Source organism: Zootoca vivipara, chromosome 2, assembly GCF_963506605.1.
Source record: "Zootoca vivipara chromosome 2, rZooViv1.1, whole genome shotgun sequence".
In the NCBI taxonomy this organism is placed as follows: domain Eukaryota; kingdom Metazoa; phylum Chordata; class Lepidosauria; order Squamata; family Lacertidae; genus Zootoca; species Zootoca vivipara.
Window position 1 is genome coordinate 67126692 of NC_083277.1, and position 144179 is coordinate 67270870.

Below are 144179 nucleotides of genomic sequence, written 5' to 3' on the forward strand. Positions count from 1 at the left end.
AAATTTAATTCCACATTGCTCAGGTCTATGAAGCAGGGAGTATGCAAACAAAATTGTACAATCCATTTATAATCCATTTATTTATTTTAAAGCAAGCAAATATATTGAGTAGGTATTCTTCAGGTGCTCCCTCCTTCAGAGGTTGATCAGGTAGCCACTGAAGAGAACACTTTGGGGCTGCAATCAGCACCTGTAAGTTTCTTTTCAGGGATATCTGTCTGGCATAGGATTGGCAATGCTGTAGAGGCATCGTTTTATTGTAAGCCCCCTCAGGTACAATGTTCCTGAGTAGAAAGGTACAGAAATGTTTTAAACTAAACTAATAAATGGTTCTTATTGGTGTAGAGTAGGGTTGCTCCTTCCCTTGGCATCTGTATGGCAAACACCCGATATATCTTGCATTAGAATAGACAGTGGAAAATCAGTTCAAGCATCAATTAAGAACAGCAGCAGTATGATTCTGGTCTCTTTCAATCTCAACGCTCCTTTTGGTAATCACAATGGCTGGATGTCACCCAGTGTTTACACTTCAGTTGTCACCTGATAAGTTCAAAATTCAATCTAGATGGGCTTTTACCCTAAGGCTATCATCTAGGTGGTCTTCATTATTTTTATTTAGGCTTTTCTGAAATCCATTTAAGCCTTAGTGGTCCACGGTCAATCACATATATTGCCAAAACTACACTTGTTAACAGATATAGTCTTCTTCTTCTTCTTCTTCTTCTTCTTCTTCTTCTTCTTCTTCTTCTTCTTCTTCTTCAATCACTCATCGCTGAGTATGATTGTCTTCCATAAACAAGGTTTTAACAATGAGTCCGTAAGTGACTGTGGAGGTCAATTCTGGATCCACACATCCTTCCACAGTGGGGACATTGTTTTCCGGGCGGGAGTTGATCACGGTGTGGTTTTGCCCAGCGTGCCTTCCTCTTAGCACGTTTCATATTGCACTGTGAATCACTGAGTGATTTTAATTAATTATGTTTTGCCTTAATAGCTGCAGAAATATGTTATGATGCCAAAAAATAAGGCATTTGAGGGAAATATTTTAGAACTGCAAAGTGGAATGAATGCACGAGATCTTCCAGATTTCATTTAACAAAAGTTAAACCATTCTACTTTCACCATTCAAGCAAAGTCTGAAACACTGACAGAGCCATCCATACTGGTGGCTAAGGCTTTGCAGACTGTTAATGATAATAAGCATTTTATTTCTATACTCAGGGCCCTTTGTGGTACCTGAGAGGCTCTCAAAAATATGACTGAAACTGGATACGAACATATTTCATGTACCTCAGTCGAGTATACCTGAAGCCTCGGTCCAGTATACCTGAAGGAGCATCTCCACCCCCATTGTTCTGCCCGGACACTGAGGTCCAGCGCCGAGGGCCTTCTGGTGGTTCCCCCATTGTGAGAAGCCAAGTTACAGGGAACCAGGCAGAGGGCCTTCTCGGTAGTGGCACCCGCCCTGTGGAACGCCCTCCCATCAGATGTCAAAGAGAAAAACAGCTACTAGATTTTTAGAAGACATCTGAAGGCAGCCCTGTTTAGGGAGGCTTTTAATGTTTAATAGATTACTGTATTTTATTTTTCTGTTGGCAGCCCCCCAGAGTATAAATAAAAAATTATTATTATTATTATTATTATTATTATTATTATTATTATTACAGTCATACCTCGGTTTAAGTGCGCCTCGGTTTGAGTATTTTCAGTTTAAGTACTCTGTGGACCTGTCTGGAACGGACTAATCCACTTTCCATTACTTTCAATGGGAAAGCTCGCTTCAGGTTAAGTACGCTTCAGGTTAAGTACAGACTTTCAGTGGCGTAAGAAGATGGTGGAATACATGGGGATAGCTAGGCTAACATCAAAAATAAGACAGCAAGATAACGAAACGTATGAGAGGGAATGGGGAAAATATGTGAAATATATGGACAGGATGGTAGAAACATAAATAAACCAGCAGAATGAAAACAACCTCATAATTAAAGCTTAAACTTTAAACTCCGCAGCTCACCTGGATTCACTGTAGACAACACAATATGGTGGTGGGTCTTGCCTCTAGGATACAGGACACTGTAGGCAGGCAGGCAGGCCCATCTGTCTCTTTTGCTTCACGTTCCTTACCTCAGGAGGATAACAACTGTTTTCTCATTTTGAAAGGAAAATCAATGGTGGGGTGGGGGTTATTGCCAGCATCAGGCTATTTATAATATGTTGAACAATAGCTGACCTTGGAAAACTACAGACGTTTGGACCAGCCAGCGCTCTCATTGCCTCAGAGTATCAGATACCCACCCAACAGCCTGGGGCTGGCTTCCCCAGTTGAGGTTGCCAAGTTGTAGCACTCAGGGTGGAGACATCAGAAGAAAGCATAAACAAAGCTAGGGAGTTACGGCAACACAAGCAGTTTGCGTGTTTTGAAGCAAGCACATTTTGGTTTCCTTCCCCCTTGGCCTCTTCTGTTCCCCAAATCTTTCGCTTTCCTTGCTTTTCTTATCTCTATTGTTTTAAGAAGCAATCATATAAATGCTGTATGTATGTCCTGTAACTCTGGTTGAGTCCGTTTCCTGATTATGGATTTATTTTTCTACTTTTCAAATGCCATTTTGAGGAGATCGAGGCCAGGCAAAGTGGATTTGTGGCCAGTCATATGAGGGCAACCAGTGCTCTCCATCTCTCTTTTGTCCACCCCCTCCACCCACCATTTTTCTCTGGATATGCAAGAGAAGGGGACAAATGGTGCACAATTCGTCTTATGAAAGCTGCCAGATGCTGATAACAGAATGTGATACAGTCATACCTCGGTTCCTGAACGGCTCCGTTTTTGAACGATTCAGCTCCAGAACGCCGAAAACCCGGAAGTAAATGCTCTGGTTTTTGAACGTTTTTCAGAAGCTGAACGTCCAATGTGGCTTCTGCTGAGTGCAAGAAGCTCTTACAACCAATCGGAAGCCGCAATTCGGTTGTCAAATGTTTCGGAAGTCGAACGGGCTTCCTGAACTGATTACGTTCGACAACCGAGGTTTGATTGTATTAGGTAATTGCATGTGTGTGTTACCTTTACACGTTACATTTATAGCCTGCTCCTTGACAGCCTCCCACCACCCATTTTCTCTTCACAACAATCATGTGAGGTAAATTAGATCGAGCGAGTAGGGATTTCAAGTTTGCTCTCCAAACTTCGCCTTAGGCTGACACTAGTTTGCATTAAGGGATGTTAGGTTTGGTTTACTGAATTTAGGAATTGCTTGCCCGTCGCAAAACGTCTCTGTTGTTTACTACGAGGATGAAATTCAACAAGAAAAATGCAGAAAACATTTTAAAAACATAATATAAAAACATTCAATCACTGGTGCTGCCCAAATGCCTGGTGAGACAAAAATGTCTTTGGCATTGAAACAACGGCAAGGTTGGTGCCAGGCAGGCCTCCCTGGAGAGAGAACTCCTGTGAGAGGCTGCTGAGGGAGAATTGGGGGGGGGGGGAGAGATAAAAGGCCTGTTCTCTCATGCCCACACTCCAGACTCCCCTTTATGGTTGGACACAGTGAAGATGACAATCACAGGGTTTCAGGGAAGTTCATATGGAGAAAAGTGGCCCTTTAGGGACAGAAGTCCCGAGTCACATAAGGCTTTAAAATTGAAAATCAACAGCTTGCATTTGGGCCCAGAAACAAACTGGTAGCCAGTGCTGCCGAGCTGGAAGCACTGTTACATGTTCACAAAGAGAAGTCTTTCTGTATGCTACAGCTGCGGCCCAAATACTTGTGGCCAAAGGGTGGAAAGAAAAGGAGGCTCCGAAAATAACAGAATGGCAGAGTAAATAGCAGGATTTTGCTGAAATAGCACAATTAACGAATAGTCTCAGAGGCAATTCAAAAGAAATCTTTTTAAAAATAAATAAATGGGAAAGATATAAGAAATATGCTCAAAAATATAGTAAAAATGTAATACCCATGACAGCTTTTGAGTGATACTAAAAGGAAACAGAGTTGAAGTATAATTGTTAGGATGTAAAAGGAAATAAGAATGTATAAGAATAATAGTTTTAGAAGTTGGTAATAATGGTATTGACATTCAAGTATAAAGAATAAGTCTATACATGTGGAATTAACAGGAAGTATAAACCTTTTTCTCTCCCCCCCTTTTTCCCTTTCCCTTTTTTTCTTTTTCTTTTTTTGTTTGTTTTCCTTTTCCTTTTATCTTCTTTTTTTTCTCCCCGTACCTCAATCTTTTTTTTTATTTAAGGGTGGTAAATAGCAGGAAAAAGAAAAAAAGAAAAGCAATGATGGTTTTCCATATTGTGTTTGCCCTGCTGCGTATAATGTATGTAAGTTTATTATATACTTTGTATGGTACGGTACGGGATGTTTTGTATGATATATATATTTTACATTTATGAAGAATAAGCAATAAAAAGGATATTATTATTTTTTTAAAAAAGGAACCACTGTTACATGTTCATGCTTCCTTGTTCCAGTTTGCAATCTAGCTTTTTATTTGTTTGTATATCAAAATTGTAAACCGCTCTTCATCACAGGGTGGTTCGCAACATAAAAATACAAAATGGAAACACAAAATACATAATAAAACAAAAGCAAAAGAAACCAATCATCCCCATCCTGCAGACCAGACACGTTTAAAAACCTGTTGCATTTTACACGGCATTCTCCAGTTTCCAAACCATTACCAAAAGCAGCCCAACGTACAGCACATTGCAATAGTCTTAGTATTAGGTCGTACTGAACTAGCAAGACCTGAGCAGTGCAGGTCATAAGTGCTTCATGGTTCCTAAAATGATTTATTAAATCGGGAAATGGAGTACGCAACCACAACTGACAGCACCTGCTTTGTAAGAAGTCCCAAATTAAATCATCAGAATCTACAGTAAAATAAACAACAGGCAATAGGATAGGAGAACCATTGGCAGTACTAGGCTTATTTTCAGACTTCGTCCTACCCATCATTGTAAGTTTTTGATTCTTACAGGGAATTAATTATGAGTTGGAATCTATTTGCCACATATAATATGTGATTAGTTAGGCCTCATGCACAGCAATCCCTTGGTCTAAAACTCTAAAGGGAACGGATTACCATAATTATAGTTGGCCACTAGAGGGCTCCATTGCTTTGGGCTGTGGAAGCTGTACTAGTAGAAATTTTAATCGCTGGAGGCTGTCTTTTTGTTTTCATGCCTTTTAATCTTTTGTATTATATTGCTTTTAAATAATCATGGTTTTCATTTTTAATTGATCCTTGTTAGTTGCCTTGAGATTGTTAAAGGACTTCCGTTCCTAAGGGACATAGTACCATAATGGTAGTTTAGCACACTCTGAACTTTCTCCCATTGAAATAAATGGGTTTGAAAAGTGCTTAACTTTATATCGACTGAGTCATTGTTATGTAGTAGAATTTTAAACATTTCTTTACTAAAAAAAGATGCCTGGTTGTGTTATTTCTTTTGGATGTCTTCATGTTCAATCTGATCTTTTTTTCCTTTCTCTGACACATAGGTGAAACTCGATAAGAAATGGGCCCAAAGCCAACAGTGGAGACAAACAGATAACTAGGCTGGGATCTAAAAAAACACCAATGTGGGTACTTGAAAGTGTGCCTGTGCAAGCATATGAATTCTTCTGATTAAATCTGCCTCCTGTAGCCCCTCACACCAGATCAGATCTATCAGGATGTCACTCTGGGGTCCTCTTAAAAGGAACCCCTTCCTACAAGCAGTTATCATCTCTTGCCAAGGATATTCCTCCAGCTTGTGAAAGGTCCTATGTGGGTGATTTGATCATTCAGGATGTAGGTAGCTGGGTGTGTGATGGGTGTGTAGACCACATGGTGACTTTTGGTTTTGATTTTAACATCACAGTAAGTTTAGGATCGGGAGGCGGGTGGCGCTGTGGTCTAAACCACTGAGCCCAGGGCTTGCCAATCAGAAGGTCGGCGGTTCAAATCCCTGCAACGGGGTGAGCTCCCGTTGCTTGGTCCCAGCTCCTGCCAACCTAGCAGTTTGAAAGCACGTCAAAGTGCAAGTAGATAAATAGGTACCGCCAGCGGCGTAGCTAGCCACCGGGCTGCCTGGGGAGACAAACTCGAAGGCACCCTGCCGGAGGGCGAGGTGTCCATCATGCTCATGTGACACACGTCACGACGCATGCATCATGACACGCGGCGCACACGCTGTGGCACATGCACGCACAGAAGGCATGTGCCGCGGCGGCGCGGCAAACCCTGCGAGCAAGCCATGGAGTGAGGAAGACTCGCTTGCAGTCTCCTCCATGGCGGCGGCCATGTCACGCGGCAGCGGCGGTGGTCGTCAGAGGTGGTCAGCCCCGTCCAGCCTGCTGCCCACTGCCCAGCCTGCTGCCTGGGGTGGCGCGCCCCCCGCCCCCATTACTACGCCACTGGGTACTGCTCCGGTGGGAAGGTAAACAGCATTTCCATGTGCTGCTCTGGTTTCGCCAGAAGCGGCTTAGTCATGCTGGCCATATGACCTGGAAAAACTGTCTGCAGACGAACGTTGGCTCCCTTGGCCAGTAAAGCGAGATGAGCACCGCAACCCCTGAGTCGTTTGCGACTGGACCTAACGGTCAGGGGTTCTTTACCTTTAAGTTTAGGATCAAAACTTTTTGTGTTTCCTTTTCCTTTCCAGAAAACGAACCTCAGCATCTCGCAGTGATGTTAAGCTACAATAATATTAGATACACTGCTCAGTTTTGGTGTGTGGTTCTTTCTTGCGTGTACATCGCTGTCTGGGCAAGGGCTGCTGCGCACATGGCTGCTGCACACTGGTTCAGCTTGGCTGGCAGCAATCTCCATGCTCTCAGGCTCCTCCGTTGCACTTTGCAGAGTAGCAATGACAGCTCACTATTTGCAGAGCTTGTTTTACACTAACAAGACACTATAGTACATTCTGCACCTCGCGTATCCTGACACCATGACTGGCGCTATTATTACCATAGATCTCACTGCACAGTACAATGGGGTAGGCAAGGACACACACATGTCTAAATGAAGAGAGGCCTGTCTCAAGCACACTCACTAAGTCAGGGCACACTTTCTCCCAATTGGCCAACTCTGGCACTTAAAACAGTGTTTTTTGGCTTCCTGACATAGGGGACCCCACCTCCACCTCCTAAAGCAAGCTGGGTTGGCCTCTCTGTTTATTTTCTGGCTCTGCTGTGAAGAGAGAGGTCAAAGCCTGCAGACTCCTCTCAACCTCTTCAGAGCTTTCCTGTGGTATGGTAAACTCATGGTGTTTAACCAGGCTATTAAAATACTCATGAAGCACTTAGAGGTTCTATTTAGAGTCAGGCAGTCTATACATTTTGCTAAATAATGATAAAAAATGAAGACCCGCTGGCTTTTTAGTACAAATTTCTCCTAATACACATTTCCACAAAGCCTATTTCCCCTAATATAATGACATTTTGTATACCAGTTCCACGAATGTTTTATTTTAATGCACACTCTACCTTAGGAGGTGCAATTTTGTGCATGGAAAAGTATGCTGCAAAATTCAGAGGAGTGCAAATTTCCAAGGATGGCTATGTTTCAGTTGGTGTGTTGTTTCAGAAAGTGCAAATTAGGTAGGTTTGCATTTAAATGTGAACTTAATCAAATTCCTCCCCATACCTAGAGTTTACATAGGGGTAGAATCCATGTGTGCCAGGTAGATTTGGGTTTCACCCTCTGCTTTTGCCTTCTGTAGAGAGCATATACACATGCAACTTGTGCATGCAAATTACTTAATTAAAACACATTTCTGACTTACTGAAAACATTTAAATCCTGAAACTTCTTTGATGGTAAATGTAGGGCTGAGGTTATCCCTGATTTATGTATAAATGTCCTTTTTCTGATCATAGTTGATGGTGTTTGTAAATAGGTATAATTTTCCATCACGAGTAATTTTTCCTCTATTCCCATTTGTTTGGAACTGAAGAAAGCTAAAAGCTTTCTTATCATTCACTTTGAGTCAGTGTTATTTTTGTTCTATAAGCCACATTCCAAATGAAGGCCAGATTTCACGATGGCATCAGAGCTGAAGCAGCAATAATTCCGCTGGAGACTAAACAGATTTCCCTAATGTCAGCGTGATTTTCCCATCACAGAGGAAATTTGAACATATAGGAGGCCTTTAACTAAATGTGGCATATTGCAAGTTGTGCAATGGACGCTGAAACCCTCTGAAGAAGATACATAGAGCAGAGAGTAAGCACATATTGACAACACAGCCAGAGTGATTCCATGCGCAAAATTAACATGCTTCCATTAATTTTGTCGGCCTAAGTGCTCAGACCCTGTGAAGTCATCAACTCCCAACATTACTAGAGGATTATTCATTTAGATGTCACAGAATGCAAAGAGTTATCTAATACAATATTGACAGTCCACATGGGCTAATCATCGTTTCCCCTCTCCCACATGAACTCAGCTCTCTCATTGAACTAATGCCTGCTGGGAAGCAGAAGGCAAAGAGCTTTATGTGGCTGTACTAGGTGCCTTCCTTCAGCTCAAGGGCTGTCAAGGCATTCAGCTATAGAAGGAATATGGCACTGCTGCTGAACCAATTATAATTTCTCAGCCAGGGAGCCATTACTATAAAGAAGAAAAGCATTAGATGCCGATACGTCTGAGGCCTACAGAAGACAGGACAACTAACGCCCTCTGCCTGAGTTATCTTTGCACATGGATCCTTTATTACTGCTTTCATTTTCTGTGCAGTTTCACACAATAAACTATTCTGCGCACACAGAGGAATACTTCAGAAACACTGCCATTTCAGTATAGAAAGGCCATGCAGAGCGATGTGGATAAATACTTGACCCAAAGAGAAATGGGACTGAACTCCCAGCTAAGCCATGGAGCTTACTGAGTGACTTTGAGCCAATCATTCTCTTGTAACCTGACATAGCTCACAGAGTTGTTGCGAGGATAAAAATGCATTAACCTGATGTGTACCACTGGTGTAGCCTGGCAGGGGTACAGGGGCGGGTGCCCTGGGTGCAGTTTTTTTTAGGGGTTCAACATTTCAGCCTCAATACAGCTGTGTGCTTTCATTGCTTGGCCCCATTGAAAACAGCTTCTCCATGTGAACCTGGAAGTGACCTCTCCTTACAATGGAACGACTCTTCTTTGGTTATCTCTGCAGCTGCAATCTCCTGGGTGACGCAGATACCATTAGGAAGTTGAATGCTCGTGCGTACTCAATCCGTTTCCCTCTCTCCCACCCCCCCCCCCATGCGTGACCCCAGACACCGGCAACCCACGCTATGCCACTGTCGTGTACCATTCTTGAAGCAATAGCAGAATGCAAATCTAGGACACAAATATGGTGCCTTTACTTTTGCAAAATGATAAGGAGATAGTAGACCTGGCTGCCCAGAGTTCATGATGGAGCTAGTCTAGAACTCAGAAAGCCTTGATTCCCAGTTCTCTCACCACACATGGCTTTCTTCCAGTGATAAAAGAAAAGAAAACAGCTATTGACATTTTGTGAGCTAGCTTACAGTGGAAAAATGGTTTCTCGGAACTGACTGAATGTCAAGCGACATCACTGAAACAACAGCTTCTATTTGTTTCTCGAGTAAAAATAATGGACATGGCTCCCAAAAAGAAGGGGTGAGATGGAGTTGACAGCTTCTGGATGGAGGTTTTGCCAGTCTTGCAACTACAGTGCTCAACTGAGTCTCTCTCTTTTTTCTTTTTTCTGACTTAATGTGAAACATTCCTTGTTGAGGAAATAATAGATCCAAGGAATAGCAACCACATTTAAAACACTCTGCAGATGGGAATTGCCTGAAAAGGAAAACCCACAAGAGAATGAAATATTTGATTTGCAGTAAATGGGAGGAAATTATTTATGAAATTGCTAGGAGGCTCAGATCTAATCTGCCACGGGGTGGGTGGAGGAAGCAAAAAGCCACTTATAATAAATATTAAAAAAAGGTAAAGGGACCCCTGACCATTGGTCCAGTCGTGACCGACTCTGGGGTTGCGTGCTCATCTCGCATTATTGGCCGAGGGAGCCGGCGTATAGCTTCCAGGTCATGTGGCCAGCATGACAAAGCTGCTTCTGGCAAACCAGAGCAGCACATGGAAACGCCGTTTACCTTCCCGCTGTAGCGGTTCCTATTTATCTACTTGCATTTTGATGTGCTTTCGAACTGCTAGGTTGGCAGGAGCTGGGACCAAGCAACGGGAGCTCACCCCGTGACAGGGATTCGAACCGCCGACCTTCTGATCAGCAAGCCCTAGGCTCAGTGGTTTAACCACAGCGCCACCTGGGTCCCAGCCAGCCAATTAACTGGTGGTTCTTGGTTCAATTAACTGGTGGTTCTTGGTGGTTCTTGGGCTTAATACAATAAGGTATATTCTTTAAATTGAGTAATTTAAAGTTTATAGCTAGATCATATATCTTCTTCTGTGTTTACAAGGTATCTAATTTAGAATACATTTAAAAATAAAAATAATGGAATTGGGGCAGGGGGATCAAGGCTTTCCCCTCAGGATGTGCACATACTAGCTTGGTGGTTCAATTAACTGGTGCTTCTTGGTGGTTCTTGGGCTTAATACAATAAGGTATATTCTTTAAATTGAGTAATTTAAAGTTTATAGCTAGATCATATATCTTCTTCTGTGTTTACAAGGTATCTAATTTAGAATACATTTAAAAATAAAAATAATGGAATTGGGGCAGGGGGATCAAGGCTTTCCCCTCAGGATGTGCACATACTAGCTTGCCAGCTAGCTGCTCATTTCCATGGGTTTTTAACCCAACTTGCACTCAACAGCTCACAACTGATAGCAGTGTTTCAATTAGAAGCATGGCAAATGAATCATTTTAAAATAAGCAGCATTTCTGGAACAGGCCCACCATGATCCACTCTTTTCTGGTGAGTTCCAGATCCACTCCAAAATGCATTTGTTCATACATTTATATACCACCTTTTCCTCCACAGCACTCAAGTTGTTGCAAGGGTTCTCTCCTCCTCATTTTATCATCAAAGCTACCTTTGTGACGTAGATTAGGCTGAGAGATAGCGGCTGGTCCAAGGTCACCCAGTGAGCTTCGTAGCTGAGTGGGCATCCACACCCCAGTCTCTGAAGGTCATAGGGCTTCTTTCTCAGTTGGAACTCACTTCCGGCACCATGGCACAGAGGGAGAGCTGAAGACAAGAGATGGTGGCTTGTCTAAGGTCACCTACTGAGTCCCTGACAGCAACAATAGTTAGTTGGGGAGGGGGCTTTCTCACTGTGTGACTCAGTCTCTTGAGACTCTTTTCTGAGGCAGTAGATCGGGAAGAAAAGAAATGGTGTGTTGTGATCAGCAGAAGGGAAAAGATGTGTGAGCAGAACCATTATACTCCTCTCCAAAACGGTTTCACTCTGCCTAAACCTCAGGCAAGGTTCGGAATTCCTGCAGCAATCCATTATGTGCTTGAGTATTACCAATTCCTTTTGTGCATGATCCAGAAGATTTGGAGTAGGGGAGACACTGCTGCCCATCACACTGTGTGGAGAGATAAACCCACCCACTGATTGGCATTAGACTTGCTCTTGTCTGTCACGAGGAAGACTTCAAACAGCTCCCTATCTTCATTGGCTTCAACTCTCCCAGTGCACCATGCAGCATCGCATGCAGCAGCTGTCCAAGTGGACCTGCATTGTGAGAAAGGAGTAGCCTGAGATCCAGTGAAGGGATCTTGTGCCAACTCTGTGGAAGCCCAATTCCCCCTTGATACTGCAGATCCATGCTGCTCAGGATGCCCACCTGGAGAGGTTTTTTTACTGAAGAATTTAGGAGGTGAACAGAAAGATAGGTCATGAAAGTTGCAACCACTGATCCATTGTTTATATTAGTGACCCTAATTCTATCTTCACAGCAAACCTGTGTATAGATAGTGATTGTCCCAGGGTCACCCCAGGAGCTTCATGACTGAGTGAGGATTTGAACCCAGGTCACACCTAACATTTCCCCTCCTGCAACACACTGGCTTCCATAATACTGAGATGGCAATATTGGTATGTCTTCCAAGGCTGTTGAAAGAAACATAGTAAGTTAACCACTGCCTTGTGGGACACCTTCAGGAGAAGAAAAGGCTAAGGAGTAAACCCTACACAAATCGGAAGTTGGGTCCCTAAGACGGTTGGATGGTGTCTTGTACACCTCCTTCTGGCACCTCCTGCAGCCAAGCTGGTGTCAAACTTATTGCTCTGCTTTCCTTTGGACCACATCAGTGAGGCCTAGAAGGGTGTCTTGCTGTCTGGGCAGCCCAGGATCTCCATGCACACTGTCCAGGTTTGTGCCCCAGGGAGGTTGCTTTGGTGCTGCTAATGCAGCAAAAACAAGACAGGAAACAGCAGTTGCAAGTTACTGGTCTCTGCAAGCACTGTGATTCTCCAATGGTTTGACTTCACCCCTGGAGGCACACTCCATTGTCTCTCAAGACAAACGGATGCCAACAACAACCCATAAAATAAGAAGTAGGGGAATGGAAACAAAACAAGCACTGAGCATATCATGAAACAGTAGCATCCAGAAACCTAGAATGATTTTTTAAAAAATTCTTTTTCTGCACACTGCTACTTCAGAACAAAACTTGAACACCTGCCGGATTCAATCAAATGTTAACATCTAATCAAATTTTGGATGCAGCACCTAAGGCCTACGTGTTTGCCAACTTTCAAAGTAGTTTTCGGGATGTGATTGGGGCAGAGCAGGGGTTGGAGAGAGCTTGAAATTGGCAGAATTTAAGTTAAGACGCAACTGCTAAAGTCCGCTTATTATGCAGAAAGAGAAGCTTTGCCAAAAGAAATTGCTCAAGGCCATATTCAAAGTCTTGCCACAACCCACAACTGGTGCTAAAGGTACAATTGCTGTTTTGGTGCTCCTGACTTTGAGGTTGCTAGAAAAGCATTCAATTAAAAGAACTCATAAAGTGATTTATCAATAAATTGGGGAGATTAGATTTTTAAATTTAAAACACCCAGTTCACAATGTGTTGATGGTTACAAATTAAGCTCACAATGATTCTGTACAGCAGACACATGATTTGTGAAAGACATCATCAGCATCCGGCCAGATGCAGAGATGGAATCTGCCATAAGCCGCTATTAATATTGCTTGTTGCTCTTATACTAGGTATAAATCCTGGCTTCCATTCATCATGCACTACTCATTAATAAATCACCAGGCAGCAACTAATCTGATCTGTTATTCTTCACTTCTAACCATCCAGATTCCATGCAGGAGGGTAGCAGGGACTGTGAATAAACTTTCCATTCTGTCTTTCTGATGCAACAATAAACTTTGCGAGGTCCCAAGTACATCAATCATTTCAGTTTAGGAGAAATGTATTTATTTAAAATAACTTTTCCAATGTTGAAAAAAGTGCTAACTTATAAAGGCACAGAGCACATGAGACATAGATCAATACCCATAAGGGGGACATCAGGATTCGCTTGCCAGGCCTGTACGAATGAAGGCAATAGAATTACTCCTGTGGCTTAAGTAAATGACAATATGAAATCACATACGGTAGGTTGAATCTGCAGGTTATGCTTAATGGTTTACCATTTTGCTCCTCCCTCAGTGTGAACAGGAGCAACAAACCACAGTCACTTCCTTAGCACTGTATCCAACCTGGGGAAACATCGCTTGTTGAACCATAGCGATTTGTACAAGGCCACGACTCAAATGCCCTCTAAATATTGTTGCTTCCTAAAAGCATATTGACACCCTTATACTATTGTTCCTAGCTTTAAACTCCAGGGTAGTTTTCAAATGTCTCCAGGGTACTTTTCAAACTAACTGGATCGTTAAAAGAACATGGTAAAAGGGGGCAGCTCTTTACACAAGGCCATGCATTTTCCAGTGGCAAAGTCTGAAAAGTTTCAGATTTACCAACTGATCCTGCTTCCTGTCTTTGTCTCCCACCTGAAGATACTGAGGTGATTCCTGTGCCCAGAGCACAGTGGAAGAGCAGTGGGTTGGATCTATCTGAGTAGACCCACTGAAATCAATGGACATGAGTAATTTAAATTAATTGTTTTCAATGGGTCTGGCTCTATGACATAGACACAGCTCCATATATTCAGATCTCAGGGAATCTTGGGTAGTGACTGAAAGGTCTAAACTATTTGGTAATAAAAGAGTTTCAGTTAAGCACTAGAGCAGGCATCCCCAAATTGCAGCCCTCCAGATGTTTTAGCCTACAACTCCCATGATCCCTAGCTAACAGGACCAGTGACCAGGGGAGATGGGAATTGTAGTCCAAAACATCTGGAGGGTCGATGTTTGGGGATGCCTTCACTAGAGGCTATTCATTCACATTGGGCTTTGTGGATTGGGAAAGGCAGGCTCTTGAAGGGACAGGCTCCCAGGAGGACAGACTGGGGCAAGAAGCCCTTCAAGGAAAAGACAACACCATCAGGCAATTGCCTAACAAAACAGCCTTTCTGGTATTCATCAACTGTTGGCTACTACAAAAGAGAGGTATGCTTGGTCAGAGTGAGACAAGTCCAAGTACAGGGCTGCAGCAACTTCTATAATTTGTGGAACCTTTGGCAATCACTTAAGCTTCTGTCATTTCAAAGGATCATCTTCCTGTCATATCCCCAAAGGTGAAACCCACAAATATGCTGGTGCAATTCCATATCTAAGCCATTTAACCTAGCTTTATGCCTTTAGGTGTTATTTAAACATGCCTCTATTTCAAACAAATGCACCAACCTGTTTTTTAAAGGCACTAAAAAATTCCGTTTTATTTTTCACAGCTCTTTGTTATTAGCAATGTGTTCTTTGTTTTGGAAAATCTCCTGATCCAACTGGAAACTCATAATATTTTGCAGGCACTAAGTGCTCTGCACAATATATCTTTCAGCAACGGTGTCTTAAAGAAATGCATGCCTGCACAATAAAATGCTACTGTCCATTCTGAAAATAGATATCCAGGCAGTTGTGTAGGAGGGCTTGTTTGCAGGATGAATACAAAGGGTACTTCTCAAATGCTTTGTCAACATATTTTGAATTTAGCCAGTCTTCAAATGCCAAAATATGGTTTTGCAGTGGCAAAAAGCTCACGTACCAGGAAGCTCAGAAGTAGGAGAAATGGTCCCTGGCACTTGTCATTGGCTAGGGCATCCCATGTGTTTCAGGCCATGCTCCAGGGCTGTGCAGAGGCACCAGCCACCCATCCATTTCCTGAAAGGGAAAAGCCAATCCTTTTCCCAGGCAGGTGGGTGGGAGCAGGAGTTCCTGCCAGCTGCTTTCTAAGTTGCTGAATTGTTCATATTGGAAACATCTCACAAATCATGGAAAATGTCATTACGATGAAAGAAAATCCAAGACAATGCTAAGCGGCTCTCATTAGCGTAAGGAAATTTGAGGGAACACAACTAGTTCATCATCAGTTTACTCTGCCGCTGCCAAGGGAATATAGCACCTAATATAAATGCTGTGTGGTGACTAACAATTCCAATCTATCCAGCTATAATAAAGAGAACTATAGTCACGCCAGGAACTCTGATGTTGATTTTCCATATTTGTTTCCTTTACTTCAAGTTCAGCTCGCAGTGTGCTGTTAATTGTGTGTATAATTCAGTATCCTATTTCTTCTTCTTCTTTTTTAAATCTTAGGGTGGTTTTGCAGCGGGGGAGGAAATGGGCCTGGAAAAGAGAACTGCTTGCTCTATTGCCCCTTGCAATAGCTTAATCATGGGAGGTGAGGAGATGGAGGAGTTCTCTCTCTCTCTCTCTCTCTCTCTCTCTCTCTCTCTCTCTCTCTCTCTCTCTCTCTCTCTCACACACACACACACACACACACACACACACCTACCTCTCATACTCCTGGCCACAGAGGCACCAGCTTGCAAAGGCAGTTGGGGGGGGGAGCAATGTCATGTGCATGATGTCACACATGTGATGTGCAAGAAGCTGGAGTTTCATATGCCCCACCCAATGGAGAAGCTCTCACATGGGTTCAGTCACCACTACCACCGACCATCACTTGCAGCCGGCTGTAGCACGATCCAGGAGAAGCTTTCCGGTTCTGCTGAATTTGTAACCTGAGTCTCAATGAGCCATAAAATAAGGATTGTAGCTGTGGTGTTTACAGATATGTCTAGCCACTGAGATCAGCACCCCTAAGCACAGTGACTGTGGGAGTGATCCCTTGTTTCAAGCGTGGGATGAATCAACTTCTACAGAAAACCACAGACTTTATTTCACAATCTTCCCTTAGGGGCCAAGCTAGATGTGACTTTGAATCCCTCTAAATGACACTGAGGGGAGATTTCATCCCAATCTAAATAGCAGATTCAGACAAAGCTATTGTCATTCGAAACACAGCAGGGGTGGAAATGTGCACGGTTAAATGTACTGAGAGGTTTAACTAGTCCTGTCTAATTTGGACCCTGGAATCTTTAATGGAACTGAACAGAACTCACCATCTTTCCACACAAAACCCCACTTCTGGTTATCCCTTCATCTCAACAGTATAATTTAAGGCTGCAAGAAGCAATTTTGTTTCTGCTATTGTAAAACAAATATCCTTCCTGATCCAGTGCCAAACACCTAGAGATCTATCAGCACATCACTCATATCGCCCCACCCCTTGATCATATAGCATCTTACAATATTGTTTAAAACCAACACAATCTCATGCCAGTTATTTATGTTCCCTTTTTATGTCCTGCCTTTCAACCAACAGTACTGGAAGTGACTTCATACTTATTTTCTCTCTAGGAATTTATTTTGTAAGCCATTTTCCTGTTCCCAATGGGACAAAGAGGAAAATGGGACAAAGAGGCTAGCGACTCTGTGGCGGCTAAACACCAAGTGCTCGTTGCTTCAGCCTTCTTCTTAGCCTTCTCGCATTTTCACACCGCCACCCCCACTTTGCTGTCTGACCTAAAACATACACGCCACGCCTCCAGTCATTTATACAATGATATGATTGGTCATTTATAGCAACTACATAACAATGACTGTTGCTTGTCTCTGTGTGTGATATATGTGATATATTGTTTCTCAGTACAGTAGTACCTCGGGTTACAAACACTTCAGGTTACAGACTCCGCTAACCCCAAAGTAGTACCTCAGGTTAAGAACTTTACCTCAGGATGAGAACAGAAATTGCATGCCAGTGGCATGGCGGCAGCGGGAGGCCCCATTACCTAAAGTGGTACCTCAGGTTAAGAGCCGTTTCAGGTTAAGAACGGACCTCAGGAGTGAATTAAGTTCGTAACCAGAGGTACCACTGTAATAGCATGTGGGTGGTTTCACCTTTGCCTTTTGCATTGTCTGTTTGAAAGATCTCAGGAGTTGCACCTCTGTCATGCCTCTTTTTCCTACTGCTGACTATTTTACCCTGGGTGGCCTCCAAATACAAATGAATGCTCCCACTGTTACACATTTAACAACAAAGTGTTGAGAAGGCGCCTAATGAGATGCACGCACATGTCAATAGTGCATCTGCTAGAGAGGTTGCTGCGCGGTTTCCTTCGGCCGACCACCCAAACATCAGCCCATGGGTCAAATCAACTCCAAGCCCTCTTTGTAAACTAGGAAAACAATGTTCCACTTTTTCCACACACGGCTGAGAAAACGCACACTTTACAATCGAAGCCCCCTATGTATGGAATTTCCCTTGGAACAGGGCACTGTGCTAGTTTCTTTCCCTGTTTTTAAATTCATTTGCAGAACAGCAGTGAAAAGTTTAAGGGAGGAGATCATTGCAATAAAAAGAGTTTGTTTAATGCTGTTTTAAAGATGGTTGTTTCCAGATCGTTGTTTTTTTTTTTAACTAAGAAAGCTCATTGTTGGAAATGTTCCCTTTTGATAGCCCTTTCAACTAACCCATTCAGTAGCCTAGAGGTCCTACACATTGCCCCCACCGCACCCCTTGTCCTTACCTCTGGTAACAATATTCTGGTAACTGATGATCCACCATTGGAGTCTGATGTACTGGCTGAAAATGCCATATTATATACATTAGATATATCAGTGGGCACAAAATGTCACTGATAGGGATGGAGGAGAAATTTGCTTCAGTTTGCATTTAAAGGCAAACATACCTAATTCACACCTTTCCAAAACAATATGTGAACTGCAATACAGTCATCCTTCTTCAAAATTTGCACTTCTCTGAACTTTTAATTTTTAACACTTTGAAATATGAATGTTTCCATTCAGGATTTAAACCATGCCAAATATTACGTTGCAGAGATGATAAGGCAGCACCCCAAGCAATCTCAATGACAAGCATCCAAATCAGGTATTAGGAACTTAATGACCAAGCTGGCTGGGGCTGATGGGAGTTGGAGTTCAACAACATCTGAAGAGCCTTTCCAGATCTAGGGTTGCTTTAAACAAGAATGGTGATAATATTTTAATGAATTTTGCTTTGTTGACATTATTTATATCAGTACAATTTAAAAAAATCCCCAAATTAAATCTGCAATAATAATAATAATAATAATAATAATAATAATAATAATAATAATGTCTGGGTTTCCCCAGCCACTCTGGGTGGCTTCCAACAAAAGATTAAAAATAGTACATTAAAACATCAGTCATTTAAAAATTCCCTGAACAGGGCTGCCTTCAGATGTCTTCTAAATGTCAGATAGTTGTTTATTTCTTTGACATCTGATGGGAAGGCATTTCACAGAGTGAGTGCCACTACTGAGAAGGCCCTCTGCTCTCTGCAATGGAGAGGAATTGTGAAAGAAAATAGGGAGGAGTGGGTCAGCATTCATGGATTTTGCTAAATTTTACAGGGCAGCAGGACCCCTGGGCTAACTGAAAGAGGTACAAAACATCAGACAAGGTTATGAGAGAGTGGCATGGGTGTGTGTGGAGAGAAACATGGATAAAGCGAAGATGTCAGAGGATTATCAAGGCATCTCCTCTCTTGTTAGTTCCCTGCAGGCTTATTACCTGCATTAATAGACAGGTATTAGAATGTGTACAAGAAGCCAGTTCTGCAGAAGGGGAGGTTCAAGCATTGATGCATCTGGAATATGCCTTAAACATGATGTTGAGGTCTGAGCAGCCAGCCTCTCTACCTCTGGGGCAGCTGGTCCTGCTGACCCCTCTTCACCTGGTCCAGAGAGTCAGGCTTGGAGCTACTGCTCAGGGTAAAAGGTACGAATGGTTCTGTCTAGGTGTAGTTAGGAGTCAGTAGCGCAGACTCGCAAATGTCTCTGGATGAATCTAGTCTCTTGTTAGGAAAAAGTGGGTGGGTGAGATTGCTTCACTGAAGCCCACTTTTAGCAACAGTTGACATTTAGTGCTCCTCTTGAGAGGATAAAGGTTTCCAGCTATTTTTCTCTCTGATGGACTATAGTCAGAGGTGTCTGTGCCAAGAACAAAGTATTTCACAGGCATGGAGCCTGGGGTAGTGCTGAACTTGGCAAGGAATGATCCTCAATAAATCTCTGGAATCCTCTCATTGAGAGCACAATAGCAGAAGCTGTTTTGATCTGAGTGAATTAGATTTTTTCCCCTGTTGGTCAATGTTTTAAACAAATGGAGCCTCCTCCCGGTTTTCATCAGACGGCTTATAATGAATGTTGGTGGAGAGTCCATCACATAAAGAAAGGCGAAGGCTGAAGAAAGAGGAGAGGAGAGGAGGAGAAGGGCAGAGCTATGGCAAAGGCAGTGCAGGGCACTGGCGTGTTTGTGCCACAACAATCTCACCATGGTATGCTGCTGTGACTCAACCAGATGGAGGTCAAAAGGGGAGTGCAGCCCTGCTCTGTGATACCTTAACATATGATGAGGTGGTTCATTCTTAGGTGCCATCAGTCTTTACCATGTTTCTTTGCTCCCCTATGCTAAGTAAACAATGTCGCATGGGAGCACTCCACATGGCCAGATGATTTGCATAATTTGTTTACACTTGTTTTGGTTTTTTTAAAAAATAAAAAACATGCAAAATTGCACAATTTAAAATTTTCACAACTGTGAATCTAGGTGGACTATTAGTATCACAGATAGCATTATCTATGTGGTGGTGCTGAAAGGGTGTGACTGCTACTCCACCGTGCAAATGATGTAACCACTCAGGTGAATGTCAGTGGATAGGATAGGTCACATGGGTCATGTCCACCCAATAACCATTTTCCAAAAAGGGAGAGGATCCACTCCTATGCTGCTGCAGATAGGAGTGAATGTGGCCCCTGTATTATCCTACCAAGTAAAGGTAAAGGTAAAGGGACCCCTGACCATTAGGTCCAGTCATGACCGACTCTGGGGAGCCGGCGTACAGCTTCCAGGTCATGTGGCCAGCATGACTAAGCCACTTCTGGTGAACCAGAGCAGCACACGGAAATGCTGTTTACCTTCCCGCTTGGAGCAGTACCTATTTATCTACTTGCACTTTGACATGCTTTCAAACTGCTAGGTTGGCAGGAATTGGGACCAAGCAACAGGAGCTCACCCCGTCGCAGGGATTCGAACCGCCGACCTTCAGATCAGCAAGCCCTAGGCTCTGTGGTTTAACCCACAGCGCCACCTGTGTCCCTTTATCCTACCAGGTAGTAAGGTGAATATCCTCACAGATCAGGGTACAGATGAGTGGTAAGATGTATAGTAAAAAGGCAACAGTTTTGACCCAGAGGGCTAGAGTGCATGAATTTAATGAGCCATGAATTTGATCATAAAAAATTCTACATGAACAAAAAGTGGAGATAGTAACTACTGCTGATACCTCATAGAGTAAGGAAGCTCATAAGCATTGATACAAAATGGAAGTAAAAAACAGAAACAGAATTCGACCAGTGTGCTAAATGTGATGCTGATACAAAACTGCCACACCCCATAATAGATTTTGTTAATATAGGCAATGAGCCACAAACACAATGGTGCCACTCTGAATAGACCTGACAGGTTAGGCTGTAATCCTATACCTTGGAGTAAGTCCTATTGAACTTAGTGGAATTTGCTTCTAAGTAGACATGCATAGGATTGTCTTGTCAGTTTATTGCAGGTGAGTAAAAATGACTTTCAGATTTGTGACTCACTTGCTTAGAACCAAATAGGAGTTGATATTTCACAGTGATCATTTAAAGTTGCCTTCTCCTGAGCTGGCAATACAATAGATGTTTAAGACTAGTTTTGAAATATGTGAATAATCCTTCCTTTTTCAAAAGTTCCTCTTTCATTTCCTTGTTTGCCTTTAGAACATCTGTGAACTTGGTTTTGCTGGGCTGGGCTTGATTTTTGTTTGTGAAGTCTGGCTGGACCTTGGTCTCCATTCACCCCTAATCCAGAACACAGAACACTGCAGACTTTAAGAATTCTCCTTTTGGAGAGCAGCCGTCTCTGTCAAACTATGCTGTTCTGGCATAGTTCTTCTGCTCTTAAATGTATATTTCTCCTGCGAGAATTTGGTCTGCTTGTTTTTCTTCGGAAGCACTCAGTTCTTATTTGAAGGCATTGAAGCATTTTCTTTTACGCCCATTGTTTATCGGAATCTCTCTAGCACTTAATAGCGCTATGCTTCAGTGCACCATTGCTTTTTGTTCCAAACCACAGTATTGCACATGCTATTCTCCCCATTCCCGGGGATATGAGGAAAAGAAGTAGCTCTAAGAGGTCAGAAGTATTCTCTTGAAGGAAATGCTTCGACTTCTCCTGCATAAACATTAGGTCTGCTTATACACTCGGGCTTCGGATGAGGTCATTTATATTTGAATATTCCCCCGTGGAAGAAAAACAACAGCCTGGCCTATTCTGTGACAATCCCTCCTCTCCTAGTTTATGGTAGGGGGCAGGGGTTTCCCCTCCCATTGAGTAGGGCCACAATTTAAAAGTCACCTTCACTACCCCAGAAATGGAAATTCTTGGAAGGCATCACCACTTGATCCTGTTGTTGATTTAAAAGAGGATTCCTTTAAAAGAGGATTGGACAAATTTGTGGAGGATAAAGCTATCAATAACTATGCTCTGCTAAGTATCTGTTTGGCCACTGTGAGAATAGGATGCTGGACTAGATGGGCAAGTGCCCTGGTTCTTATGCTTGTATGCTTGGACAAACCTGCATCTTGTATTTAAAAAGAGCATGGGAGTCCCTTGAATGGGATGTGTAATACTAAGTCAAAACTGTGCTGAAGCAAATTGTTTCACTTGGTATGGAAAAGGGCAAGATTCCCAGAGCTTAGCATGAGCAATGGCAAGGTCAATGGGAGGCATTGGTCAATGGAAGGCTTGACTATTTCCCCTTTCATCTGATTCTTGTGCACACCAGAATGCTTTAAAATGGTGTGGAGGACCTGTGGCTCTTCAGATGTTGCTGGACTTTGACTCCCATCTGCCCCAGGAGCATAGTCAGTGGAGTCGAACAGCATCTCAAAGGCCAAAGGTTCCGTCAATAAGTTCTACATAGGAAGGGGCATGTACCACCGAGAAATCCAGCAGCGCCATCATTAAATGTGGAAATCTAGAGATGGTATTACACCATGATGACAGATGAATTAGGCATGGAAGAGAATCAAACTTTTGCTGAAGCATTGACTGACTGGCTGGGTAATCTTGGATAAGCTGGAATTGATTAATAGTGCCCTACTTCCCAGGATTATTGCAAGGATTACTAATTGATAGTGCCCTGTTTTGCAGGGATGTTAAGAGTGTCCTACTTTACAGAGTTCTGAGAAGGACTACAAATGCACAAAAAGTCCTTTGAGCTAAGTGTTATTGGGAGAGGTAGGCATTTACTGGGGTACCTGGCAAATGAACTCTTAATGGTGCCAGCTGGTAGCATTACCATATCATGTTCATGAATATGGCACCTATGCAATCAACAGAATAGTTTGATGCACAGATAACAAAACACTGGGAACAAAATATTTGTTCTCCAACTATGTTTCATGTTCACAAAGCTCTTGATAATTGCTTAAAGCCTGGCTTTGCCAACCATGTGCTACTTTATTTTTATTTATTTTTTGGGGGGAAAACTTTCTTAATCACATTTTTGTAGTTGTTTTGAGTTACAAATAAATAATGAGTCCAAATAGTTACAAATAAATAAATAGATAGTGGGAGAAGGGTGTCTTTAAGCTATCTCAAGAATATCTCCAAAAAATTAAACAAAGAATATTGTAAAATATTTATGTAACGCTTTCAATTTCTCTCCCCCTGCCCCGCCAATTCTACTGCCAGGCCTCTGTGCCATGCCATATATGAATCTGAATGCTTGAAGGTGCCCACATTTGAAAATGACTGCTTTGTATCAACACTTGCCATATCAAGGAAAGTTGCTTTTTGAACCTTCTCTCTAAATGAGAAATGAGTGTGATTTTCACATGGAGATACAGTGGAACCTCGGTTTATGAACACCTCGGTTTATGAACGCCGCGGACCCATCTGAAACGAATTAATTCACTTTCCATTACTTTCAATGGGAAAGTTTGCTTCAGTTTATGAACGCTTCAGTTTATGAACAGACTTCCAGAACCAATTACACCCGTGCTTCGGGTTAAGTACGCTTCAGGTTGAGTACTCCGTGGACCCGTCTGGAACGGATTAATCCACTTTCCATTACTTTCAATGGGAAAGTTCGCTTCAGTTTGTGAACGCTTCAGTTTAAGTACTCCGTGGACCGTTTGGAACAGATTAATTCACTTTCCATTACTTTCAATGGGAAAGTTCGCTTCAGTTTATGAACGCTTCAGTTTATGAACAGACTTCCGGAACCAATTGTGTTCATAAACCGAGGTACCACTGTACTGTCAAACAAATAAGTTATCATGTGCAAACTGAGCTGGCAGTGTTCTACTTCCTCACTGCCAGGATAGTGTGAGGTAAAACTCTGAGGTAAATGGCTGAAACAAAAGCTTTACACAATGTGTAAAATCTGCAGAAAGACTTTGCAGTATTTTGGGGTGATACTCATGGGATTTCTTAAGCTATCCGAGGTAAAACTGTGTCCCTAAACAAAATATGGTGATGTCACTTGTAATATTACTGACACAGTCAATTTATATATTTAAAAGAAAACCCAAGTTTTATTACAAATGAATTGTTTATTTGAAGGTTTTGATGAGGGATTGCTCTATGACCACATTACAGAGAGGATGTATTGCCAGGCTCAGGAAGAAAAAAAAGATATTAAAGTTAGAACCATATGTGTAAACAAAAGCTAATTGACAGCACTGATCAAACCATAGCTTATATCATGCAAATTCCCTAATATCATCAATGAGGCTTAAGAAAAGAAAGAAGCTAAGGCACAGAATTGCGTGGAACATTTTCAAAGCACAGGAGGGAAGAAAATAAAAACCACATGTCCTTGCTGAAGTACACAACTGTCATTGTTCAGAGAGTGCCTAGCAAAGTCTCTTAAGACTACAGGCCACAATTCAGAGAGCTTGTGTTAGAACGTGTGATAGCTTGTCCACACACAGGCAGCTTTTTATAAGTGTATGTTACATCGACACTCTCCCCTTTTTAAAGAAAATCTCCTGAATATCTGACAGGTTTTGTTCTCTATTGGGGTGGATGAATGAGAAAGCTTCCACAGCATGTAGGGAGCTAGTTCTGTAGCACCTGTATTGTGACCTAAATAGCCAGTTTTAATTGAGGGCACAAGCTGTACTTTTACATCCTTTAAAATGTCCACATTCAAATTTATGTCTAAGTCATGCCTAGGCTGTGTGCTCTGAAAAACAGTATTAAGATTTTACGTAATTGCTATGAAGCTTGTTGCCTTCATTTTCAAAATGTAGTTGAAAGCCCAAACCAACCCCATTAACTATGAGAGACCAAATCAAAATATCCTATCTGGAAGCTTGCAAGCCTCAAACCATAAAGTGTGGAAAAGTCACAAAGTTGGATTATTACTCTAAAGCAAGACTCTTTTACTCTGTTTTTTTTAAAAAAAGAAAGAAAAAGAAAAGCACCAGGGTACAGAGACCACTCATGATCCTTATGTACCTACCCCTACACATATAGAAATGAATAATAAATGCTTCTGTGGCTATCTTCTAAAATATTTCACGACAAAACTCTGTTAAGTAGGAAAATACTAGTGTTAGCACCTTGTAGAAAATGGACCATTCATCCCACTGACCCTCAAGAACACAAATTGGACAAATGAACTTCACCAATCTTGGTTTTAGCAGTGACTGTGTGCAAAAGTGCAGGATCAGTCTACGTATCTGCACTCAAAGCCATGTAGACAGACTGTAGAAATTTAAGCCAACCTGAGTCAAATTCAGGCTGCATTTCTGAATAAACTCCCTTTCCTAAAGCCAAAGCCTCAGATATTCAATACAGAATTCTGAGAGTAAGCCAGTGTGTGTTCTTGACAGCACATGCAAACCTTAAACATTTTTATTAAATACTAACCAGAGAGGGATAGATTTTAGTGTGTCTTGCAATCATAGTCATTTTTAGCTCTTGCACAACTGGAGGCTGGGCCTAAATAATTTTGGAGTAGACACACATACCTGAGGCTCCCTGAATTCTCAGCTACCAATTGTAACAAAATTAGGCTTATCAAACAACGGTTTAAATATATATGGCTTTTATTTTCTCTCCTTCATTTCAGTTGAAAAAAAACCATAACCTTTGTGTAATACATGGTGGCATGTGTGTATGTGTGGGTGTTGTTGGTTTTTGTAGAAAACAAAGTCCTTCTCTTCAGCAACCCAATGGCAAAAGCTAGCTGAATCCTTGGTTGTGCTTTACATATACAGAATGGCTGTTGCTTTAGTGTTTCATTCTGGCTAACAATCTGGAATACACAGGAGCTGAAAAAGGAGAGAAGCAGACGCTGTCATAAGCACAACTGCATTAATCATCTATGGCTGCATCAAAAAGATAGTCAGAGATCTTCTCAAATTAAAATCAGTAAACCATTTGCTACCACTATGTTATTCTGCTCCTCTCTAAAGCTGTTCACAGCTAAATGAAAACTGAATTGCTCGAAAGATGCTTTAGAATGTGCCTACAGTGTTTGTTTTGAACACTGACTGCAATCAGGCACTCATTCCCACATACTTAATTCCACTGGATTTGCTAAACTTCATTAAACGAGGTTGGATGCCTATGGGAATAAACTAAAGAGCCACAGTGCTCTGGCATGCCACATGACAATTTGCAAGAATGGGGTGATATGATATTATGGTATGCTATCTCCTTGACAATGGTGTATAGTATTCCCTTGACTGGGTATGCACTGAGACCGCTAGCTGTCTACTGACCTATATATTATGTTTACATACACAGCATAATTTGTCGTGAATTTGGTGGCAACATCCTGAGATGACAGAATGAAGAGTACCACTTTAGATTGCAGGTGGGGAAATTGCATTTATAAAATATGTCCCTCTGTTAAAACAACACCCGGCAAGCCCTCCCTTGTCACAGAGCAGGGAACAGACTGAGCCAGAACCTTGTTCTTATTTAAAAGGAGGTGTATTTTAAAATGTGGGGAAGTGTTCAAAAACATAATCTACCATCTGCAGGCTGAGATGGCATAGACCACTCTGTTGCCTCAGGATTTTAGCACCTCTGTTGCATGTCTAGACCAGGCAGGACAAGAGGAGGGGGACTGTTTGCCCACTATGCAAGGGAAAGGAAACCTGCCCCTAAGCAGCCAAGCAATGTTCCCTATCTCCGGGTAGGGCTGGGAAGAAACCCTGACTGAAACCCTAGAGAGTGGCTGCTGTTCTGTGTGGGCAGTACTGACCTAGATGGTAAAAGTTAAAGGACCCCTAGACAGTTAAGTCCAGTCAAAGGTGACTATGGGGTTGCGGTGCTCATTTTGCTTCAGGCCGAGGCAGCCACCGTTTGCCCATAGACTGCTTTCCGGGTCATGTGGCCAGCATGACTAAACTGCTTCTGATGCAACAGGACACTGTGACAGAAAGCAGAGCACACAGAAACGCCATTTACCTTCCTGCCACAGTGGTATGTATCTATTTATCGACTTGCACTGGAGTGCTTTTTGAACTACTAGGTTGGCAGGAGCTGGGACAGAGCAGCAGGAGCTCACCACCGTCAGGCGGATTCGAACCGCCGACCTTCCAATCAGCAAGTCCAAGAGGCTCAGTGGTTTAGACCACAGCGCCACCTGCATCCCTATTGACCTAGATGGACCAGTGGTCTGTCTCAGTGAAAGGAGCAGTGGGAGATAGGGAAATATGGCTGAGCATATCTCCCTACTTCCAACACATGTTTGTGTTTTGACTGGGGCATTTCACATTCCTTGTTATCTCTAACATCTTTTCATAGCTGATCGTTCAACCCAGCCTTTGCGAATTGCCCTGGAAGAGCCTACAAGAAACAAAGAGAAGGAAAGCTTCACTAAGAAATGAGGGAATGACCTTGCTTCCCAGAAGGGTACAACAGCAGGCAAATTCAGAGCGGGTCCAAAGTATACATGACCCCCACTAAGAGTGTGGCTAAAAATGCTTCTGTTGGCCAGCACCCACACAACACTCATAAGATATCAAGTGAAGATGCCTGGAATATATGGAAGTCCCTGTGAGTGTATTAAACAGGCCCATGTTCTGAGAGAACACAAATGGTTCTCAGGGGTGAGGCATGGGGTGCAACTACAAATCCTGGGAGCTGCCACACCACAGAGGAACCATTTAAGTTACGTGGCATGTAAATTTTGCTTACCTAATCGAACATTCCTGTGGGAAATCTGCAAGGGCGAAAAAAAGAGAGAAAATGTTTACATTTGTACAGATGAAATAAATCAATCATATTTATATAATTTTATAGCAAATTGATGTGCAGTTGAAAACCCCAAACATAAACATTCCCTTAGTAAGTATGGGTTTTGCCCGTATTAGAGCAGAAGGCTGTTGTGTTGCGGGGGTGAGGGCAGGAACCAGTGGGCTAATCCAAAGGGAGCTTGTGTCAGAACAGCATCTGTGTGCCCTGCAGTTCCCGCTGCACCACTTGAAAAGCTGCTGTAGGTCTAACTTCAGCCCTCGGCTTCTGCCACTGTAAGCCTCTTTAAAGATGGAAAGAAAACTGGGAGGAGCAGCCTGTGCCTGGAGGAGGCCATTTGCACCATAGCCATTACTTCTGAGGCCATTAAAATATGGCTGAATAAGAGGCCAAATGAGTGATTGCATAGCATCATTTAGGGAGCTGGTAAAAAATATTTCACATCTGATCCATGGATACCAATTCCACTGGTTTTGTATAGTTCACTACATACTTAGGATTGTGATTTTAGGAGGGGACTGCAGACAGGCAAATTTCACTGTAATCAGTGGGAGATCTTTCCAAGCAAGCACATTTTTGGATAGGCCTCCTGCTGCAAAGCTCTATGTGTGGGCAAAGTCCTTAACTCACATGGGCTCTCTCCCTGCCCTCTTCACAGCATGTGAATATAACTGATCTGAAAGATAGCAGCCTAAGACACATCTGTTTACCCCGGCCTTTGCAGGAGATTGATGTGTTCAAGGTCTGTTGTAATTACATTGCCCTCTGCTGTGTTGATTCTGAGAGCCTGAATATGATGATGATGATGATTACAAAATTAATGGTTAAAGGTTTAGTGGTTTTATTACAGTTTCGACTAGATATTTTACAAACTGCCCCAGGATCTTAATTGAAGAGAGCAGTTTAAAAGTGGAACAAGTAAATAAATTGTAATAATTTAATTTGAATGCAGGTTCCAGTGATATGATCTCTGTTGTCCATGTCCAAATAGAGGGAAATTAGAAATGTCTCTATATGCTGCTTGAGCATTATGCTTACCTTGGATAATGCAGAGGCTTGCTTGAAGATTTCCATTGCAGGGTCTGCAGGCTCATCGCTTCTTTCGTTAGGCCTGGAAGCTAAAAGACACAAACAACATTCAAACAACATTCAAACACACTTGTGGATGTTTTCTGCTTCCATTAATTTAGAAGACCAATTTACAACGTTCTGTTGTAATGCTTTTATTTGGGGTTGGTTTTTTGTTTCTTGAGCTACCTTAAGCATCAAATGAAGAGGCAGGACACAAATTTATGGAACGAACTAAATGCAATGGCAACAACTCTATACCAGTGCTTTGAACTCTGCTAACAGTCTGTCCAAGCAACCAAACATTACTGCTCTGTGTGCAAACCCAGAAAATTCCACATACTATCCTAGATACCTCCTTAAGAGAAATGCTTTGTTGCCATATGCAGGAAAGGGAAAATACTACAGCTGGATTGTACATTGTATTTTTAGGAGTTGTCCGCTGCTCCTGTCATTGCCCTCCATCCACCAAAACTGGTAGACTCTTTCGGGAAACACAATTAAGAACATAGGTTGGGTGTGGGGAACCTTTAGGCTTCCAGATTTTGTAAAACTACAACTCCCATCAGCCCCAGCAAGCATGGGAAATGGCTAGGGATGATAGAAGTTGTAGTGTGGTGCTGATAACGCCAAGGTTGCAGGTTTGATTCCCATATGGGACAGCTGCATATTCCTGCATTGCAGGGCGTTGGACTAGATGATGCTCTCTTCCAACTGCAGTCTTCATCACTTCCATATTAAGTAAAGAGGCCTGGAGCTCAGATCAACACCACTACCATCATTCTCACGGATGAGTAGGCAGGCAAACATCCTGTTTGTTGTCAAATGAGCCAAGGAGCCCTTTCAACTGGCTCACTAGGGGCAACCTGCTTGTAAGCTGACCCCCACCCACCCAAAAATATTGTGTGCAATTTTTATTGTTAAATTGTCAAAGGAAATTATGATTCACAGTCCTGCAAAATCACTTTCCCTTCTTCCCTCCCAATGTTTCCAATCACGTATATGTCACATGCAGTTTTCCCAACGCTTCATGTGCGCCCTGTTGAAGTGAATGAGGGCTTTAGAGACTGAAAATATAATGTTTCTTGGGAAGATGAGAATTACCCACTTGTTTCCTGCTGCACAGGACATGTGCATTTCACTGCTGCTCCACAGTAATAATAATGTGACCTTAACTCCTTAGGAAAGAGAAGGAAACCTGAGGGAGGGGGTGGAGATCTCTTTTATTCCTGAAGCTAACCTGACCTACCTGGTAGTTGTAAAATGGTATTCACAGCATAAATCACACCATTAGTGGCCATAATATCAGCTTCGGCCACAGGTTCCTTGTTGACATTTACGATGTGGTTTTTCTTAAGAGAAAAAAAGAAGAAGCAGAGATAAGTCATCAGAAACATATGCTAGGAGAAATAATTCTAGAGGAGAAAATATGCAGGAGGTTTTTTGTCAATCTTCTCCAAAAGACCCAGCAGCATATTGCACTGAAATCTGCTGCACCCAAGCAGTTGTTTTAGTTGTTTTAACAAACTAATATGCCTTGAGCAAACTTCTGTGTTCAGAGGCCTGGGATTCCAATAAGTAAGAATGTGGATGCAGACTATGTTAAACAAATGTAAGATTGCTTTTTGTGGTTCCTCCCTTGCAGGCAGCCACAAGCAGACTCCTATTTTCCTGCAGGCTGTCCCTTGCTCTGCCAGGCCAGCATAAGTCTTGAGGGGCACTAGGCTGTGCTTAATCCCCAAAACACTGCCCTGGATCAAGGAATGCATCTGCTGCATAAACTATCACAATTACGGTATCAATAGAAGCTCAATGTGAAGCTGTTCATGCCATGATTGCTAACAGCACTGCATGTGTTTTTGACAAGTGAAAAGAAGGTTATTAAAATGAGATAATGTTATTATGTAACAGTACAAGTGTCTAGACAGTGTGTGTATTTTGTTGGTAGTTGCTAACCATGCACAACTGGACCTTCTCTTCCAGCCTCTCTCCCTCTGTGGATAGTGTCATTATGTAGCTTTGTCATAGATGGGACCGGACTTAGTCATGCCCAGGTTTGAAGCCTGAAGGTTCATGTTCTTGTTTAAGAGAGATGATAAGCATCATTGTCTAGTTTCCTCTAAACCTTCCATGACAACCCTGTACCTGTTCAGATTATATGTCAGGACAAACCTTGAACTATCTCCACTGCTCTGGTCACTCCCAGAAGTGAATGAATGGACAGGAGATAGAAGATTTGAAGAGATCACTCAGTTATTGTGAAATAAAGCCCACATTTCCTCCGTGGTGCGGAGAGGAGGAAGAAAGAGTATGCAAAATTGAGGCTCACGTCTAACCTTCTTTTCCCCTCCCATAGTAGAATCCTAGGGAGGTACAGTTTTGTGTGAACATGGTTAACTGGTTAATATTAGGAGTATGTCCTTGTATTTATAACTATCCTACATGATTTCTTACAAAAATGCAGGGAAGGAAGCATAAGTACAGAAATGAGACATGCATCAATAAAACCATTGTCTGCTTTTCAGAAATTCAAGGTATTTGTAGATAAACAACTCAGCAATTTCACAACGAAAAGGGGGAGGGAATTGAACTTACAGTGCTGACTTCCAGTTTATCACCCTGCAAAGTCTTCATTCTTACAACGGCACCAACTGCTCCACTAACCAATATTTCATCCCCGATGTGGTACTTCAGAATACTGGCAAGTTCTTTAGCATTACCTGGGGGTGAAAGAGACCCAAGATATGTGTTATAGCTCATTTTACTTGTTTTGTGGTATTTAGGAAAGAAAATAAAGTATCACCTAGTAAGGTAAAGAGACAAAGGACAGTATCAGAGGAGTATTCTGCCTTCCACTAACAGTATGCAGCTGTTCCATGAAGTCAGACTGCAACCATATATCTCTAGAGTGCCCATATTCAGATTCTCATGTATGCTGGCAAGCATTCCATCCATCAAAGAAACTCTTAAGTACCGAGCAGCTGAAGTGTTTTGTGCAGCAGGAGGAAGGATGCAGTATAAACAGCTATACAGTGGTACCTTGACTTACGAATTTAATCCGTTCCGAAGGCACCTTCCCATAGGAATGCATTGGAAATGGAAAAATTCGTAAGTCGAAGCAAACCCATCTAAAAATTCATAAGTCGAAAAAACCCTATCTAAAACCGCCACGGTTTCCGTTCGGATGTCGATAAATTTGTAAGCGTGCGGCCATGTGCCCCATCCGTAAGTTGAAAAATTTGGTTGTCGAGTCGTTTGTAAGTCGAGGTACCACTGTACTATATTGCATAGAATGTACTGAAGTTATTTGACTTAGCTCTTCAAATGCATGAATGTGTGATCTGAGTGATCTGCAATTTTTTTTGGGGGGGGGGGACACAGGACTTTAAAAAAAATACTTGGAACCTCTATCCTTTAACAGCAGCTATGATTCCCATAGTGCTCTGGGTTTTTTTAAAAAAAATAGTAAAACTGCTCATTTGACATCACATCATTTCCTTGCAATATTTTTCTGCTATGCTGCTGCAGCTGGTGCCTTCATTGCTTATGATGCCTTTGTCTCTATCTGTTTCTTCCATAAGCAGAAGAGGATGCCAACATATACTGGCAATGAATCATAGCAGCTTATAAATCTGATATCTGGCAAGTGTTTCCAAAAGTGGCAGAAGTCGTACTGGAAAAGAAAACCCCGATGCTGTTTTTGGAAACAGGTGAAACTGAACCAAAATGTTTGAAGCTGTTTTGATAAACCCTTACGCATTACTGATCTTTTCCTCTGTGCCTTTACCAACAAAGGGACATTTGTAAAACAGAAAATATCACGATCCCCAAAACACCCATCTAAATTTGCTCTCTATCACAACATTGATAAATCCATTCAAGAAAGGTTCAAGGCCTCACTGTGAAAAACAGATTTCGTGTTTCAGTTGGTCTTCAGTGAACTTGGAATCACAGCTTGGATGAGATAAATATGTACACTTTTGACTCCTACAGTCTCTGGCAAAGTTTTAGGCTAGAAAGTAATAAGCAGTTCCTCATTTAAAAGACAGCACTGGGATTTCAAAGGAAGCATTGCAATTATATTGCTGAAAATTCACTTTCATCTCTCATGCATCTATGGACTGTTTTGGCATTGAATTCAGTACTTCTCTATATGCACTTTGCAAAGCATGTGCAAAGGCATAACACTGGAGGTAATGAATTTCAGGATGTTGTGTGTGAATCTTAACTCTGGACAGATCCATAGCTGCCAAGTTATCCCTTTTTTACAGGGATTTTCCCTTATGCTGAATAGGCTTCCTCGCGAGAAAAGTGAAAACTTGGCAGCTATGGACAGATCGTCAAGATTTTCTCAGCTCCAGAGTGAAACCGAAATTCCTGAGATGCAGAAATGATATGCAGTCAGACATTATACCATCTATATAATATATACTGCCATCATAGAATAGAGTTGGAAGGGACAACAAGAGTCATATACAACCTACTTCTATATTTGCTCCAAACAATTCAGTAGCAGGGGATTGGACTAACCCCCTGTTACTGAATTGTTTGGAGCAAATATAGAAGTACAGTAGGTTGAGTGCTCACTGGAAGGACAGATCGTGAAGCTGAGGCTCCAATACTTTGGCCACCTCATGAGAAGAGAAGACTCCCTGGAAAAGACCCTGATGTTGGGAAAGATTGAGGGCACTAGGAGAAGGAGACAACAGAGGACGAGATGGTTAGACAGTGTTCTCGAAGCTACGAACATGAGTTTGACCAAACTGCGGGAGGCAGTGGAAGACAGGAATGCCTGGCGTACTATGGTCCATGGGGTCACGAAGAGTCGGACACGACTAAACGACTAAACAACAAGGTTGTGCATTGTCCCAAATCCAGCTGCAGCTACAAGTAACACATCCAAGAGATAAAGCTGATCAAACAAGAAATCACAGCTCTTCTTCCCCTTTTCCTCTTACATAAGTCTGCTCTTTGCTATATATTCCCATCAATGGTGATTCATTGCTTTCAGAGGAGTAAGCTAAATATTTTGCTTACAAAGCCTCAGAACATTTTGACTGTTCACATCTGGGATGTTTCAGTTCCACAGCTACTTACGGTAGCTACAAATCAGTTACGAACTATTTGTGCATTAAGCAATCGAGCAAATGTGCAGACTGCTGCTCTGCGAACTTAAAAGGATAACTAGCTCCCATCAGCAGATGTTGCATTATGATGTCACAAATGGGATGGGCATGAACCGAGAAAAGCCATTGCACTAGAACAGCTCATATTCTTTTCTAAGCCACAACTATTTTTTCAGTTCAGGGAAGAGAATGTTTCAATATTTACATGAAAGATAATTGAACAAGTTCACATACCCTTTCCATATAGGGCTTCCAAGCTGAAGCTTTTTTCTTCCACTGGGCCTGGGGCCTATGAAAATATCATCCCTGTCCTTACCAGCCCGCTAACATTCATCAACATTTATTGATGGCCACCTGTGATTTCCATCTTCCCTGCTATGATCCTTGGCAACTCTTTTAGACAGGCACATGACATTTTTCTTACTTAGGTCCTTCAGTAGCCCAGGCATGGTTTCCCTCTCTCTCTTGAGGAACATATTAGAAGTAGTTTTTTAGATGTTGTTTGTTAACCTCTTTTGCGAGCCACTGTTAACAGAGGGTGTAGCATATAAATACCCATGCACCACAGCCCACACCACTACTACTGCTTGTCCATCTTATCCACCCTGACATCTTGACTGATACTCTTCTTTCTTTGCCTTTTTTCTACTCCTTCATTACACCTGCCAATATTCCATAAAAGTTCTAGGAAATTTCAAGGACTGAGGCATAAGGGATTTCTGGACTGTCTATGTCTTTTCCCCACAGACAGACAACTGCACACATGGCAGAGAGACTGGCAGAGAGACTATCACTGCCTCTCTCTTACCGACTCGCTCTTTCACACATACATAATCATACACATAGAGGGAAAAGAGACTAGCTCTGTCTCTTTCTCTCACAGACAACTAAACTTGCAATCACACATGCTAGCATATAGAAAAACAGGACATCCCCCCTTCCTCGTAACAGCAGTCTGATGAGTAGGGGAGGGAAATTCAGCACAGTGGGTGGCAACTCTGCAAAAAAAAAAAATCTTTTCATTGTGATAAATTGTTGGGATCTGGTGCACCCACCTACCCACCCACAAAGTTTGAAGGGCCTGAACTGTCTCACCATGGGTGTAGATCAGGCATCCCCAAACTGCGGCCCTCCAGATGTTTTGGCCTACAACTCCTATGATCCCTAGCTAACAGGACCAGTGGTCGGGGATGATGGGGATTGTAGTCCAAAACATCTGGAGGGCTGAAGTTTAGGGATGCCTGGTGTAGATAGTAAGTCAATGTCACCTCATGGACAAATCATTCCTTGTGACATCAGTGAAAACCAGAGCCACCGCTTTTGCAACCTATTGTCTCCATCCCATGGATGAGCAAACAAAAGAGAAGCTGGAATATGAGCCTGGAATAGCACAGAATGCTGGAAAGCTCACTTATCCAAGGAACTCAGTGTAAGTCATCTCAATATCTCACACATCAGCCAAGCAGATCTATGGACGTTTACCCATAAGTTTGTTCAGCTCCCCTTGCGGCATGGCTCGGAAGGCTTCGTTTGTTGGTGCAAACACTGTGAAGGACCTTGGCCTGTTCAGCGTTTCTGTGAGGCCTGCAGACTGGATGGCAGCCACTAGAGTGCTGTAGGAAATACACAGAGAAAATACGCATTTAACGCTCAGGCATTTTCAAAGAGCAGTTTAAAATGTCACGGCTGAAATAACAAAGAGGTCCAGCACAGAGCTCCATATATGTCCCAACGTGTACATAGAACTCCCGAGCTAGTGGGCTTCTCTGTTCCTTTCGCCAGAAGAGATAGCTGTGCATAGGGAACCCTGATGTGCCTGCAATATATTATTAGGGAGGAGCAAGGAGCTCTTAAGCAAAGACTTCCCAAAGAGAACTGGCTGGACACTGCTGGAAACAGGATGCTGTAGACCTTTGTGTTGGCAGTTCACATGTCCCATTAGAGCGGCAGTGCAGGGTGAGGCACTCAGGCGCAGGAGCCAAAGATGGCTTTCCAGGCGCCTCTCTTTGGCCCTGCCAAAGGCCACACCCTCCTGAGTACTTTTCTCTGGCCAGAATATGTTCTTGAACTCTGATAATGCTTCTTGCTTGCCTGGAAGGAGGACAGAGGAATGTGTGTGGTTTGTTGGAATATAACCTACTGTACCAAGGTGAGCGTCACACCATTGCTCTTCCCACTTTTGCATCTGGCTACTTTGCAAAAAGTTCCCCACTGCAGTATTAGAGCAAAAGCACCCCAGTGGCTCGACTGGGTGCTATTTGCATTCAGGTGACACAGTTCAATCAGCTTAGAAACCTTGACCACCGCTGTCTTTAATCATGAGCTCTTTTTTCTGCAAAAGGGAATTAATACTGCCCTACTGCACTTATTATTAAAGAGGAAAAGATAAAGTACAAACACTTAACACGGAAGGAATTATAATGAAGTTAGGATCTACCGGTAATTAAATTGCAGCATTCGTCTGTGTTCAATTACTTGCAGGCAATCCTAACCCTGACTGCGTAGCACTGGGTCTTAAAGTAGAGGCGGAACCAGGGTTGATGCAGCAAATGGGCTTGAACTGGAGTTCCTGCCACTAAAGCTGCATAGGATCTAGTAAATCCTTGGTCCCCACCAGCTCTGTCATCTGTCAACATCTCCAGGCAGAAGAAGAAGAAGAAGAGTTTGGATTTGATACCCCGCTTTATCACTGAAGGAGTCTCAAAGCGACTCACAATCTCCTTTCCCCTCCTCCCCCACAACAGACACCCTGTGAGGTGGGTGGGGCTGAGAGACTTCAAAGAAGTGTGACTAACCTAAGGTCACCCAGCAGCTGCATGTGGAGGAGCGGAGACGCGAACCCGGCTTCCCAGATTACGAGTCTACCGCTCTTAACCACTAAACCACACTGGCTCTCCAGGTCCAGGAAAGACTCCTGTCTGAAAAACCAAAGAGCTGCTGCCAGTCAGTGTAGACAATATTGACCTAGATGGACTAATGGTCTGAATCTGTATATGACAGTTTCCTATGTCTGTCTTCCATACTATATATATTTTTAAAAGGCTTAAATCAGATAATTGATTTTTAAAAAGGCTGATTAATATTGGTGGGTGGTGTTCATCTGACCGATAGATGATCCTGCATGCTATACATGAATGGTCATGGTTCTCACTAAAGCAAAACCACTTCTCCTGCTTCACTGTTCTCACGCTCACGATACGAACTAAAAATGTCACCTGAAACGATCATCCGCTTTGAGCACATCCATAACGGTGCCAAGAGGGGGAGTCAGCACCTTTTCCATACTGAACAAGGTTCCAAATCTTCCTCTTTTGTCGTGGGCAGCAATGCAGGCATTTTCGATGCAGAGAGTCTACAGGATGGATTGGGTTTTAATTAAAAGCATCACAGAAGTTTTAAATGATTTAACTTTCCACACTAGAGACCCTGCACATCTTGGTCTATTGTGTGAGGCCTAGAAGCACTTGAACACCAATTGACTAGTAAATCGGACATTCCCCCAAGGCTAACAGTCTCTCGACTGCATGCTGATCAAATGATTTAAAAGGCAGAACATTCACACAAATCAGCTCAGTGTAACACTACAGTGGAATCAAAATCCAGTGTTGTGTGAAAAGAACTTTCCAATGCAGAAAATGAAGGAACCAGCTTGTTCATCTATACTGAATCACCAGGCCTTGTTCTACTGTGAAACCCACTGAATAATCTTAGGTCAAACACAGGATTGCTGTGAGGACAGAAATGAAATAACCCCATTTAAACTGCTATGTATGAGTACCTGGTGAAAGGATTTTATTTGAACTGATTGTTGTTGTTGTTATTATTGTTACTACTATTATTTCCCTACCCTTCCTCCCAAAGGATCCCAGAGCAACAACCCCACTTTGAGAAGTTAAAACTCAAACTGGGAGGAGTAATTAAATGGCAAACATACATTGCGGTACACAAATACTCTCAGTTGCTTGCCACTCAGAGTTTCTAGTTTCTGTCCATGGAAAAGGTATTTAGAGGAAAGCTGCTCTTTAATAATGTGATCCCGGAGCATGTTCCTGTCTGGTGTAGGAGTCTGATCTGCAAAACGAAATAAAGCCAAGAGTCATAGTTTTATAACAATGCACCTAAAGCATGCTGTTGTTTAGAATTTTGTTGGAAAATGCAAGTTTCAAAGTGTGACCCTCCCCCACTGCAAAATGGGGCCGGCAATTGCTTTCTTTTAAAATGTAGTCAGTGTCTGCAAAAACAAAATTTGCATCTGCAACCCATGTGGCTACACAGAAAACGTGCTGAGGGAAAAATCGTGATTCACACCAGTGGGCCATCCTTGTGCATCACTCCGATAGTTCCTTAAACTAAAAATAATAAAAATGTTTTTTATAACAGAAGAGGAAATGCTGCTCTAGTCAACACTTTCAATTTTTCAGTGCAGCATGCACAATTTCCTTTGTAGCTCGTGGTTCCACAGTATGAGGACCAAGGATACTCCATTGCCTCTTTCTCCCTCCGTGTTGAGAGCCAAAAATCAATGTTAGTGCCAATGTATTTCAAAACAAAGAAATTGCCATTCAGCTTTTGTAACAAAAGCAACACAGAATTCTGTGGCACTTCAAAGACTTAATGTTACTGAAGCGCAAACTTTTGCACCACTTTGTCATAAAGTTCTAGCAAATGTTGATCAAGCTCATTTTTTTAATCGCCTTGGGTGAGAGATAGCCTGAGGTCCACATGACAGCCTCAGAGTTCTTGAGAGGAAAAGCAGGACCTAAAGGTAACATCTAAGTAGAGAGTCAGAGCAACTGGTACCACTGAGTAAATCTGTAGTGAGGAACCCGTGGCCTTCCATACATTGCTGGACTCCCATCAGCCCCAGCGAGCATAACAAATGGTCAGAGATGACAGGAGATGTAGTTCAATGAAACCGGGAGAGCCCTGGTTTCCCCACCTCTGCTGAACACCGCCCATTCATCCCCCAAAGCCAAAACACACAATGAGCTCCTGTGACAAGAACTGGGTGTTGTGTTGACAAGACAAAAGGCAGGATTCCCACCCCACCCCCATATCTATCATTTCAGAGTGGTTTCACACACACTGTAATGTTCATTCAATCAACACCAGGTACCCCTATACTATGCATGAATTAATAGGTGACCCTGTAGAAACAATGTGAATTATTCCACTGATATGTATACATTCAGAAGAATGTGGATTCTTTCAATCAGGCAGAATTGTGAGGTCCCCAGAAACTAGTCAGCGCAAATGAAGATGATCTTTGGGGAAGCAGCATGCCTTTACAGTGCCAATATCACACTGCTACATACTATAACCCAGACTGGCTGGTCCCATGTGTGATGGGCATATTCTGCATGCATTAAAGCTACAGCATTTTACATTCGCTTTTACAGTCATGCATTAGAACAAATAACACCAAAAAATAAAGAGATGTGACCTTAACTTGCAACTTTACAAGCTCAAATTGACTTTCAACAATAAAATGAAGCTTTAGAGACAGCTCCATGCATGCGGAGTGGATTATACTCTCTCCTCCTTTCCAGTCATCACTGTCACACGCCACCAGCAGTGCCCACCAGAGAATGGATTGTGTCCTGAGTTGATTGATGCTTCTGGTTCTGCTACTAGGCAGATTAGAGTGCAGATAAGTGCCAGAGCTTACCTGTGAAGAAAGAATTGATGGGGGCAAGAACTGTCAGCCGCTCATTTCCAGTGAGATGCGAACTGAGGCCAGCTCGCCTGAAAAGGTCCATAGCCTTTGAAACGTCGGAATCCTGACCCAGCTCCAACAAAGTTTTAGCTGCAATTAAAAAAGAAGAGATGTTAACATAAGTCTCAACATTCATATTTATTACAGAAGGGGTAACTGATGAATGACCAGAGCAGGGATCAGCAAACTTTTTCAGGAGGGGGCCGGTCCACTGTCCCTCAGACCTTGTGGGGGGCCGGACTATATATTTTGAAGAAAAAAATGAACGAATTCCTATGCCCCACAAATAACCCAGAGATGCATTTTAAATAAAAGGACACATTCTACTCATGTAAATTGGGCCAGATCCGGCCCTTGGGCCTTAGTTTGCCTTAGTTTGCCTACCCATGGACCAGAGCTTTAAATTAAATTGAAATATGCAACAAAAATATGTGTATTCTATTACAGATTCATTGTGTGTGTGTCTTTTAAAAATGAGGCTTTATGGTTCATTTTACATCTCCATTTCAACGCTCATGCTGTGCTTCCACTATCAAAAAAACAAACCCAGAAAGATTTGGCATTTCCATTCTTAATTTTGTTGACACTAACAGGCATCCCCCAAACTGTGGCCCTCCAGATGTTTTGGCCTACAACTCCAATGATCCCTAGCTAACAGGACCAGTGGTCAGGGATGATGGGAATTGTAATCCAGAACATCTGGAGGGCCGAAGCTTGGGGATGCCTGACATTAAGCTTATTTTTAATATTTTTTCTCTCTGTCGAATACCTTCATGTATAACCTCATTTTAGAAGTGGGAAAGCTACACTGTGGAAGACAAGTGACTCAGATGGAACATCAGCTGAACTGACAAGGAATTAGGCCAGTCACAACTGGGTCAGGTAGTTGTAGTGCATTCTCCATATATTCAAATAAAAGAATACAATTGATGGCAATGAGCAGGGGTGGTTGCTTAAAAGGTATAATCGAAAGGTACTTAAAATGGATATAATTTATATGAAGAGATGCTTCTGGGCAGGTTGGCTGGTGTCTCATCTGCACTTTGCTTTGCAGTGTGCACTGCTATAAGCAACGGAAAAAACCTACAAAAATGAGCAGGATGTCCAACCCCGAACACAAAGGAACTGGAGCTGAGACCATGGGGGTCATCCCCAAACAACAGCCCTGGCGGTTAAGCTGCACCGTTCACACTGGCAAGCTCACCAATCTTGTCTGAGACAAAATCATAATGGGAAAAAAGGTTTACCAGAGTCTGGGATGAGTAATTCGTTGACAAAGTGTATGACGCCATTGGTCGCGATGACATCCTTGTTAGCAATGATGGGCCTTCCATTAAGAGTCAGTTCGTCGCCATTGCAGCCGACGTCCAGCATGTTACCCTGCAGTGTTTCCATTGATAAACCAGCAATAATGGCTTCTGCACACATAGCCGTTTTCAAGATGTGATTGCTCAGCAGGTCTACGTGGAAACAAAATATACCAAGCAGATTGGAAAAGAGTGAAAATCCCTTTAATTTTTTTTGAAAGGAAAGATATAGTGGCTTGAAAATTGCTACCAGTGTGTCATAGGCTATGGAATGAAAATTAATGTGTCATAGGCTATGGAATGAAAATTAAGCCAAACAACAAGGTATCACATTTAATCTGCTCATCCCCCCCCCCCCACAAATGAACAAAATACAGCTTAAAGATTTGTTTACAGCTCAGTGTTTCAATTCAGGGGCAGTGTTTGTAGTCTGCTGTATGTACATATGCACACTAATTGCAAGCGGCTGGAGACAAGGAAAGTAAATAGGACAGCTTTGAAGCCAATTAGCATCATTGCAATGTCCTAATTTAGCCACAGAATCTGGTACACTTGAGATATGTACGAAGTTTCCCTGATGGTTTCCAAAAACATTTCCACTTTGCCAAGAAATGAGTTCAGGAAACTCATCTGCAAAAGCAGACACACACTTTTTAATGGAGGTATGGTTTTGATTTTTAAATTGTGTAACGGTTTTTCAAAATTAGTTCATTGTGACTTTTGCTGCTTTATGCTGAACTTAAAAACTGTTTGATTTCATGGTGTGAGATGCCCAGAGGGGAGAGGGATTTAATAAATAAATAAATTTCCAAATTTTTCTTCCCCCCCCCCACGTTTGATCAAGACCTGCCAATGTTGAGCATTGTTCTCCATTTCAAGGCTCAAAGACCTGGTTTATTTGTGCTTTAGTTTCCTGCTTAGGAGGCGAGTGGGTAGCCTTGAGTTTGGTTTGGTGTTTTCAAAACCAGCTTGCTATTGCTGCATAGAACCAGGCTAATGCTCATCTAGCACATCGTCCAATGTGCTGACCAACTTGCTATTGCTCATCCAGTTCCCCATGGAAAGTGCTGATGAGCTTGTTATTGCTTATCTAGTTCTCCATTCATCTGAGCTCCCTGTCTGCCTTCTGGCTACTGACTCAGAACAAATGCAGCTTCTTCTTTTTCCCATGGCCTTCTCTCTGCATTCCTGCCTTAAAACCAGGGGGTGGAGAATGAGCAGAGAAAGGCCACCACCATAGCAGCGGGTCATGCAAGCAGAGCACTGGGCTATGGGGATTGAAATCGGCCTTCTCTTCTGTCAGCTGTCCTTTAAAACCTTACTGGGAAGGAGAGGGGGAGATGGTGGGGAGGTTGGTGCAGTGCAAGTGCGCCGGCAGAGCCAATCAGGTGCTCCTGCTGGTACACATGCACCAGTTGGACTTCACCACATTGTCCCTCCCCTTCTCCTTCCCAGTAAGCAGCAGCAATGCAGCTGTTGAGAGTTCAGCACAATGCCCATTTGCTACTAACTTTAAGGAGAGAAATCAGAGAGAGAAAAGATTTGAGGTCAGCGGTATGTCACTTTGAATCATTACAAAAATATAAGTTTCTCCCCACCCCTTACCCCTGAAAAAATTAACATTTAACCTTGCCTTTCAAGATATGGCAAAGTTATAAAATCATCAGTGAATTACACAGCAAGAAAAAGTATAGCAAAATTCCAGAAAAATCATCTGACCCAGATTCATTACTAACATTACACCATGTTTACTAGCTGGAGACTTCTGGCAAAACCCTGTACAGACCCCTGGAACGAATTAAGTTTGTATCCAGAGGGTCCACTGTATGCTGCTTAACTGTAGAAAAAAAAAGTCAAAGTGGTTTACAAATTATATCTATGTACAATGGACATTTCACAGCTGTTTACCTTTCAGAGCTTCTGGGTCTCCTAGGATCCTGGTTAGGGTTTCTGGTGGGATCTTCTTAAAGGCTTCATTGGTTGGAGCCAGCAATGTAAACTGGCCTTCATTTTCCAAAAGATTGTTGAGACCAGCAGCTGCCACAGCAGCCTTTGAATAAATACAAAAGAAATGGAGTTAGGCATGTTAGAAAGGAAAGAATCCAGCAGGGATACAAGTTAATAGATTTTCAAGAAAGTGATCTCGCCCTAAATGGGCATCAAAGGATATATTGGGTTATCTATTTGAAATGTACTTACTCTCAGGGTTTCAAGACTATCTTCAAGCTCAACAACTTGAAGGATGCTGTTTGTTGTTGTGGAAATGACTTTGTCTATCAGGTGGACCACTCCGTTGGTGGCTTGATGGTCAGCCTTCAACAACCGAGCACAGTTCACTGTCACGATCTGGGGAACACAGGGACCATACAAATAAAAACTAAAGCTAGTACAGTATATGATTAACATATTATATTATGCCAGTGGAATAATTGGTCAATAGCTGGTTTAAAGAATTCCACGTATCATTTTCTCTATCATTAAGTCTCTGTGTCCTTAAGAGGAACAGGGGGGATTCTAAAGGTTGTCTATATGGATCTGTGAGAGCCACCTTGAAGGATCCTAGTGATTTGAAAGTCAGTTCCATCCTTTTAATAAGTCAATAAATAAGTTACTCATTTATTCTTATTTTTAGAAGTGTCAACCAGAACATGAGCTCATAATGGTGGCTGGCCCAAAGCCTTCGGTTACACCACTCACCCCTTATACTGGGAAAAGCCAGTTCATATTAATACATCTGGTAGAACAATTAAGTTGACCATCTAAAATAGAAGCAAAATAATATCCTGTGCTCTTTAAAGAATATTTGGTACATATTAATTGTCCTTGTGGTTTCAGTTTTCCTTGCAGTTTTACCAAATACTCACTCCATTTGGATAATGATGGATCTGTACATCTATATTTTGGTACATTGAAGGCAGAGTTGTTCCATGTTTCAGATCATCCGTAAGAACTCGTTTATTCACCATATGGTAGCGAAGAGCATTTAACAGCTCAATGTTAACATTGCTCACCAAAGAATCCAACATTTCCTGAGAAAAAGCAAATGAGACCAAATACTCAGTTCCACTGAGCTTATTCTCACAAAGCCATAGATCCCAATGCTTGACTAATAGTACCTGACTATTTCGACCTGCTTCTACCTCACAAGCAGGAAGGAAATATGCTCAGACTGCAACTGCCGCCCCTACAGTGAGGGCTAACAACTCTGTCAGTGGAACAACATACAATTGCTGGGAAGATTCCTTGACTGCAGCTTCTTGTGTACAGCTCCCCAGGTGAAAGGGGAATGCAACCTCAAGCTAGCAATTGTGATAATTGCACTACCTAGCTCCCATCCAATGAACTGAGCCCATTGTGAATAAAATTATACAATGTCTTTCCTCAACCTTGGGTCCCCAAATCTGTTTACAACTCTCAACATCTTTGACCACTGAGGTCCTGCTAGCTAGGGATGATAGGAGCTGAATTCCAGCAACATCTGGGACCCAAGGTTGAGAAAGGTTGTTCTAGATCAGGCATCCCCAAACTTCAGCCCTCCAGATGTTTTGGACTACAATTCCCATCTTCTCTGACCACTGGTCCTGTTAGCTAGGGATCATGGGAATTGTAGGCCAAAATATCTGGAGGGCCACAGTTTGGGGATGGCTGTTCTAGATCTTACTTTCAGCTACTGGCAGCCTTTTGTATTTTCTGCTTTAAGAGAAGTCATTTCATCTAATCATCCCTCTTTCATCCCTCTTATGAATGGCTATGGGAGGCACAGGAAAAGAAACAGGGTAAAAGATAAGCAGCAGTGCTCTTGAAAGTTGCAAGGGTTAAAGAACACAGAGTGGGAGCTTGAGTAACTAAGCTGCTCCACTGGTGGGGCAGTGTTGTGGGCAGGCCACCTGCCCTCCTGCACACAGTGGGGGCAGGACCAAGCCCCTGGGTCCTTGGGGAGTCTCCAGCCGCATCCTGGCCCTAGCCAATCCCCCCTAGCTAATCCGACTGGCTGGGGGGGGCGTGGCTTGGGTAATTTAAGCAGCTGCATGGCCAGGGATCTCCCTGTTTTCGCCTACCTCGTAGCAATTGTCACAACTTTTGTAAGGTTTGGCAGTTAGGCTATGGTAAAACCTGGTTTGGGGGAGGGGAGGGGTGGCCATCACCTGCCCCTCCATTTTTAAGGGTGTTCCGTTAAAGGGATCCGGAGGTGTGGATCTTGTCTGAAGCCCAGGTAGGGGCTAGGGCCATGACATGACCCCATCGGGGACCCCGGGGGAGCTCTTAGTTGATGTACATCAACAGGACTCCCCCTATTGGTGGTTGACCCTTACTGGACTACCTGCATGGCGGGTAGGAGTCAGATATAGTCAGTTCAATTCCAATGTCTAAGCCAATACCACTCACATTCTGTAACCAATAAAGTTGTGGCCTTTATTTGCCCATTAACCCAAAATGCTGCGTTGAGGTGTGATTATTAAACATACGGGAGAGGCCTCGGGGTCTTGACATGCAACTAGGAGCCCCACTGGATTTGTAGAGCAGCATCCTGTTTTCACAGTGCCCAACCAGATGCCTATGAGAAGCCATCAAGCAGGACCTGAGCTCCGGATAACTAAGTGTGATCCCAATAGTTCCTTTATTTAAATCATTTGCATATTGCCTTTCATTACAAAGAAATATCACAGTGGTTTATGGAACAAGAAAACACCACATTAGAAAAGGTAACGCTGAAATAATATATAACAATGTTTAAATGTGAATATATGTATAATGATATATTTTAATCATGGTATCTGAATATTCTTATTTCTTCATTTAAAATAATGATTCCAATCTTCTTACTGTGTCCTACCCACTTTGCGGATAGGCCACCTCTATTTTTCATGATCTCCTCAACACATTCAAAGTTTTGGAAACTGAAGTGACACTTATTCTTACGGCAGGCAAGGACGCCCAGGCTTCATTGGTTGGGGCAAAGATTGTGTAGCTTCCAGGGCCTGTGATTTCAGCACTCAGGTTAGAGCTGGCAGAGTAGAGCTGTGTGGTTGAAGCCCCAACAATTCCAAGTGTTTCATATAGGTTGGAAAGAGGCAAAGCTGTTTAAAAATAATAATACAGATGACATTTCACTTTGACAAGGCAGTAGCATAATCATAACATTTAGTACTTCACCATAAAAATGCATGTTACATGGAAATGCTTGTAAGAATCGCCCAATGACCCATTTTTTTAAACTGAAAAAGCTGCTTTGCGAGTGGAGAAATAGCAGGGGGAAAGCAAACTTCACCCTTTCTCCACCCACTATCTTCCTATGCGAAATTGCTCTCCTAAGCAGCCTTTGTTCCCTATGCATTTTCAAGGGCATGTTCACATCTGCCCTAGAAAACGCATGTTTGAAACAATTTGGTGGCAGGGAAGTCACTAGGAGGGACTATTTGCAGCAGGCAGTGAGTGTGGGTAAAGGGTTAAGCACCCTTATCCTCTCCTGCTATTTCTCAGCTCCAAATGACACCCTCCTTGGCAAAAAAGGAAAAAGGGCTGTCCTGGTACCATTACATGTACTAGAGCAGGCATCCCCAAACTGCGGCCCTCCAGATGTTTTGGCCTACAACTCCCATGATCCCTAGCTAAGAAGACCAGTGGTCAGGGATGATGGGAATTGTAGTCCAAAACATCTGGAGGGCCAAAGTTTGGGGATGCCTGTGTAACTAGAGAGTAATGTCCAGCATGTTCCAGACATGACAGAAGGCATGGGAGCTGAAGGAGGCAACTGAGATAACAATAGATATGTTTGTGCAGAATACAATGAACTTAGCAACTGCCTTTTGCATCAAACCAAGGCTCAATCTTGTCCAGCATTCTATTCCTAATAAAGGATAAAGCTGGGCTCTCTGTGGGCAGTGACAAGGAAGCATATTAGCAGCAATGACAGACTTGCTCACAGCCAGGTTATAAAGAAAAGAAAAGGGAGGTGAAGTTCAAACCTAATACTCCATGCTCCCTGCGGCCACCCTTTAAGATTGCTTAACTTTTAATGCTAATTTACTAGCAATTTGGTACATGGGACATTATTAGCTAGCAGCTACTGCTGCAGAGGCAGACAAACTGGACTCTACCCACCCTGATGGTGTTTTGGGATGGGAAGGAAGATGCAGAGCATGAAAATCCTCACTACTACATATTTTACATGGCTGTTTATTTGTATACATTTTAAATTTTTATATATGGATGTTTTATGATGGCCTATACTTGTATAAAGGTTTGGCAAAGTAAGTAAGATATTGTGTTTAATTTGATATTGCTGCTTAATATGTACCATGATGTATTGCTTCTTATTATGAAATGTATTTATTTGGCTGTTTTAATGTTTTGTATTGTATGGATATTATGTACTGACATATATTGTGCATTATGTTTTATGTTGTAAATGAAGGGAGGTATATAGTTTTTCAAAATAACTTAATAATGGTCAACCAGCTGCTTCTTGCAAGCCCACAAGCAGGCACAGAATGCAACAACCCACCCCTCTTGCTTTCCCCAAGTAACTCATGTTCAGAGGCATGCTACCCTTGATTTCAGGTAGTCATCATGCCACCCTACATTCCAGATAGCCATCATGAGTAATAGTCACTAATCAATGGGGAATAATGGATCGGGGAACTCTAGGGGGGAGGGAAAGAAAAATGAGCAGAATTGCCAAGACTGCTTGCCTATGGGAGGAATAGGTTTCATGCAGACATCAACAGCAACCCCAATGGTGACAGGAATGATGGGGAGAAGGACGGTTTGGGTTGAATATTAGGAACTTGCCTGCACCATGCTCATTTTAAGATGTTGTCAAGAAACAATTTGGACCCAGAAGAGTAGTAGCTCGCCATATATTCATTAATCAGTGAACTACATCTAGAGTGATATCCAATATTAGTTGACCCATTTATACCAACAGTTCTAAGTAACTTAAGTGCATTGATTTCAATGGGTTTCGTCTGCATATGACTAACACTGGATTTGCCTTGTTGGTTACTGGCTGCATTCTGTACTCCCAAAATGTAATGAGTAAAGCAGCCTGGGGATTAAATGAGCTGCTACTACTCCCATCATAATGTCTGGATACTATACTAGGCAAGACACCTCCTCCTCACTGAAAGCTACCTGTGAGGCTCACTGGCTGAATCAATGTATGCACTGATGCTCCCACACCATCCCAAATTTGCACAAGGTATTAGTTTGTACTTCAATTGATTTACCAGCTGGACAGCCTTTTTCCCCTGGAACTTCTTCATATCCTGGACAACATTCGTAGGTAATCATTCTGCAGTGAGAAAGAAATGCCGCATAGTCAAAGCAATGGCTAGCTGTCATGCCAGTTTCAATTGGTTGCATGGCACAGAGCTCCAAAAGACCATACCAGAGCATACCATAGATGGAAGATCTCATTATTTGCATGAATGGTGAGCTGTTTGTCACAAGCATATCAGGTGCTGAATCTGCCAATGAATATTTGCTGAAGCATTTAGGTTTACTGTTTTTCAGCCTTTTGTGCTATGTTTCAATCGCTCTGTTTATTGGTGTTTTGATAGTTTCTTTACTGATTTATGGGTGTGGTTGTTTGTAATTTAAAGTAAATCATAACAAATGATGCTTAAAAATGATGCAGTGTGTGTGTGTGTGTGTGTGTACAAAATTAGAAGCAGAAGGCTGGGTTTTAATCCTCCCTGGCATGCTAGTTGTTCACATGAAGGCTATTTGGATCATGGGGCGGCAATCAGACACACAACCTTAAGTAGCACAGTTTAATCAGGCAGTATTGTGACTTTTGAGTGGATGATTTGTTTTTAAATTGTAGCACAGGTACCCCCATTCTATACATTTGACCTCCGTTCACATATAGACTTTATATTGTGGTCCAAACGCTTGCCAGCGATTATAGGGATGGCTCATACAAGTCAAGTTTCCCAGCTGAAGATGTAATAATGCTCACACCTACCTGAACTGGAATTACCTTTCTACTTGCAATTCTCATCATGACAACACTCAAAATGGGACATTGCAATCACAGCAACAGCCTATGAGGGATGCATGTGTTTTCCTTTCATACACCACTTCCTCACCATAAAAACAGGCAAACACAATCCTTCCCCCCCCCCCCATAAAATTTTATTAAGGCTTTTCATAATACAATACAATTTAAAAAATCTAAATAAAAACATAAAGAGAAAGAGAAAAGAAAGTACAGAGTCATCACTTAACTTTAAGTTAATCCTTGTCTCACACAGAAAGAGGTGGACCATCCCAGCTCTCATCTGGGAGCTTCCCATTCTTCCCCCAGTTTCGCACCCTGGAAGATCTTCACTTTCCTACCTCTCACACAGGGTCCTTCACCAACCATCCATCACCTTCATGGGTGTATAAATGCAGAAACTGAGACAATCTATTTTCACATACACATAGGCTTCATTGCAGTCCATAGACCCAAAATAAACAGTACAGCGATGCCATACATCAGCAGTTATTAAGCTCTGGGCAGCCTTACTGGCCAACAGAGAAACTTTAGCCTTCCAAGAGAAATTTTGCTATGGCCAGTGTAATAGTATCAGGCTATCTCTGGACTACAACTCCCATCATCCCTGACTATTGATCATGCTGACTGGCGCTGATGGGGATTGTAGTTTAACAAAATATGGAGGGACACAGGTGCCTCACCTCTGCCTTGGAGCTTCCAGCAATCCACTAAAGGTAAAGTAAAGGGACCCCTGACCATTAGGTCCAGTCGTGACCGACTCTGGGGTTGCGTGCTCATCTCACATTATTGGCCGAGGGAGCCGGCGTATAGCTTCCAGGTCATGTGGCCAGCATGACAAAGCCGCTTCTGGCAAACCAGAGCAGCACATGGAAACGCCGTTTACCTTCCCGCTGTAGCGGTTCCTATTTATCTACTTGCATTTTGACGTGCTTTCGAACTGCTAGGTTGGCAGGAGCTGGGACCAAGCAACGGGAGCTCACCCCGTCACAGGGATTCGAACCACCGACCTTCTGATCAGCAAGCCCTAGGCTCAGTGGTTTAACCACAGCGCTACTACTTCTTAAATCTTAAAGGTGTTAAGTCGCAGTTCTATACTTGCTTACCTGTGACTACCTGTGAACTCAGTGCTGCTTACTTCTAAGAATCAATGTATGGGGTTGTGGCTTTCAATTACTTTGTTTAGCTGTGGTGTACACAGCCTCATGAAGAACAAGCAGAGTGTTTGGTAACAGTCTTTTGTTTCCACTTTAAAAGGAATGAACTTGCAAGTGCTGTGTTTTGTTAGCAGATTAAGATATTTTGGGAACCACTGGCCTTGTACACCACATTTAATCACTGTTTGGATAACATTGTAATTCCATTATGTTTATTATCTTAACGAAGCAACCTAGTGTTTTCTCTCATGGGCCCACCAGTTATGGAATATTACTTCTTCTCCTTGAGACATACTTTTTGCTTCCTTGGATCAAATTAGAGCTCTCAGCCTTAAAAATTAGGAATTAATTATTCCCTTGGTGAAGATGGCCTCATTTATCCCCTGTACTTATTTGGATGGGCACAGGGGACACATCAATTATGTTGTGAGCAGAAAGATAAGTAAAGCAGCAAATGCTCTTCTGCGATATAAACCAAGCAGCTAAGCCAATTAGTTGTGTTCAGAGGCTTTAGAGAAAAAACAGAAGCTGGTCAATTGCACACACTAATGAACTGTCTGATAGATTTAATAGCTCTTGGCTTGCTCTTTCTCTGCTCTTGAATGCTATTAAATGAAGTCACCATAGTAGACCACACTTTAATTAAGCTACAATTTATGTACCAACTTTTTTTCACTTTACAAAAAATGCTTCCTACATTAATGCAATTTTTTTTAAAAAAAAGGCAGCAACAGACCATGCTTTAATATTCATAAGGAAAGCAGGTTCATGATTTCCCCAGGGTTGTATTATTTCTAGCTTTACAACATTTAGAAGAGACAATTTAATTTCAGTGACAAAAATACAAAGAATAACAGTGTGTTGACTGCTGACCTGAGTTGTAAAATTGGTTGAAAGGAAGTATACCCAAGAAAACACACACACACACACACACACACACACACACACACACACACACACCTACCTCTCTATATATATTCTGTGGAGGGAGGTCAAGGGTAAAACTATTTCATATGTCATAAAAATGAGCAGGGGAAACACTATTGAATGAAACAAAGTTCTTCGAGGTAATTAAGATTTAGCATGTAGCAAATACCTGTACATGAGTTATACTGTAGAAGCAAATAAATTATGTGTCATAGTTTCCAAGCAAAATTGCACCAAAAAATCCAGACTGATTGTCTAGACGTTATATATTCCATGTGGGAAACGGTTAAATTGCTTTCTTTGACTTCTAGAGATCTCAACACCCCACTGGTACAACTTTTCAATCTCATCTACCCCTACTTTCTCTTTAGAAAAAAACCACACACACACATACTTTGTATTCCTTAATTGTTCTTTTTGGACACAAAAGAGCCAATTGTATATTCTCTCAAAGTCTAGACAGCACTTTGGTTCAAAACTGGAATAAACACAAAGAAATGATTAAAGGCAAGTCCACCCAAAGTTTAACCTAAAGAATTCTTCGAGAACTGACGTCGCTTCCCAAAGGCTTATTTATAGAGAGATGGGAGGTTAATGAAGTGCGGCTAATAGGCCAGGAACCTAATGTACACAAAACTCAGGAGGGCAGTCTTAATGTGGAGGATCTGCTTGGGAAGACTCTGCAGAGGGTAGGAGAAGCTGTGGAAGTGACCTCAGCTTCAAAGTAATTGGCAAGAGGCCTGAAAGAACTAATAGCGATAATTTCTAAACCACTGGGTTAAACCACAGAGCCTAGGGCTTGCCGATCAGAAGGTCGGCGGTTCAAATCCCCGCGATGGGGTGAGCTCCCGTTGCTTGGTCCCTGCTCCTGCCAACCTAGCAGTTCGAAAGCATGTCAAAATGCAAGTAGATAAATAGGAACCGCTACAGCGGGAAGGTAAACGGCGTTTCCATGTGCTGCTCTGGTTTGCCAGAAGCGGCTTTGTCATGCTGGCCACATGACCTGGAAGCTGTACACCGGCTCCCTCGGCCAATAATGCGAGATGAGCGCCACAACCCCAAGAGTCGGTCACGACTGGACCTAATGGTCAGGGGTCCCTTTACCTTTACAGTTATGTCACATATCTTTTGAATCTGGTTAAGATGTACATATTTGTTTGAGTAATGCTGTGTCTGTGAATGTGTGCTCCATATCCCGATCCACCTCTGTGCTGGCAAGCAGCTTATCATCATGCTATGAGGGCATGTCCAGATAGCAGCGAGTTTGGGGTGGTCTGGGTACACTGGTGGGAGTGCCTGCAGCACCCCAATCTTGCTGACAACCTGCCCCACCGCTGCCAAGAGTTCTGGTGATGCCTCTCCCCCCAGTTGCTCCTGGTTGACAAGCACTTCATTGTTGATTTAATGCAGGAGACTTCCATTTGGGTTGATCCTGCAGCCTGTCCCACCTCATTCCCTCTCTCTGCAGCTGTTCACACCCCTTCACTTCTTGCTGCTTCCAGCCCATCTCTTAAAGGAGCTTCTCCCTGACCCAATGGTAAAGCCAGTGTGTGCAGCAAAATATACGGTACTTCCAGCCTCCAAACACTTATCTGCAAACAGAGCAGCCTGTGGCCATACAGATGTTGGTTATGTCTGCTGCAGCACATCATCGCAGCCGAGCCAAGCACTTAGATCAGCTGTTCAGATATTCCCAGTTCAAGTTGTGTTAAGTTTGGGCTCCAATAAGCCTTTCTTGTAGATTATATTGTGGCTCTCAGCTCAGCCCAACTCTGTGCTGCATTGAGTTCCCTGGGTCATAGCAAGGTTGCTTTTGAGTAATAGCTTGATGGTTTCCAGACCACTAGGGTCAGAATCTTATGTCCTTTGACTCCCTTCCCTCCTTCCTTGGGTTTAGTTCCTGCCTCCTTTCTCAGCCTGATATGCTGGTTACTGAGCACTGACCTTCTGGTTTCTGGGTTACTCCTGGCTCCCAGAAATATGTACCACTAAATAAAACATTAACTAAAACAAAGCAATATTTTTGATCTTCTCTACTCCCTATTTATTTTGAATTGGTCAGCCTGCCTCTCTCAGTCATAGGCTAAGCAACAGTAACACTCCCCCCCCCCCGCCGCCCAATTTGTCATAAAATCAATCACCTTTTGCGGGCTTTGCAGTGTATAACTAACTATAGTTGGAGCACGCCCAACAAAACCAATCACGATAACAATCATATTCGGCCACTCATCACTCTTCCAAAGCCCATACACATCAGAAGTAAGTTAATCACCTCAAATGAACACTTCAAATAATACAAGAATACAAATTGTCTCCCATGGTTGGACACACAATTGTTCTGTGTGTACACAAAGCAAAATGCATGTAAGGGTGATAATTACCCATATTACTCCACACTATTTGCCTCTTTTCTTCACATTCTTACTGTAAAAATATTGTTATGTTTAACCTGGAGGCGCAGGTTAATTCTGTGTCCAGGGCAGCTGTCTATCAGCTCCATCTGGTACGCAGGCTGAGACCCTACCTGCTGGCGGACTGCCTCACCAGAGTGGTGCATGCTCTGGTTATCTCCCACTTGGATTACTGCAATGTGCTCCATGTGGGCCTACCTTTGAAGGTGACCCGGAAACTGCAACTAATACAGAATGTGGCAGCTAGACTGGTGACTGGGAGCGGCCGCCGGGACCACATAACACCGGTCCTGAGTGATCTACACAGGCTCCCAGTACGTTTCCGAGCACAATTCAAAGTGTTGGTGTTGACCTTTAAAGCCCTAAACGGCCTCGGTCCTGTATACCTGAAGGAGCATCTCCACCCCCACCGTTCAACCTGGACATTGAGATCCAGCGCCGAGGGCCTTCTGGAGGTTCCCTCGCTACGAGAAGACAAGTTACAGGGAAACAGGCAGAGGGCCTTCTCGGTACTGGCACCCACCCTGTGGAATGCCCTCCCACCAGAGGTCAAAGAGAACAACAATTACCAGACCTTTAGGAGGCATCTCAAGGCAGCCCTGTTTAGGGAAGCTTTTAATGTTTGATGGATTTCTGTATTTTAGTATTTTGTTGGAAGCCGCCCAGAGTGGCTGAGGGAACCCGGCCAGATGGGCGGGGTATAAATCATATATTATTATTATTATTATTATTATTATTAATAACCCAATTGTTCTGGGATATTCTAAACAGATTTTGCTCTCTTCTGCTTCCATACAGAGGCTAGAAAAGTTAGGTTTTTCTTTCTTAAGGTTACAGAAACATCATTTTTTTTCAGCAATTAAATTAAATGAAAGCACCAAATTCAGTTCCTAGAGGACCACTGGACCCAGTGTTTAGAATCAACAAGCTGCACAAACCACTAGTATATTCTGTGAATATTGCGTTTATATACTGTGCTTATGATGTCTGATTAGTAATGAGTGATAATTTGAATGTTTGGCTCCACTGAGATATAACTAAGTCAACAACTCCCCTATCAGTACCTGCTTACACCATGAGTGTCTGTCCTATATACTCAAATGGCTCCTAACCCCACATTTCCTGCCTTATTTGGTGGGTGGTTTTAAGGGGAATCTTTTTCCATTAGTAAATCAGACGTTGACTTCAAAATGTGTGGAAAATCCTTGCTTGTATTTGCCATTGCTTCCCCTCCCAGTTATTCTTAGCATCTCAGACTTAATTTAAAGTGAAAATTTTAAGTAATAAAAATAAGCTTAAATGTATCGGCCCGGTCAAGATCCATGAGTAATAGTTTGTTGTAACAAAATCCACATATTTTGATTTCAAAAACAGTATCATCGCCACCCACCCCAAGGCTGGAAAAATCCTTTCATGTGGCTGAAAAAGGACATAAATTCAAAAGTAATGTTTCTTTGTTTCTTTGTTTGTTTAAAAAAGGATCTAGTATTATAAACTCCAAGGGCTGGTTCCCACACAAACAAGCAACCATTGTGTTCTTCATGCAACCACATACCTGAATACATGATCACATAAAGAAGCTTTGCTGATGACTAAGTGCTTTGCATAGAGACAGCAGCTACAATGTCTGTGGCTGCAGCAACTGCAGGACTGGTTCATTAGTTGCCTTGCAAGCTCATGGGGCTCCCGCTGGGTTGGGATGTGAACAACGGAGCCCAGGGCAGTCTCAAGCAGGTTGGGAGCCCTGGCGCTGAGGGGTGGAGATTGCTCCAGCGCCCCCGCAGGGCGCAACATGGCTTCTGCGTGGCTTTGCCACGCAGTGCCCCGCCTACCAGCCCGGCGCCCGGCGCCCCCGGGACTCTACCTAGAGCCAGCCCTGACGGAGCCACATCCTCCACAAGGATGTAAATAATGGCAGCCACTCTCGCACTCCTCCAATGGAGGCATGGCAGTCCACACAAGAACCTGCCTTGTCTGTGAGCACAGTGGTGGCCCCATGAGTTTCAGGAAACAGAAGCAGTATAAAGATGCCTAAAGCAGAAATAAAATTATGCAGATTATTTCTTTACATGTTCAAGAACCAAAGTGCATGACTGTAGAATCAGTGGTGCTTGTCTGAAGTAGCCCTAATGACAGAAGGGACAAACCACCCTCTTCTAGTTTTATGAAATCTCATTTTTAATTATCAAGTAGCAAAACCATTCTTGTTTACATTTTTGTGGGACAGGCTGTCAAATAATTCCAGGTTGGCTATGGAACGGGCAAAACAAAACATAAAGCACATATAAATCTATCAGCGGGGGGCAGGGGGGGAATCTTCCTTTTCCCTGCAGTATCCAACTCTGGAAAGTTACATAATTAACCAAACAGAGCTCTGCTTTCACTGTACAGTTAATAAAACACCATGATGTCACATAAGCTGCCTCTGCTCTAAGGCCAATTTATCCACAACTTATCCAAACATAGGCTGACAATTATACAAACCAACTTCTGTATCAGATCTACTTCCAACATAAGAGCACATTCAAAATGCTGAATATCCAAAAGCATGCCCTGTGCCTTATGAAGGCAGCAGGGTGAAGTCTTCACTTCAACTACATATTTCAAAGTACCTGATTTTAGGGATGCCCAAGGATTTTTTAATTTTATGGCCCACATTTTTAAGCAAGCCCTACTGATTTGCACTTCCCAGTTTAATATATGGATCAAAACACAGTTATACTCTAGCTTTGCAGTTCTTCAAATGTGGGGGGGGTGGAGTACCAAAACACATGCATACATTTTAGAATATTATTCTAAGGGTAGTAGTGGACCTGCTAAGAAAACCGCCTCTGCAGAATGTAACATCCAAGAAGGCTGGTAGGAATGGAGACGGTTATAATGCTTTGGTGACCACCATGAATAACATCAAATGGGGTGGGAGGGTAGGAGAATTCATGCAAGTGAGATGTGGGGTGGGCCTTTAGATGTACAGAAGAAGAATGAGACCAGTGGTGTTGACCAGAGAAAGAAAGATGATGGTTCAGCATCAAACAGCTTTGCAGGAAACCTGTAGGGACAGTAATTAAACATATTTGGTTGCTCACCTTGATGGACAAGGCATGATTCAGGGAGGTTTATATGTAGCAGATATGAAAGCTGGAGGGTAAATACTTTGAGGCCAGCAAGCAAGTGGCTGGGGGCCAATGTCCAGCAGGACAGAAAGATAATATGGTAGCTCCCTCAATGATAAGTTCCCCACACTGAATAAATGCAGAAGACATGGGAAAATGTACCAATCAGACAAGGGCATGAGGCTGGCTCTTTGTGCCACCCATTCCTCTAGGCCATGAAGTTTCTGTTGTGTGAATGTCTCAGCTGCAACCATCCACAGTTCCAACCAACAGTCCTAGTGCCATATGGTGACACTGCTTGGTGTGGGGTAGTGGTGACAGGAGTGAGAATTGGCTGTGTGCTACCTCACACACAGCATGCCATAATGTGCCACTTGTTTTATTATCTTGCCAGCTCTTCCAGTGGCTTAACCAAAGTGACTTTGTGGCTGAGCAGGGATCTGAACCCACATTCTATACATCTAGCTTAATATTCTCTGGGCTGGCAGATGTTCCCACCCCCACGTATGAAGGACAGAACACCTATCACCAGCAACTCTTCTTCGCAGACATTTTAAATGTCTTCCAAATTGATATTCTGCAATAGGACATCCAGAGGGAAACACAGAGAGGGCAACCCTGTTGAGGCAAATGTTTCTAATTACATTAGCTATGTCTGTGCCAGTGATTCATAACCGCTAGACTCTATTGAGACTCCACAGTAGACAAGTGTTGAAATGAGCTTCTTGTCTGAAAATAGAAGGGGAGGGTGGAATACGGGGGGGGGGGTTAAAAAAAGAAACAATAGACAAAACTCTTTAGAGTTGTACCAATTATTCAGTAAGGGCTGTAACTAAGCAGTGGGGCATCTGCTTTGCATACAGAAGGCCCCGGGTTCAGTTTCTGTCAAGCTGGTAGGGCTGGGAATGCCCCCAGTCTAAAACCCTGGCAAGCCTCTGCCAATCAGTGTCGGCAATACTGACCTAGATGGTATATTTGTCTGACATGGCATAGGGCAGCTTCCTATATAATGTTGAACTACGTCTTATTCCAGATATCCTTGACTTGATGGCCCAAATAATTGAGACTGAGATACAGGGGTTTGTTTGCTTTTAAAGTACATCTGAGAACATCAGTAAACTGCAGGTGCACTCTATACCTCTCAACATGGTACTGGCAATCTCTTCCCATATGAGCCCTGATATAGGAGAGGGCCCCAACGCTAGGGAGATCAGCTTGACAGGGACCTAGGAAGGTGGTCTTTTCTGCCATGAAATTTTGTTGTAGGGGTTGGATTGTTTGTTTTGTTGGGGTTAGGATGGGTTATTCTTTCTGTCCAAGTGCAAAATACGTAAACAGCATGTCAGTACAGGTGAGTGAGTACAAGAATGTACAAATCATCACAATCTTCCTTAAAAATACACAGAAACAGAAGCCTAGTCATTTCTCAGTTGCTCCTTCCATATCTTGTAAAGAGAAAACAGTTGCCTTTGTATATGTGTATACTTCTCAGCACATGCATTTTGTGATCATGTTGGGGACGCAGGTGGCGCTGTGGGTTAAACCACAGAGCCTAGGGCTTGCTGATCGGCGGTTCGAATCCCTGCGACGGGGTGAGTTCCTGTTGCTTGGTCCCTGCTCCTGCCAATCTAGCAGTTCGAAAGCACGTCAAAGTGCAAGTACTGCAGATAAATAGGGACCGCTACAGCGGGAAGGTAAATGGCGTTTCCGTGTGCTGCTCTGGTTTGCCAGAAGCAGCTTTGTCATGCTGGCCACATGACCTGGAAGCTGTACGCCAGCTTCCCCGACCAATAATGTGAGATGAGCGCGCAACCCCAGAGTCGGTCACGACTGGACCTAATTGTCAGGGGTCCCTTTACCTTTACTTTATCTATACCAAAGAGCACAGTTAAAGCATGAAAGGCTGCCCTAAGAAATTTACCCAAGCCTGCTGGCACGTTGAGGGTGCTTTAAGACATTCCTGTTCAGGCATGCTCTAATGTGGCCTGAATCCTGTGGGTCTACATGGATATGGATAAATGCAGGAAGCCTCTTTATGTGGGGGTGTGCAACCTAATTTGGTCCTGATGAGTGTGGAACTAGCACGCCTTGTAGCACCCCCTTGCATACACTGTGGAGAATGGAAATGCTCAACTGATTCCCCCAAATTACAGCCAGCTCAATGTCCCCTAAAATAGTTTGCTCGTATCGTGGCACTCTCCTCTAAATATACTAATTTGTCAAAGCTTGGACAAGTCCATGCTAGACAGAGAATTACTGCTATGATTCTAGTATCAACGTTTTTGCTGAATGATCATAAAATTCCCTTTTAGCCCAATGGCTCATCACAAATGCGTTTGGCAAATCCGCGCTGAAGGAAAAAATGTACATGATGAGAGACACACCCTCCAGCTGCACAGTATGGACAGCCACATTCTTCTCGGATCAAAGAGTAATTGCATTATGGATTTGAATGGAAGCAAAGGGCTCATGTCAGAGCCATCCTTTTTTTCCTCCTCTTCTCCCATCAACAAAGAAGCACAGTATAGAATCTCCAGTATATTCTGCTGGAGAACAATTAAGTTCTCTATTTTTCTCACCCACACACACACACACACACACACACACACACACACACACACGGTAGCTGATATTAAAGTTCTGTTTACACGATTATTTGCATGCTAATGGGTATATCATATATACCCATTAGATTAGAGCCCCCTCTCCCGCCTCACTCTTCCTGTAAATGGACATGTGATCCCATCCGCAATCTGGCTTAATAGAGGAAGTGAGAAACCACAAACTGATGACTAAAGGACCAGGGATACACCAAAAATGCAAGGCAGACGGGCAGTGCAGGGAACTTGGGGAAGGCTAAAGCTTGAGGGAGAAAGGAAAACATACACTACACAAAAAACAGATTTCTTTTGTCATGTTTCTACCTGTTGCATTCCATAACCCTTTTCTATTAATCATTTCAGGGCTACTTCCTAAGGCTCACTTAGTAAAAGAGTTCATGTTTTGAAGGCCATCTGCAGGAAACAGCACTGGAATCCTATCAAGCATAACATGATGCCTTTTGGATTTCCAACTCAACAGTCAACAAAGGAAAGTTCAGAGAGGAACTTCTTAATCAAGTCCACAAACTCACTCCAATTTCTGATTTGTTTATACATGTGAGAAGCAAAACAGTCCCTGGCAAGATAAGGGATGGCTGACTCACATGTTCATCATTATGGGATCAGTGGTCATGTAAACAGTAATATGGCTGCTATCTTGGGTTGATGGGAGTTCCCAGCTGCATAAGAAATAGTGGCCTATGAAAAGCATTGCCAGGTCATGTCCCTGAGTTCTTGCACGTGTCTCAATACAGTGGAAGATGGAGCCATTGCAGGCTGCTCCATCCAGCATGTTGCCCAACCTCCTTTCCCATCTGCTGTTGCACCAACCTGGAGTCATGATTATTGCAAGACATGGATAATAGGATGGTAGGGAGAACAGGAGGGGGAGCTGTTATGTCTCACCCCAAAATTTTAAAAAGTGCAAACATATTCTAACTTTCCTTTGGTAAACAGTGTACAGTAGTTCTATTGGAGCACCATAAAGATTTGGTTCCTTGTGCTGCTTGACAATCCCGCCAAGAAATCATTTCCTACAGCCTAAATCCAACAAGAAGTTAGGTCTGCTTAAGCAAGCCCATTGAAACTGGAGAGCTTATGCATGCCTAATGCTATGCTAGATTCAGCGCTGTATCTATTACCATACTGCTCGACTGCTCTTCTATTCCTCAGTCCAGCACTACGTTGGTGGCTGGCCTGCTTGAAATTGCTCTACGTTTTTAGTTTTAATGTCATTGGTTGAAAGTACAGCCTTCCTACTTCCGTTCACAGAGAATGTTTTCTTCTTGCTTACTCTAGTTACTGGATTTTACTCTCCGCAGTGGTTGGCCGAATTGCATATTTAATATCCACAAAGGTTGGCTGGATTGCAAGCTAAATATCCACACCAGCAATGAACTTTGGGACTGGCCCAACCACATGACAGAGTGAGGTAAGCACCTCAAGTAGAAGATTTGAGGGTTTCATGGAAGGACATCAAATGGATAGTTTATTTAATTTATTACTATTGTATTTTTGCTGCCAGGGAAGGAGAGGGGTGCTTGTGAGGTTTCCTGTATCAAAATAATTTGATTTCAAAATAATTTTACCAGACTTGGGTATTGTGCACCTTGACTGGTGGAGGGGGCAGCCATATTTTTTGCTCCTTTTTAGGCTGGCCCTGTTTCCAACTATGCAGAAATAGCAAGCACACTGTTGTGGTAACGTTCAAATTGGTCCTAAGTCTGCACTGGGGAGAAAAAATCCTAGTTTAAAAAAAAGTGGGTGGGGTGGAGTGGGGTGAGGGATAGTTCCCCCCCTTTCCCTGATAAATACTCTGTGCCTTTAATGTTAACTAAACCACTTCTGTTTCCCTGGAGAATTGTTGCTGTAATTCCTGCATTTGTCTAAGCATATCTAGAAAATTACACTTACTGTTACTGCTGACAAACGTTAACAGTCATTCAAGTGAATTTAGCCGTCTGGAGTCTTCCGTGAACTTTAAAAAGACTGTTTCATTCCGCCCTCCGCCCACCCTCCCCAAATTCCATTTTTTTTCCTGGAGCTTGTGTGACCCCGTGGAGGTTACACCTTTCCTGGAAGACTAGCAGGCTTCAACTCATGCCTGGCAGCCAGCCAGCACTGCACACATTCATAATTAGGTGCAGACTGCCCCTTCCAAGAGGACGTGTTGAGGCCACTTTCCTAGGGTGCTTTATGCAAGGTCTATTGAATGCTAACATCTGCAGGGACAGGCATCGGACTGATTTGAAAGTCTTCCTCGTGCGAATGAAGGGGCTGCAAACAAAGGCTGGATAGTTTTGCATACGCTTGATCTACACAAACCCATGGGATTATGACAAAACAGACTTGCAATGTCTTTCATACATGACAGTGTGAATCATTTTCTCTACAAGGAAATTATCTCCCCAGAAAGCACCCCTCAGTTTACTATCAAGAAATTCAAAAGAAGAGAAGAGACCACTGTGCTATGCAGTAAAAGGGATAATCCCAGGAAAAGGGATCATGATAAATCTTGTGTCTGATTTTCATGGAGGCACTATGAATTACTAGGAAACTCAAGTTTAGTTAAGAGCAAATAGACTGGGTCACCCAGTAATCTATCCCAGTGTTTCTCAACCAGTGTGCCTCCAGATGTTTTGGGACTACAACTCCCATCATCCCTAGCTAGCAAGACCAGTGGTCAGGAATGATGGGAGTTGTAGTCCCAAAACATCTGGAGGCACACTGGTTGAGAAACACTGATATATCCAGTCCACTAACCTGCCTCTGACAACAACCACATCCATTCCCTATTCTCACTAGCTCTTTCCAGACTCAAGAGGCTCCAGGAATTCAAAATACAACATAAAAATTGGATACCTTGCACATCCAGTAGTGCAGATGCCCACACTCTGAGAAAGGCTTCTCATATGTGGCTGGATGTTTTCCCCATAAAATATTTTTATGTCAACAGAACATTATTGAGACAACATTATCTAAGGACTGTTTATTTTAGGAGATGAATGACCAGGCGTACAAATTGATTTGCAAATTTGGAATTCTGTTTTTCTGCCAGAAGGAGTCACACAGTCACCATCTTTCAGGAAGATGCAGGTCAAAGCAGCAATTTAAAGTTGCAAAGCAATGATTTAGGGGCGTCAGAGGCAGTACCAGTTGCTGGAAACCACAGGAAGATAAGAGTGCTGTTGTGAGCTAAAGTCCTGCTTTTAGATTTCTCAGAGGCATCTGGTTGTCTACTGTGAGAACAAGGTGCTGGACTAGATGGCACACTGGCCTGATCCCGAAGGCTCTTCTTGTGTTCTTATATAAGGGTGGATTAGAAGTGACACCAGATGTAAACAAGTGTTAGGAAACTGACTTACTTGAAGCATGGACACTCTAATCCAATACGGTATACATTGACAGGCATCAATGCCCTAGACAGGGGACTTTCTCAGTCTTAGGGGCAGATAGTTGGAATTTGAACCTGGGACCTCCTGTATGTAAAGCATGTATTTTACTACTGAGCAATGACCCTTCCCCAGGGGAAAGGGAGAATTTAGGATAAGGTGCTGTCATCATAGCTGCCAAGTTATCCCTTTTTTAAAGGGATTTTCCCTTATGCTGAATAGGCTTCCTCGTGAGAAAAGGGAAAACTTGGCAGCTATGGCTGTCATTCGTGCGGTGGGATTGACTTCCTCTGATCTTGGTTTAAGCAGGATAGCAAACCAAAGTCAAAATCTGGCTTGTAGACCTGAGTTGGAAATGACACAGTATGGTTTTCTGCAGATTTCTGAGAAAGGAAATCCCAAAGTGCATCTCAGGGGCTCGATAGACCTCTTGCTTTTACAGCACTCCTGGTACTATGAAAACAGGGCAGCTGTGAAGCTGGCAAACTATGTTTGGCCTGCTGGGTAACAAGAAGCACAGGACATCTGCCACACAGCACCCCAATCCCAACAGAGATCCATCTGCTTCACAGCACTGTATTTTCTTCAAACCACTCAAGTACTTACGTTGATTTGCCGCAGATTTTCCTATGGTACCACATTTTGCAGTTTGGCAAGTATTTCTGGTTTGTTCCCATGAGCTTCAGCACAGCACACACATTGGGACTACAGGTAAAGGAGAGAAATATATATATATTGAGTTCCCTATACATACCCTGGCACTCAAAGACGTTTTGTCAATAATAAGTATTAAAAGGAGGACTGTATTTATAAAGAAGGAATCATTACTCTCACAGTTTCCATGAGATCAGAATATAAGTCATAAATGAAGCTGAAATGTGAAAGACCTTTCTCTTCACTAAGCCAGGTTAGATTTCCCCCACCCCTATTTCACCCTTCCTTTGAATGCATTCAAACTTTGTATATTTCCACTAGGGCAAGTGATCCCCTGAGTGTGTGAGCAAATGTGAGTTATAACTTAGGAAGAAATTTTCATCCAATTTAAATTAACATTATTTCAGTTTTGATGAGGAAAAGGACATGGATGACAGCTGATTGACAGGGGCTTGGAAGAGAGCCTGCCTGCTACCTTCCTGCATCAAAGTTCATCACCCATTGATAGAAGGAAGCTCATGGGGAACAGTTCACACAGAGACAGAGACAAACTGGGGGGTGGGGGTGGAGAAGGCTTCTGTGTGGCTTGACACAAATGCACAAGTGTGAAGGTTCCCAGAGAGATCTTGGCCACTGTAAACTCAAAGGCAAATCTTGGCAACAGCCCATGGTTTGTGAGGAATACAACAAACCATAAACCTTGGCTCAGATAACACACCATGGCTTTACATCACAGCAGCAGGACCAGAGGAGCAAAGCAGTTCTCTATGGGATCCTGCACACTTAACACATTTGCACCCAAGCTATGGTTTTAGTTTAGCATTGCTTGTAAATAAGCTGATGATAACGATGGAAAACACAGAGTAATGTGAAAAGGGCCTTTCCTTCAAGTAACCACAGGGGGCAAGCAATAGAAGGATGGGCTACTTGCATGAGAAGTGTTTTTCTTTCCCTTTCACCCTGTGATAGGAACCTCATAGTGACGTATGTGAGAGAGAAGGAAAGAGCAAAAATGAAGCAATGATGTGGACTGAGCTGACTGCATTGGTCTTTCATATTAAAAAGTCAGCATGCAAGTGACCAGTTCCACCCATCTGTTTGAGATATTCACATACAACACCACAACACGATGGGACAACAACCAAGAGAAATGAATCTTATACTACCAAGTGAGTGTGTGGGTGACTGTGAATGAGGAAAGGTGATGATAAAACAGTGGCTAACACAGGATCTAACCAAGATACATAATCTAGTCCCCGTGTTAACAATGATACAGTGCTGGGATAGGATGTGGGAAGCCCATATTGAAATCTTCACTTAGCTACAAAGCTTACTTGTTGGCTTTGGGCAATCATTATCTCTCAGCCTACCCTACACCACCAAGCTGTTAGAAGGATAGAATGCTCCCCTAAACTCATTGGAAGAAAGGCAGGAAATGACCAATGTCAATTCCAAATACGGTACCTGATCTATGAAATAGAAGCAGCATTTCTGGCTATCAGAACTACTTGATAGCTATATATTTAATTTCATCCAGTTGTCCCCTTGTTTTTAAGTTAATTTGTGGGTGGGTTTTTTTAAAAAAAAATGCTAGTGGGCATCACCATAGCTGCCAAGTTTTCCCTTTTCTCGCAAGGAAGGCTATTCAGCATAAGGGAATTTCCCTTAAAAAAAAGGGAGAACTTGGCAGCTATGGGCATCACCCTTGATGGGTTAATAATGAACCACACTGCTTAGGTGGAAACCGTCAAGATGAATTAGTCTTACTATAGTAAGTGAAGTGTCTCATGTGAGGGTCAGGATAAGTATTATGATCTATCTAAAGGTCCCCAAGAAAGGAATCCCAGAGCACATTCGCAGTTAAGCCTGTGCCTGCCTGTTCCTTCCCAACTTGCACCAGAATTCTCCGAATTGAATGCCCCTAAAAGGACCACACTTGTGACTGTTTACACACCAACGAAAAGAGCATCGAGAGAACTGCATTCTATCAACACTCGGATCCCTCTGACTTAACAGCTCCTATTGTAGTACTGCCTTCCTCAATCTGTCCCTCCAAAAGTCTTGAACTTCAGCCTCCATCAGCCACAGCTAGCATAGCCAACCATCATGGAGGATGGGATCTGCAGTGCAGCAAAATCTATATAAATACTTAAGAGGAAACAAATAGGCCTTTTAGAATTTGCCCCCAAACGACTAAAGTGATTTGTTTCCTTCATACTCAAAGCCTTCCAGAAGCTTTTCCATTCCTGCATATATCAGCTTGGTTTGATTCATATTTGTTTGGTTTCAGTATGCCTGAAGTTCCCCTTAATGCCATCAGCCTCATTAAATTCACTAGTGGCATGAGCCTAAAATGTGCTATTTCAACAGCTGTGCTTAAAGAGCTTATACATGTTCATGCCATTTAGGACAGAAATGCTAACCAGCTCTGCTGGTGATCAGAATGAAGTGACTACCTTAGGTAGTTGATTTTGAGTGTCATTTAATTTATTATTGCTTGCATTTTTACTGCTAGGAAGGGGAAAGAGTCATTAGTGGGGTTTCTGCCTCAGGTGCCAAACTAACATAGCTGGCCTGGGCACTGAGCACCTTAATTGTAAAAAAAAATGGGGGGGGGGGAGAGAAGCAACCACATTTATTGTTCTGCCTTAGTTCACTTTATCTGTAGATCTGGCTTGGCAGGGGTAAGTTTGGAAAGGTGAGCACAAATGAACAATTTCACAAACACTTGGCTAACTGAACCTTTGTCCATTTAAATGTAAGGCAAATGTTGGCAAGAACTGACTTTCAGTAATCTGAACACAATATTGGATGCATTCTTTAAAGAGAGAGACAGTGAGAAGTGCAGCCAGTCCATTAAAGGTGGGTGTTGGGGCTAGCGGCAGTATACTATGCCTCGTGGGTAGCCAACCTAATTCATACAGCACTCTTCTCAAGGCAGGAAGAGTTCTATGAAACTTGAAAACAGACTGTCTGAACCATCCCATGCAGTAAATGAAAAGAAAGAAAGAAAGAAAGAAAGAAAGAAAGAAAGAAAGAAAGAAAGAAAGAAAGAAAGAAAGAAAGAAAGAAAGAAAGAAAGAAAGAAAGAAAGAATCTTGCCTCCTTTCCTTTCAGACCTACCTAATGGAGAATAAATAACTGGCAGGAGAAAGAGCCTCACTCTTTTGGGAAACACAGCTCATCTCCACAAGCCATTTGATCCCCATTGACCACAATCCAAGTGGATCCCCCAGCTGTTTAAAACTTGCTTTTTAATCCATGGATTGGGATTTTCTCCTCGTTTTCCATGCCCCTCCGACCATCCCTTAAATGGATTACAGTACAACAGGACAGGCGACGCATTTAGGGACCAAAAGCCATTTCTGTGGGACCCCAAATCTAAACTGCGATCTGAAAAAATAATCTTAACTCGGGAAGCAGCAGAGCGACAGCGAAACACCTTCAGCCCATCATGTGGCCAATGCCTCGCGTTCACCAGACCGTCGCACATCCGTTCTGAGGCGAACGTGTGGAAACCGTCTCCCGCCTTTTGCCCGAGCGAGGCACACGCGCGACGCCAGCGTGCAAGAGGCACCCGGTCCCGCGGGTTGGGTGGATCACCAGATCACTCCGTCCCTCTTCCCCCCCCCCCCCCGATTTAAGCTCAGAGACCTACCCTTGATGCCTGCCCCGGATCCGGCTGTGATGCAAGATCTGCTGGTAAGGGGTCCGAGTGGCAGCCCAAGAGACGCTGACCCACAGAGCCAGGGCCAAAGGCAGCAGCAGTCCCGAGCGCATCGTGACGGAGGGGAAAGAAGACCCGCGGAGACAAGCGGCGGCGGGACGGCGGAGGGGGTCCGAGCGGCAGCGGAGTGAGCCGCTCCCCCTGACGCGCGGCGGAGTTAAATAAGGGCGTGAGGAGCGAGGGGGCGGAGACAGGCCCCTCCGGCGGGACGGCGCTCGGGGGTGGGGCGGCGGCAGGCCAGGGGGCGGACAGGCCGGGAGGCGGGTGGGGTCACCTGAAGCTGCTCTCGCCACTTTCTCCGCCCGCCGGCCCCTCCAGCCTTCCTGCAAACTCCGGAGCGAGTTTTCCGCTGGCTGGAAGGTCGGCCTGGCGGGGTCTGGTGGAAATCTCCGGTCCTTTGCTACCTCCTTTGCACACTCGCTACCTGCCGCCACCATTTGCTCCACTTCGGGTTAAGAAGGGGACCCTGAACTCTTTTGTCCCTGGTTTGACTGCCCCATGGGAAGTCCTCAACAGGGAGGAGGCGTCGGAACCGCGCCGTCGTTTGTCCCCCTGGGGTGAAAGACAGAGGAGACCCCTCCCATTCAGCCAAGGGCTTCTGGAGGAATAGTAGGGGCAGTCTGAAGAGAGTGTGTGCTTTAAAATGTTTTTGTTTTTGTTTGTTTTTGCTAAAAACAAACAAACCCCGAAGCCTTCCTCTTAGGAATTCAAGGTGCCAAATCCCAAGGGAGTACTGTAGAAGTATTTATGTATGAGACCAAGCATGTTATTGGCCCAGAGATGGAAAGAAGATAAAGTTCCTACCAGAGAAGAATGACAGATCAAGTTGATGGATTATGCCGAAACGGCTAAAAGGACCAGAAGAGTCAGAAATCAGAAAGACAAAAAATTTAATAAGGGAATGGGGAAAATGTGTAACCTATCTTAAAAACCATTGTAAACAGTTAAAATGTGCTCTGCCACTAGCTCACTAGTGTGAGTGAGGAAGGATAATATCAATATATCCTCTCCTACTATCCTCAACATTCCCACAACTCTAAGTTCTCCATCTATGGGAGGTGAGAGTGAGAGAGAGACCTGTTTCATGATGAAGTTTTTGTGGGACCATCAGCACAATAAAAGACTGGGAAACAGTTTGCAAAAGATAGACAATCACATGCACCATTCATAATTTCTGTAGTGCTTACTTTGTGCCTAGCAGTACACCTGCATGTCAACAAGGGTGATCTGGTAGACTACACACACACACACACACACACACACACACACACACACACAGGACTTACAGTTTTTGACTTCACCTAAGCCTCAGTATTACACTTTAGTCAAGCAGTGTTCCGCTTCCTACTTGCTGAAGCAGCTTGTCTTAGAATCCTAGAATTGTAGAGGGTCCTCTAGTCCAGACCCCTGCAATGCAGGAATCTTTTGCCCAATGTGGGGCTCAAACACATGACCATGAGATTAAGAGTCTCATGCTCTACCAACTGAGCTATGCTCATGAACATTCAACTCTACTGCCTCCACTTATTTTTGGTAGTGAGGAAATCAGCGTAGGTGGCAGTGGGTGTACTAGATCCCAAGCGGAGTGGCCATTCCTGCCTCAAAACAAAGGGAAGGAAAATGAAATATGGGTGAGCAATATTGACAACCTTTTTAAAATTTTCAATTGTGATTGGCAATAGGTCTCTAGGAGTATGATTAACACCAAATGATTGTTTTCTGCACAATCATTTGGGAATACCTTTTTCGTTGTCCCAACTTCCTGAATATGCTGGAAATATTGACTATTCACACGCAGACATAAAAATGCTTTTTATACACATTTTCAAACCAAGAAGCAGCCAAGAAATGGCAGCTGTTCCAGTACAAGTCAGGAAGCTAATTTCTCCCAAAGGTATCATGGGGCCAAACAGAAGAAGCCTTTAGTGATGACAAAGCTTTAATATTTGGAAAGCATTCCCTCTTTTTTCCTTTCGTAAGCAAAATATGAAGAGCAAATGACTGAACATTTTGCTCAGGCATACTGCTGTTCTTGTTATGTGAACTGCATAGGACAGCCTCACAGTTGGTAGCCAAATAAAAAAATTCCTTCAGGAGCACCTTAAAGACCAACTAAGTTTATATTTTGGTATGAGCTTTCGTGTGCATGCACACTTCTTCAGATACACTAGAAACAGAAGTGTCAGACCCTATATATATACAGAGGGTGGTGGGGGTGGGTGGGAATGGGTGATGGGCTGATGGGAGTGGTAAACCTGTAGATGGCTGTTAATGGCTGCTGATGGCTGCAATTAGTCCTGGGGGGGGGGAGATGTATCTCATTATGCATGATCAAGCTTTCTTTAGCACCTCAGCCCTTGCTCCCCCCCCCCCGGACTAATTGCAGCCATCAGCAGCCATTAACAGCCATCTACAGGTTTACCACTCCCATCAGCCCATCACCCATTCCCACCCACCCACCCCCAGCACCCTCTGTATATATATAAGGGTCTGACACTTCTGTTTCTAGTGTATCTGAAGAAGTGTGAATGCACACGAAAGCTCATACCAAAATATAAACTTAGTTGGTCTTTAAGGTGCTACTGAAGGAATTTTTTTATTTTGCTTCGACTCAGACCAACACGGCTACCTACCTGTAGTTGGTAGCCATTTAGGGAGAATAACTAGGACCTTTTTCATGGGTTTCTGCAAGTGGGGAGAGCAGAGTTGACTTTGAAACCCACAAGTAGAAAACATAAATGGATATAAAGAGTTTCCCGGAATAATGAAGTATGTGCAATAATAACCACAGTGATTTCCACAAAGTATTTTTATCTTCTATTTTTATTCTCCACAAAGTGTGCTTATTTTTGTTTCAGTTTTCACTTCTGGTGAGAATGTTTTCTCCCTGTGATTTCTGGCCACCAGATGAGGTACACCTGCATGGTCCTTAGGGCTTACCCAGGTTTTGTAACATAACACCTTGTCCTTTTCAGAATCATGGAGCTTTCTTAGACATTTTTGGTCTCTGGGCTACCGCATCCAAGTGTTTTCCTTCATAGACACCAGATAATTCTGATGTGGTTTCTCTTGACCATGAGCTTGTTGAAGATTCATTCCCCATGTCTGCAGTCATAGGATTGTTGTCTATCACATGACGGTGTATGTTTTGATTCCACAGAGTGGGAGGTGATGGAGACAGGGTTTTGTGTTACTGTGTTCCGTGAAGTGGGACTATTGTCCTTTGTTCTTTCTCTTTGCTGTCTGATGCTAAAGAGAGAGGGAGCCATGTTGCAGTGCTCCGAGTGTGTTTATATGTAAATAAACGTAGATTATCCAAATGATGTGCTACTGAGTTCTGTTAGGCAAAGTGCGAATCCGTAAGTGTGCTGATGTTTCTTGGCATCAGTCGCTGTGATGTTTGGGCTGGAGAAAGCTTTTGAAGCTCCTGAATGATCGACCAGGAGGGAGGGAACATTCCAGTCCGGCATGTGCCTCTGCCAGGGTTCTACTCAAAAGTAGGAGATCCAACAGAGCTACATAGATAACTTGGATTCCAATCTGCAGAATCAGATTTCATGTGTGATGCCTTTGGTGTAACAACAATCCACCACCAGCAAGTGTAAGAAAGCAACAAGCGATTATCCCATCAAGTAAAAATTCCATGTAAATAGCACCTTACAGCTCCTAAACCTGTTCTGGGGTTTCCCCTCAACCTTCTGGAGCAGATTTAGGCAGCAATGTAGGGGTATGTGGGGAGAGGAGGAAAGGGGGGGGAGGTCCTGTTGAGTGAGTGAACCTTATGCCATGCATGCAACAACTTAGCTAAATCCCACCCAACATAAATTAGTGATCATACTAAAACTTTTCATTTATTTTTCCACGACAGGGACTCAAGATGTTTCACAGAAAAAATAAGAACAGCTAAAAACATAGGTAGGAGTCATTAAAAACAGTTAAACATTAATAGATTTAAAACTCTCTTTCTCTCTCCCTCTAAGATCTATTAAAAACATACAGGTAATTACTGTACAATAAAAACACCATGACACCAGCCCTTGCATTAAAAGCAGTCAGTCCCCAAGCAGGTCTTCCACCTGCTGGCAAAAGGACAACAAGGAGGGAGACGGTCTAAATTCTCCAGTCAGGGAGTTCCAAAGGCAGGTGCTTGCTAGCTTCTTGTCTGACATCAAAGATCTCAAGGGACCTTCAAAACAGATTTATTTCATCAGGAAGCCTGATAACACAGGTTCCTCATAGCAAGTAGGCTTTTAAGTGTGTTCAACATCAAGCCCTTGGAAGTTAAGCCACCAGAAAAGGCTCTTTCATGTTTGGTGGCAATTGGACACAGATCAATAGGGCTTGCTTCCTAGCAAGTGGACAAAGGAGTGTAGACACAATCTCTACAGCTGCAATTCAAAAAATGTCATAATTCTGACGGGGAAGAAGAGCGTACTTCTGGAAGTCTGTGTGTTGTTGGGTGGGTGGGGGGTTGTGACAACTAATCACGCACTAAATCCAAGGAGAAAACAGTCCACTGAATTGGCTTTCCCATTGAAACTGTTTCCCTTGAAGTTGTACCCCTTTTCAGTATTTTTGTTGTTGTTGTATGTAATAAGCATGGAAATAATCATAGAAAAAAATAAAACAATTAAAAAAGAAAAGAAAACTTCAGTTGAGTGAGCGCCTGCATTAAAAATGTTTGAAGTAGCTCCATCTGCATGTTCACATCTCCTTAGCCTGCATCACTGACGAGATGTGTGTTGTGCTGCTAGATGTAGTCAGGTAGTTCTTCTTTACCACTTACAATGCCATAAAGAACACACTTTGGTAAGACTGTTCTGCCAGGCTTATATGAGCTGGAAAGATGCAGCTAGACTTTTCAAGCTGAACTTTTTATTGTGAAAAGAAAGAAAGAGCAGCTGTTGCTAGTTTAAGATGACTCATGGGTAGGTTTCCTTAGCATGTCAGCTTCAACATGGGTGGTCGCAGCTCCCAAAAAGATGTGTGTGTGTGTGTGTGTGTGTGTGTGTGTGTGTGTGTACTATCTGACAAAACAATAACTGGTCTGCAAAGATCTGGCAGAAGCTGAAGAAGGTTGACTGGTCTGTTGTGATGAGACAGGTATGGTTTTGGTTGCTTGTTACCAGTCAGTGCTAAAGGACGTTCAGTAAATTGTGAGAGAGAGCACACACTTTCTCCTGGCTTCTCCTCTCCTTCCCCGCTCCCTTTACCTCAAAAGGGCACATTGAAAAGAAGCACAAATCGACCAGCACAAGATTTAGCAGGACAAAAGGAGAGCCACATGGGCACTTGTATGATCCAGGCAATGATTCTGGGGAATATACAACTGTGGCACACCAAGGTGCAGAATAGACTCTGGAGAAGATGCTCAGGGATTACCATACCTAACTATGCCTCATTGCAACATATGCTTCAACAGAGTTGTCTGCTCTATCCATTTGAAAAAATACTCCTAGGTAGTTCAAGAAACCATTGGATTCCATTTGTCTCGATGGTGGGCCTTCCAGATTGGTCCACTACCCCTGCAAGAAGGGGATCAGTGTCATAAATTCATTGTGATATCCATCACACCTATTTCCAGACAACCCTTCTTTGACCTAGAGCAAAAACCAGCCCTGACAGCCCCATGGTCATCATGGAGGTCCGGAAGTCCTGAGGTAGAATACTAAAGGCAGCCTCAACAAGACTTCCCCTTCCTTTGCTCTCCCTGCGTGCTCCACAATCTGATCTGGGAGGACCCCCAGCCCAGCACTGCAGGGGAGAGGAGAAGAGGCGGGAAGGTCCATTGTGTAAATGAATGTCTCTAGCAACTGCATTGGATGCAACCTATTGCCTCTCAGCTTCAGTCTCCTACCTGAAATATGGCATATCTTACAGCAAAGTGGCCCTGTGGCCCCATCAGTCCCAACCAGTATGGCCAGCAGCCAGAGGTGATGGGAGCTGGAACCCAACAACATCTGGAGAGCCATGAGCTCCTCAACCTTTGCCTGAGAGGGTTGTTGTGAGGGTTACTGAGGGACTGTAGTGCTCTGAGCACTGTAACTTACTATATGAATGCTCATTCTTGGGCCCCGTCCTTAGTCTTTGTATGGGCGTGGACCTGTCACCTCTGAGTTCTGCAAGGCAGTGAGCTTACTATGAGCACTGTAAAAATGTTTAATTCAGAGTACTGGTGGTTTTCTTCTACCCCCCCTTCTTTAATATACCTTTCTAAATTTTAAGGGGGATAGGGGAAGACAACATGGATACCCTCAGCTGACGCCAGAGGATAATAATCCCCAGCACTAGCTATGGAACATTCTAGGTCAGCCCTGGAAAGAAGCCATATCTGGAGCTGATCAGGCAAAGTTTGAAACAGATAACATGTTTCAGCTTTGCTTCCACTGATGTCAATGTTTTATGGGTGCCTAATGTGAGTGCTGTAATCGGCCACGGTGTTTGGCTGTTAGCCATTTTGCAATACGTATAGCAAAAAAAAAAAAAAAAAGCTGCTTCCCGGTGTTGCACTATTTTGCCTGTCACTTTTTAGAGGGTTTGCTTTCAAATCTGAATTCAATTTTTTTCACTAGCATGGCTGGCTGGCGTGGGGGAAGTACAGTGGAACCTCGGTTTATGAACACCTCGGTTTACGAATTTTCAGTTTACGAACACCGCGGACCCATCTGGAACGGATTAATTCACTTTCCATTACTTTCAATGGGAAAGTTCACTTCAGTTTATGAATGCTTCAGTTTAAGTACTCTGCGGACCGTCTGGAACAGATTAATCCACTTTCTATTACTTTCAATGGGAAAGTTCGCTTCAGTTTATGAACGCTTCAGTTTATGAACAGACTTCCGGAACCATTTGTGTTCATAAACTGAGGTACCACTGTAAAATACATTCGTCACAGCTTGGACAAGAGGTATTATGTGGAGGCAATGTTACATTGCAGCAGAGATGCACTACAGAGCTGTCCACATATTCAAGCATTCTGGAGTCTCTACAGAGACTATCATCCCAGACCCCGGCTACAGTTTCTCTTACCTCAGGCCGGAACTGGAAGTTGCAGAAAAGTAGGGCTGCAGCTGTAAATGCCTGCTCCCCCATAAGATTTAGAGGTGCTCGATGCATTTTAAACTATTATTTATTCATCAATGTGCATGCAGTGGTGCGGTGAGGTCAATCGAGATTCTGGACTTAATAATGGTCTTAATGGTCACACCCTACCTACACCATACATTGAAAGCACATTTAAAGGACATAGCTTCCCCCAAAGAAGCTACAATTACCAACCCCTTAACCAACTACAGTTCCCATGATACTTCATTTAATCCAGTAAGCCAGCCCTGTTGCATTCCCTCTTCCCAACCCCTGTTCATTCAGCTGAGCAGGCCCTGGACTTCTGTCTTAAAGTACTGCTTTGCTGTCAACTGTTTTAGATGTTTGCTCCCACCGTCTGGTGGTGAAAGGCATAGGGGTCCTCCAGACAACCTGTTTGTTCAGCGTGCGCCCCCATTTGCTTGCACAACACTCATGCAGTGGTCCAGTATTTATCAAGCTTTCCTTCTGATTGGATTCTGGGGCAGTTATAGGACCACCAGAATTCCTCCTGCATCTGTCCTACTTTGCTTGCAGGGTACCTGCAACATATTCTCATTGGTCATTTATCCATCCTAGACTTTTCAGTGCATCCCCCCCCCCATCACTTTCTAAACCCACAGAAAGACTTTGTTTTTAAGTGGATATGTTACACTAGGGCAACAGAACATCTTGATCACTTTAATGTTCTGGTATGGACTTGAATTCCTCCTGCAAAATAATGACAGTTAGGAGGAGGCACTTGTTTTGTCACTTGAGCCATGCCTGGATCCAGATTGCAAGGCCCCTGGGCAAAGCGCTTTATGGTTTTAGCTCCTCTCTATCAGGGGGTCCCAGCAGGATTTCCTGGTGGCAGTAGCAATTATCCGAGCAGCACTGGATGTTTGGATCTGGCTACCATTTTCATATCCCACAATGCTTCAGAGTGGTGCTGTATCAGGAGCACTGTGTAAAATAAAAAATGGCAGCTAGACCTAGCTGTCTATCCAGCGCTACTTAAAATGCTATGTCACATCATCATTATTATTATTATTATTATTATTATTATTATTATTATTATTATTATTTTTAAGGGGCTGAGGACAGGCATTAGGATTGACCCTGCCAATGATTCATGGATGCCAGGGGGTGACACCTGCCCTGTTCTTAGCAATGTATGTGTGTCATTTAACAGTGCCATTTAGATTTTTGAGGCCCACCCATACTGTCTCAAGCGCCATGCCCCTGGGACCTATATGTTAGGAAAGAATTGCACTAATTTCCAAGCAACCTTCCTTCATGGTGTGTTTATAGTGCAAGTCTGGATCCTTTTTAACCTCAGTGTGTTTGAGCTTTGGGGTGCCAAGTGTCTATTTATTTATTTATTTATTTATTTATTTATTTATTTATTTGGACACTGAGATGTTTAATGCAGAGCTCTTTCATTTGCTCCATTACATCATCATGTTAGACTTTCTAAGGCTGGTCCAGGCTCCAAGAGTGGAAAAATGGCAGCCAGCCATCTCCTTCTCTTCACCCTTGGGTCTTACATTAAGAACAACTTCAGCTAGCCACAGGAACCCTCTGTGTGTGTGTGTGTGTGTGTGTGTGTGTGTGTGTGTACAGTCCACACATGCAGTCTATGTCCTATCTTTGAATTTGGAAAACATATGGTTTAATTTAACAAGACTGATTTTGTAGATTATGGTTAAGCAGATAATTGGGAAAAGATGCTGCTCATAAGGAAGAGAAATCACAGAGAAGCCTTCGTAAAAGTTCCTTATAAAAGAACTGGGAAGACAAAGAATATTAGAACTATTCTTTCAGTGCCCTCTTAATCAGCTGTGTTTTCATAAAATGTGCTACATTTTTCGTAACCAATCTATAATTTAATGGTTTAATGCAGGCTTCCTCAACCTCAGCCCTCCAGATGTTTTGGCCTACAACTCACTCCCATGATCCCTAGCTAGCAGAACCAGTGGTCAGGGATGATGGGAATTGTAGTCTCAAAACATCTGGAGGGCCAAGATTGAGGAAGCCTGGTTTAATGGTTAACCAGGTAGTAATACTGAGTCTCTCTTTCTTTAAGTAATGGTGCTTTCATGGGCTGGCCTAAAGCCATACCCTCCAACTCCCAGATTGAAAAATCCGGGATCAGCGGCGGCGTGGCACTGGAAGTCGCTTCTACACATGTCCAGACATGCGTAGAAGCGACTTCCGGTGCCAGGCTGCCAGTGTCTGCATGTCTGGGCACCAGAAATCATTCCTGTGCATGTTCAGACATGTGCAGACAGCCGGGAGCTGGGACATGGCCACCGGCAGGAGCTTTACGGGATATTTACGGGATATAATCAATTCAGGATAACAGCGGGAAACGGTAACAAAATACGGGGGTTTCCCGCGAGAAATGGGAGACTTGGCAGCTATGCCTAAGGCATTTTGAAGCCTGAAGCAAAGAGCATGATGGTGCCCCATTGCCTGACTGGACAGTCTTATTTTCACCCTAGTGATGCTAACCCTTTGCTACACCTGAACAAAGGCTACTGAAGAGAATGGCTGGGGAGCTAAAGAAGAATGGCTAAGGGTTGCCACCATTGCCTTCCAGCATCTGCTGCTGGGGACACCTGGGTCTTACTTAGAGTAATAGAACCCATTCCAAATTATTAGGGCATTGTCTCTTACTTTAAGACAAGGGTCCGTTGATTTTGATTAAACAAATGGGCCCAGCCATTGGACACATAACATTCCCCCACCCACACCAGCCACGTAATGGGCTCATATAAATATGATGTTCCTAGTGGTGAAATGGTCTCATTAAACTATAAAACAAATTTCCACCCAAGTCAACATAAGACAGATGGTGGTAGGAGCACTGACTTTCAGACTGTGTGTAGCTGGAGCAAGACAATGTTAGGTCAGTTTTAGATCCTTTGCTACCTCCGTTACAACCAGCACAATTGCTCACTTGAGTATTAGAACTAGTTTGTTCATCAGGAAGTTATCTAAGTGCTTTTGTCCTTGACACCCACCTGCCATGGTCAGAAAGCATTTCAGTCCCACAGTATAATTTAGAAAATATTCCCCATACTTCACCTATTATGTTTGACAGTACATACCCTCCCTTCCCACCCACTGCTGGCAATCTGGTGACTCCATAAAGCAATGTATTATACCGTATTTTTCACTCCATAGGACGCACTTGACCATAGGACGCACCTTGTTTTTAGAGGAGCAAAACCTCTAAAAGAGCAGGCATTGGGAGAGGCGCACCGCCCCAATGCCTGCTCTTGCCAGCGGAGTAGGCAGTGACTTCACTCCATAGGACACACAGGGATTTTCCCTTCCTGTCTGGGAGGGGGAAGGTGCGTCCTATGGAGCGAAAAATACGGTACAAACTGAGAATAAGAAGCTACATTTCCATGTAGAACTTGCAGACCTTAGTGCAGTTTCCCCCCCACACCCTAAAAAAGTCTATAACCCAAGTCTTAGAAAGTGTCGGTATAGCAGACTGCTGCAGTCTTTTTCTTATACCAAGGGAAAATAAATTTCTACGGTTACATAGAGTCATCAACTCTTATATACGATACATGAATAGCATGATGTAACCGACAGAGAATTCTAGTAGGATTCATCTATATTTCACTGCATGATCAAGACAGACAGATTTGGTGTTTATTACTTTTACTCATCTGAACCTGCAAAATCGCTTTCTGAATGGTACGTTGGCAAACTGAACCATCACTTCTGCAGTTCATTATACCTCTGAGATGTGCTAATTAAGGTTCTTTTGTGTCCGTTAAATTGTAAAATAAACAGAACACGCAAATTAGATTCTGCTTTTCTTGCCTGACAATGCCACAAGAGACTGTGGCGTTTGAAGTCATATGGTTTGAATTCTTCAAACTATATGAAGAGCTGACGTCATTCTTTGCCATATCCTCTTTTGCTAGGACTTTCTTAGATACAGTAGAAGAGGTAAAAAATCAGAACCATTTTTGACGTGTTTTGATCTTTTCAGTGGTTTTGCCTATGTTGAAAGGATCTCACAAACAGGTCAGCATAGTTCCAAATGACTACTCAACAGCATGTAACGGTTTGCGGCGCACAATGTGCTACATTCCTCAAGAGGTGTTGTATCTCAATCTAGACACGTTTAATCAATTAGAAAACTGATTGGATGCATGGAAATACATTGAAAGGGCCCGTGTGTGTTGGCTGGAACAAGACATAAAAATGGCCTTGAGAGAATCATCAGTCATTAGATACTGAATAAGACAGATGGTCAGTTACTGGAATATTTGGGCCATTTGTAGAGATTGGACAGCCCTCAGCCACATTTGATCCAAAACTCATTGTATTACATGTTGACCTCAAGCTGAAACTGGTGTTTATATTATCCACATTCCTGATAAGCACATATGTAAAAAATAAAGAAGCCATTGGCCTGCTATCAATTTCAACGCAATGTTTCCAGATTGATGTTTCATAGAATCATAGAATTGTAGAGTTGGAAGGGACTCCAAGGGTCATCTTGTCCAACCCCTTGCAATGTAGGACTCTCAACTAGATCATACATGACAGATGGCCATTCAACCTCTCCTTAAAAACCTCCAAAGAAGGAGAGCCCACTACTTCTCATGGGAGTCTGCTTCACTGTCAAACAGCTCTTATTTCTCTTATTCTCTTATTGAGAAATTTCGTTGTTCCCGCAAGTGGACAATGACAGTAAAGATCTATTCTATTGTCAGAAAGTTCTTCCTGATATTTAGTCGGAATATCCTTTCTTGTATCTTGAATCCATTGGTTCCGGTCCTAGCCTCCGGAGCAGAAGATAACAAGTTTTCTCCACCTTCCATGTGACAACCCTTTAGATATTTGAAGATGGTTATCATAGCTCCTCTCAGTCTCCTCTTTACCAGTTCCCAATTCCCTTCAGGTGTAGAGTGTAGTGCTGGCATGTGGGAATTGCATGCATTTCTGGCTTGCAGCACACTGACTTAGGCAGCTCCTACCATCCAAAACAAACATAAGCAGTCTGGAGATCTGCTCTTTTGTGGTTAAATGGGCATCAGGTTTACAAAGACTGCTGTCAGCTATACGTAGCCCAGAGAAGCAGCCAGGTGTTTCCCTTCTATGATTTATGTCTGAATATGTTTAAATAAAGAGGTGCTAGTTGACGGTATTCAAAATGTTGGCTAGGCAATCAAATGCCTTGTATGCAGTAGATTGCTGTCATCTAGACCAAGGCTCATCAGCATCTGGTGAACCTGAAGATGAGGGTGGAGTTCCTACCTGTTCTCCCTCCCTTATCCTTGTTAGCTGAAAGGCATTTGAAAATCCTTCCTGGTGTTTGGCCACAGCATAGAGGCCATTTGTGTGCATGTTTGTGCATCTATGAAATCACAGTTGCTTTGCCACGGCCACCTTTCTTTTGCTTTTCCTCCATGTAAATCAATGGTTGCAACCTCCAGGTGCATATCCTAGAACGTCATGAGTCTTAAGCATGCATAACTTGCTGCAACCTCTGGACAGCACAAGTAGGACACCACCAAAATGAATGGCTCTGGCACTGCTTATGTGCAGATTTAAATCCCATTGGTTTTCTTGAGGATTTAAGCAACCCTAACTTTTATTTTTCATTTCTTTCAGGCATTAGGAAGCTGGCCCTCATGCCAATATCAGCACAGCAAATAGCTCATCTATAAGGGATTTTGTTTTTTTCATTATGTTTTTGCCTTCCAAGTTTTCCTCGTTTTTCCAAATGTAGCAAAAGCTAGGCCAGTTCCTCTTTTTATGAGCTCTTCACATTCCATTCCCTGGGACAAGTCATTTGAGAGACATTTCCCCACCTATTCCAGTTCCGTAATCTGTTTCCTTTTCATATGGTTTCTTGATTAACTATTACACTGCATTCTTTTAGTACTCATATACGTTGAGGGTTCAAATACGTAACATTTATTTCCTAACTTCCGTGTTGTTGGAATCTCTTCCTTGCATTTGAATTCGGTTTCCAGAATGTTAGCTGGTGAATCCAAAAGGGGTAAAAATGAATTAAATTAGCATTGCCTCGGTGGCCTAGGACTTAATGAGATTTTTCTCAGAAATGATTTCCAGATGTTAAGTGCAAGGAGGTTGCCACACACTGACATGAGCTCATGACAAGTGGCTCCCTCTTTGGTAATGACAGCTACCGTTCCCCGGGAGGGTAGCACATGATTTCCTTCTACGTTTTCACTAAAAACGCCAAAGTGATTTTGCAGCAGTGTTTCTTTTTTCCTGTTGCAAGCAAATCAATCAAACTCTTAGCGAAATGGGTCCTACATGAATACTTTACTAAAGTTATGCTGCAGTGCTCATCAGTATACCTGAAGGAGCGTCTCAACCTCCATCGTTCTGCCTGGACACTGAGGTCCAGCGCTGAGGCCCTTCTGGTGGTTCCCTCACTGCGAGAAGCCAAGTTACAGGGAACCAGGCAGAGGGCCTTCTCGGTAGTGGTGCCCGCCCTGTGGAACACCCTCCCACCAGATGTCAAAGAGAACAACAATTACCAGACCTTTAGAAGGCATCTGAAGGCAGCCCTGTTTAGGGAAGCTTTTAATGTTTGATAGATTGTTGTATTTTACTGTTTTGTTGGAAGCCACCCAGAGTGACTGGGGAAACCAAGCCAGATGGGCAGGGTATAAATAAATTATTATTATTATTATTATTATTATTATTATTATTATTATTATTATATCTTGAAAGTGAAGATCCTTCAGATAACCCCGTTCCATAACCCCGGTCGGGGGCCAGCAACACGCATGAGCCCCTGGGAACCCGAGGAGAGAGCCTATTGCACCCGACTCCCTGTCTCTCCCTGTAGGGTTTCCCCTTGTTGACAAGGCGAGTTTATTTCTGTCCTTAGGTGACAGTTGGAGAACCAATGCCTACGCAACCACTCACTTATTTTATATTTGTATTTCAATAAAAGTTGTGGCCAAATTCATGCCAAAAACCATTAAACAAAAATTCTGTCTATGGTGTGAGTTATTTGAGGGGTGGTTTTGGGGACCTCCACATGCAACTGTGGTTTTCTTATGGTATGTTTAGAAAACCATGGTTTGGCATTTTGTGTTAACCAGGCCTAGAAAGCAGAGCATTCTTGGTGCTAGATTCCCTTCTATGAAAGTGCCACCCTACACGGAAAAGCAAAGCTCAAAGTCCAAAAGGAAAATGGCCTGACCCACTTTGGTTCTGGATTTTGATTCTGAGTTTTAGTCCCGGAGCAAACCTTTAATATCTGATCAGACCCAGATCCTGGCAACCCCTCCCCCAATATTTCTGTTGAGATTTGTGAAGGGACAAAAGAAAAATCTATCCAGTTCCCTCTGCTAACCACCACCTATATTTTATATGAGCAAATAATATCCAATACAATAACTCATATTCTATTGGCAATAATATTCACTCGAAATGCCAAAGCTTTTTCCTTCTATGTAATTTGAAAAATATTATTTGACTTTCTTATGCCTAATAAGATGTACCGTGTTTCCCCTTTTTTAATACGTAGTCAGAAAGTAAGCCATGGCAGGGTTTTTAACCATTTGAGAGCTATAAGACATACCCCGAAAATAAGCCATACTTCCGCACCAGCTAGCAGGACCCAGCATGCCGGCCGCGACAGGAGGAGGAAGCCTGCCGGGTCGGGTCAGTGCCCGGAAGCGGCGGTGGCTGCTTTAGTGCCAATAAAGCGTGCAGCAGTGCCGCACGGAGCACCAGCCAGCAGGACCCAGCTCCTGCAATGCCGGCCGCGGCAGGAGGAGGAAGCCTGCGGGGTCGGGTGGGTGCCCAGAAGCGGTGGCGGCTGCAGCGCTGACAAAGCGTGAAGCAGCGCCGCACGAAGCACCAAGGGCACGAGCGGCAGGAGGAAAGAGAGAGAGGCTCGTTACTTGCGGCACTTTAAGAGAAGCAGCCAGAACCGATCTCCATATTCCGAGCCTCCCTTTTGCGCGTGCGGGCATGTTAAAGCCCCGATCACTTCACTCCCCACTTCTTCCTCGCCATCCCTCCCTTTCACGCATTGCCTTGACCCCGCAGCCCCCCTCCCTGGCCATCTTCCCCTAAGTGCAGCGCTGCTTCGTGAGCGCTGCAGCCGCACGCTCTCTGTGTGTGCTGCAGCCGCACGCTCTCTGTGTGTGCGCGTGTCTCTTTCTTTCTCTCCCTGTGCGTCCGTCTCTGTGTGTGTGTGTGTGTGTGTGTGCGCGCGCGCGTCTCTCTCTCTCCCCCCCGTGCGTCTCTCTGTGTGTGTGTTTGTGCGCGTCTCTTTCTTTCTCTCCCCGTGCATCCGTCTCTCTCTGTGTGTGTGTTTGTGCGCGTCTCTTTCTTTCTCTCCCCGTGCATCCGTCTCTCTCTGTGTGTGTGTTTGTGCGCGTCTCTTTCTTTCTCTCCCCGTGCATCCGTCTCTCTCTGTGTGTGTGTTTGTGCGCGTCTCTTTCTTTCTCTCCCCCGTGCGTCCGTCTCTCTCTGTGTGTGTGTTTGTGCGCGTCTCTTTCTTTCTCTCCCCGTGCATCCGTCTCTCTCTGTGTGTGTGTTTGTGCGCGTCTCTTTCTTTCTCTCCCCGTGCATCCGTCTCTCTCTGTGTGTGTGTTTGTGCGCGTCTCTTTCTTTCTCTCCCCCGTGCGTCCGTCTCTCTCTGTGTGTGTGTGCACGCGTCTCTTTCTCTCTCTCCCCCGTGCGTCTCTGTGTGTGTGTGTGTGTGTGTGCGCGTCTCTTTCTTTCTCTCCCTGTGCGTGTCTCTCTCTCAGTGTGTGTGTGTGTGTGTGTGTGTGTGTGTGTGTGTGTGTGTGTTTGCGCGCGCGCGCGTCTCCCCCCCCACAGAGAAAAGGTTCCGCTTCGGCTCGTCATTCAGCCGCGCGCGCGCGCCAGGGGCATGGGCCCAAGCCTCGTCCCCCTCGCGCTTCCCTCACAAGCATCTCAGAGCGGGACGGGTCACGGCCTCCCTCCTCATTCCTCGGCCGGCGTGAGAGAGCCCGGGGAGCAGAAGGATCCCAGGTTTAACCCCCAGGTACCCCCAAGTTTGAAATTCTGGAGAGCTGCTGCCAGCCTGGTTGACAGCAAAACCTGGATAGCACAGTAGGCTAGAGTGTGGTGTTTATAATGTGCGCGGAAGAGAGCACCGAGTGTCCTGAGCCAGTGGGACCCAGTTGTACCAGCACTTAAAAAAAAAGACACCCCCTGAAAATAAGCCACCGTGTGTTTTTTTGAGGAAAAAAAGTTATAAGACGGTGTCTTAAAAAAGGGGAAACACGGGTAGCTGATGTTCTACTTCATAAAGTCTCTCATTTTTGATAATAGAAACTACTTTAGGCTTTGTGTCCTTGTGCACTTAAGGCACCCTGTGAGTTTTTACAAAAGGCAATTGGGTTCTTGAAGTGTGTCCTGATGGAATTCTTCACATTCTGCTGTAAATTTACTGTCTGGACTTTTTGACATAAGTTCCTTGACTTAGTCCTGTGGCTTCTACATGCATAATTTCCATTAGCGTTAATATAAATCATCTGTACAAACCTCTGCTGAATTATGGGGATGGGAGGTTTAGAAAGCTCTGATTCCGCCGCCCACCCCTGCAACTGGAACCCATCCTGTCTTGATTTAATTCCCAAAGGTGACCCAAGGGACATGCTGGCTCAGAACAAAACAGTGCGAGGAACGGAATGCACGAACATATTTCCAGAAGCTGGTACGTTTGCGCAATAATCGTTAGAGGTTTATAGCCTCTGAATAAAAATGGAGAGTGATACAACTTCCTTCCATTGAATTATAAATCCGATACCATAAAACGTGCCATCAAAGATCCGAGTGAAGCTTACACTGTTTGGGGGGGAAGTATCATGAAAAGGAAGGCACACACAGCATGCAGCCATCATCTCCCGGAAACAGCATCATTTTTGCTTAATGGGAGAGGGGATGAGTGGGTGGTGAGATTGGGGCTTCACAGGTGCATTGGCCAATCTGGTGCTCCCATCAGTGCTTCCACATGGCCCCAACCCTACCTTGCTTCTCCTGCTTCCTGTAAGTGGCAGGGATGCTGCTTCCGGGAGACTCTTGCGGCGGCTAGGACAGCTGCCATGTATCAGTCTGCCGCTTGCAGTGCAAAACTGAAGCTTAAAGTATGGTGCCTGAGAACTTGCTCAGGTAGTTCTTGATATAGCAAGCCCATAAGGCTAATAAACGACACACATGCCAGGAGTGCATTCACAAATGATACTAAGACTGGTGGTGTGCACACCATACATTTAAAGCACACGTAAAGAAGTGAAGAATCATGGAAACTAGTTTACTCCTCCCAGAGCTACAATTCCCAGCACCCTTAACAAACTACAGTTCCCAGAATTCTTGGGTGGAAGTCGGAAACGAGCTTTAAATGTTTGAAGCCACTGTCCTTTGGATTTCGGTGCATCACTGCTAATGCAGTACAGAAGCTTTTGGTAACACAGCAATTGGAAGAAACTCATCCATTTCCCATTTAATGTGCTCCTTTCATTTCATTTCATTTGTGGACACAGAACATTAAATCCCAGTTTTTGGGGGAAATTGCCATGGGGCCACATGAATGCCCTCATCTTATTTTCAGCATAAACATATGCCATAGCACTGTCTAATAAATGTCTTTTGTTAAAAAAGAAAAAAAAACAAGACGAACATTCAGATCGTGTTATTATACAATCTATAATCTCAACCCATTTGCATTCCAAGAATAGAAGACTTGGTGCTATTGAACTGACTGCTTTTAATTTACATCCCCAGCTGAACCCATTAAGGGTAAATGTGAGACGGTAAGGCATGTGTCCATTTTAGGAAGTGATGTAAGCAATTTCTTTGTATAATATTAGAACGTGATGTGGCAGCAGTAAAGGCTGCTGAATATAAACAATATGAGACTATGATGAAAGAAAGAGGATGAAGAAATCATGACAGCAGGGAAGCAGACATAACAAATGTATTCTCTTTCTATGTCCTTTCCAGGGCATATCTACACTACTAGTTTAATCATCATTTCTCCTCTCTCTCCAAGGAACTCTTCTTCCTTGGGCTAGGTCGTATCTCCTGCAAACAATTCTCAGTATCCTTACCAAACTACAGTTCCCATGATTCATTGGGGGAAGGCACGACATGTAAGCTAGCATTAAATCATTATCAACTATGTATGGTAAAGTTGATTTTAGAGTGATTATGGTCTGTTGCAGAAACACTCTGCACCAGTCTTCTTAACACACACCACTGCACTAAATAAACAGGACCCTCAGCAGGAGTAGTGCTTGAGCATGAGGTCAAAATATGCCCCCTTAATGTTTTTATATGCAAAGGCTTGTCATAAAATTATTTAACAATTTCAATTAACACAAGTTAATTGAACACAAGTAGCAAAGCTAAAACACACACACACACACACACACACACACACACACACCTGAACACACACACTGTAAATGTGCAAAACACACACATTTGGTGCATAATAAGTAATATGAAGGATTTTGTTAATTTTTGGTTTTATTTAACATGAGGCTAGGATTTCAGCCTATATATTATTTGCAATATGGTAACATAAATCACATGAAAATTGAGAGCAGATGTTACATAGCAAAAGTAGCTGGGGATTATTGTGCTTAGGTTGTACTTTCATGGAAAATACCCACAGCAGGCTTTGAAACATGTTTTACGCATAGAGTAATGTGGCTACTTGAAAAGAATATTTATGTGTTGGACTCTTTTATTACAAGAGGTAACTCATCTTGTTAGTCTGGTTTCAGATGAGTCAGACTAAATTTACAGATTGTTTGGCTGGATAAATACTTTCCAGTACGTTGTCATTTGTAATTGTCTATATCCCTTGGGTATATAACCTTTTCACAGTTTCTTCTCCCACCTCTTTTTTTTTTACAGTCCACAGAAGCCCCTCACATCCAATTTATAAAGATGATTTTTCTTTTTCCCATATGAAATCCTGAAGCTTCCCTATAACTGGGAAATGGCAGTTCCCTAGAACTGGGAAATGGTACAGCAAGGGCGGTGCAGTGGAGTGGTCTGACCCAAGTGTCTCCACTGAGATGGGGGTGACAAAATGGTGGGTGGCACTCACCACAGGGCTTGCAGTGTGCCCGAGCCACACGTCTCTCCTGGGAGTGACGAGGTGGCTTGGGCGCCCGCAGGCTCTGCCCTGCCCCAAAGAGTCCGCCCATTGCCTCCCCCTCAGCTGTAGGGTGGCTGAATGGGAGGAGGCAGGCAGACTCCTTGGAGGCCCCGCAGTGCCCCTGTGGGTGGCTGGCCCCGCCCCTGGGCACAGGGCACACACGCCTCCCCAGGCGCCCGATTGGCTTGCTCCGCTGCTGATGGCAGGTCTTTGCTCCGCTTTAGACTCAATCACAGATCAAGATTGCATGAACGGATCAAATGGTATGAAAGGGCCAATATATTAAGTGGGCCAAATTAAATGTTTTGATAATGGTGTACCCTACACAACTTGGAGGAGCTGCAGTACTGGATATAGGAACATGTTTGATAAAAGCGTATAATAAAGGAGACACTAGCTATAAGAGATAAAACACATGATATATATATCTGCACACACTCAGCTGGGCCTAAAGAGTGGGAAGAAATTCTATCCCATTTGCATTTGAAAGTGAACGTACCTAATTCACACATCACAAAACAAGATGCAAATGGAAACACAGCCATCATTCCAAATGTGCACTTCTTAAAATTTTGTCGTGCATTTCCCCACTCAGGTAATGCCTGCAAAACTGCATGTACTAATATGAAGTGTCCATATACATGCATATATACCCGTGAAAATAACACAGAGAAATGCATTACGTCAGGGGAAAATTGCTTTGCATAAATGTGTACGTCGGGAGAAATTTGCACTAAATTTTATGGGGACTTTAAAAAGTCACGAAATGACGTGGAGAACTGATCCGAAGACAGTAAAAATGAGAAAGCAAGAGAAACAGGAATGGATCTACTTGCCCATCCTTACCTGGGAGCAATAGGGTCTGGTACAGCTGTGTGGGTGGGCTTGCTCTGCTGTCCTAGCTTCCCAATGCCATGCAATGCTACCAGTTACCAAGGTGGGGGGTGGCAAGGCAGTGAAGATCTTGGGATAGGCTCAGAGGTGGGTTTTCTCCATCACTGCACCTGTGCCCTGCTGCCCACCCCCCGCTCCTCTTAGTAACCAGCAGCAGTGTGCAGCATTGGGAAGCAAGGACCACAACACAGCCTCCCACCTGTGCACCTGGCCTGGGAAGGACTCCCACAGAATTCCATGGGGCTTACTTCCTACTTGCCTTGTTTCTCTGGAATAAGCTCCACTGGACACAATGGGACCTACTTCTAAGTGAGCGTGCAAAGGGAATATGTTGCTACCACGGAGAGAAGCATAATCTGTAATGATAGAGGCAGGCTAATGGGTACACCCACTGCAAACCTAGTCTCAAACCCAAAATAAACCCTCCAGTCAAAAAGGGTCCTGGGTCCATCAGTTATAATGAATGGTCAGTGCTAGGGATTGCCAGCAGCTCCATAATATAATACAATCCTTATTAGCAATGTGTATGGGCACCAAGGAGATCATATATTTATTCATGTTGTTCTCCTTTCAGAGGTTATGCAGTTGGCCCATCAAATGTCGGAAGCGCCTCTGATTTGTTGTGTCGCATATAAACAATTCAACAGCAAAAAAAAGCACCGAGCATTTCAATCCTTATATCGTGAAGGCTCATCAAGCGATCCCAGACATGCCTTTGCTACCCACATCCTTTCCCCTTGACAATCCAATGCCCTGTCTTTCCCCACCCATGATTTATTTAAGAGTATTGCCTTTTTCAGTTTGCCTAACCGAACCTCATTTGACTAATCAAATTGTTCCAACCTTGGCCAACTGCCCCACAGTTGTGTGGGCAGCCCTAATTTGATGAAGCTTTTGAAAACCACCACATACGTAGAATTACATGTTCCAGATCCTAGTATTTTTATTTTATTTTAAGGATGGTTCATGATTAAATAGAATGATTAATCTGGGATTACTTTGTTCATAGCTTTGTAATTATACCTTTGCTGTGCCAGGTTTCTGCTAGAGATCTGTCTTTCTTCAACCTTGCCTGTTCATGCAGACTCTATTCCTTGGGGCTGCTTCATATCTAATTATTTTCCTGCTCTCTGTACAGGAAAAAATATTTCTGCTCCTCCTTGCTGACTTTTCATGGGGTGGAGCTGCAGCTGGTGCAGAATGTGGCGGTCTGTTGGTTTGTTGCAAGGGACTGGTTAAATATGCTAACTTCAGCAAATTGTAAAAATTTGCTGAAGTTAGCATATTTAAACCAGTCCCTTGCAACTGCATTGGCCTATCATAAGGTTCTGGGAGCTGATGCTCACTTTAAGCCTGGATCTCTCATACACCTCTCCAAATATAATAACATATTCAGTTTAGAGTTGGGGTATATGTGTCTCTGTGGAGCAGGGCCTTTGCAGTGGTGACTCGGGGTATTTGGAACTCTTTACCCAAGGGACCCAAAGTTTGATGACTTTTCAAAAAATTCTAAGTTAATAATAGGGAGGATTAGCATGCTATTTTTAAGCTAGAACACTTAAATATCATAGTGTGTGCATGCGCTGGTACACATGGCTGGGAACACATTTGATGCATGCCAGGAAGTTTAATCACATAATGCTTGCTTAGGCTGCCTTCCCCTTCCCTGGGAAGCAGAGGCCTGACTGCCCAGATGAGTGGGAGGATACAACCAGGGTAAGGTCCTGAAATGGGTAAGATCCACTGGTGGGTCCAGAGCAGGACTGGACTGGTCATGGATCCATTGGAGCATGGGTAGGCAAACTAAGACCCGGGGGCCAGATCCAGCCCAATCACCTTCTAAATCCAGCCTGCAGATGGTCCGGGAATCAGCGTGTTTTTACATGAGTAGAATGTGTCCTTTTATTTAAAATGCAACTCTGGGTTATTTATACCTCCAACTGTTACTAGATTACTAGATTATAGCAGCGTTCTGCAAACAGCCAATAGAGTAAACAGTAAAACTCAACGAAGTGGCAAAAATAACTCCTGATAAATCATTTTTATTGTAAAACTCTTATGAGATTTTTTATTTTATTTTATACATTTTATCTCATTTTCCTCCACTGCCTCCACCTCCTGCAGGATAATGTAGTTAGTAGCTTCTGTATTTTGTTTTGTATGATATATTTTTATGGATAGAAGCTTCACAGAATCTTCTGGAGTATGCAGAATACAAATACAAAGGAGTAAATGGTATAGGGTATTGGTTGTATTCCTACTACATGGATCAGAGAGTAGGGGTGGGGGACAAATTCAATTTGCTTTGCATTAAAAGGCAAACCTACTGAATTTGATATGTTCAAAACACTCTGCAAACTGAAACACAGCCATCTTCTGAAATTCACATTTCTCTGAATTTTGCAGTACATTCTTCCAGCCAAGTAATGTGTACAAAAATTCACATACAAAGGGGAAGTGTGCATAAAAATACACATACAGTGGAACCTCGGGTTACAAATGCTTCAGGTTACAAACTCCGCTAACCCAGAAATAGTACCTCGGGTTAAGAACTTTGCCTCAGGATGAGAACAGAAATCATGCGGCGGCAGAAGGCCCCATTAGCTAAAGTGGTACCTCAGGTTAAGAGCAGTTTCAGGTTAAGAACAGACCTCTGGAACGAATTAAGTTCCTAACCAGAGGTACCACTGTAATAGCAAAGATAACATACAAAACATATTATAATAGGGGGAATATAAATATTAGGGGAAATATGCTTTACTATTTCTATACTGGGAGAAAATTGAACTCAACTGCCGGTGAATTTTCACGAGCACGTTATAAATAAAAATTCTCACATTTATGTAGAAATGTGCAAAACTGAGAGAAACCCAAACTGACAGATTCACCTATCCTGATCTGACAGCAAATGCCATCACAGGCCACTTCTCAAAGTGCAGGTGGAAGGGTGAGGAGGAAGAAAGCTGGCTTGATGTGATTCGTCTGCACCAGTTTCACACACAAAGCTTAAATTCCATGCATTAAAATAACAATATTCATTGCATTAAACCATGCACAAACCACATTGGCTAAAATGTAAAGAATCACTCCCATGAACATATGATCTGTCCCATTTGTATAAAGGTATACCTTTTGTCTTTTCAGGAAGTTCCCCCTCCATTAAGTATGGTACCGTACTTGAACAGAAAAGAAAAGCTTTCAGTATTTTCCACATTTAAGAAAAGAAAAACCAGAAGGAAGGTTTGTTAAGGAAGTGCCAGGATCTGTACTAAATAAGCCTCATGGCCTTTGGCCGTTGACTAAGAACTTTCCATAGTACAGTTTGCTAAACATCATAATTCCCATGGTAACCAATGCATTGCATTGCCATTCCTCTAATATATTGTGTACATTTTTATGTTTGGAAGCAACAATCACACAGATACAACACTGACCTGGCTGCCCTTTGGAGCAATTCCTTCTAGAATATGGGGGCCCAATCTTAGTCTCACATGGCTCATGCAGAACACAGAAGGAACAGCATAAGCCAGAAGTATATACTTTTCACTAAAAAGATAAATAATGGGTACATAAAGAAAGTTCAAGCACAACATGAAAGAACCTTGCAATGCCTTGAGCTCATCATCCCATTTGCACACGCAGACGGCATGAAATGTTTGGGTGTTTGAAAGAATACTGGCCGTGAAAAAATGATACCTCAACAACCCAAGCTATTATGAAAATGGCAACTAAAACCTATCATTAAAATAAGTAATGTCGATCAAATGCCCCCGAAGAGATGTTGGCATCCATCTGTCTTGAGAGACAATGGAGTGCACCACTGGGGGTGAAGCTAAACTGCTGAAGGAGGCATACAAGACACCATCCAACCGTCTTAGGAACTCCACTCTGGCTTTGTGTAGGGTTTAGTCCTTAGCCGTAGCTTCTCCTGAACATGTCCCACAAAGCAGCCGGTATGGATTTTTCTCATGAATGAGTATACCCACAAGGCAATGGAGGTTTAGGATCAAACATTTCCTTCTCCTAGATGGGCTACTTTCCTAGGTTGACAAGCCCCATCGTCCCCTCATTTCCTCCACTGAAACCACCTCCTTGACCATTGAACCCAGTATCGGTCTTGTCCACTCCATCCACCAGAGCCTGTCTTCACACGCAGGTGAAGAGTTTGAGACCCATCAACTACTTTAACCTGATTTAGCCGGCCAGTTGAAGCTGTTTCCAAGGTTGTGCCCATTGTCACATGCTGTTGGCTTCCAGGAGACAAAGGTGTGAGCTGAGTGCAGGGTGCGGACCAAAAGTGGACAAACTACTCTAGAAGAAGCACGATGTACAGAAGTATTGCTGCTTCCTTAACATCCCTTATACCACCAGTAAGATTCAACCCAGTAAGATTCAGCCGGTTTCTGAGACTGGCAGCCTAGCCGGATAATAGCATCCCATGGAGCTGGTGTCCGATAGATATCTGCTGAATCTCGTGCAACCCTTCAGCTCTGTTCCACATGAAACGTGGAAATTCAGAGATCATTCTCCCATGGGAATCGCAAGTTATGAACATTCCTGAACCATATTTTGCGGTCAACCAAAAACTAAGTCCAGTTCATCTTTTCCCACTTTATCTCAACGATGGCTCAAAAACCTGCCTGTGACTTCCTGTTCCAGAGCACTCAGCTGAGCATGTGAGAGGCAGCAGTGGCATGGTCTGTTCAACCTGTGGGAGGTCAGCATGGGGTCTTGAAGAAAAGCCACATCTGTTAAAGACTCGAGGAGTTACGACAATAAACTCTTCCGTTAACTTACCCTCACATGAACATGGTTGGTAAACGCCTGCTGCTTGCATGTTTATTGCAATGCTTCATCTTTTGGAAGTCAGTTATTTGGACTCCTTGCAGTACAAGCAGTGGGATATGTAATAGGCCCACTTAGAAAATATATTAAAGCAGAATGGGAATTGTAGAATAACGTGAACCAAGAAGTCCAAGACGTTCCCAGCTTTTGATGTCTAATGAGTCGATGGCATGGAAACCTCCAGAAAAGAGCATAAGCTATGAATAAATACATCGTCCCCCTTGGTCCAAGGCTTCCAAGTTTAAATCAAGTGCAGTGCAAGTGCACATCATCCAGATGTTTCTCACATTACTATATTTCAAGGGTTTACTGGAAGTGATCTCATCATACATGGTTAATGCTGGTGACCGGCTCCGCATGTTATTCATATCATGATTTAGCTTTAAGATACTGGTGGATCATAGTGTTGTTTAAAATGGATAAAATTGTGCACTTAGCCACTCACAGGGATACGAGGCAAAGCAACTTGGACATGACAGGGCTGACTCTTAATCCATGTTGAAAGCGAGGAAATTAAACCCACGTATAAAGGAAATACCGATACTTTTTTCCTGGGAAATGAATTGAGTTCAGTTTGGCTAATCTAGCAAATCAACATTGCCACTCTCCTCCTACAGAGCAGGCCCTTCATTAAAGCTGCAATCAATCTCTTGCAGGCTGGAAAAAAATATGAGTCGGAGGACAACAAAAGGAAAGGAGAAATGCAGCCCAATCTGGTGTGTGTTTCCTTGGAAGCAAGTGTGCAGCCACAGAATTATTGGCTGTTATGGAATCATGAACCTTATTTCGGTGGCTGAGACCATGTGGGACAATGTGCAAGCTCCAGGGTTCTTTTCCTGGTCACTCCAGTTTAGAAGGAACAAGTAGAAGATAATGTGGAAGATCATGGCCTGGGGCTAGATGAGCAAACATTCTGACTGAAGATGCAGTCCCATGGACATCAAATAGCCTTTAACACACAGTTAATGTCCTATTGTGATGCAGGTGGCACTGTGGGTTAAACCACAGAGCCTAGGGCTTGCTGATCAGAAGGTCGGCGGTTTGAATCCCTGCGACAGGGTAAGCTCCAGTTGCTCTGTCCCAACTCCTGCCAACCTAGCAGTTTGAAAGCACGTCAAAGTGGAAGTAGATAAATAGGTACCGCTACAGCGTTTCCGTGTGCTGCTCTGGTTCGCCAGAAGCGGCTTTGTCATGCTGGCCACATGACCTGGAAGCTGTACGCTGGTTCCCTCGGCCAATAACACAAGATGAGCGCCACAACCCCAGAGTCGGTCACGACTGGACCTAATGGTCAGGGGTCCCTTTACCTAATGTCCTATTGGATTCTACAAAAGGGCCATAGCTGAACCATACACTATCTGTTTTGTATGCAGAAGGTTCTAAGTTCAATTCCTGGCATCTCCAGATAGGTCTGGAGACACCTTGTCTGTAGCGTAGATAATATTGAGTTAGACCAAATACCTGATTCAGTAATGCAGCTTCTGACAATCCTTTGTTCCTAGAATTTAGGCATACAGTGGAACCTCGGTTTACGAATTTTCAGTTTACGAACGCCGCAGACCCATCTGGAACGGATTAATTCACTTTCCATTACTTTCAATGGGAAAGTTCACTTCAGTTTATGAACGCTTCAGTTTATGAACAGACTTCCGGAACCAATTGTGTTCATAAACTGAGGTACCACTGTACTTAATTTCCCACAAATTTCACAGACTGTCAGGTCATGCATCCATAGCAGTTACCAGAGGAGGAATGACTGCTGGGAGGATCTCAAAGAGAAGAAACACCATGGTACATCATCAGCAACACACCCAGATGCCTTTATCTGCCCCTGCTGCAACAAAACATGTCTCTCCTGTATCAGTCTCTACAGCCACAGCAGACGCTGCAATCTTCCAACACTTTGACTTCACCCCTAAAGTTGCACACCTCCATTGTATCCTAATATAGTCGGATGTCAACCAATCTTGCATATCTTTGGTGATCACTTGTAGCCAGGTAAGATTGCCTTCCATGAACACGGTCTTAACAGTGAGTACTTAAGTGACTGTGGAGGCCAGTTCTGGATCCCCATATACTTCCACAGTGGGGACATCAGTTTCCGGGCAGGAGTTGATCACGGTGAGGGTTTGTCAAACGTGCCTTCCTCTTAGCACATTTCCCCCTATAACCTATAACCAGGTCATAGAGCCCATAGCCCATGGGGGAGTTTCAGAAGAAGTCTGTAGACACATCCTCAGAGTTTTCTATTCCAAACAAAATAGTGGCTTGTATGCTGAGTCCCTTGCAATGCCCCCTGCAGCTACTGGAAGCTGCCAAGCATAGCTGCAATACTGGAAAATGCATAAACTGCCATGATTGCCACTTGATAAAACCTCCTTAAAGTAACTAGTCTCCTCATTCATGCTATGGAGAAGTGGTCCTATTCATGATCAGTGACCAGTGACTCTTGCTTCACTAAGCTAATTCAGCGTAGTGTGACTATTCATCAGAAGTGGAGCACAATGCAAGTACATCTAAAACAAAGCAAGGATATTCAGATAACTTTCTCACCGACTTCATTCAGTTTTCACTGCCTCTGGGCCAACAATGCATGCCAGGGTCCGTTAGGTCTGTCAGGCAGAAGATCAAAACGAGAGGCACCAGCGATGGAACTGGAACGAGCTGTATTCTCTGCAGCTTCAGCCTTCAGAAACAAGGGGACCCTTTATTTTATTTTTTTGCAAGGCTGAAGTGATCTGCACAAGACGAGGCCACCCTTTGAACAGAAAGGAAAGAACATCTGGCAGCAAAGCATCTACCAGCTGTACAAACAGCGGTGGGGGCAGGGTGTTAAAACTGGGGGAGATCTGCAAGATACTAAGATTTGAACAATGCATCCCAGGGCACTTTTTCATTCATTGTATTTATATTCCACCTTCCTTCCAAGGAGCTCAAGGCAGCATACGTAGTCCCCTTCGTTTTTACCATGACAACCAGCCTGTGAAGTAGGCTGAGTTGAGAAATAGAGGCTGGTCCGAGGATCCCCAGTGAATTTCGAAACTGATGGGCAATTTGAAAACAGGTTTCCCTAAGCCCTAGCCTGACCTTCTGCCATTCCACCACACTGGCTCATTGGTGTGTGTGTATGTAGGAATATAAGATTTAGGCATGCAGAAAACCATAGCTATGTAGAAATGCACAGGTAAAGGTTGACCTGACCGCCTCTGACTAAAGTGCACCATTCCCCTCCTTAGTGAAGGCTGCTTTGGAAGCATGCACATGGTGAATGCAGTGTTCCATGTGGGCTCACACAGATATACATAGGGCAGGATTAAGCAAGGAGAGAGGGGGGCATGTGCCCCAGGTCGAAGGTTGGGTGGGGCAAAATGGCATCCTGCCCTGGCCACCACCCACAGGTGCAATGGCTTTAAATGCAACTGGCACCGGCAAGGGGGGGGGCTCCTTTGGCTGAAGCAGTTCAACGCAATGCAGCAGAACATGGGACAATTCAGAGCTCCACCTACAAGGTTCTTCTCTTCCAGTGGCGGTACTTTCCTTTCCCTGCCCATTGTGGTGATGGGGGTCCAGACAGGGGTGGATCTCCTATGAAACTAATGAAGTTTAAGATTCAAGGTCCCTAATCCTGGAGGAATCCAGAAAGTGACTTTAGTCCACATTGCTTTAAAATTTTGGGTCACATCACACACACACACACACACACACACACACACACATATATTATTATTATTATTATTATTATTATTATTATTATTATTATTATATTTCAACAAAGTTTGACAGTCAGTAGCACATATGTAGGTGTGGCAATCTGTTGTGAAACCTTAAAGAAGATAACAGTATTACGCAGATCTCATTGCTAATAGTGAAGGAGCCCATCATGAGAGTTCAAGCTTCAGGGCCCCCAAAATGTAGGTCCGCCACTGGGTCCAAGAGGAGCTTCCCGAAATCCCCCTTTCCCTCCTCATCCTCCCACATGAGGGATGATCACCTGGTGAAGCAGATTCCCAGTGGTCCAGGGTGAGGGGACACCCCAGGACTGGAAGGCAGGTACTTTTTCTAGCAGCCATTAGGGGGGAAAAAGCTGGAGAGGGAGACATACTCTGTTCTGCCACCCATAATATTTGATGTTCAGAGACACACTTCTCTTCCTCCAGGAAGGTAGAGTAGGGCCATGTCACCTATTTTTCTTTTTCTTTATTGGAGTGGGCAAAGTAGTACACCTTTACAACTGTGCAGACCTGTGTTTTATATCTAGCAATTTATTGCAAAGCACTTTTGTTGATCTGTGCTGTATATAGCAATTCTGTGCTGTATATAGCAATACAATGGCTTATAGTGCAAATCGCTTTGAGTGCCCCCTGAGAAATGATTCATAAATCAAATAAAAAAATAAATAATACATTTGCTCAACATCTACGACAGAATTTTTTAAATTAAAACTTCTCATGTGCTCTTATCACAGTTCAGTTATAGCCAAAAAGGCTAATTTAAAAAAAAAACTGGCCTGCAAAGGTATGTTTTAATTATCAATACTGCAAGGTACTGTATTTGGCAGCATGCAAATGGACTTGATGTTGTGCCTTTGGGAAGCAAAATAATGCATGGCAGTTAATTTTAAGTGTTGTGTCACTATCCCTGAAATGAAACAGGAAAGGAGACATATCATGCAGAGAATATCAAAACAATCATTTTAAATCCAAACAGGAAAAGAAAGTGGGAAATGTAGAATGAAGTACAAACGGAGATAAGTTGCTCCCCCTGCTGACGATTATTGAATATACAGTAGCCAAAGTGTTTCTCAGACTGCAAAATCAGGACCATGCAAGCAGCAGTAAAAATCCTGGATGTCCCTTATTTTCAAAACATTTTTGCTTCAAAGGATCCCAGCGCCAGGAGTACCTGGTTTGTATCTGAAATATGAAGCTTTGTACCAAGGCATCCACTGAAATGCTCATTGGCAGATGGCAAGAGCAACACAGGAAAAGTGAAGCAAGGAGACGAGAGCTACTGGTACTCATCGCCTTCCTTTCCAAGCATCAATTATGTCTGCAGAAAAATAAAGGGAGACAGCATGGACTGCCTAGTGACTTTTTTCTCAGCCACAGCACTTTGCATTTTTATAACAGCAGAGGAGCCTAAGAAATCCTGCTGAGTTGAAATACATCATTGTCGAGCTTTTGCCAGTGACTTTGCCCAGCTCCTCAAAGAGGCTCAGATTCTGCTCATTGATCACACCTGCCTGATGCTCCTGCCTGGTGCTCTGGCATCTTCATACGTTCACCTGCAGCTGCCTGCCTTTATTCCTAGGCTGCAGTGTCCCTGGAAATTTTGTGCAGAATTAACCCAACAATGTTGCACAAAAAACTAGATTTCACCTCTGTGAAATGCACTTTGATGATAATTAAGCCTACTTTGTAGCAGGGTGAGAATGTTCTCACAATTAAAGTCATGACAGGAAGACTGCCATCTTTCTGGTGCCATCACATGACACGACTACATGGCACATGACGTCAATGTGAATTAATATGATTCCAGATTGGCTAGATCACGTAGCTGCCAGATGATGAAGAATCGTAAAACACACGCAGCGACTGCTGAGAGTCTTGAATAGAAGTAAAATGCTGCATGATAGACTAATTCTTCCACATAAATAATATTTACCTTTAGCTGCAAAAATTCACTTCTGCTTTACTCTATTCATTGGCTCTAGCACAGCAAAGCACCCACTTATCTGGGACTCTTATGGCTGTACGGTTAGGCCAGCTCTGTCAAAAGGCCAAAGGGGAACATGCTGAAGTAATTGATTGCATAAAGTGGAGGCCCGCAAAGATGTAAAACAGGGATAGAGATGAAAGGGTGGGTTTTCATTGCTAAAAAGGAAGGATGTATGCATGGTTGAAATGGGATGACTCTGTGGAGCAGAGGAAGAAGTTACATCCAACATTTCCTCTGAAATGCCAAATGAAATGTTCAGTAATGAGGGCCAGATTATACATAAATATATAGTGTCCTTTTCCTTTAGCAGCTGCATGTGTTTGGGTAATTTGTTTGGCAAACCATAACATACTGGAGGAAGTCTTACTTTTGAGAGTCAACTGCTTTTAAGTAACTTTCTGCATCAGTTCCCCCCACTTCAGATGCAATAGCAGATCACGGTTTGCCTCTGGATTCAAATGGAAGAGAGGAAATCAGGGCATGTGAGTGGAGAAGGGAGCATGTAAGCCCAGCGTTTCCTCATGTAGTGACAGACTGTGCTTAGCATCATGTCTGAATCGAAACATTGAAAACATCTAGCATGGTCTTGTCTACTTTGGCTCTTTAAGCTCTTAGCAGCTGTTCTTAGCCCTCCTACATGGAAACTTTAACTGAAAATAATGCAAATTGGGCCAGGGAGCTCAAATGTGTGTAGCAGGAGCCAGCTACTGTCCTACAGTCCCTTCCCAATTATGACACACACCCAGAGCATGTGTGCATTCACACAGCCTGCTCCCTGACTGCCCACAATATAAGGTTGTGAATTGGTGGGTAGGCTGCTTGTTTTCCATGGGTACCAGTTCCCTTGGAAACTATCACCTCCGGCTTGTTATCTGGGGATGCTTTTAAAAGGGAAAACACAAGTGTGTGTTCAGCCAGGATTGCTAATGGGTGGAACGCTTGGCACTTGGGCCTATAGCTCCCTCCGAGTCCATTCTGTTCGAGAGCATATGGCTTATGAATATTTGTTCCGCACAACCACCACCTGTAGCAGCTTAGTCTTTTGGTTTGTTTATACCCCGCCCCAATGCTTAATTTTCTCATGCATTGGAAGACTGCAGGAGGTTATTCTCTCACAATCTCACTGCCCATATGCGGATCAGAAGTGAGCATGCACATCCGAGTGTTCATCATTGGGGAGACATCTATTTACAAAGGAATGTTTGGAGAGGAATATGAAGGATGTGTTTGTAGCTGAGCTCAGTCCTATTTTGGCTAATTTACAATGCAGTGCAATGTACTTACTCCAAAGTGCATCCCACTTATTTCAGTGGGACGTCTCAACTATCTGTAAGACTGCAGCCTTAATGGTTTCCCATCCCTATTGATGTAATACATGACTTCTGTTAAGTCCAAAGGTTACTACTTTAAGGGTACAGACAGAACCTACTTCTCGGTGAATGCTTTTAAGGTTGCAACCTTGATCCCCTCCATCCACCTGCCTACACACCAGGGTTCACTATTGCTAACAGTTCAGCCCAGGATGAATTAGGAATAAATGTCAGAGGGCATCTCAAAGATGTCCCTTATTAGGAACAAGCTCTAATGCACCTTGGGCATGAGAAAAGTCCACAAGAAATGCAAAACCTACACACTTGGAACTTTTAAAACTAGAAATGCATTTGTGTGTTTGTATGGGGAATGTTTATTGGTTCATTTTTGTTTTATTATGTATCTTGTGTTCTCATCTTGTATTTTTGTTGTTGTGAATCAGCCTGCAATCTTTAGCTGAGAATTATAATGAAAGTGAGGAAGAGCTGTCAGATGGCTTTGATGGCCCTCAAACGACATCTGGTGGTGGCAGCTAGAACATACAAGTTGTTTGGTCTAACACAAAAGGAATTAGCGACTGATATGAGTATACAGTGGAACCTCTACTTACGAATTTAATGTGTTCCGAATGCACATTCGTAAGTCGAAAAAAATTGTAAGTCGAATCCCATAGGAATGCATTGGGATTAAAAATTCCTAAGTCGAAGCAACCCTATCTAAAAATTCGTAAGTAGAAAAAAATCCTATCTAAACCGCATCCAAGATGGCAGAGTTCCATTTGTAAGTAGAGGTACCACTGTATTAGCAATTTACTTCAACATACGAATCCCGCTTGTAGATTTTTATTTTCAACTAGCTGTGTTGCTGTGGCTGGCGGCAGTGGTGGGGGGGCTGGCTTACCTCTCGTGGCATTGGCGTCGTCAGTGGCAGTGGGGCCCCACCTGCCTCTCGCAGAGTCGGTGTGGGCGGTGAGGAGTGGCGAGGCCCGGCCTGTCTCCCAGGCTGCCTACCGGCCTCCCTCTCTGCCCAGTGAGGATAGTCAAGGGTTAGGGTTAGGTAATTTCTATGCCACTCTACTAAAATCCCAGCTGTCAATCTAAGCAGAATCATGCAGCCAATCCTATGTATGTTTACTTTGTAATTCTTGCTAAATTTAATGGGACTTTCAACTAAGTATATACAATCCAATTCCTGACCCAACTGATAAAATGTGCCTGCCAAATAAGTATTGCACCGAATAGAGCATGGACTGAGCTGAAATTAAACACCTGCTTCCCAAGTAGAAAATGTGTGTACTATTGAATGTTGAATGAAGAGAGAAGAGCTTCTGATTGTACCTCTAATCAGGCATCTCTTAAATATGGCCATTTCTGTTTATTTCTGTGTTAAGTTGCATACCGTACAATAGTATGTGCAATACATGGCAGAGTTGCTTACATCTCTGGGCTAGCAATCTCTGGATTTCATTCAGGATAAAAAATGTCCTCGTCTGTACAACTTCAAACTACAGGAGAACGTTTCCACACTGTCCCTTGAAAACCAACAGAAAAATAGTGCATCTGGGAAAGTAGATAAAATCTTTCTCCTAGACATGCTAGTTTTAAGCATGAAGTACTTTTCATGGCAGGAGCTAACACAAATACCAAAATATAGTACAAGTGGGCAGACTGGCCAAACTTTTTCCAATAGGGTTTTCAAATGGTCGTCCTTTCCACTCTGCACGAAAGGTGTTTGTTTAGCAATGAGTTGCTTACACTTGCATAAGTTCAAATCCTGCAGCAATATCAAGGCAACTGTATAAGATGCAAGAACCCTGAGCTTCAGTAGCAGGGTGGGGGGTTAGAAAGAATTGTTTTTTCTTTGTAAGGGGAGCACAACCTGAGAGCCTCCAACCAGAGAAGATGGGAATTTCTCACACACAAACATGCACACAAATGCAACCAGGGGAAATATCTCTATAAATGTATGGGTTAGGGTAACCAGTATCTTTAATATCAGAACATTCAGAAACATAAGTTATTTTCCTGGAGAGGCATCACTTATAAGTAGCATCAACACTATACAGACATACATTATCCTTTCTCAATGCTGGTATCTGTTTTATTTACATAATGGAATCCTGTACAGGAAGTAGTAAGAGTTCTCTCTGTGGGTTGTTCGGCAGAGAAAAAAAATCAAATGATTGTTTGTATCAGGCTGGTAAGATGAGAAAAGCTCCTGGGGGAAAGTGAATTTTCAATTCTACCACGCTTCAAGCTGTGCTTAGAGCACATGAAGAGTGATTGCTGAAGAGGATAACTTAAATTATAAGTGGCAGGAGGCTGAGCTGTTCCCAAACTGCCTTTGCTGTGATCACTATGGCTGCCATCTGCAGTGCCACCATCCACCCATAACTAGAAAAACCATAAGCTCTTGGACAGGCACCCCCCAAACTGCGGCCCTCCAGATGTTTTGGCCTACAACTCCCACTCCCATGATCCCTAGCTAACAGGACCAGTGGTCAGGGATGATGGGAATTGTAGTCCAAAACATCTGGAGGGCCGAAGTTTGGGGGTGCCTGCTCTTGGACATGTTATTGACCAATGTTTTCTATAGTGTTACATAAGCCCATAAGCAATTTTTCAACTGGTATGGGGGTTGGGAACAGTGAAATAGTGCATTTACACAGTTGTCCTGTTGTAGCTTGAGCACTGTCACAATACTAATACAAATATAGGCCTCAAGCATCATACTATAAGCTGTTGTTGTTTACAAGTTGTATATAACCACTGTTTTTGATTAAAAGAACAGTAACAGGAGAAACGGCACTTTAACTAAAAATCCAGACAACCATTAGGCAGAAGTTTACCAAGAAGGCCAAAGTGTTTAGCCACACCAGAAATACTAGTACAAAAGTAACTTGTACTAAATAAAGTGCTTAACAATTAAATACAAATCAGTTAAAAATACTCCAATTAACTGGAGGATAAACTAAGCACTTAATGGATATACTTTCAATGTGTACACTATTCAGTATACTCTATTCCATTTTATGATTGGCATAGCACTGCCAGTATGCAATTAACTGAGTAAAATAATTCAGTATGTTTATATTTAAAATTCCTTATTTGCATAGAAAGCAACACCATGTAAAGCCAGTTCTAACCAATTCGGCCTTTTGCCTTATTGATTTTTTTTTTTACCATGTTGGCATCATATCAGGAAACCACATTCTTCCAAGGTGTTTGGACACTTCAGAATGAATTTGATCCAGATTGTAGTCATTGTCTGGAATAAGCACTTCCTCCATAATTGACAGCTGGGTAAGCCTGCCTCCGCACATCTTTACAAACTCAATGAAGCCTCGACATGTAACTTCACATTCACCAAGCCCCATGGCAGTTAGATTCTTACAGCGTTCAGCAATGCGAATGAGTTCATCATCCAAGGGCTGTAGGCCATTAGCACAGACAACCAATTCAATCAACCTTGGGCAGTTCAGGCCAATACGTCCGAGCATTGATTTGCTTACTGCACGGCCAAAATAAAGATGAGTTACAGGTGTTTCCTCCCTGAAGAATGCATCAAATTCTTCCTCATATAGGAAGAAGTACATCACAATGTTGACTTTGGGGGAGTGTTTAATGAGAGCATCCCAACTTTGTTTTTTGATAGTGTGAAATTCAATCTGTCCAGGATTCTCACTCACAACATCTATACGGAGATGTTCAAGATTAACATGCTTCTCACTTGAAAGAGCCAGTAACAATTCATCACTTAGTAGATAGTAATTAAGAGCGAGCTCCCTAAGGCCATGACACTGGTCAGCAACACAAAGAATTCCTAGGAATGATAAAAAGAAGGAAAAGTTAAGCACAAAGAAAGACTCTAACCTCTACCATACTGAAAAACATTCCCAATTCCAGGACATCACAATTATCAGAAACCAGCATCAAGTTCTTAGGTTGTTATCTAACAACTTTTATGTGAAGGTGCATAAGATTCTGCCATTATGTACGTAGCCTATAATAAGGACTAGGATTTTGCCTGGCATGTATATCTGTTTGAATGCATCACTTATTTATATAAACATTAGTGTATGTTTTAAATGAGGATTATTGGTAAGAAGGTCTGCATATTGTTCAGCGGATATTTTAGAAATAATTCTAGATTGAGGTCTAGGATACGAAATAATGCTTGTAAAGAACTGTTTTTGAAAGTTCCATTCACTATGGAAAGCAATGTAAATGCTCCCTGAGAAAAATAATTGCATTTCAAAATGTAACTTTTTTGTAGCCTGTGTCTGTATGCATATTTTCTCTCAGTATGTTTCAAGAACAAAAACCTTCACAAGGATTTGGCACCTATGCAAGGCAGTACTTGTCAGTATATTAACAAAACAAGCAATTCAAGCATAAAGGACTCAAATCTTGACATAGTCCATTAGTGAAATTCATTCACCAAAATTTGAAGTTTATGGAGAATAAAGCTGTGATTTTCTTATTTGTTTTCAGTTCCCAAACATTATGCTGGGCCTACAAAGGTATTTCATGTGAGTAGCACAGACTATGGCAGCATCCACATAGCTCAATAAAGCAAAGTTAATAGTTCATTGTGAACACACAGATGCCTCTTGCTTTGGGAATGTTTTTGTTTTGTTTTGCTGCAAAGCTAAGTCATCTCTGGAGTGAAACAAGCCATGATCCTCTTTCAGATGCAATGCTAATAATGATATAAACAGTTTATTTCTTCTGTAATAAAGACAAAAGTTGATAAAAGAATTTCATAAACTTGGTAAATTAAGAGGCAACCTTGATAATTATGAAGGTGATTTTAAAATAAATAAAATGTTTATTGAAGTAATTAATCATGAACTGCTACTTTTATATTACTTCTTATTTTCTCAAATTACTTACCAGCTGGTGAAACATGAGGGCAACTGCTCATTTTGAGCAATTTTAAAGTGTCACTATTGTTTGCAACAAGGACCTTCAAGGATGGATCATCTACTGGTGTGTCTTCAATCTTGATGGAAGATAATGACTTGGAATTGACAAATACTACTGTAAGCGCTGACACGAAGTGAGCCTATTCAGACAAAAAAAGAAGGAAAACATTGGTATGCAGTTATACATTCACTGCATGACAAAAAGTTTGTCTTGAGGAAAAAATACCTTTAGGTTCTATACAATATCATTTACATTTGGCTAGTAAAGGGTATTTAAGAGTTCCTTGATTTCAACAAGATGTATCTAAAGACTAAAAAAGTAATCTATTACCATCAACTGCAGATGGTAAAAAAATAAAATCACTTTTAAATTTTTATCCCCAAATCTTGTTTTTTCTAAAGGAAAAATGTATGGAAATAACAAAATAATAATAATAATAATAAACTGACAGGCCACTATGAAGTGGAAGCTCCTAACTCAGTTTGCTGACTGGCTGAGTACTGGAAATTACAATAAATAAATGAATGAAAGTGAAAAATCTGGCACTGAGCAATCAAATGTTATTTTAAAAAGAATGTGAAGCTCATGCTCATTTTACATCCTGCATAAAAAATCTGACACTGAAGTCCCAATAAACTTTACCCTGCCATTGCAATTAGAAACTTTGCCCAACCTCGCCTCAAATTACCCTAGAAATTCATTACATGCAGAGTAAACCTAACTTTTAGAACAGATCCCACCTCATTTTATTTACATACATAATTTCAAGTTCAGAACTCTAATGAATATTACCTTGGAAACATTCATGAAACTTGGTTTTGCCGTTGAAATCAAGCCAAGTGTCTTGATAGAACAATTCACCAGCTGAGATAAGATGTCACAAGCTGCTTCTGCAGACTCTGTACTACTATCAACCTGAAAGGCAACACACAATACTTTAGTGAAAATTGAATTATATTCATTATGCAATGTAGAGAGCCAATGAGTACTAGCATCATGTGCTGCTTTGTACTCGTGCATTGAAGTTATGGCAAAGCACTTTTGATTCTTAGTGAGCACACCTGTCCAAAATTCTGTGCTGCAAGTTCATTAAAGCTTCCCAGAGATTCTTGGGCAGCAACTATGTATTGTATGCATGACACAGATTTCATAAAACACAGCAACCCTGTGTTTGAAAAAGGAATGCAAGCAGTCTATGTCACTCCAAACCTGCTGGAAGGAAGTGTACCTTCCAGGCTGTGGAGTGATTCAGTTTAATCCAATGGCAGGTTGACAGTGACTACCTGATGCCAGACTTTTTGGTGGGGAGGTGGGAGGGGGAATTGTTTGGTTGAAGTGAATGGTTTTTGGACCAGGGAGGGGCTTGAGATTTGTTTATCTGCTAATTAGTGGGTGCAAGTATTACATTGTTTATTGCTTGAGTACTGCCAATGTTTTTGTTACTGTTTATGGGGCTGGTGTGTTTTTGCATGTTATATGAAATGTTCATCTATTTTATAATCTCTCCCTTTTTCCAAAAGCATTATGTATGTGCATATATTTTTCTTTACTGTAAGTCACTTAGACACCTTCAGGTGACAAGTGACTAAATAATAATAACAACAACAACAATAACCTGAAGCTATTACATTTTTATTACCCTTTCTCCAAATTGGTTCAAGGTGATGTAGAAAATCTATTCCTTTATCTTCACAAGAACACCGTGAAGTAGGTTAAGCCAAGAGATTGTGATTGGTCCAAAATCTGAATTTGAATCTCACTGGTTTCAGGCCAACACCTTGACACTCTACTTTTCATTTCTACAGTACTTGAAATGATCCAAGTAGGCGGCAAATACAATATACTTAACTTACTGAAACTGGTAACGAAATAATGCTGAAGGTGCATTTGAAAAGTAAACCCTACCTAATTAACAACAACAAAAAGTATCCTGAATCCAGGAGATGCCCACATTATCTCTTAACGCTGGTTTCCCTGGGAAGATAGGAATTGGAGACATACAAAACTTGGAGTTGCCAGCACATTTCTATTAGATATTTCTACACTTAAATAAACAATAAACACTAGCTTAAACAAATAAGTTTCTTTAAAATTGACAAACGCGTATTCTAAAATTAAATGTACAGAAAATATTCTTAATTATTACTAAATTATTACTAGAACACATTCAATGCACAACCACCTTTGTTTCTTTGAACAAAAACCAACCAAAGAGGCTTCTTTACCTTGAAACTGACATACTGCAAATGATTAGCATGTCTTTTAATAATCTGTTGAATGAGATCTGGATGAGTAGATTTCAAGTATGAAGTAGCAGGCTGATTAAGCTCAAATTCAAACTTTCTCCAGAGATCAGGAATATGAAACACTTCATTCCATCTCCGGCAAACTGAAGATGCACGGGCACGATCAACAAGAGGCAGGCACTGGAAGATGTGCAAGACTACGAGGTGTGGCAGACTTCCCCAGTCCATCAAGGTAAAAGGATGAGATGTGTCAAACAGAGAGTTGTAAAAACCAGTTTTCTGCTTTTTTGTCCTCTGTAGTGTTTGAAGAACTGGATTTTCAGCTTTAACTGTCTGCCTGATCCTCTTCATTCCGAGAGCAAAATGATTTCAGGTACAATACTGTTGAGATGTATAGAAGCTGCAAAGCTTTCTGTAAGTTTTCACGTACAGTAGATCTCTATAAAAGTACATAGGGCCATAAGCACAAATAATTAGAATTCCAAAGTATATCTTACAACTTTGCTTTTGTAAGCCATAATTTTGTTTGATCTTTTGTCCCAGTTTTCAAAACAATGCATAAGGACTTAAACTTAAAGCAGGGGTGACTGAGGTACATGCATGCCAGCTTCACCCCTCAAATTTACCAAAGTTGGAATGAAGGCACTTACTAGTCTCTGTATGATCAGAAACAGTGATAAGGTAGTGTTCCCGATCACAGGGAGGTTTGCAAGCATGTTCAGCTGCACAGCCAGTCAAAAAATAGTGGCAGGTATAAGCACAGTTTGACATAATTAGTTGGGAATCATCATATTCTAACGATAAATAATACATTTGCTCAACATCTACGACAGAATTTTTTAAATTAAAACTTCTCATGTGCTCTTATCACAGTTCAGTTATAGCCAAAAAGGCTAATTAAAAAAAACTGGCCTGCAAAGCAAGGTGAGCCTGCCTGGCAAGCTGACCAGGCAATTTCCATTCTCTAAGCTAAGCACAATTTGTATTAACATGCTTGCAACAAGCAGGAAAATTAAAAGCCCTGAAAGGGCTTTGGACTAATGGAATGGAGTGCCAACCCAGCAAGAAATCCTCAAATAGTTTTTCTGATTCAGTAGTGCTGACTCTTCCCATGATTGCTTCTTAAATTTGTCCATATTTGTAGGAAAGCTGCTATGGCTCTAATAGATTCTAATGCAGGCATCCCCAAACTGTGGCCCTCCAGATGTTTAGGCCTACAAATCCCATGATCCTTAGCTAAGAGGACCAGTGGTCAGGGATGATGGGAATTGTAGTCCAAAATATCTGGAGGGCCGAAGTTTGGGGATGCCTGTTCTAATGAATCTCTGTGCAGTTAGGCAAAGTTCAGAAAAGGGAAAGATACTCCAAAAAGTATTGTGCAAAACAGGGAACAAAGGCTGCAATCCTATGGACACTTATACATATGGGAAGAAAGCAGTTCTCACAAGGGAAGGAAATAAAATGTAGGATCTCCTAAGAAGTAGTATTGAGCCAATACTTTCTAATTCTTTCATACCTAGAGTTAAGGGTGATCATCAAAGTGCATGAGATCAAATTATTCAGGAATGCGAAAACTCAAGAATAAGGCTGATAAGGAGCATCTTCTCTAAAGAGAAATGCAACTACCGGTACATTTGGGGCCTTCAGAAAACAGGTGACCAGGGAAGGGGTTATGACAAGATTTTAAAATTAAGCATGTTGTGGAAGAAGGGCACAGAGAAAGGGTTCTTCCCCCCCCCCCTCTCTCAGAACAATATAACACAGTTTCCAAGGAAGCTGTTTAGATTTAAGACTGAAAAAATAAATTAACATAAAGCATAATTAAAGGAAATGGATGCCTCGAGCTATGGTGATGGTCACTACTTTAGAGGGCTTTAAAAGTGATTAGCTTTATGGTGACTAATGTGTCAATGACTACTTGTTAGGATGATTATGTTATCCCTCCCACAAAATACTAGTTGTTCAGGAACAAATACAAGAGGCTATTTCTACATGCCCAGCTTGTGGACTTTCTAGCTGGTCACTCTAGAAAACAGTATGCTGAGCTTTGGTCTCATTCAGCAGCTCTCTCCTTATGTTATCACTGGAACATAAACTCCCATGAATAAAGTGGGTTTTGCTTCTGAGTAACATGTATGGGAATCTGCTCTAAGACCTAAGACTCCTCCCTGCAAGAGATAAGAGGATGTCAGGAATTCAGCCCTGACCAATAAAGGATGCGTCAGATTCTTTCAGCTTGGCTCACAGAAAAGTTGCCCAGAAGATTACTAAAGTACAATGAGTGGAAGATTTAAGGCAGAGATCGTAACTGTCTCTCACTTGGCAGACTGATAAGTGCAAATCATCTTTTTCTCAAAAGTTCTAAAACTCCCATTCAGGTTATGCATTCTGGTTAGGCACTCTTCGAATGAATATATTTTAACTCAGGCATAGGCAACCTTGGCTCTCCAGATGTTTTGGAACTACAACTCCCATGATCCCTGACCACTGGCCCTGTTAGCTAGGGATCATGAGAGTTGTAGTTCCAAAACATCTGGAGAGCCAAGGTTGCCTATGCCTGTTTTAACTATTAAGGCGGTATTTCGGTTGTAGGTACATTATTAGATGCAGACAACTGGAACTGGATTTTAAAAGTTGGAAAAAAGTTACATTAATATCTCATTGCAGAAATTAAAATACTCTTCACTATTAATTAATACTTTGAAATGCAGTGGTTGTCTTGATATTTCTTTTGCATTTTATTTCAAAAACAGCTATTACTAATATGGCAATGTTAAACCCAAAGCAAACTATACAATACATTTTTGTACCAGCATTCTCTTACCTAAAGAATGTGTCCAAATTATAGTTAACGCTGGATGAATGAACTGGGTCATCTGCGGCCATGAGTCAATCACCCACATCTGTCAGCTTGCACTTCTAGGCTAGGTAAAATATCAAAGAAATTTTAATTTAGTTTGCCAAAACAGAATTTCAGAGTGAGTTTGTAATCTTCCTATAATATGTAGGAATTTAAGAACAACAACTGCACTGACTTCAGATTTCACCTATTCTGACACAGAAAGAGAAAGGTTATGTACCTCGGGTTATGTACTGTCCTCCTTACAAATGCTTCGGGTAACGAGCTCCGCTAATCCGGAAGCTGATGCCCCTAGTTGTGAACTTTGCCCCAGGATGTAAGCGGAAGTTGCACGCCAGCAGCGTGAGGCCCATTAGCAAAAGAGCGCCTCATGTTAAGAATGGTTTCGGCTTAAGAACGGACCTCCAGAACGAATTAAGTTCGTAACCAGAGGTACCACTGTACCAAATAAATCAATGTTCTTCTTCCTTGGAAACCAAGTTCCAGTTTTAGGAGTGGAAAGTGTTTAACATTCACTCTGCAATCCTCAATCCAACAAACACCTTATAACTTCATCACTGCACCTGATAAATTACGGAAAAGATCCTGGAGTATGTGTACCTTTTTATTTTTAAAATTATGAACATTCATTCTCATAAGGTGGCATTATAGATTCCCCAAACTGGTCCCTTTAAACTACAAATACCTCCCGAGTGCAAAAAGCAATCTGGAGTTTTGCCAAAACAGTCCCGCCCCCCCTACCCAAAGGACTGATACTGCTGTTGCATACACAATAGTTTGAATCCAACTCCTGATGGCAGGGGTAGAGTGGAAGATGGCTTTTCCACCTCCTTTCCCTAGCAGTCCCCTGAAATGCCTCTACTGAATAGGGTGAGCTATGGCACAGGAGACTGAAAGTAACTGCAAGAAGGTGGAGGCACCTTCCAAGAGTAGACAACATTCTCATTGAATGTGCCTTTAGTGACTTCCCTCAGTAATCTCAGTCCCCTGAGCCTTGGGGGGGGGGGGAGGCTTTTCAGGAGGAAAGTCACCCACTGCACACCTCTTTCCATCAGTACATAAAATCCAAGCCACAATCTTCCCCCTTCCCCCAAAATTTCCTATTAAAAAGAAAACCCTGAAGAGCAGACTCAACTGCTTTTTAAATTCTTTTGTATTAAAACACACTTTTCACCATATGCTCCCTAATTGTGTTTTTAGTTCTACTTTAATTGTTACATGGTTTTAAATAACGGGTTATTGTTTTATATAATATTTTGATTTAGTTTTCTTTTTATACAAAAAATAGACATACAGAATTTTAAACAAAATAGTTATCATACAAAGACCCCCAAACTGATTAATGAATATTGAGCATTTATAGAGCAGTTTGGGTGACTCTGCTGAGCACCTTTTAAAAAAATGTATTTTAAAAAGGACACACACACTTCATATGCTTCTTTATAAGGCATAATTACATAAAAATCAAGGGTGCCTTCAGATGATCATGTACAAAGCAATACACCAGATCAGGACAAAATCCCAACAGTGCCATATCTAACAAAAACCCAAGAATTCGAGATCTGACAGTAGTACACCTCTTTTTTTGTGAGGGGGCTGTAAGTACAATTTAGAAATTTAGAAATTAAGAGAATATGCCTTTTCTCAGAGGTTCGGCCAATGATCTCAAACTGGCTAAAGTACAAATGCTGGAATAGACATTGGTAAGTGTATTGTGGCATGTGCAAACACAGTGGACTACTTGACCCAATTCATGGTATTTTCAGAGAATTCATGAACACAAACTTTGCCATTTCAAGTCAAACTGATATGCTGGAAACTGACACCATATAAAAGGTTGCTTGTTTCACAAACTTTCAATTCTGTCATGATACAGTACAGTTTTGAAAGAGGTCAACATAAAATGTCCAATCCAAAACACAGACAGTTGAAATAACTGAGTATAGGCTCAGGTGAAAGAGGTTGTCCCATAATAAACTCACATTACCATACATATTATGTGTTGTCAATAGTTTAGTTTTCCATTATGCAGGTTTAACATGAAGACAGCATACTTGCTGTGACCCAGTCGTATTAACTTAGACACTGAGAACCAAGTTACAGGTTTTAATGTCTCAAATGTAAACTGAGGGTTGTTTTGGAAATAGAAATATAATGTATTTTGGACCGAAAGAACAGGAAACATGTAATGGCTGTTAAGAATGATGTGCAAACATAATTATGTTATATTGCTTTATAACTCATTTTAAAAACCTGCCATTTCTAGTTGTATAGTTGTATAGTTGTGATCTTCAGATGGTAGCATAGAAAATTAAAAAATAGTTGGCACATTTCCACACAATTGTTTACCATGCAACTATGTACTTTTGTACTAGATTCAGATATATGCTAACAACTGGAACTCATAGTTTTGCAGTAAAATCAATGTGAAGATGTAAACAGTCCTACTACGGTATCCTTATCTGCTGTATAGAAAATTGGTGCAGAAAAACTGACCATCTTCAAGAACTAAGGCAAGCAAAGAATCAAACTTGATATTTAAAATCTCTACCATTTGAAAGAAAATTGACATTGGGTTTAACATCACCACTCTTCAGCTGTCTTTCAATGACAAGCTCACTGGATACAGATCAGAAAATGCATTTTTAGCAAACAAATCTCATGATAAAAAAATTCCTTCAGTAGCACCTTAAAGACCAACTAAGTTTATATTTTGGTATGAGCTTTCGTGTGCATGCACACGAAAGCTCATACCAAAATATAAACTTAGTTGGTCTTTAAGGTGCTACTGAAGGAATTTTTTTATTTTGCTTCGACTCAGACCAACACGGCTACCTACCTGTAACTAAATCTCATGATATTTTAGCTCCTGCAGTTGTGAAATAAAAAGATACCTACTGTTGTTTGTTCAGTCTAGTGTTAAGCACTCCAACTTGTAATGAAGGTCCCTAGATTTTTCATTCAACACCTTTGTTTTTCAAAACCTGCTGGGCAAAAATCAGAAAGTCAAGTTAACACTTCACCACCCCCTAGGAAGAAAAGAGCCCGTGTAACAACAAGTAACAACTCATTAGCTGGCCAATACTAGCTGTGTGTGTTTTCCCTTAAAAAAATCTTCCTGGCAAAAAAGAAAAAAGCTTCCAGCAGCGAAAGCGTATCAACTGCACCCTTCTGTCCCACTGGCTGCGAGCACAGTGATAGGCAAACGAAAGGCAGGTAAGTCTATTTACCTGTCACCAGCTGCAGGGCTGTTTATAAACAGTTGCTCAAGGCGTACACGGGCGCGCACTCTTTTACGTCAGAAGCAGATTTTCAGCTCAGGGTGCATTAGGGAGCTTTATGATTTAGGGAGGCTACGGCTTTGCTTCTTCCACGTGCCCCCCTCCCCAGCCACCAAAAGGCGCTTCTTTCTCCCTCCCTCGAGTGTTGCCACCGACTTCCTCACAGGCTTCGTGGCGTTTGCCAGGGGAAGGAAGGCGCAAGGGAGCCCAACGGACGCCCCACCCGCGCACTTCTGGCGGACACCCCACTGCCGCTTTCCGCGCCAACGGGACTCGCGGCGGCTGCTCCTCCCCCGCACCCTAGCTCAGCCGTGCTTCAAACGCTCCCCTCGCAGCAGCCCCGACGCCTCCCAGGCCCTGAAAGTGCGCGCAGCAGTTTCTCCGCCGGGGCCCACCCCCGAAACGGGCCTTGTTGTTGCGTCTGTGGCGCAGGAGCTAATGCCGCGCGCCCCACCCAAGGCGGCCGCCCTGCTCTCCCCTCACCTCAGGATTCCGAAGGCTCGTGCCAGGACGCGAGGAGCGGGCAGGCAGAGGAGGAGGGAGGCAGGGAAAAACAAGTCGGCGGCGCCACCTCGACCCCACAACAAGCCCAGTCACTTCCGCGGCAGCGGACTGGAGGAGCAGGAGGATGAGGAGCTGCCTGGACACCTGACGCGCACCCGCCGTCGCCTTTTTTCCTTCCCCTTTACGCATGCGCCAGCGTGCCCAGGCCAGTTGACCTAGATTCCGGCGCGTGCGCATCTCGATCTCCTTGTCTCTCACTTCCGCACTCTGCCGCTTCGCCGCGTTCTTTTTACGACAGGCAAGCCTTTTCCTACCTTGGAGCCGAAAAGCGGGTTGGGTAGGGTAGGATTGGGTCGGGTGCGGGGTAGTAGTAGCGCGCGCATACGGGGGTGGGCGGGGCTGCGTGCCTCCCGCCACCATTTTGTGCTTGTCAGAGGTTGCCATGGCGACGTTTAAAATGGTAGAAAAGGCCTATGCACTAGCTTTAGGGAACTCCTCTTACACTAAGGAGGGTAGCATAATAAATAACAAGATGAAAAATGAAAAAAATCTTTTTAAATAATTCTAGTGGCACCTTAAAGATTAACTAAATATAAGCTTTCAAGGTATGAGCTTTCATGTGTAATACACACTTCGTCAGATATTCTGAAGCAGAGGTAGTGTAGCAGGCACAGTTATTAATAGGGTTAGAGAATTATTGCCTCTCAGTAGGAGCAGCTGTGACGAAGATGCCATTTGGCCATGCTGATGGGAGGCTAAAAACAGGAGGAAAAGGAAGCTGAGTGAAAAAATCCCAGTAGAGCATCTGCTGCTTTCACTGCAAGAGAATTATTTTGTAGGCTGGGTGCATGTGTTTTAACACTTCATAGGGCTGGAGCCGAAGCACTTTTGCTTGGGTAGATGCTTTGGATGCCTAACTTCTACCAGTCTCAAATGGCATAGCCAATGGCAGGGGCGTTTATTGTGTATATGTTAAATATATGGCCTGCCTTTTGGCCAAGGTGACAAACACGCAAATGATGGAGCATCTGAACACAGTTTCAATACAGAGTAGACTGGGGTTGGGTGGGGACAGTGTGTGGTCCAGCAACATTTGAACCATATCCCTCCCTAGGGAATGAAATCAGTTGAATTAAGTAGTCGCTTCATGTACTGGAAGGATATTAAAATGGGGAGCGTTCCCCAGTTTGGCTGACTGGCTAAAGGAGGCTGTTGGAAATGTAAACGTCAGAAGGCTGCAGGGTGGAGCCAATGTGGTTGGTTGAGTGCAGCTGTAAAGAATAGGTTGATTTGAATGCAGAGAGTCATAATCCATAATTCTGGACTATCACAAACCCCGAATAGTCCGTAGGGACTTTGGAATTTCACCCAAAACATCAGGCTTGCCTTAACAGCCCCCTCCCTTTCCCCTGTCTCGTTTCCTGAGAAATGCATTGCCTTTTCTAGGGGTTAGATAACTTCTGCTTCTTTGGCTGAATTAGGCTCAGCACAGTCCCCCATTTTGACCTGCGAGTCCATTTCCCCCAAACCATACCTACCACCTTCTTTGCTGACATCTGGCATCAGATGTAGGGGAGATAGTGACACAGCTGCAAATAGACGAGCAGGAGGCCTATAGTGCAGTGAAACCCTGACCAAAGTGGACTTCTTGCCAAAACCAATTAGCTCATTGGTGCTTGCAGCAAGCCACAAGTTGCTGTATGCACAAGCATTTATTTATTTAATTTGTATACCACTCTTCCTCCAAAGATCACAGGGCAGTTCATGACATAAAAATACAAAATGAAAACACAAAAGAAAAGACATAACCAAAACCAACAATAACTTGAACAGTGCCCACAAATAATTTTTATTATTATTATGATTTTGAGCCCTTCTGCTGCCATTGTGGAGAGGAGCTCCACCCATTTGTCAAGCCTCGCGAGGAAAGGGTGGGGGAGTTCAGGATTGGGCCTGCTGGCTGGATTTAGTTCTTCACCCAATGCCTTTTTAAATGACTCTGGAAATGTGTTGAAATCCTGCACTGTTGCCTTTAGAAAATATCAGGAGCTTACTACACATCACCAGAGGAAAAATAATCAACAACCCACCCCAGTGCATTCAGTAGCTGTAAAAGGGCAGCACATTTATATGGCACCTAGGGGTAAAGGCAAAGGGACCCCTAACCATTAGGTCCATTCGTGACCGACTCTGGGGTTGCAGCGCTCATCTCATGTTATTGGCCGAGGGCAAACCAGAGCAGCACACAGAAACGTCGTTTACCTTCCCGCTGTAGCAGTACCTATTTATCTACTTGCACTTTGACGTGCTTTTGAACTGCTAGGTTGGCAGGAGCTGGGACCGAGCAACGGGAGTTCAAACCCCCGACCTTCTGATAGGCAAGCCCTAGGCTCTGTGGTTTAACCCACAGCGCCACCCTAGATAGCTGCAAATAGTCATTTCTAGTGGTCTTAGAGGTATGGCTTACTGTGCTTCCAATTTTCCTATAGACCAATGCATTTGCATGGTTTTACACCAAGGCGAGTGAATAGACATAATGTAGCACAAAGCATTTCAGGATTAATTTGGATGTATAGCATATTTAAATTTTGACCTTTCATCACATCCCAATACACTCATCACCAAGCTATTGGATTGGGGTGGGTGACTTCTATTAGCATTTCTCCTATTGTTCTATGTACCAAAGCAAGCAATGATTCATCTTTGTTAAATTATTTATCAAGGAGATGCAATCCATGAATTCCTTTAGTCATTTGGGTATAGACTTGAAATTGCCTCTTTAATTGCTTACTTTTACCCCAATTGAACTAAGTATGTGCACAGAGAAGGAGACCACAAAGGATGAGAATTTGCACTGCAGTTTATTTTGCAGTGTCATGCACTGTGTCTGGTGCAAATATAAATAGTTCAGGGTTAGAAAGGCAATAAAAGCTGCATAAGATTGTTATCACATAAATATACCTATTCAGATGAACTAGTTAACAGGAATAAATTTTAGAACACCATTTTCATTCTTTAAAATTGAAATAATGGTCTTATCATAATTAGATACTGTACTGCAGTTCTAATGAGCTGAAATTGCCAAGAAGACAGAAGTGGTAGCAGCATTTAATACTTTCAAAGTAGGTTAGTATGTCAACATTCATGAAGGCTGGCTAGTAGTTCTGTTAGTCACCAGCAGTGTTCAGGGCTGTGTGCCATGCACTGTTCTTTAGTGGGTCTTGGCAATTTATTTACTTCTTTATTTTTTGAAAAGAGGAATTATATCTCTGGGTTTTTTTAAATATTAAAAAACTGCATCATAAGGAGCGTCACGACATATGCAGTTTGTCTTCAAGGAAATTTGTGTTGCTTTAAAAAATATAGGCAGTTTTAAAGAAAAGGGTCAGCATGATGTGTCAACATGATGTAACATCAGTTCTATAAATAAAATGCTAGTTCATCCATGCCATGGCTTCTTTCACTTGTTTAAAAATAGGTTAGACTGATAAGACAAACAGCATGTACTGTTGTGCATGAAATAAGCCTTTTGAACTTAAAATAGTATAGAAATCTATTGTCACATAATTTAAACAGTGACAGAAATTAGGCTTGCCAAATATTTTCCTGAAATTATTAAAGACACATCCCCATTATTTAGCACAACCCTACTCAATGGTATACCTAGCTTCAGTAAAAAATAAATACTTGTGTCAACTTAGCTGTGAGACAAAACAAGTTTGCCCAAGGAAAACGGATTACAGAAAATTCCAGTACACCAAAAGAACCTACTGAATGGGTTGATTACAAGACAAGAGGTTGAAACAGCAATCCAAGAGTTGAAAAACGACAAGGCCCCAGGACCTGATGGACTTACTTCCAAGTATTACAAAACATTAAAAAACTGGTTGATACAACCATTAATGGAGGTAGCAAATGAGATTCTAGGGGGGGGGGGCAAGGCACCAGAGACTTGGAAAGACGCTTTTATCTCTCTGATACCAAAACCGGATGTGGATAAGACTCAGGTTAAGAATTATAGACCAATCTCCTTATTAAATGTGGATTATAAGATATACGCTAGCATTTTGGCATCAAGATTGAAAAGGGTGTTGAAGGACTTAATACCGTGTTTCCCCCTTTTTAAGGCGTAGTCATAAAATAAGCCATAGCAGCATTTCTAAGCATTTGAGAAATATAAACCGTACCCCGAAAATAAGCCATAGTGATAGGCGCTGTGCGGAAGAGATCACTGAGCTCCCCGAGTCAGCAGCAGCAACGCCGGCCGCAGCAGTGTTTGCTGAGTCCTTTCTTGCTTTTGGGACTTGGTTACTGTGCTGGCTTGGGATGGTGTGTGTGCAATTGCTGTTGCTGCTTCGTGTTTTTCAGCTGGATTCTCTGGGTTCTAAGCACTTTCCCCCGTTTGTTTGTGAAGCAGCACTCGGCTGCAGCCCCTGCCTCTCCCGACGGCTGCATGAATGCGAGGCTGGATTTGATCGCTATCTCCTTTTCCATTTCTTTTGTCTTTGAGCACCCGGCCCCGCCCCCTCTCCCCTTCGTGGAATGAAGAACGGAGTTTTAGCAGCATTTCCTCATTATAAAAAAAAGGTCAGGAACTTTTACTTTAACCTCAAAAATGGGATATTTCCTCTCTCTAAAAACAACTCTGACCTGAACACCAATATAACGGGGGTAGATCACCTCCAGTTTATAAATCCGCAAGTAGATCGCAGTCTCCTAGAAGTTGGGCTCTATACTTTGGCTGATTGCAAGCCTTTGCATCTTTAAAAAACAAAAACCATGCGCTTCTCAGTCTTAATTTTCCTTTAATTCATCCCCCTATACCCTCCTCCAACCATTGCCTCCTTCCATTCCTTACCCCCCTCCCTCTCTCCCCACTTCCCTCACTCCTGTGCGATCTCATTTAGTCATATACTTGCTTTTTCTGTTGTGTTGTCTATTTTATATTTAATATTATTACCCTTTATGATGTTATTTTTCCCCTTGCGATAATTATTTATTTTTTATCTTTAACTAACTTTCCTTTCCATATTTTTCCATATATAACTCAACACTTTCCCATTCCTTCTTAACTCTTTGGATAGAGTGCCCCCCCATTATTGTTGTTAATTTTACAATTCCTGGATTTTTTATGGAACCGAACAGCTCGGGTGCTTCAGAATGTGCCTTCTGTTGCTACAGGGCTATGGGGCTTCACTATTTGACCCCCCCCCCCAGGTTGGGATTTTTAAAGTAGTTCTGTGGGTCCCAGGGCACAGAATCACCCCCGATCCTTTCCTTTGTCTAAACAGACCTATTCCCCCCTGACTTTGGAAGGCTGTGCTTCAAGGGTGATACCAGGGGTTTTTTAAGACCTGCGCCTCTTAAGGATTGTTACAGTCCATAACTTCCATTGCTTTCTACAGGGTTGGGGGTTTAAAGCACTGCCACCCCCACCCCACCCTGCAGGCGCTCGGAACTGGCAGCGCCAACAACGCGCCCAGCAATGTGCAGAAGAGAGCACCGAGCATCCTGAGCCAGTGGGTCCCAGTTGTACCAGCACTTTTTTTTTAAAAAAAAGACACCCCCTGAAAATAAGCCACTGTGTGTTTTTTTGAGGGAAAAAAGTTATAAGACGGTGTCTTAAAAAAGGGGAAACACGGTACATAAAGACCAGACAGGATTTCTGCCTGGTAGGCATATGAAGGACAATGTAAGAATTATAATAGACATTTTGGAGAGATTGGAAGTGAAAATAAATACCAAAGCAATGTTAATTTTTGTGGATGCCGAAAAAGCTTTTGATAATATTTCTTGGACTTTTATGAAACGAAATTTCGCAAAAATGGAGGTTGGCCAAAATTTTGTTAATGGAATTAACGGTATCTATTCTGAGCAAAGAGCCAAAATCATTGTAAATAATGTGGTCTCAGAAGAGAATAATGTGGTCTCAGAATAATGTGGTCTCAGAATTGAGAAAGGAACAAGACAAGGGTGCCCACTCTCCCCCCTGCTATTCATTTCCGTCCTGGAGGTTTTGCTGAATATGATAAGGAGCGACGAAGGTGTTAAAGGAATTACAGTGGGTACAAAACAATACAAGCTAAAAGCCTTTGCAGATGATTTAGTACTGACTTTGCAGAACCCGGAACAAAGTGCTGTAAGAGTATTGCAGATAATTCAAGAGTTTGGTAGAGTGGCAGGTTTTAAGTTAAATAAAGGGAAAACTAAAGTACTAGAAAAGAATTTGACAATGCAAGAGAGACAAAGAATAGAGGAGTGCACAGGACTGAAGTGTGTGAAAAAGGTGAAATACCTAGGAGTCAATATGACGTCAAAAAATCTGAATCTGTATAAGGATAATTATGAGAAGCTATGGAAGGAAATTAAAAGAGATTTGGAAATGTGGACAAGGTTGAAATTGTCCTTAATGGGTAGAATAGCAACTTAAAATGAATGTATTGCCGAGAATGTTGTTTTTATTTCAGGCCCTTCCGATAGTAGATAAGATGAAATGCTTTCAAGAGTGGCAGAAGACATTGTCTAAATTTGTCTGGCAAGGGAAGAAACCCAGGATTAAATATAAACTTTTGACAGATGTAAAAGAAAGAGGAGGATTCTCTTTGCCAGACTTAAAGATTTACTTTGAAGCCGCAGCTTTTTGTTGGCTGAAGGAATGGTTTTTGTTAGACAATGACGACTTGTTGGATTTGGAGGGCCATGATAATGCATTTGGGTGGCATGCATATTTATGGTATGATAAAGTAAAGTTGCACAAAGGCTTTAAAAATCATATAATTAGGAAATCATTGTTTAATGTTTGGATTAGATATAAAGATTTGATGGAAAGAAAAACTCCTAGGTGGATTTCACCACTCGAGGCAAAGAAACCTAAAAGGACAAATATGGATGAGAATAGGCTGAAATATAAAGATATTTTGATGGAGGTGAGAAACCATTTTAAGTTAAGGCCATATGAACAATTGAAGGATAGGTTGAGCGACTGGTTTCAGTATGTGCAGATAAATGAAGCATTCAAATTAGATAAAAAATAGGATTCCAATCAGAAAAGTCGAAATTAGAAATCGAATTGTTAGAGACAGATAGTAAGAATCTGGCCAGAATGTATAATTTGTTGCTAGAATGGCATTTGAAAGATGAGCAAACAAAATCGGTTATGATTGAATGGGCCAAGGATTTGGGTCATAATGTGATGATGTCGGATTGGGAAAAATTGTGGAAGAAGGGTATGAAGTTTACGACATGTACTGTGTTGAAGGAAAATTTGATGAAAATGATGTATAGATGGTATTTGACGCCGGTTAAGTTAGCTAAAATGTACCACAAAAGTGACAACAAATGTTGGAAATGTAAGGAGGATGTTGGCTCATTCTACCATATGTGGTGGACATGCCCTAAGATAAAAGGCTTCTGGGAAATGATTTATAATGAAATGAAAAAGATTTATAAAAACACATTTTTGAAGAAACCGGAAGCCTTTTTACTTGGAATAGTAGGGGAAGAAATCCCCAAAGACGAGGTTAATTTGTTCATGTATGCCACCACAGCTGCTAGGATTTTAATAGCAAAATATTGGAAAAAAGAGGAATTGCCTTCGTTGCAGGAATGGCAAATGAAAATGTTGGATTATATGGAATTGGCAGAATTGACAGGAAGACTCCGGGACCAAACAAGTGACAAAGTTCTAAAAGATTGGAAGAAGTTTAAAATATATATAGGGAAAGCATTTGACAATTAGATTTTGAATATCCAGGAAAATAAAGAAGTTAAGGCAATAGGGAGACAATATAAGATTAAAAGTAACAAATTTTGGTAGATGGTATAAAGATGAAATTAAGAAGAGTTAAAGGGATTACATGATGGGTAAGAAAGATGATTTAGAAACTGCTATAGAAGTTTATAAAAATGGAAAATCAGATAGTGGGGAACTGGGGAAGCCAGAGGACAATGAATACCAAAATGGATTGGAGATGATATGTTTTTGTTTTATGTTGTTCGATGTTGATGTATGTTTGTATTTTGATATTTTTGTATTTTTATGTTTTTGTATTTTTATTTGTGTTGGATAAAACGATTAATAAAAAATATATTAAAAAAAAACAAGTTTGCCCATTATTTGCTCTAATTATAGAACCACTGGCAATGAGAGTATGTCAAATTCTAGCAGGATATGGTGTAAATATGAATGGAACGGAATGCATCCTGGGACTTTATGCCAACGGCATAGCTGCCAAGTTTTCCCTTTTCTCACGAGGAAGCCTATTCAGCATAAGGGAAAATCCCTTTAAAAAAGGGATAACTTGGCAGCTATGGCCAACGGTCTTGTTTTATCTGCATCAGACTCGCTTAACACTGGAAGGTTATTGAGTATAGAATTGGAAAAGCTTTTTTTTAATATCTCTGGACTTAAGGTCAATTTTCAACAATTGGAAATAATGTTCTTTCATGCTCCCCCACAACTTCAGGAAGCTTCCAAAATATTACAAATCCCAATAGTGAGAAAAAGCTTCAGATACTTAGGCATTCAAGTTACTTATAATTGAATGAATTTATTATTTGGGTCACAGACCAATTCCAGCTCACATACAATATCAGGGAAGTTATAAAACACGATAGGGATACATTTGTGTTACTTATAATGTAAACGAATTATATTAGAAAAAATATATCAAGGGGTGGGAAATGACAAATATGGACATATGATGTTGGAAACAGAACTCAAAACACATCTATTAACCCTTGCAGGAACAACTATTGCCAGGACATGGAAATCATTACAATTATCAACTATGGACCAATGGCATAATGCAATCTGGCAAACAGCATTATTGGGAAAAACTGACACAATGATTTAAAAGTAGCAAAAGAGGCCAGAAGAAACACAAATTTTATGCAGTGATATTGATTTATTGATTACAGATATTTCTGCATAGTACCCATAGTTTACAGAGATACACAACTACCTGACATTTAGAAAACATCTGAAGGCAGCCCTGTTTAGGGAAGTTTTTAATGTGTGACATTTTAATGTATTTTAATATTTATTGGAAGCCGCCCAGAGTGGCTGGGGAAACCCAGCCGGATGGGCGGGGTACAAATAATAAATTATTATTATTATTACAGCAAAGTCTGGCATGCATGAAGTACATCTTTCATTTTATTTCCCCTCCCTCTCCTCTTCCTATAAATTCTAATTGCTATTGATACAAAATGCCTTTTATTTACGACCACCAATCTAAGCAATACACATTACTATACATTGTTTCATATCAGTAATAATTGTAATAAGTTTGATATTTACATTTCGCTACAACTTGTCTAATATATTCAGAAACGTTTGTCTGAGTGTTTCTTGTTCAATTTTTATTTTTATGTAATTGTTGCATCTCAATGCAACCATGTTAAATATTTTAAAGAAGAAAATGGATAGAAACTATGTTACCAAAAAGTAAACACTCATATTTCCCATTTTTTCTAACCTCCTTTATCATTGTATCCACAGTAGCTGTAATAGCAATTGTTTTCCTTCTCCAAAATAATTAATGGCAAAGATAAAATAATTACCTCTCTGAGATCTGTGGATGAAAGGTAGTATACAAATTTAATAAATAAATTCATAAATAAAAAAATTCTGTTGGTATTTTGTTTTGCAGTATAAGGCACAGGAACCATGATCGTGAAAGAACTTCACTGGGTTCTGGTTAATTTCTAGTCACATTTCCCCCCTGACCTTAGGCCTGAGGGCCAGGGCTTTTATATATATATATATATTGTCTTCCATATTGTGGAACTCCATCCTAGAGACATTCATCAGGCCTTCTTGTAGAAAATGTGTGAAGACCATCTCACTCCCACAGCCAAATAAAACTTAATTGCATTCCGGAACTGTTTTTAAACAAATGTTATTGTGAGTTTTTGAATATTTTAGATTGTTGATAATTCAATACAGTTCTGCCAATTTCATTATGTTGAATTGTTTTAATATATTGAATTTTTACAGATTTGCTGTTATTGGCTTTATGTTTTGTTAACAACCTGGAGTATTTTTATTGCCATGTGGCAAAATACAGATTTTAAAAACAAACCACTTGCCCAGGCTATCGCTAAAAGTCATGATAAATAGTGTCAAACTACATGGTTACCTCATTCATGTCTTTAAGTAAGTGTGCTCAATCTGACTGCTTTTACAGTATTTTGAAGAAAGATGTTCCAGACCTGGACTGGGCCCCTGTGCCAGTATTCTGCTGAAATTGACCCCATGAGGGGTATCCAGATGTTTTTCTAGAAATCTGTGAAAAGGTTGCTTTCCATGTGTAATTTTTAATGAGCATTCCTTTATACTAGTGGATACTAATTTATATGGTTTAGATAGTATAAATTGTCCTACTAACTTTCAGTAAAAGCTGCTTTTTCTGTAAGTTTTCAGGAATACCTGCTTTTTCTCTCATTTTAATCCCAGTAAAAGTCTACTAGGCACTTCCAATCTGTACAAAGAGCAGATCCCATCCTTCTATTTTTATTACTCTGGACTAATAAACATCCTTTCAAATCCTACAAGTGGCTTTGACTAGCCAATACATGCTGGAATTGATAAATCCTCAAGCCAGCTAAGATTCTGTGTCCCTATATTTTTGTAATGTAATTGGATTACCATTTACATACAAGTCACATAATCTGAATCCTTTCTCTTCCCATAACTATCAGGCCACCTCAGTGGGAGAGATGGGTAGGAGACTTCATTGCAACTTTCTTGCCTCTGGATTACTCATAAATCGATCAGTCAGAATCCAAACAAATTGGAATGAAATGCTATAGAGTTTCTCTCACAATACGTATTACAGTATATTGCTTCTAGGATACACCATTGCATTCCCACTCCCCTCAGGTTTCTTCCAGATTTTTGCCCTCAACACTCAACGTTCCCTTGCATCTGAGCAAGCAAGCAGGCTCAGTCGACACGTGACCTGGTGCTTTTGCAAACCTTGATGTTCCCTTAAATCTTCTGATACTTCCCTCTTGTGTGTGGTTAGTGATTGGTACCACTTCGGCTGCATGATGATTGGAGCTTGGAATGAACTTGCCATTAGTATATACGATAGAACAGGCATCCACAAACTTCGGCCTTCCAGATGTTTTGGACTACAATTCCCATCTTCCCTGACCACTGGTCCTGTTAGCTAGGCATCATGGGAGTTGTAGGCCAAAACATCTGGAGGGCTGCAGTTTGGGGATGCCTGTGATAGAAGGTGGTCCTGTGACTTTTGGAGGACCAAATATGTAATGATGAAAAGGTTGCTTTCAAACTCCCATTCACATACACCCTGATTGCGGCTGGAAACAATTCATGTTTAAGAAGCAGCAGTGCTGTGGCAGGCCACAAGAGGGTACTACCACATTATGGTTGCAAATGTGCGACCTTCCAGTGCTGGCAGGAGACTATGCACTGTAGCAAGACTTGCCAATATCCTTTATAAATGGTGTTTGCAGTTAGACTGGCATATCCTTCTAAGGCAGAGGGCCTTCTTGGTAGTGGCGCCCGTCCTCTGGAATGCCCTCCTTTCAGAAGTCAAGGAAATAAACAACTATCTGACTTTTAGAAGGCATCTGAAGGCAGCCCTGTTTAGGGAAGTTTTTTATGTTTGATGTTTTATCATTTTTTTAATTATTATCATTAATTCTGTTGGGAGCTGCCCAGAGTAGCTGGGGAAACCTAGCCAGATGGGCAGGGTATTATTATTATTATTATTATTATTATTATTATTATTATTATTAAGTTTTGTACTGGAGCCAGAAGACCTTGCCTGGATGTCATATTATTTCACCTATAATGTTGAGCTGAATTCTCAGTTATCATAGACACCTCCCACTCCTTTTTTTTTATTTAGCACATTAAGATTGCTAATGCTGTACAGTACAGGAAAAAGTTATGGAATTATAATTACCTTGGCTAAGGAAAGGATGCTGTGACTGGCATTATCCAGCAGATGTCAATGTTGCATGTGTATGGTACACAAGCTGTTGGAACATAACACTGGGACCTGACACGGGGACTCCCTTCTCTTTGCACGTAAAGCACATATCTCGCCAAAGCATTTGAAACCCAGAGTTGATCCTTCCCTTGAGGAATGTCAGGAATCAGGCTGCAGACTGGGACCGGTCACTGAGATGGGAACGCTACTGGGTTGTAAACAACTCTCTTTAAATTATAGTAATATATCTGACCCATGCAAATTAACGATCTGTTTCTAAGACCAAGGAAAATAATGGAAGACTTACGGGGCACACAGTCACCTCTTTTGTAATGGTCTCAGTCTGCTACTTGGCAGATTGCCAGCTGAAGACCAGCCATACATTGCAACTCTCAGGCCTCGGTTTGAAGCATTTGCAAATAGGACTTCCGTTTCTGAAATGGGCTTCACCTTCCACTCCTCCCCACAATTCCGACATCTGCTCCAAAGAGTCTCCCATCCACTCAGAGCAGATTTTGAGGATGTGTGGAGGGCTGCAGGGTGGGAGAGAGAAAGTTGAAGTCTCACTGCACAAAATATGAAGTTTATACTCCTCGTTCCCATGGGTGCCACTCTCTCTGGACACTTCAGTAAAATTAATCTGAGCCTCGAAAAGTGCATAGAGCTGAAGTAGGAAGTGCTAGCACAAGAGCACTTGCATTTCCTCTCCTTCCCAGCGTGCCCCCCCAAGACCACCCCTCCAGAACTGATTTTGAGGGGGCATGGGGAGCTGCAGAGGACTGACAAAGAATCTCCATTGCATGCTTGGAAGTCTGTTGTCTCGGTGGATCTTCAATTTGGGGTATCTCCTAATATGTGTCAGAATTCGCATTTGCACTGCTTTGTTCAAACGTAATATGAAGAGTTTAATAACTCTTAACATATTAAAATGAACACAAAGGTAGTTGATGCTCTGATGCTTCATCCCTTATACCAACTTTGCCTCTAGGTTACACTTCCAGCTGAATGGTTTATCCTTGCTTCTGTCAACCCTGAACTTTCAGCGGGCACTGCTCCTGTGAAGAGAGACCCACACCCACAGATCCATTTCAAAATGATCCTACAGAAAACTGCCGAGTTACACATATTTTGTGAAAGAGGATATACAATCAGAATGAAGAAAAAGAAAAGAGTTCTGGGGGATTAAGTGATGCAAGTCAAGCCAACCTTTGTTTATACTTGTTTTTTTAAAAAAGAGAGATTAATCTTATCTTGGGAAATGTCAGAATCAGTGGCATGGCAAATACTGAATAATCCATAAAGGCTTGTGACATCAAGATAACAGATGGTTTGTTTTCGCTGAAAATATGTTTTAGCACCGTTTTTCTGTTCACTTAATCTATCTAGCAGATCTTACAAAACTCAGTTTGCCTTGTAGAATCTTAGCAATTTTGTACCCTAAAGAAAACTCCACAATAGTAAGCAGCAGCTGACTGACGATAGGTTTTACTGCTGCAAATAGTCTAGTCTGCCTTGAATTGCAACTTTCTCTTGATCAACTGTAGAGTAAATCCAAGTTATGCAGGCCTGTGAACCTGTTGGAGAACACAAACAGAAATTTGACCCTAGATAGCCAGCAAACAGAGGCAAAACATTCTGCATCATGGACACCACGCACAACCAAACACATACAACCATGCACATGTGCACCACAGTCACATGTGCACATGCATCTCTGGCAGCAATTTGGCTTGAAAAAAGTGTTCTGTTGTAGGTGATAATGAGGACTTCTTTGAGCCTAATTGCAGCGAGAGAAGGGCAATTTTGCTGTCGGTGGGGAAGGAGGAGTCAGTTCTTGCTTTCCTAGTAAGAACCTCCTAAATTGCACACACTAAAACACCTTGATTGCAGTGAGGGTTGAACAAAGTCTTCTATTGGCTGCAATAGAATGCTTCGTTCAAGCCTAATGGTGGCAGAGGGGGATTTTGGTGGAGGGGAATTATAACCCACCCTTCTTGCCCCCTTGTGTCACAATCAGGACTGAAAGAAAACCTCCTATTGGCAGCAGTTACAAGGCTTTTTTTTTGGAAGCCTTTTTTTTTAAAGCACCAGGCAGGACCCTGTAGATGCCCTTGGTGATCCATGCTGTAAAGCAGTGATGGGCAACCTTTTGAGCTTGGTGTGTCAAAATTCGCCAAAAAACCCAAGCTTACCTTGGGTGGTGTGTCACTTCGAGAAAAAACCCATATTTTCACGATATTTATAGTTTAAATAACAAAAATGTATAATTGTTTCCCCTTTAAAAAAAAAGGAAAAAGGGGAGTGCGGCGTGTCACCGAAAATGGCTATGCATGTCAGTGCTGACACACGTGTCATAGGTTCGCCATCACTGCTGTAAAGGCTTCATAGAATGTGTTATGCTAAACTTTATGAGCCGTGTGATCTGGGCGATGAATTCACAAGCATTGGGTTATCAGAGTTTTGATTTGGGACAGATGCCACAGAATAAAAATAGAATTGGGATTAAGGGGTTTTCGCAGGATGGTGGAGGGTGTTTGTGCTGTGTCCCAGTGGTGTAGTGGGGGTAGCACTTCTGATAGGAAATGCTCTGTAGGCAGGGGGTGGAATTTGGGTGTATGAGAAATGTTCCTATTTTCATCTGAGGAATATGGGAGGATACAAAACATGAATAAAATGCTTGGGTCCAGATCCAAGTACCCATTCTACTAGCAGAAAGCAGTTCAAGGTGCTAGTACAACAGGGCTTCCCCCCCCCCCACCTCACCCTCCGTTTCTCCTCCAAATCTGCTCTGGAGAGTTTGGAGAATTCCCAGACCAATGCACTGGGAAGAAGAGGAAGATCATTCTGTTGGGCAATAAGAAATGCTTGTGTTGACAGTATATTCTTAGCGCTATGTTGAATTCTGCCCTGTGTGGAGTTTGGCTTCTTGTATACCTGAAATCCAGGTAAACTCCAGGCATTGTCTGGAAGCATCAGGTTGTGAAACTCTTAGTCAAGAAGTGCCCTTTAAAATAGGGTTGCTCATTAGAAAAGAGTATCATTGTGCAAATTGTAGTTACAGGTAGGTAGCCGTGTTGGTCTGCCGTAGTCAAAACAAAAGAAAAAAATTCCTTCCAGTAGCACCTTAGAGACCAACTAAGTTTGTCATTGGTTTGAGCTTTCGTGTGCATGCACACTTCTTCAGATATTGATTATTTTAAATGAGGTCCTCAAACTTTTGCAAAGAGATCATGATGAAAGCTCAATATGCAAGTTTCCTGGCATATCCTAGGCCTGTTTACTGAGAAAGCTCTTGGCACAATCATTTGGGGGGGGGGGGAGACTAAAGAGCTAACATATGAAAATCTTTTTTCTCTGAACATGTTCTGTGGTTTCACAGAAAGTTACTGAAAGGTGCCAAATACAGTAAATACAGTAAATACTAATTTGAGATCAACCTCATGCTCTCCCGTGTTACTGCTTGAAGATGTTCTATAGCCTCACTGAAAATTTTTCCCGTATCTCCGCTAGTGGAATTGTCACACATTGCGTTGCAGATTACAAGCTGTGGAAGGGGAAAAAACCATGATGAATGGTCTAATACATTTTATCAAGCAAGTTTAAAGGACAGGTTTATTGTTGTGTGAAACCAGTCCGGGAATTGCAATGGCGTCCAGCTTCCATGTGCGTGACTATGTGACGCCTCTCCGCTTCTTCCCGGCTTCAGCAGAGCAACTTCAGCAGCGGAGTGCATATGTGTAAGGAGTTATCAGCACGGCAGTAAATCTCTGACACAGAGCATTATGTGGGCCTTCTTTAGGATGCTAGTTATTAAGAGAATAGATTTCTTTTACACTTTTAGCAGTTTTAAAATTAAAAATAGATTTTAAAAAATAGACACCCAGGTTCCGTAAATATGTAAAAGGTCTGGGTGAACAGACAAGTCTTTACCTGGTGCTGAAAATACCACAAATAAGACACTAGGTGAGCCCACCTGAGAAGGCAAACTATGGGAGCCAATTCTGAAGAGGCCATTTCCTGGGTGGCTTTTATTTTTGTACCGTTTACAGTCTGCTACTACGACAAAACCTCTTAAATGTTACTTCTTCAGGAAAAAAAAGCTATTAAAAGAAAAATATCTAGAAAATTAACCCCATTTGAGCAATTAATACAGAGATCCAGATTTCATACGGAAACTGCTGCGGAATTGTTTGAACTGCTAATAAGTGTAGAACCAATTAGAAATTAGAAAGATTTAGAAATACAAATGGCGCATAATAATGTAGCTGTATTTGTTAAGCATTATAAATATATAAACTTGTATGTGTTTTATATTGATAGGAATACACCACCTACTTTGCATGCCTGTTTCCTCTTGATTTGTGTATAGCGTTTATTAAGGTTCTTAATCTTCTCAGCACACCTGGAATTTGGCTTCAGATTCCGAATATCTTCAAATCCTTTATCAAGACATGACCATTTACAACCAGTCTGAGAAACAGAAGTACTATTTTAATATCAAAACCAACTGCACTTATAACAATGACAACTGTGTAAAACGTACTGTTCGGCTAACAGAATATAAAATAGAGTAATAACCCCATCCTTTATATTAGAAAATGGCAGAAAACCAGTGTTTTTTTTCTTTTAAAAAAGTTTAGGGGTACTCTCACCATTTTATAGTTCAAATCGGGGGAAATAAATACAGTAAATGGAAAAAAGTATGAAGATTCACAAAATGTTTAGGGATATGGGTCCCCCTGTGTCCCCCTCCAGAAAAAAAAGCACTGCATAAAACTTTGATTAGGACTTGAAATATGCATATATTGGATTAGAAATTGTGGCATATATCTCATAATATAAAACTACCATTTTATTGCTAACATTGTCATTCATGGTCAAATGTGTTATTAGTGTGCGCTTATATTTCAGCAATGGTATGGAAGCCATCCTTAATGCTTAAGTGAGCGGAGGCGTAACTCACTGTGTAACCATTAGGGATGGCCAGACTCGCTCTGTTGGAGCTCATAATTGTCTCCCCGTTTATTTCTTGCAGCATCATCTTGGTTGAACTTTTAACAGATAACTGTATCTCAGGCATCCCCAAACTCTGCCCTGCAGATGTTTTGGGATTACAACTCCCAGCATCGCTAGCTAACAGGACCAGTGGTCAGGGATGATGGGAGTTGTCCCAAAACATCTGGAGGGCAGAGTTTGGAGATGCCTGCTGTAACTGTTTTTTTCTCTTCCTGTTTCTGGCTCCTGCTTGTGACTACCGCTGGGGTCCAGTCCGTGCATTTGCAATCACTGCTGTGGCTCCTGCTTTATGATGAGTTGCCCCTCTCTAGACAGTACTCAGTGCCAGTACTACTAATCAAGATGGATAGAGTGGTGGCACAGCTAAAACTCAGGGTAGAAAAAGTCCCACAGAACAACAAGTTGTCTTGATGACGTGCTATTGCCCTCTGAGAGGATTCTTCGCATTTTTAATGTGATTTATGTACACCCAGGTGGTGCTGTGGTTAAACCACTGAGCCTAGGGCTTGCTGATCAGAAGGTCGGCAGTTTGAATCCCTGTGACGGGGTGAGCTCCCGTTGCTTGGTCCCAGCTCCTGTCAACCTAGCAGTTCGAAAGCACGTCAAAATGCAAGTAGATAAATAGGAACCGCTACAGCGGGAAGGTAAACGGCGTTTCCATGTGCTGCTCTGGTTTGCCAGAAGCGGCTTTGTCATGCTGGCCACATGACCTGGAAGCTATGCGCCGGCTCCCTTGGCCAATAACTCGAGATGAGCGCCGCAACCCCAGAGTCGGTCACGACTGGACCTAATGGTCAGGGGTCCCTTTACCTTTACCTTTACCTTTACCTATGTACACATTACATACTGTACTTTGTGTTCAATTCCTCCGTAGACCCTGTGCTTCCCTGTGGCAGCCACTTTTAGACCGGTTACTTGAAAAAAAACAAAAAAAACCACAACACAAGCATGCTGTGCCCAACCTTGGCATGCACATGTGACATTGCTCTTGCAACCAAGTCAGCCACTCAGTAGTTTTTTGAACCATTCAGATTTGACTTCTGAACTGACCAGTTACGGGTTGGGTTTTGATGTCATAACTAATTATAGCCTTCACCCGGCCTGGCCTGATCTTTATTTCTATAAATTTTAAACGGCAAAGGGAAACCAGATATGTAAGAACATGAAATTATCTGGTCTGAAGTGTAAGGGAGACAGATTGTTACATGCTATTGCAAATATGTCTATATTGGATGTCTAATATACTTAACATAAAAGTGCATACCGTAGGTCACCTAGAGGCCACCTAAGTTTTTTTTCTGAAAATCTCAAATCATGCCAACTTATATGTCTTTAAATTGGGCTCCCAGGTATTTGTTCAGTCAGGCAACAAATTCCCAAAATAAGCTAAGCTATCCCAGTCTTATAAACATCAGAGACAGACTTTCTGTTTCCACGAAGGTAGGTGATCAGCAGACAATGGATCGTTCATGCACTTATCCCTTATAACATTTCCAGTCAGATAAACAGCTCTCTATGGTCCCTTCATGAGAAAATGGTCTTAGAAAAGAGCAGACCATCTGCTTGCCAGAAAAATGTTTTTTAAAAGCCTAGCCTCTAGGGTTGAAACCATCTGCATAATCACTTAGCAATAAACCCCATTGAACCCAATGGATCTTATTTCCAATTAAATACTTGCATAGGATGAGATTGTGCATCTGTTGAATGAAGTTCTCAAGGCATAGCAGGTTCACATCCAAACCTAGTATGTATGTATGTTTGTTTGTTTTTAAAAAACTTAGTTCTGGTGAATTTTTTTTTAAATTAAGAGTTATGTCATTTTACCTACAAGTCTTTAATGCAGTATTTAAAATGATTTCAAGAGAGCATTTAAAGCTTCTTTACCGAAACCAAAAACAGTTGTATAATTCTGAATCTGAATTAGCCAAACCAAAAAAATAATAATTTAGAAATAACATATACTTTTCAGAATCCATTTGAAAAACCTGGTCTAGTCCTTTGTCACTCAGATATTTATTTATTTTTAAATGTATGACAGGTTGACAAAATCCGACAGTTTTCTTGTAAATGTTAGCATTTTTTTCTCATTTGTAGGGAGCAAGAGGGAATTTTGTTTCATGTTTTATGCATTTTTGGCTGTAGCTTTTTAGATATATTTAAACATATATATATGTTACAAAAATGATGTACAGTATGATCCATCCAGATTAAGCACTGTTAAGTACTATTGATGAGAGGAATTCAGTACTGCTGATTTCTGTGAAACTTAAAAACTGCCACTGTTTCTAGTTTGTTCACTATGATGCATATTTCACATTTCAGAACCATGCACTTTTCATGCTGGTATGATCAACAAAAGCCATTGGGCCACATTTCACTTCTGAGACCCCTTTGTCTTAATCTTTTCGTAACCCAAAACTCCCATGATCCCTAGCTAACAGGACCGGTGGTCAGGGATGATGGGAATTGTAGTCCAAAATATCTGGAGGGCCGAAGTTTGGGGATGCCTGATCAAGAGGCTTCTCAGGATCCTGGTGCCTTGATTTCCCAGGGCTCCAGAATCTGTCAAAATCTCCATGTGAAGAAGTAAACGTACCTAAGCTTCCCCAACTCAGATGACCAAACTAAAGCAAAGGCAGGCCTTGGGGATCGTTGAGTGACACTTCCCCTCTTTATGCATGTAACACATGAAGAGGGGATTGAGCAAGGCATCTTCCGAAGCTCTTAAAAACTGGGTAGGTTTGTGTAGAAGAAGGTGCGCTTTCAGCTAACCTGGTCCCAAGCTTTAAAGCAACACTTTGAATTATGCCTTTCCCTGTGCTTGTAGATGTCACATTTGCAAGCTCTGTAAATAAAGATTGGGAAAATGTAATATGTGAAATAGGCCATGGGTGGTAGTTATACGAGTTCCATTTCTTTTGTAGGTTTTTAGGAGGGGAAGGTTTGTCACCCTGCCATTACTCCTTGGAAGCACCTATCTATCTTTTACTCTGAAATGTAAGTACATAATCGCAAGAAATGTTTGTTAGATGCAACACATTTTCTTTTTATAATTCAAGACAGAATATATCCAAGAACAGCCACCGAAGAACGAGGAGGAAAATGAAAGAGCAGGTAGAAAACCAGAGGCAGAAAAAAAAACCACCCCAAAAGATGTGATTGTCATCGAATAACCGCAAGAGCAAAAACAATATTGCCACAATCTATATAAAAATGTAGACATTGCGTGCGCAGAGGTCACAGCCTTTTTATAATTCAAGACAGAATATATCCAAGAACAGCCACCGAAGAACAAGGAGGGAAATGAAGGAGCAGGTAGAAAACCAGAGGCAGAAAAAAAAATCCACCCCAAAATGTGATTGTCATCAAATAACCGCAAGAGCAAAAACAATATTGCCACAATCTATATAAAAATGTAGGCATTGTGTGCACAGAGGTCCCAGGGATAACCCGGGGGGGGGGTGTTGGACGGAGGAGAGGAGGGAAATCACAGGGATAAGCTGGGGGGCAAGGGGAGGAGTGGGGGAATCACAGGGATACGTCATGGATCGGCACAGGGTAGGGGAAATCACACAAATAACCCACAGCAACGCGTGGCAGGGCCAACTAGTTTGATTATAAAAAAGCAAATTAAAGAAACAATACATTAGAAGTTCAAAGAACAAAGCACTGAAAATAGGCAGCATATAACTAACAATGTCTACAATTTAGTGCACAGAAGTTTATATATCACTGCAGATAAGAACATTATTTTATGAATAAATTCAAATGGAAGGCCATCTATTAATCAATTCTGGATTATCCTTACTCATGAGAAACGCAGAAGCAGTAAAAACAAAAACATAATTCTTTATTTGTAGGACAATTACAATGACCAATACATACCAAGCCCTAGTAATTTTCTCACAGTGTGTGGTATAAATCTCAATTAGAAACAAAAATTAATAGCAAATTCCCACTCTGTAGATGTGACTAGCAATTGTTTGTAAGAACTGTGAAGCAACATATCAATATAAGTACTGAAATTCTTCTGACAGCAGGCTTGTACTCCAAGATTCTACTCAGAATAAACCCACTGAAATTAATAAACAGACGTTAATTTATCTATTTACTTCCGTGGATCTACTCTGAGTAGGACTAGCACAAAACGCATGAAGATAAGGAGGATATATCTTATATTGTTATATTCGGGAACTCACCACAGTGTCAAGTTGAAATAATTAAAAAGATAGGGTAGGTCTATCTTCACGAATGCCTGCAGTACTCTGAGTAACAGAGCAATCCAGCCCCCACCTTGCACTTGGTGGGTGTGGGTTTGGGCGGAGGTGTCCCTCTGGCCAGCTCTCCTAGCTATATTGGCCTCCTACCACCCACAGAGTGCTGCAAGCATCACACCATCTGAGGGCATCACCAAATGTGTGGCTGGGTGAGAGTGTTCTTGGTTTGCAGCCTGCTTTTGGAAGGCTCTTCAGTGGAGGCATTCATGAGGCAGGGAGCTAATTTCCATAATGGTAAAAACCTGTAATGTTACAACACAATAATACTGTTTTTTGTTTGGTTTTTTACATTTTTGTTATTACAAAAAGTAGTTCCCTGGCATATTTTGGGATATATCCCAGGCATATAAGTATGCATATATGCCATATGGCACCTGGAAGGTATTTGACTTCCACTGATCACTAAAATGGCCTCCCTCTTCCCGTCACTTATTCCTAAAACAGCCATTATATCTGTCAGGGTTGTTGTGACTACTCTTGAGTAACGACCTTCCACATGCTTGTCTTTCAGACGTTTTTATTAGTGCACATTATTTGCAGTGTAACGAACTGCTGGTTTCATGTCTACTCACTCGAGTCAGATTCCTGCACTGCCCCCCTTCGCGTTCTTGACCAACATAAAAGCCTCAGAACTGAGAAGCGCCTCCCTTTCCTCCTCCTCCTCAATTCCGGCATTGGGGGGGCGGGTCTTCGGTCTGACCGATTCCTGTCCTCTCTTTCCGCCTCCCTCTCTCCCTGCCTATGGAGGAGGGGCTCTTGGATGTTGCCAGAGCCCTGGCACTCCCTTTCCGTTTCCTGACTCCCTCCATCAGACCCTTTGCTCTCATGACTGCTGGGAGACGTGCTGCTTCGGATGAGGGGGGGGGGTTCTCTATAAACCCTCCCCCTTACAATATCCATGATTTGTAATGGACAACTTGAGGATATACCATGTCTCATGTTCCACACAATATGAATTCCCTCTGTGCATATATACAAGCTACAGGAGAAATATGAAAGGTCAATAACCCCTTGCAAAAGTCATTTGTTCTCCTATTTTCCTCCTCCTCCAAATGACGGATAAAAATAAACATACAACGAGTTAAAGATTTCCCTTTTGGAAGTGTTGTATTCTGAAATTCAGTTTACACTGGCGCTGACCATCAGTTGATGGGTAAGCTTATAGAAGAACAGTTAAAGATTGCATCTTCAGTGAACCAACACTGCTTTCAGTTTTGGATTAATGTTTACACTTTTTTCTTTGAAAAATTGGCAGGCCCGTCTTGGAGAACATCAGATCTTAGGATAACTTGGAAGTCAGTAAAAAGAAAATCTGGCTCTCAGTGCTTGTAGGTGGAGGGTCCCAACTCACCTGGAATCTCATGACAGGGTGGGAGAAAGACATTTGCCTGAATTCTACAGAAACCTATTTGCCATCTATGCACAAGGGTTGCCTCTCTTATCTAACTCTACCAAGAATGCTGATGAGTGGTTTTGAAGTGGGCTTAGGGGGAAATGAAATGGAAGAGGGGAGAGCTGCAGCTCATTGGTGGAACCCATGCAGATGGTCCCATGTTCAATATCTGGCATCACCAGGTAGGGCTAGGAAAAACTGAAACCCTGGAGAACTGCTGCCAACAAGCATAGACAATACTGAGCTAGGTGGGTGAATGGGCCTGAGCCATTGTAAGGCAGGGTTCCTGAGATATGGACCTATCCTTAATGACTCTAAGTACTTATTATCTAGAAATTCAGAAGATGGGTATAAGAAGAGTCCAGATGGATAGGCTCAAAGGCACAACTAATCCAGCTTCTTGTTCTCACAGTGAGCAACCAGAGGCTTATGGGAAGCCCATGAGCATGATGTGAGTGTTGTGTGCTTCCCAGCATCTGGCATTCAGGGATTTGCTGCTTCTGATATTATACTCAATACAGTATAGCCATTATGATGAGTAACCATCAATACTATGAATTTGTCTAATCTCCATTTAAACCCAAAATACCATAAATTAAACTACTTCCTCACACAATGCGTAGTTAATTTCGTATGTCCTGAGCCTTCCAACATTTGGCTGTATTCCTTGAGTTGTATCAAGCTAAATTATACTCTTGAGTCATTGAAATGAAGGAACCTAAGTTTATCTTGCCCATTAATTTCAGTGGGTCTGGTCTTAGTATGATTCACATTGGATACAACCCCTTTTTAATTAAAACACTTTAAAGTCTGGTTCCTAAATGTACAAAGCAGTTCACATCAAACACAAAATGCATCCCACTAAAATTAACCAGCCCAGGTCTGTTAAAATATAATTTAAGAGCTCACTAAAATTATAAATAAACGATTCCTTTGGCAAAACCAGTCAAGCAAAGTCCTCCTCACCTCAGTAGGAAAGTGAATCAAAGGGGTAGGTTAGGGGGAACAGTGGTACGTCCCGTGTTCTTGGGTATCACTGTCCTAATCTGGTGCACTGATCCATGCCAGATTTCCCAACCACAAGTGTAGCATGGGATGATGTAGGAAGACAGGATCCATCAGGTTATGTGAGTCCCAGATTAGATGTTCTTAACCAGTATGTTCATACTAAGTTACATGGTGACAGTGTTAATAATCCACAATAAGCATCCTCTGGGTCCTGCTGGGCAAATAGAACAGAAGTACTGTACTGCCATTCTTGACAGATAAATGGTCCAAGAGAATAGCTATTTTGGTAAAGCAAAAGGATCATGCAGGTTTTATTTCTTCTACTCCTTCACTATCCCTTCCTATTTGTTCAAATTCCCTAGTCTCTGAGATGCACCCATATAACCTTTATCCTCTCCTATATTTTCTCATCAGATACCTGTCACAACTAAACTGATGCATTCATTTATTTCTTACATCCTGAATTGAGAAATAATGTCTAAGACTGGGGTCTGCTAATTGAGAAACTAACTTTTACATGGCTAACAAGTGCTAACTAGGGGAAATTCTGAAAACAGCAGCCTAGCCTTATTCTGCATGCACTACTCCTTTGCCATCCATTTACTAACAGGAGCTAACTAGGAGTCAGATACCCACAGCAGTGCCAAATGGATTGCAGATATACAGTGATTCCACCTGATTTACTTGATCTTACATTTGGAATCTCATTTGGTGCAACGAACCATGCTCCATAAGATAAAATGTCAGAGTGCAACATCACGGGACAGTACAAATAATTTTATCACACTGAATTACATTTGGGATGGGGGGAAAGAATCAAAAGTGTAAATTTGCTACATAAATGCTTAAACTCTTCATGAGGTTAATACATTCTTTCTTGTCTTACAATGGATAGAGTATCTAGTCACGTGGCAACAAATGGGAAGACAGTTTGAGTACACGGGAATATATTTTCTTTGATTCTTCAAAGACCACAATTACCGTAACTACTTACGTATGGTGCTAGAAAGTGACATCTGTGGTCGTTTCCCAGCAGAACACGTTGCACTCTTACTTCACCAATAAATGCTTTTATCATTGCCAGACAACCATGCACACGTTAAAATTGCTTTTGTCTTTAGAACAAAACATTTTAGAAGAGAGAGGATTTGAATGAGAATTCAGCTGATCCATCCTCGAAACTCTTCAGTCCATGTACCATATCAAAAATCACTCATCGTGAACAGAACATTCTCTGATGAAATTTCTTCACTTCGTGTTCCATGTTGGTAAAGTCAAGCTTCTGATCAAGGCTGTGCAGTTGATTTGGCTCAGGAAGTGAAAGCAATGGCCAAGTACAGAAGTTCCCTTAGGAGGATCAAAAGAAACAGTCATCAGAAAAGCAATCCCACAAGCTGCTGACATATAGCAATATTTTGGAGACTTTGATATTGTACCGCAGCTGGTGCCTGTGGTACACACATTCGTTTGGAGTATGTGCATACACATTCCTGCATCATCTCTAGTTGAACTGGTTGTGCATGTTTAAGAGCTTATAAAGCTTCTTGGAAAGTCCATAACCACCTTCCAGAATCATGGCCAATATTCCTGCTAGAGATCTCCTGAATGGGCCCTACTGGATGGGCATAGTTCTGGTCCTCCTGGATGGGCATAGTTCTGGTCCAGAACTATGCTGTGTCAAAAAGTGAATATGATATAATCACTCACCTGGCTCTTTAAAAAGGATAAAAAGGCGCAAGGTTGAGATTTTTAAAAAAGAAATCTTCATGAAAAGTCAATTTTCGTGCAAATTTCTCCTAATTAAAATATTTTTATACACAGTTTTGACCAACGTACCATTTTTTTGTAAGCAATTTCCCTACTGTAATGCATTTTTGGATGTAATTTTCACTAATATTTTCATGTTATGCATACTTTCCCCCAATATATGCATTGCACAAAATTCAGAGTAGTGCAAATGTGTGTCTTGGTTCATTTATTGCTTCAAAACGTACATATTTGGTAGATTTGACTTTACATAAGTACTTAATTGAATTTCTCCTCCATTCCTAGCAGATCTGGTTCATTTAAAGTCTAATCTTATGCACACATGCCTAGAAGTAAACTTAAATGAGTTGAATGAGACTCATTCTCAAAGCAGACCATGTAGGAACACAACCTTAATTGGTTTTACATTGATTTTAATGTGCTGGAGAGCATTCAAGTCTCTGATGGATTTTGACAATTGTGTGAAAGTATTTTTAACTGGTTTAAGTGGAAATTGCCTTCCAATAAATATATGTAAATAAATATATGTAGCATCACTGTCTACCTTGGTGTTGCGACAATTCCCTAGCTGTATAGACAGAAAAGGCATGAAATCTTGAAACAGAAAAGGCATCTCGAAACATTGCCATGCAGCTGACCTGGAATTCAAGGATTTGCTTCTGCTTGTTCTCTTAGAGCTTTGAGTGAAAGTTCATATCCAAGAAACATGGCAGCACTCATTGGGAATCCTCGCACTGCATTCACTGTAAAGCCCCTGCAAAAGACCTGTTTGGAACAAAGAAGGAAAATTTACATCAAAAGAGCTCATCAATTTGTATTTTGTACAGAACATAATTGGCATAGGACCTAACGAATGGGACTCTGGTTTTCTCATTAATGTTCTAAAAGGATTGTGATAACTAATAAATGACCAGGGCCGGATTTAGGTTTGATGTGGCCCTAAGTTACTGAAGGTAATGGGGCACTTTATATGTCCAGCTGTCCTTTGTCAACAACAAATTGTCGCTTTTTTGTGTTGAATATATGCTATATAGTAATTTATGGACCTAATAGCTCCATACACAACAGAAAACACTGTTGCTGTATGTAGGTTTTATTTTATCAGTTTTTTTATCTTATATTTTGGCAATGTACATACAGTTTTCTTTTTCTTTATTTTTTTGGGCCCCCAAGAGAGTGGAGCCCTAAGCTATAGCTTGTTTAGCTTATACGTAAATCCGGCACTGTAAATGACCCCCCCCCTCTGCAGCATCCTCTTCAGCCTCAGAGTCTGAACTGCACGCCATCTCAGACTCTTCCTTGCTCACTAAACCCTGTCATTTCTGCTACTGCTCCTTCTTCCTTTGACCACTCATTGCTGTTCCACCACCAATCCCCTGGCTCTGAGCCTCCCCCCCCCCGGTGGTTCTGTTGGGGATTCCCTGGCTGGTGCCTCCCACAAATCTTCTGCATCCAGCCAGTCCATAACAATGGATTTCTGGAGAATCTTTCCTCCCATGTCTGTCTTCCTCGCTGATGGTGTTCTCTTTTGTGCTTTTATGTATTTAGGCATAGAGCCAAAATGAACTTGAACAAGGTTTTCATTTTCTAAGGGATTTATTTTTTTTCAAAGATGATAGATATAGATATAGATGATATAGATATATGAGAAATGTATACAGGGACTGGTCAGTGAGCAGTGTTGTGTCCAGGTTACTTTAGGGAAGCTTTTAATATTTGATGAATTATTGTATTTTAATATTTTGCTGGAAGCTGCCCAAAGCGGCTGGGGAAACCCAGCCAGATGGGCGGAGTATAAATAATAAATTATTATTTATTATCTACTATTATTATTTAATCAATATTCCACCCCTCATCATAAGCGATCACAGGGAAAGTCACAACAGTATAAAACGCAATATGAAAATTACATTTAAAAACATATCTGCATCCCAATCTGTCATATGGGTCTCAGATATTTAGAAGGCCTATCCAAAAGACTGGGGAAAGGGAACTGTCTTCACCTGGCACTGGAAAATAAATAAATTAGGTACTAGACAAACTTCAGAAGGAGAGGTTTCCAAAATTGGGATGCCATATAGACAACCTAATGTGTGTTACACAAGGAGTTGTCTGGGATGATCTTTTTCCCACTGATGATATCTGTTTATACAGCTGTGGGTGGCTGCAGGCAATATAAACTGGCACTGGGATTTTCATGGCAGCATCCTAAGGCTGATGAGCTGAGATAAACGGGATGATGATGATTAAGGTAAGTGCTATGAGAGCAGATGGATCTATAAGCAAGTGCTGATTTATTGGTACTGGCATTCCACGTGCCTGCTTCCCACATCACAAAATGAGGATAATTCATATTGACCAGAACAACTAGCTAGCCTTGTTTAGTGGTTGCTTATCAGTTATAAACAGCTCCATGATCAACAATGGTTAATGGGAAAAACTTCAAGCCATAATTCTTTAGTTTGCATGATTTTCAAGTGGCACAAGGCAACATTTTTCACTTGGGAAAGGAATGTCTGTAAAAAAAGAGGATGGTCCATGGGAATGGGGAATGTGCAGTCTGCCACCACAGCTTGGCAAGCAGTATTTTTAATTGCCTACCTTCTACCCTAAGGTCCTAGAGTGAGTTACAACAAATAAAACACCATGTTAAAAACAGCTTACAATCATAGAAATAAGGTGGGCCCTGAAAATAAAAAAGTGCATAGGCCCCATTTACTGGAGGCAGAAGATGGTTATCATGGCTATTCAAAGTCATTTGGTCTTGAATTCCATTTCTTCATTATGCATAACTGTGCTAGTTAAGTTGTAAATATGTAAGGGCTGCAATGGGGACAATAGACCCACATGCAACTTGTTACCAAAACCTCTTTCCTGATATTTTGTATTTTGATAGTGCTTACTTTTAGACCTTCACTGTGGTAACTTTGGGAGATACAGTCAATGACTCCTCTGTATTTGTTCAAATAAACCCCGTCAGCTTGAAGGCGACTCTTGACAACATCCATAGGAGTGGCTGTTCCCCAAGATATTGCTCCTACAAGAAAAGGGGGAAGGATTATATATGAATACAAAAGGCCTTCTGAGCACCTTCATCAAAGAGAATGGTAGTCATCTTTAGGAGTCAAGCTATAAAATATATGCTAGAATATGAAATGTAACTTAAGATAATGTGAATTTTGCTACCTGGTTAAAATAAAGTGAGATTGGTAGCTAATGGTACTTGGCTTGCTTGCCTAAATACAACATGCTCCTTGTTTGTTGAATGGCAAACGGGTGTACTGTACTTAATAACAAATATATCCATCTCTGAAGTGGCCCTAGCTTGTCATTTAAAATTACCTCATCTGCTTCAGACAAGCTTGTCAACGTTTCTTGCTACAGCAGGGAAGTGAGACACTTCAGGAAGTAGATTTTTACCTATTTCATTCAATGACTTATTCCCCCCCTTCTCCTAAGTGTTTCTCTGTTCTAAAAAGAGGTGACATTTAAGAACTGCAGAGTTTTGAATGTGGTATTTGTTGTGAAATGTTAATGCACTACAGTTTCATAAATATGGATTGCTTGCTGTAGTTAAATCTGGGGCTTTTCACATTGGGCTAAACGTGTTTTTACTCGAGATGGTGCCAGTGTTGTGAAATACTAGAAGTCCTCTTCTTGTTAACCAGCAACTACTTTGTTTTCAAGTGGGATGGTGCTAATGTGATGGAATTGTCACTCAACTTACTTTCTTCAGCTGGGCTTCTGCTCTTCAGTAAACAGTGAGTCAACAGTGGGGTAAACTATATTTTCTAAGTAAAATGATGCTCCATCCTTTCTACAGAAATTATCAGGATGGTTTACAATGAAAGATCCATGCTCATAAAAATGCATAGGGAGGAATTCAATACCAGCTTGCCAGATGGAACAATCCTTGCTCTCTGCTGTTCTGGGATTTTCCCTCAAAGCTCCCCCCGCAAATCCACTCTGGCTGATCAGGAGAACCCCACCCCACCCCACATGGTTAGTATTTTTCATTCTCCCATTTCTCTTGGATCCCGTGATCCACACTGTTCACATTCCATACTTCTGGAAGTGTGAGAACGGAAGCTTAGACACCGAACCTCCGTCCTATGTGCTTTTGTTTTTAGGCTCTTTGGTCTGTCTTTCAGACAGACAGGATGTTTGTGTGAGCTGCTCCTTGCACTGTTGTTATTTTCTTTATTATGATTTGCTTACATTTGGTTTGATTTGATGTACAGCAATAAAATAGCGGTGCTACATACTTCTGCAGCCAAGCTTTCGTTTACTCTGCTGTTCGTGTGCTCATATGAGCAGGTATGAGTCGCTGAGACACAGGACTGTTGCCAAATGCTTCATGAGAGTCCTGTTACCAGAGGGAGAGACTCTGATACACATATCTCATGGTGGAGAGGAGAGGAGGGTTGTTCCTTCTGGCAAGCAAAAATGCTTACACTGGCAGAATGATGAGAAGAGCGAAATGTTGAATTCCTCCCACTATATTCCATGTAAACCACTTTTTTATTATTGAGTTTTATAAACAAGAATAATAATATACAAACAAGTATATCAATTTTTCTCATGTCATTTGTATATCACAAAAATAGCATAATAAATGTGGGAAAATATCTAGAATATATGTTTCTTTATTAGTGATCAATTTATAAATTCTTGGTTTATTAATTGGTTTAAACAATTAGGAAGAAGAAGAAAATTAAAGGGGGGGAAGAGGGGAGAATGGCTAGTGGTGGGGGGGGGTGGTTATGTTTCTATTATTCTACTTAGTGTGTGAGGGGTTGTGTCAGCGTTACTTGTAAGGGTTCTCTTCCTATTCACTTGTATTTCTTTGGTGAGAGAGGTTGGGTGTGGCTTAGGGTGTGGCTGGTTGTCTTTGGTTGGCTGTAGTGAGAATTGTTTTTGTGTGCAAGTGGGGTGTGAGTGTGTCCTTTTGTATCAGGTTAGCCATATTGATTCATATGTTGTTGGGGGATTTTTGTCTTTGTCTTGTTGGGCTGTGTATGTGATAAAGGGGAGCCATACCGGGGTGAAGGCGTCTTCTTCTATTTGTCCCCGTGTCAGTTTCTGTTTATGGGTTAGCTTTTCTAATAAGGCTGTTTCCCATACTATTTGATACCAATGGTCCATGTTTACTCCTGACAGGTCTCTCCAGTGTCTGGCTATGATGCTTCTGGCTGCTGAGAGTAGGTGGGTTATGAGCTCTTTATGATGTGAGTGGGCATCTTGGAAGATGTTTAGTAGGGCCAGTTCTGGGGTGACTTCTAATACTTGCTTAGTTATTTTGCATATTTCTTGTATGATTGATGTCCAGATTTTGGGACATTCCCACCACATGGGGAGATATGTGCCTGTGGAGGTGCATCCTCTCCAGCATTTGGGTGAGGTTCCTGGGTGTATTCGTGTTAGTTTCCTTGGTGTTAGGTACCATCTGTAAGTGAGTTTCAGACTCACTTCTGTGTGCCCTGTTCTTGCCTCCTTTCCCCTTCCATTCCACTGTGACTCTACTGCTCAAAAGGCATGTGCCACCAAACTGGAAGGAGGCAGCCACCAGGCACCTCATTGCCTTGTGCAACATCAGCCACAGCACAGAGCTGCTAAATTATGCACACTGGCCAGTGCATTGCACAGTAAAAACAGATTTTTCTGCGCCTCTCCCTGCACAGTCTGCATGTTCGTATAATAGATAAGCACATTAAAACTTTTCAAAATATTGATGGCAACCCTAGGAGCAACTTATGTGACAAACAAACGGCAATAAGTCTTCAATGTAAAACACTACGAGGCTTACCACTAACACTGCCACCACTACAGAAAAAAAGCATGTTAGGAATGAATAAATGAGCTCAAATTTAACCAAGCCTCTAGATAGCACCATTTCTGGTGAAGGAGAACAGAAATGGACATACCTGCAATGCCACCAGCCATCCACACAGAAAAGGGACTCGGAGAAAGGCATCCGTCTGGAGTGATCCAGCCACAAAGTAAGGTGTAAGGGATGAAGTAGAAGCAAT

At 42.3% G+C, this 144179-nt stretch overlaps 3 protein-coding genes across 5 annotated transcripts in view; all 3 read right to left on the minus strand.

The window, feature by feature from the left end:
- Positions 1-24015: 24015 nt before the first annotated feature.
- On the minus strand, positions 24016-67043 carry TGFBI (transforming growth factor beta induced). Its single transcript, XM_035105495.2, has 17 exons — positions 66831-67043; positions 63125-63223; positions 48146-48210; positions 45837-45994; positions 43781-43945; positions 43116-43262; positions 42825-42966; positions 40857-41069; positions 39562-39699; positions 37828-37964; positions 37109-37245; positions 35376-35506; positions 31363-31487; positions 30017-30119; positions 28738-28817; positions 27643-27667; positions 24016-25763 (listed from the first exon to the last, which is right to left on the minus strand). Exons 1-17 carry the CDS (start codon positions 66950-66952, stop codon positions 25723-25725), a joined length of 2028 nt encoding a protein of 675 aa, XP_034961386.1. The 5' UTR covers positions 66953-67043; the 3' UTR covers positions 24016-25722.
- Positions 67044-100865: 33822 nt separating this feature from the next.
- LOC118080373 (F-box/LRR-repeat protein 21) lies at positions 100866-112918 on the minus strand. 2 transcript variants are annotated; one of them, XM_035105491.2, is made up of 7 exons: positions 112700-112918; positions 111834-111919; positions 108900-108999; positions 106055-106514; positions 104622-104744; positions 103797-103968; positions 100866-102723 (listed from the first exon to the last, which is right to left on the minus strand). In XM_035105491.2, the coding sequence occupies exons 4-7, from the start codon at positions 106424-106426 to the stop codon at positions 102080-102082; spliced, it is 1311 nt and encodes a 436-aa protein (XP_034961382.1). In that variant the 5' UTR covers positions 106427-106514; positions 108900-108999; positions 111834-111919; positions 112700-112918; the 3' UTR covers positions 100866-102079. The 2 variants fall into 2 exon arrangements, with proteins under 2 accessions (XP_034961382.1, XP_034961384.1); XM_035105493.2 differs by lacking the exon at positions 112700-112918 and adding an exon at positions 112166-112681.
- A 20621-nt stretch (positions 112919-133539) lies between these two features.
- SLC25A48 (solute carrier family 25 member 48) overlaps positions 133540-144179 on the minus strand; it is a 25967-nt gene continuing 15327 nt past the window's right edge. For both annotated transcript variants that reach the window (XM_035105487.2, XM_035105486.2), the window contains exons 5-8: positions 144075-144179; positions 141054-141187; positions 138789-138915; positions 133540-137730 (exon numbers count right to left, since the gene is read on the minus strand). The exon at positions 144075-144179 is cut by the window's right edge. In XM_035105487.2, coding sequence (XP_034961378.1) covers positions 138796-138915; positions 141054-141187; positions 144075-144179 — 359 coding nt within the window. In that variant the 3' untranslated portion in view covers positions 133540-137730; positions 138789-138795. The remainder of the gene's footprint in view (positions 137731-138788; positions 138916-141053; positions 141188-144074) is intronic.

Bases quoted from the DNA above. Each gene is read 5' to 3' on its own strand.
- TGFBI (XM_035105495.2), bottom strand. From the start codon at position 66,952: ATGCGCTCGGGACTGCTGCTGCCTTTGGCCCTGGCTCTGTGGGTCAGC. The intron at 28,818-30,016 runs GTAGGTCAGGTT...TGTGTCTTTTAG, and splicing joins TACCATTTTACAACTACCAG to CTTCCAGGCCTAACGAAAGA. The intron at 27,668-28,737 runs GTAAGCATAATG...TCGCCCTTGCAG, and splicing joins AAGCCTCTGCATTATCCAAG to ATTTCCCACAGGAATGTTCG.
- LOC118080373 (XM_035105491.2), bottom strand. From the start codon at position 106,426: ATGAAGAGGATCAGGCAGACAGTTAAAGCTGAAAATCCAGTTCTTCAA. The intron at 103,969-104,621 runs GTAATATTCATT...TTGTCTGAATAG, and splicing joins GTTTCATGAATGTTTCCAAG to GCTCACTTCGTGTCAGCGCT. The intron at 102,724-103,796 runs GTAAGTAATTTG...TATCATTCCTAG, and splicing joins CCCTCATGTTTCACCAGCTG to GAATTCTTTGTGTTGCTGAC.